Source organism: Eptesicus fuscus, chromosome 16 (assembly GCF_027574615.1).
Source record: "Eptesicus fuscus isolate TK198812 chromosome 16, DD_ASM_mEF_20220401, whole genome shotgun sequence".
Classification (NCBI taxonomy): domain Eukaryota; kingdom Metazoa; phylum Chordata; class Mammalia; order Chiroptera; family Vespertilionidae; genus Eptesicus; species Eptesicus fuscus.
In genome coordinates this window covers 29,318,728-29,462,906 of record NC_072488.1, presented here as the reverse complement: position 1 = coordinate 29,462,906, position 144,179 = coordinate 29,318,728, and the positions used below count along the sequence as shown (strand labels likewise).

The 144,179-nt window shown below is 38.5% G+C and overlaps 1 long non-coding RNA gene across 1 annotated transcript; it reads left to right on the top strand.

Annotated features, from left to right (window-relative positions):
- The first annotated feature begins 63,764 nt into the window (after positions 1–63,764).
- LOC129151863 (uncharacterized) lies at positions 63,765–115,747 on the top strand. The gene is made up of 3 exons (XR_008558568.1): positions 63,765–63,795; positions 113,526–113,554; positions 115,716–115,747. It is a non-coding gene; the product is annotated as an uncharacterized LOC129151863 (long non-coding RNA).
- Positions 115,748–144,179: the final 28,432 nt, after the last annotated feature.

The window sequence follows — 144,179 nt, the reverse complement described above, 5'->3', positions numbered from 1 at the left end:
ATTTTGTTGCCTTTGGATTCCTCTAATATTTTTATGGTTCCCTGTCTTATATTTAAGTCCTTGATCCATTTTGAGTTTATTTTTGTGTATGGTGTAAGTTGGTGGTCTAGTTTCATTTTTTTGCATATATCTGTCCAATTTTCCCATCATTTTTTGAAGAGACTGTCTTGACTCCATTGTATGTTCATGCCTCCTTTGTCAAATATTAATTGAGGATAGTGGTTCGGGTTGATTTCTGGGTTCTCTATTCCATTGATCTTTATGTCTGTTCTTGTGCCAGTACCAGGCAGTTTTGAGAACAGTGGCTTTGTAATACAGCTTGATATCTGGTATTGAGATCCCTGCTACTTTGTTCTTCTTTCTTAGTATTGCTGCAGCTATTTGGGGTCTTTTTCATTCCATAAAACTAGAAATCAACTACAATAAAAACAATGAAAACACACACACACTTGGAGGCTAAATAGCATGCTATTAAACAATGATTGGGTTACCAAAGAGATCAAAGAAGAAATAAAAAGCATCCTGGAAACAAATGACAATGAAAACACAACCATCCAAAATCTATGGGACACAATGAAAGCAGTTCTGAGAGGGAAGTTCATAGCTCTATAGGCCTAACTCAAAAAACGAGAAAAAATGGAAATAAATTATCAAAACTTGCAACTTAAAGAATTAGAAAGAGAGCAATAAGAAAAGCCCACAGTATCCAGAATGAAGGAGATAATAAAGATCAGAGCACAAATATATGACATAGAGACCAAAAAGCAAACAAACAAAAACACAAAAACCAACCAACAAACAAAAAAACAATACAAACGATCAATGAAAATAAGAGTTGGTTCTTTGAAAGGATAAACAAGATTGTTGAATCTCTAGCCAGGCTCACCAAGAAGCAAAGAGAGAGGACCCAAATAAACAAAATCAGAAATGAAAGAGGTGAAGTAACAACTGACTCCACTGATATACAAAGGATTGTAAAAAAAAATACTACGAACAACTCTACTCCAACAAACTGGACAACCTCGACAAAATGAACACATGCCTAGAAAAATACAAGCTTCCAAAACTCAATCAGTAAGAATAAAAAAACCTGAATAGGCTGATAACTACTGCTGAAATTGAAACAGTAATCAAAAAGCTTCCAGCAAACAAAAGCCCTGGACCAGATGGCTTCACAGGGGAGTTTTACCGAATATTCAAAGAAGAACTAAAACCAATCCTTCTCAGACTATTCCAAAAAATTCAAGAGGAAGGCACACTTCCCAGCTCTTCCTATGAAACCAGCATTACCATAATCCCAAAACCAGATAAAGACAAAACAAAGAAAGAGAATTACAGGCCAATATCCCTGATGAATATAGATGCTAAAATCCTCACAAAATTCTAGCAATCCGGATCCAGCATTACATTAGAAAGATCATACACCATTACCAAGTAGGATTTATTTCAGGAATGCAAGTCTGGTACAATATCTGCAAATCAATAAACACGATACATCACATAAACAAATTGAGGGACAAAAATCACATAATCATATCAATTGATGCAGAAAACTCATTTGACAAAGTCCAACACCCTTTTCTGATAAAAATGCTCAGCAAAGTGGGAATAGAAGGATCATACCTCAACATAATAAAAGCCTCATGATAAACCTACAGCCAACATCCTACTCAATGGGCAAATACTAAAACCATTTCCCTTACGAACAGGAACAAGACAGGGATGACTGCTTTCACCACTCCTATTCAACATAGTACTGGAAGTGCTAGCCATAGCCATCAGACAAGAAGAAGAAATAAAAGGCATCTAAATTGGAAAAGAAGAAGTAAAATTGTCATTATTCACAGATGACATGATACTGTACATAGAAAACCCTAAAGACTCCATCAAAAAATTATTAGACTTAATAAATGAATTTGGCAATGTAGCAGGATACAAAATTAACTCCAAGAAATCTATGGCATTTTTATACACCAATAGTGAACTTATAGAAAGAGAGATTAAAAAACACACACCCATTTGCCATTGCACAAAAAAATTAAGATACCTAGAAATAAACTTAACTAAGTAGGTAAAATACCTCTACTCAGAAAACTACAGGATGTTGGAAAAAGAGATACAGGAAGTCATAAACAGATGGAAGAGCATAACGTGTTCAGGGATTGGTAGAATCAACATCATTAAAATGCCCTTACTACCCAAAGCAATCTATAGATTCAATGCACTCCCATTAAAATACCAACGGCATTTTTCACAGACCTAGAACAAACTCTCCAAAAATTCATCTGGAATAAAAAAAGACCCGAATAGCTGTTAATGACTTTTTAAAGAGTCAGGCTCTTCTTGGGATCACCCCTGCATTAGGCAGGGGGCAACAATCTAGTCAAAGCTGGACAGAAGTAAAGAAACTACTAAATCACAAAGTAGAATATTGTAGACTTATAGCCAAAACACCCTAATTTTCTCAATTACAAGTGACAAAATGAGGGTACATAAAAAATAATAGATGGAAATACTTGCATGTTCTGTTGTTTGTGAAGAATTTTACATACATGAAATCATTTGCTTTTTATTGTAGATATTATTATGTTTAGAAAACATAATAAAACTTTCTGGATGAGGAATGAAGGCTCAGGCACAATTCCCCAATGCCTCTCAGCTATGAGTAGAGCATGAATTCAAAGCCAGGTCTCATCATGGCCACTTAAGTAATGTTTAATGTTTTAGCTCCTTAGGGGCAGAACATTTCAGTCCAAACCAGCTCTGCTAATTACTACCTGAATAAATCACATATTCTAAGAACCTTATTTTTTATTCCTATACAATAGGTCCACTTCATAACATTGAGAGAAGTAAGAAATCATGTAGTAAGTGCCTAGCACATGTAAATGATCAGTATAATAATAATACTTACCCAACCCTTCAATTCCATTTCTGAATACTATATTATCACAGTTACCTTATTCCTAGAAAAAAAAATCCACAGACATCTAGGGATCTAAGGGACTTGTAGAATCATCTTACCCTGGTGAAATGTAGACATGATTTTTTTCTAGAACTGAATTTTGAATTTCTTTCTTACAAATTTCTGTGGTAGTTAATAGAAGATACATGTCACCAGCTTTGGCAAGGTCCACCCCTCCAACTAGAATCAATAGCCCACTGAATCATTCAACATACTTTATTTTCAATATAACCACTGAAGAGAAAATGGAAGCTTGACAGTTTTCTTTTAAAACCATGCACATTGCTGAGTTTTCCATGGGCTTGCTGTGCATATATGACTTTTAACATAAAAATACCCTTTGTGTGAAGAGAATGATCAAGGTGACCGCAGCAGATTGCCACTGCAGTGGTTTGGGATGTCAGTCATTCTTAAGCTAAAAAGACTGCTTTCATGATTCAACAGGATACCTTTAATTTTACATTCATTGATGCCTTTCATTTACTTTCCTATTTTGGAAACATTTACCAACTGTGCTGATCAGACTGTGTTGATTCCTATGGAGAAATGGTCTAAAATTTGTGATCCAAGAAGAAGGTAGCAGGAATTAGTATTTTGATTTCAAAGTATTTGAAAATTTGATTGGTTATCTTCTGGGAGCTTTGTATTTCATTATTGAAGGCAGCATACTAAGAAGACTACTTTGTGTGCTTTTTTTTTTTCTGAGTCTTGATCAATGAAGGAAACAAAGTGCTTTTCTAAAGAAATAGTCACATATGATTAATGTGAAGAAATCTATTGGGTTTATTTATTTGTCTCTCCTTATTACAAGAATATATTTGACCTTGGAAGTAAAAACAAAGATGTTTGTTTGATGTTACTTCACATGACAGAATCTCAACTGTATTTGGGCTATAATTGGACATGTCTTTGGTAACTATTGTAACTATCACAGCCCTACACACAAGTTACAATAGGACTTTTCAACCAGAGAACAATGGTATGAAATATATGATTCTCAGGTGCGTGGTCCTAGAATATTATCCTTTGTTTGATATCTGAATTTTATAAAGTTGAAAACACTCTAAGTAGACTATTGAATGTATTTAGGCATAATAAAATCCAGATGAAATGTTTTATCAGCTTGCCTGACATAATGAAAAGCCATCATTAATAGGTCCAATTGTTTGTATCATAAATCCTCAAGGTAAAAAAAATCACCTTGGAAAGAAACCATTAAACCTGTCCATTTGCCAGAATCCCATGAGAACATAGCCCAAAGAAGGGAATATACTTTCAAACTCTTGAGCAATAAGAAGTGTCAAAATCAAATACAAATAGGATATTCCAGAAAGGAGAATAAGTATAGTGATTTGATGCAAATAATAATTTTCAATGGGTTAAATAAAGGACTGAATTTTTAAACTGGCATTTGTGGGTTGGTCTTGACAGCACTGTTATCTGATCTTGGAGGTAGGTCACACTGGGAAAACTGAATCAAAAGCTCTCAAAACATAGAGCTCTTCATCACCCAATTTTGCTGGGCTGGACTGTAATTCTGATTCCTATGAAAATTTCTTAGCTTGGGAGAAGACATCTGTGTCACAAAGGCCCTGGATACCATCAAATGAATCCAGGGCTCTCTTTAATCAATGTGTAGCACACTGAGGGTAAATTACAATCGCCAACACGTGGACATTAAATGAAGCCAATCTTCAAACAGATCTGATATGAAAACTCTTAAAATGTATTATTTAGGACACCTTAAATTCCCTAAGAACTCATGGGCTAGGAAATCCCCAGGTATAGCACTCAGGGATTACACAAATAAATTCTTTCATGAAGCATGCTTATGTACAAATAAGTTCTGTACATAAGCATGCTTTGCTCAAGTGCTGTGCAGTTAAAGAATAGCAGGGCATAGAGTTGCTGTGTCAGATGCTAGTGTCATTCTCACTAGCTACTCTGTAGAGCCACTTTCCTTTCCTGTTGTTTTCCATGATAGTTTCTTGTTGGTGGCTGGTGATTTTCTGTGTGTTTAGCTTTGAGTAATTTATTCTTACAGCACTCTCCTCCCCTTCCTTGTTTACTTACCACAAAGATTGTAAGGCTCAGTGACATTTTGACTTCTCTTTTGCTGGCTGGATCACATAATACAGAAGCATGCATGTATCATTAAGTGAATCTCTGAGTGATGGTCATGACATCATATCAAATCATGTGGTCAGCCTCTCATTATGTCACATCACATCATGCTTGACATAGACAAAATGCTCAATCTGCGTATCTGGGAGTAATCAGGAAGTAAGTCTTCACAACAGTCTGAGCGGTGAGCAGTGCTTTCAGAAATAGAAAATAGAGAAGATTGACCTTTCTTTTCTTTTCTTTTCTTTTCTTTCTTTCTTTTCTTTCTTTCTTTTCTTTTCTTTTCTTTTCTTTCCTTTCCTTTTCTTTTTTTTTACCACTGCAGATACAATGACCCTGTTGAAAGTTGTGCATATAAATTTATTCACCTCTCAATGAAAAAAAAAATGCATCAGTACTTAAAAGGAGTTTACTTTCTGCATTTTCCTCATGGTCATGAGGCAACGTCCCTCCTGTGTTTATTACTGTTGTTGGCAAGATCTAATCCCTGGAACTAAGTATTAATCTAAAGGATTCTATTGATGGAGTGAGCTACATGATAATTATTAGGGATTTACAATGTGACAATCAAACTAAGGCTATTTAAGGGGAGCTGAACTAGGCCATTGAGAGATTATTTCTCAAGGGGAGCTGCACTAGGCCATTATTGATTATTTCTGCAAAGTGTTTCCACTGTAAGATCAATCCAACCTAATACATTAGGCAGGTCCCCCTCCTTATAAACCTGGAGCATTATTCCTTAGCCTATAGTACTGAATACATACTTCTGATTTTCAATCTTGATTATGAACTCTTAGTTCCTGAATGTAAGTCCTGGGACCTCTGCTATCTTTACTCCTCTTTTTAAAGGCCTTTTACATCAGTATCTAGTAAAAACAAATCTGAATGAAAGAAAAGTCTTGAAAATAAATGAAGATACTTCATATTATCCAAATAGTTTCTTAGGTTGTGCCCCAATGATACCCAGAAACCTACAAGAGTGAGAGGTAGGCATATTTCTTCTCTCATCATTAGATTCTGAAGCTTTCACCAATGGAGAGGTATGTTGGCTTTCAAGAATGTGGCAATTATCACCTGCCTCCTGGGAAACTCGGGGAGTATTGGGTAGAGGTCTTCTAATGGTCATCAACAGAGTTAGTCCTGTGGATTCGGTGACATTTTCCTAGTGTTCTCAGCCTCCTGTTCAGTAGCCTTCTGTTCATTTTAGGTATTTAGTGTTCTTTAGGCTTCTCTTTCATTCTCTACCAAAGGTGCCTCTCCTAACCATGCCTGACAACTTCGTGTGCACTTATTCTCACATGACTTAATAGGAATCAAAACCTTAAGTTCAGAAGTGTAGTAATGGCCACTGGCTAAGTGAGGGTGTGTGTAAGGAAATAGTAGACTGAATTAGACTGGTTAACCCTGAAATTATACTATGGTCAAATCGACTTTTAATTTTTATGTAAATTTAGACCTGGTCTATAACATTCCCCTAAAGTATTTCCATTGCCATCATTTAATAGCATTTATCACACATTCACTGGCAGAATGCTGTGTGAAAAGGCTTCATTGATTATAGTTTCAGCATAGGCAAACTTAGGCTACACTCATAAAATATTGCATCTTGGTCAAGGGCAATAGTATTCTCTCTGTTCTCTGTGATGATCCTATATCTGGAATATTTAGTTCACTTCTAGTTACCATTTTTTATTATTGTGCATTGGACCATTTCAGTTGGGGTACAAATAAAAGATGAAATTTATACATGATACACACATGTATAAAAAGACATTGTTTGCTTAAACTTTAAGGATGTTGTAGGGTTTACTAAAAGGAATAAAGATACTGGAAAAACCTTTCTAATGCCAGGTAAGAGTGAAGTTGGAATAAGGCTGGATTGGGGTAAGGATAAAGTGACTATGAGTTTGAAGTGAGCATAGGTGTGTCCAGGGTCATGTTGGAATGAGCACAGGGTGAGCTTTTAAGCTTTTTGGTGTTAGGTGGATGGGAAAAATTTAATTAGTCTAGAGAGGCCCAAGAAACACTCTCAAGCTTGCACAGTAGCTTTATGTGTCATAGTGGGTGTAGGGTACAGGTCATGCTAGTCCAAATATTAACACCTCAAGACATAGTCAATCTAAGAACAGACACAATCAATATTAGCTGAATGCACCTGAACTTTTTCACTATATTAATTATATTCAGTCATTTGAGCACTCCTATGCTTGAACCCTCACTAAATATCAAATATAGAAAGGGTGTTGAACAGGATGGTTACCCAAGGAATAATTGTATAAACTGAAGGTTTGTCTAGAACAGTGGTTGGAAAACTCATTAGTCTACAGAGCCAAATATCAACAATACAACGATTGAAATTTCTTTTGAGAGCCAAATGTTTTAAACTTAAACTTCTTCTAATGCCACTTCTTCAAAATAGACTCGCCCAGGCTGTGGTATTTTGTGGAAGAGCCACACTCAAGGGGCCAAAGAGCCGCATGTGGCTCGCGAGCCGCAGTTTGCTGACCACTGGTCTAGAAAAAAAGAAAAATTGGGAAGCCATAGTTCTTGTCACCTAACAGTTGAAACGAGGGGGCATAATGTAGAAGAAACTTCAGCCTTGGTCTTTGTTTCATCAGATAGTAGAGTTGGAATGGGTACATGGAAGTTACAGGGTGAGACCTGAGGGAAGATTTCTAACATTGAGGGCTATGCAGTGAGGATAATGCATACCTTTGAGTTTATAATCAGGGTGCTCCTATTTTTACAAGTGTGCAAGAAGAGGCTGGAGGAGTGCCATCAGAGGCCTGTCTACGGTCCTTTAAGAGACTGTGATGTTAGTGACTTTGATTATTTTCAACTATTTTAGTTCCAAGGTTTCTCCTTTTGAAGAGATCACTAAGTTTTCTTCTTGAGGTAGAAACAGAAAGTAAAGAAGTTAATGTCTCAAAAGCATCTAGTACATACCCCTTTTTCCTTAATCACGGTCTTTTCTCTTGACTGTTAAACATACTGGAGAAAAATTGAGTAATTGAATAGGATTGCTGACTAATACAGGGGGAACCATTCCTGTTGGGTCAGAAATATTCAACCAGGCAAAGGAAGACGTATAATACGAGTAACAAACACATTTTATTGAATAGTCTCATGTTATGCTCTCCAAATTGCTGACCACCGTTTCTTTGTACATCTATTTTTGCTCATTTTTAAAAAGCACTGTGAGGTTCCAGTTGCTAAGCCAGGAATGCTCTTTTTCACTGGCAGCATTTTCCCTTGTTGGCAGAATCCACAGGCAATTGCTGCGATTTAATTTTTTAGTTACATTTGGTGTCTGTCATAGTTCATGCAAAGATAAGCTGATTGGATTGTCTAGTTGGTCCCAGATGCTTTGGGCTTTAATGTTCCATCAATTCTCTTTGAAAATGCAGCCCTGGGCCAATCTGATTTCTCAAGGGACACTTGCAGATGACTTGTTCATGATCAAAAGGTAACATAATTTTCTGATGTCCATATGCTTTCTCTGGAAATTCTCTTGGTGTCCTCAAAACTGGTGTTTTTTTCTGAGTGGACAACAGATTGTCATTTATAAATACTTCAGGAGTGTTTCCTTAACAGTTTCTGCAAGTGAGGGTCAAAGAAGTCTGAACTGGTTTTTAAGAACTCCAGGCAGTGAGTTCTAGATCATAGTGCTATAAAATCAGCCCCCACAAAGACCAAAAACTGGATTTATGGTTTACTATTCTATCATGATTAACTAGGTGGGGATTTGTAGAGTAGAAATTATCCTCATTTTTCAGTTTTTTAAAAGTAACATCTGTTTTTTGCATATTTCCTCCCCACAAACTTACTTTCATTTTGTTGCAAAGAAATTCAAGGGACTAGGTAAATTAGTGATGTGATAATAAATTTGTTGGCATTGAGTCATTAAAACTTGCCAAGCATGAAAGGCAAACAAAGATCCTTTGTTTTCTGCATTCGTTTTCCAAGAAGGATGTGTCTAACTGGAGGAGAAAATATCAAGGCTGAGCAGCAGAAGAGCTCTGAGAGCCAAAGACTTTCCTGAAGAGGTCTCAGTGGAAACTGTGCCCCTTAAATAATGGGTTTATTTCAGTGGAGCTTCCGAGTCTCGTTTTCTTCTTCACTTTCAAACACTTTTTAAGCTTTTGGGGGAAGAGGTGTTTGGACTAGCTCTGTGTATAGTCCTGATTGAAATGGTTCCCACCCTGTATGTGAGGGAGGAGGGACGATAAAATCCCTAACTAGAAAGGCATTTAAGAGAAGCACATAAGCCTTTGCAATGATGATTTCATTGCCATAAGGGAGAAAGATGTTGGTGATTGTGCAAATTCATGCTTCTGGATGATATTGAGGAGCAAATTATCCTTCCATCTCTTTCTAGTTGAAACAAAGTAATTGAATTATATGCAAAACTAAAAAGAAGAAACAGAACTAGGAGCCACCTGTCAGCTACCTTTTCACTCATCTAGTCACAGCTCAACCTTTGCCTTCCAGGGTTGTGAGCATTGTGGACACTGTTGGAAGAGATGTGTGTGTCCTGAATGCAGCCTTTATCAGGAAGCAAGTTACCGGACTGAAATAGTGAACTAATCACAACGATTACGTTTAGATAGTATTTTTAGAAAAGGGAAGGTTCTATCCTAGTACTTTATGTAAATGCTTTAACATATTTATTTCAACAAACCTAAATTTGACATTACCTTTATATTTTGGATAAAGTGATTGAGGCTGGATAAATGCCTAAGCTTAGCTGGTAAATATCAGAGCTGGGACATGACTCCATTTGACCCTGAGCGGACGCTAAAATGTAGCTTTTTCTGGTGCCTCTGCTTTCCTTCTGGTGGACAAGATAAATTGCCTTCTAGACATAATCATTGTTCTCTCTCTTTCAGCAGGTTCCATTTATATTTGACTATTTGTTGTTTTAAGTGTGAACTTGAGAGAGCTGCTTAAGAGCCACCTATTTTGCTTCTCAGAGATATATACCATCACAGAAATAATTTAATGAGTCCAAATGCAGGAAACATAGGTGTTACCTCCATATCTCTAATTGTCTATGGGCATCTCTGGATATTCTACAGGAACCCAAATTCAAGAAGCCAGAAACTGAAGAAATTTCCTTCCGTACTTTGATATTTCTGTTTAATTTTTTGCTATTTCTGTGAATGTCATAAGACTTTGCCCAAACTGCTAAGCTCTAAACTCAGGTTTTATTCTAGGTGTCGATTCCTTAACTTATATCTGTTTCTTCTTCATATTACTGCATCTAGGGCTTTGTTTCAAGGCTTTTACTTCTCTCCTGGATTATTCAGTGTTGTATTGCTGATCTCCCTATATGCAGCCTTGTACCTCCTCAGTCCAAATTCTCCAGTGCCAGTGGAGAGAGCTTTTTAAAAAGAAGTGATGATGTGTTATTCCCCCATCCAAAACACATCTACTTTAAATCCCTCAAATGTGTCATTCTTCTTTATTTTAAAAATAATACAGCTAATTCTGGTATGCCCTCCCTATCTCCCCCATATGTTTACATAGTAGGAGATACCTATTTGTCTTTCAAGATTCAGCTCAAGAATAAACTTCCTAAAGCCATTCTGAAGTGTGTGTGTGTACGTGTCTCTATTCAAGCATTCCTCTTTCTCCCTCCTCTCTGTATTCAGATGTCTATCATTTCAAGCATAACTTATTTCCTTGTTTACATTTCTATGTTCCTGTTCCTAAACTCCTGGTGACAAGGTTTGTCTTATTCCTCTTGGCAGCACCAGGATCTAGGACAGTGCATGGCTCATAGTCGGTTCTCAGAGGCTTTGTTGAAACTAAGAGAGTGAAAGCGAAATCTCTAGTCTAGATCATAAAGGACATCAGATTGGCAATGATCTCGAGGGATAGATCAGTAACGAACTGAGTAGTCTGGACTTTGCATATTATTATAATAAAAAGTTGTTTGTAGGAGAATCTATAAATGTATTTATTCCAAAGAATATACTCTGAAGTTGCCTTTCCAAGTAGATCTATAGGAATTGTCATGTTTCTATAAATGAGCTTAAATATGTGTCAAAGAGAAAATTGGTTAGCCTAAACAGTGGCAAAAAGAAACAGGATCATTCCTAATAAATTGGATGAGATATTGTCTTAAGAATTTGACTGTAACTAATGTAGTTGATAAAACATAATATTTTCTCATGTTCATGATGAAATTATATAACATGAACCAATGTAATGGCAAGCTACTTGGAAAATTAGAAATAATTCATTAAATAAATGAGATATAATTAAAGAAAACATTTTAGAAAAATCAAGCATCATCTAAAACCTGGTGAGCTGAATTTTCTGTATTTACACGTGTTCATAATTTATTTCCCCCAACTCTGTGTTTAGCTCATTTGAAAACCATCTATGAGTTGCAGCTGTTGCCTAAGTCATCAGTATTTCTCTATATTCTGCGATAATAAGAATCAATTTGGATTCCAGTCCCCCAAAACATAATCAACTTGTACATAAACTTCCTTGCTTAAGGGTAGTGTGATAATTGAGAATGTATGGTCATAAAACCTGGGTTTCTGAGAAATTATGCTGCTATTCTTTTTTTCTTTTTTTTCTTTCTTCTTATACAGCTCTGTTTTGAGTGTAACTTTTACAGTCTACTCATGGATATTCTATTTTTCCCCCCTTAGTTTGATATTTATGTGATTGGAATTAAGAGCATACAGACTCACTAGTGACAGTTTTTAACTGTGAGAAAGTAGGTTACATAACACCAGAGCATAAAAAGATCATTTCCCCTTTGGATTTCCTATAACTGGGATTTAGGAATAGGATCTCAAAGACTGAAGTACTAGTACATGTGCATCCATGGTAATGGATGATGAGTCCTGGCACTCAGAGATGTGGCTGTCTTAACTCACATATGGCTTTATATATGTGGATAAGTTACTTTAATTTGATAAATGGTTCTCAGGCATTTCTCTAGTTCAGTCTTTCAAATTGTATTTGACCCAACTTACTTTTGCTATCATTTACTGATGGTGGTGACACACTTCACAGTTTGTACTTCCTTAAATTGTCCACACGTGCATGAGTATACACAGCACACTTTCTTTTCTCTCCGCCCCCCCTATTTCTTTCTTTTCCTTTTCTTTGTCTTTTAGTTCTTTTTTCTTCCATTCACTCAGTCAATGAAGCCACATCTGAATACTGGCTAGGTATTAAGCTCCTCAGTTCTCTGACTGTGACCAGACCATCTATATCATTTCTTTAAGGACAAAAACTATGCCTTTGTTGAAACCCCGCCCCCCCCTTTTATTCATACTACCTCTCCATCCTCTCCCTGAGGTCATAGATATTATCAATTATTAAGCAGATATTATATTCCAGGCCTGGGACTAGTCATTGCATATGTATTATTACAACAATGCACACAACCACCCTGTGAAGTAGAATGAATTCCATGAGAAAAATAGAGTGCAGAATAACTTGCTTGAAAGTTTAGAGCTAGTAAGTAAATGAGCTGTGAACACAATCCAGTTCTGTCTGACTCAAAGTTCATTCCCTTTTATTGCTTCCTTTTTATTTCTTTTCTTTTATTTCTTTACTTAATTTATAAATTCTAAAATTTTGGTAAATCAAGACAATGAAGTTGTTATGAGATTTTTATTTTTTAATATAGATTTAACATCTCTACTGTTGGTTTGGTTTTTAGAGAGATAACTTTTCAAAATAAACTTGTAGATAAGTGTGGAGTGCACATGTAAGAGTGATTATTTTCAGAATTCAATTGAGTGCTTATACTTCCATAATTAAAACAATAATAGGAACATAAAATATTTTTGACAGTGCTTAGTTTTTTTAGAGCAATAGATTCTTTAAAACAACCTATTTAATAGAGACCTTTATAAATTGAACAAATGCAGAGCTTTCTCTCCCAGCCTGACTAGAATGTCAGCCATCTAAACTCAAGAGTTTGAATGATGGGGCTGTCACTTAGGTTGGTGTTTGAGATCAAACTGTTGCTGCCAATTTCCAAATTACAAGGTGAGGAGTGAATGGTTGGTTTATCAGGAAGCTATGGAAATTATTTTTAAATTCTTCCTCCCAAATGTCCTAGTTCAGAGGTCATGAAGCATTTTCCCTGATTTTGAGCATATCAGACCACTTCTTAATCGATTAAAAAATAAAAATAATTTCCCCTTTTTAGTTAGTGAATATTTACTCCTATTCCAGTGTGTATTTAACACTATGCTTGATATTAAGGGGAATATACTTTGAGATATGGTACTTGACCTTAAGAACTGTACAGTCTAGTTGGACTTACAGTTTATTGTTGAAATGAATGTATATCAGTTTCAACAGATTTTAAAGATTAAGAAGAGGAAAATCTCAAGTGTAAACTCACAAGTGAAGTTCCTTTTTAATCTGTGGAAAATTTTTATTGGGATCTTTTTAAAAATATATTTTTAATTGATTTCAGAGAGGAAGGAAGAGGGAGAGAGAGATAGAAACATCAATGATGAGAGAGAATTATTGATTGGCTGTCTCCTGCATGCCCCCTACTGGAGATCTAGCCTGCAACCCTGGCATGTGCCCTGACTGAGAATTGAACCATGACCCCTCCTAGTTCATAGCTGGGCTTATTGGGATACTTTTGTTTAATTAGAACATCATACTCATATCCTCAAAATAAATTAAAAGACTAATATAAAGAGGATGGTTCTCATTCCCAGTGTGTAACGGAAACTTATGAAGTAGTCTAGGTTGCAGTGATACAAGATACGTTGAGTCTAGGAGAAAACTGAAAGGTTCCTAGTGTAATAAACATGTACCTGAATAGGGGGATATACTTCAAGTATATTTTAAAATTCTTAGTATTATTGAAGGGATATATATAGGTGTGTTGGGGGGTGGTATTTGTAGAGCAGGAAAACATAGATGAAACAGAGATTAGCCTAGGGGGAAATGTATGCAAAATGTATTTCAACATTTTATCATTAAAGATAATAAACAGCACCACCTGTAACCTTTCACCTTAAAACTATGTAAGGATTTATAATAAGAGCTAGATCTTAGATTTTTCACTTTCCCTATAGTTACTAGGGAATTGTTTGCTTGGTGGTCTTTCCTGTTGATGCTAGATGTCAGATAAAGTGTTAAGATAGTGTTGTTTTGTTGATGAGACAGAGAAGAAGGGAGTTTGCATCATTTTATTATTTTATTTTTCATACAGCATTTAATAATGTAGAGGGTGTTTGGTTCACAAAGCCTTCTGTGAAAGCCTCCTAATATTGGACTGATAACCACACTGCCCACTCCCATCATGCTGGCATGTATCATGAGGTTAATAAATGTCTCAAATATCATGTAAACCAGGATAGACTCTGTCCTTATTACACTGCCCTCATCACCTTAGGAGAGAGGAACTAAGATTTTTTTTTTCTTATATTGATGAAATGTATATTGGCAATTGTAGTTTTTTTACCCAGTCAAGCTCTGTTGGGCATTTGAATGCAGCCTGGAGATGATTTTGTAAAAAAATTGAAATTCTTGGAGTTGATTCTCAATGAAACTGTATTTTATTTCATATGTGTTAGCTCCGTGATAGGAAATCAAAAGGATCTAATCTTTTTCATCCCTTTGCAAAAGAGGGAGCGTTATAAATGATATCTTGGTTTTTGCTGACTTGTTAAAACTTTCTAAAATCTGGTTAATGCTTTTCTGATTTGCCATGTTATGCACATTAAAGATAGTTTGCTAGGCATTTGTGAAATATACCAGTCTTATTTTTAACAACTAATAAATGATATAAATTTATGGGTGAACTAAGGAGTCTAAAACAAAAAGTAGGGTTTTTTTTTCCTTTGGTTAACCTGGTTGCTATTTTTTTCCTAGGAAAATATTGTGTGATGATTTCCAAGTTAAATGTAATGGAAAAAAAAATATTTTCCCCATTTCAGAAAGCCTAAGCTTTTAGCATTTTATATAAACAAAGGATAAAGACAATAAGTATCATATAAACAATTTTAGGAGAAATTTTCAAGTCAATTCATTTTCAAGACAGAAAAGGATAATAGTTAAGATGATCATAAATATAGGTAAATTAGATTTCTTAAGGTAACAATCTTTAAACTAATCTCATTTTACCTTATATTTTTCACTTTTTAAAATGGCATTAATTATTTTGGCCTACTTTTATCCATTTCTTTCTCTTATTACTCCCATTAACCAAGTCAGTCAGAAAGTCTGGTAATCTCTTTTGCAACATTTCTTGAATCTTTAGCGTATCTTTCGCTTTCCTTTGCTACCATTCAAATGTAGGCCTTTATTTTCCTCATGCTTAGATTATTGTTTTGTTCTTTAAAATAGTTTCTTTCCCACAAATTTTGTCCTCCTATGGGTCAGATTCTATATAGTCTCCAGATTAATTTTCCAAATGTACAGTTTTCATGAAGTCCTCCTTTGCAAAAGCAAACATTTCTTTACACTTAATTATAATAACAATTTGCACCTTTATGATAAAGACGACTTTCTTTTCCTAGTGTACATGGTGTTCTACTCTTTCCTCTTATTCTGTATTCTCAACCTTATGCTCACTTTAATCCTTTCCTGGATTCTATGCTATAGTCAGAATGGTTTAACAGTCATAACATTACATCTTCTGATATGTTGTTTATCCACAGCCCTCCAGTTTGTATTGGATTCATGTAACTCTATAAAAATCTAAGGTCCAATATAAGTTTTACCATCCTGATAAATTTTGATGAGACTATCTTGTAATGCTTTTGTCTACCTCTGAACTTTCACGGCACTTATGTCTATACAACTTTATGGTAGTTTGGAAAGTGCATGTTTGTGTATGTGTGTATGTATGTTTGTGTACATTTATATATATATACATATATACGTATTCATACATATACATCTCTCTCACATAAATATACAGGGTGTCCCCAAAAATGTAAACACACTTTAAATAATTATTAATTCCAATAGGTTAAATCCTAAAAGAAATAAGCATTAATTGAGTTATCAGCTGTTAATGTGTGTATACATTTTCTTGCAACACCCTATATTTCTGGGTTTGGGGCCAGGCTTCCTGGATTTTCATTCTAGTTTTGCTGTTTATGAGCCATATGATCTTGGATGAATTACCTAACTGAATTTCAGTTTATATATAACAAGGCAGTGACTGTGATGACCGAAATGACCATTTGACTGGTCACCATGTGGTGCTAGCAAAGATGCATAGACACAGGTAAAGTCTATGAGTGAACTAAGAATGAACAAGACAAATGCTTGCCTTCACGGAGCTCACACTGTAAAAAGGTTAGGTTAGGGATGAGAACTCAAAATTGCCATCAGCACAGACCTGAGGTGCCACTTCTCAGAGTGGCCAGAGATACACCCAGTAGTGGACTTGGGGGTGTGACTGAAGGGCTGGCGCCAACGTGAAGGTGGGGCCATTCTGGATTTCCCAGAGGAGCCAATGGCTGCCTAGGAGGCAGAGCTTTTGACTCTTGGCTGGCATAGAAACCGATCAATCAGAACCAAATCTGGGTGAAATGTGAGGAGCCAATGGCTGCCTAGGAGGTGGAGCTTTTGATGCTGACAGGCATAGAAACCAACCAATCAGAACCTAATCTGGGTGAACTGCAAAGGCAGAACTAAGGTGGAGGCTGAGGAGGGGTTTTAAGGGCAACAGCTGTTTGTTGTAAGGTGTAAGAAAGTGGTTCAATTTTTTAATAACCAGTTTGGCAGTATAGTGCATATGGCTGGCTATCAGTCCAGATATAGAGATTATGTATTTTTGTCTGCCAAGAGCATTTCCTCCTGCTGAAAAACAATCCCTCCCCCCGCCCCCATTAAAGCAATCCTACCCTATATAATCTATCTATACTAATAAAAGGGTTATATACTAATTAGACCGGGTTGACTGGCCATCTTCTGGACGTCTGATGTCCTTCTGGACAAAGCCATGGTGGTGGGAGCCGAGGCAGAGGCAGTTAGGGGCGAGATCAGGCTGGCAAAGGGGTTAGGGGTGACCGGCCAGCAGGGGATGGCAGTTGAAGGCAAGATCAGGTCGGCAGGGGAGGGCAGTTGGGGGTGACCAGGCCACAGGGGAGGGCAGTTGAGGGTGACCAGGTTGGCAGGGGAGGGCCATTGGGGGTGATCAGGCTGGCAGGGGAGAGCAGTTGAGGGCATTAGGCAGGCAGGTGAGTGGTTAGGAGCCAGTGGTCCCAGATTGGAGAGGGTGCAGGCTGGGCTGAGAGACCCCCCCCCCCCCTCCGTGCACAAATATCATGCACCGGGCCTCTAGTTTATCTATAAAATGGACTAAGAGTACTTACCTTTATTAGTTTCCTAGGCCTGTCATGACAGATGCCACAAACTTGGTGACTTAAAACAACAGAAATTTATTCTTTCACAGTCCTGGAAGCTAGGAGTCTGAAATCAAGATGTTGACAGGGTCATGCTCTCTCTGAAGCCTCCAGTGGAGGATTTCTTCTTGCTTCTGGTGGTTTCTGACAATCCAAGGAGTCTCTTGGTGTCATGTTCATGTGGCATTCTCTCTGTGTATCTACGTGTTACTGTTTCCTCTTCTTTTAAGGATACAAGTCAGAGGATTAGGGTCCATTCTAATTCAGTATGACCTTATTTTTACTAATTACATGTACACAGTTCCTATTTCCAATAAGGTCACATTCTGAGATTCAAGGTAGACATGAATTTTGGGGGAACCCTGTTCAACCCAGCAATTAACTCAGAGTTGTTTTAAGGATTTAATGAGATAAATCGTGTAATGTGCTTGATGAAGTGCATTGGTCCATGGTAAGTGCTCACAAATTTAGATGTTGGTATTATTATTACCATTACTATTTGACAAATTTCCTTGTATATGAAATTGATCATGCTTGTTCAAGATTTTTTTTAAACTCCAAAGATCAAATATTTAATAAAGAGTAAACCATCCTATATAATAAAGAACTAATTATGCTAATTAGACTGAACAGCAGAACAACTGTCTGGATGACTTTCCAGATGAAGCCAGGGCTGCGAGGGCTGAGGCAGCCAGGGCTGCGAGGGCTGAGCCCCTTGCACAAATTTCATGCATTGGGCCTCTAGTTTTCTATAAAAGGCAATAGTTACCAACATTTTGGAAGTTTCCTTTTATAATGGTATTAGAGGCCTGGTACGTGGATTCATGCACATTGAAAGGATATTAATTAGAAGGTGGCTGGCAGGGCGGGACTGGGCCAGATGGGCTGGACACACCTGGGAGCCAACCTCCCATGGCCCCTCCCTGGCTGCTGCACCTGAGGCGGTGCCAAGGCTCAAAGGGCATCTGCGGAGTGAGCAGGATCCCTCCGGCAGGTTGGGTCTCTCAGCCTGGCCTGTGGGGATCTGGCCGAAACCAGCAGTTCAACATCCCCTGAGGGGTCCCAAAGTGCAAGAGGGTACTCTGCAAAGTTGCTGTCGCTTGGCAGCTCCTGTGTTGAGCGTCTGTTCAATGGTGGTCAGTGCACGTCATAGCTACGGTCAGACGGTTGCTTAGGCAGATAGATAGGTAGGTAGGTAGGTAGGTAGGTAGATAGATAGATAGATAGATAGATAGATAGATAGATAGATAAATAGATAGATAGATCTGTCAACAATTACTTGCAGAGAGTCTTTCAGAATTCTCATGCCTGTTTTTGATGAAAACTAATTTAACTATTTAGAAGCTCTTGACTGAGTGCATACAGTATGTATAATAAATATAGGTATAAAATACAGAAAAGGGGCACATTTACAGAAGACTGCTTGGCATGTTTCTTTGTCTGGTTGAATTATTATCAGAAGTTTTTTTTCAGACCTATGGTGATTGAGAGTTTACATTTTTGCTAAACTACTTCAGGAGAAAAATGTTGTTAGCATAAAAGTTAATAATGTATAAAATATATACTGACTATAAAATAATGCTTTAAAAAGATAAATGTTGGACAAGCATTGGACAATAATTAAAGGAGGCAGGAGAATAGTTTTCAATGGGTAGTTAAACTGTGTTTGGATCTGTGACATATTTGGAATGAGATGGAAATTTAGATTAACTTTTGTTATAATAATTTATAGTTAAGTAAGAGTGTGAGAAATTTAAGAACAATCACCATTAGGATGGCTGCTTTAAAAAAATAAATGTTAGCAAGATTGTGGAGAAATTGGAACTCTTGTGTACTGTTGGTAGAAATGTGAAATGGTGCAGTCACTATGGTAAAGAGCATGGACGATCCTCTAAAAATTAAAAATAGAATTACTGTATGACCCAACAATTTCACTATATATATATATATATATATATATATATACACATATATACATATATACTAGTGACCTGGTGCATGAAATTCATGCACATTAAAAGGGGATTAATTAAAGGAAATAATTTATATTGCTATTTGCCCTTTCTCTATAATAGAAGTGTCAGAGGTGAAAGAAAATTAGTAAAATGTATATGAAAACCTTCCTCCTGTCAGAGTCTGGGGCTCACCATGGGACCCAGAGTCAAGTCCCCGCCCACCCACCCTCCCACATGCACCTCAAAATCGTGTGAGACCCAGACCCAGCCAGCCACCCCCACCCCCGCCATTGGGCTGGATCCAGACCTGGCCAGTCCCACCCTTTTCAAGCCCTGCCGGGCAGGGGGCATAGCCTGAGGTCGCCCAGGCCAGACCAGGGTGGGGGCTGTGCCTTGAGGTCCTCCAGCAAGCCCCGCCAGGTGGGGAACACGGCCTGAGATACCCTGTCAAGCCCTGCTGAGTGGGGGGCATGGCCTGAGGTCCCCTGTCAAGCCCCGCCAGGTGGGGGGGGCACAGCCTCAGGTTCCCCGGCCCAGCACCAGGAAGGGGGTGCAGCCTCAGGTCCCCCGTCAAGCTCCGCTGGGTGGGGGCATGGCCTGAGTTCCCCCAACCCAGCACTGGGGGTGCACCTTGAGGTCCCCCATCAAGCCCCTCTGGGTGGGGGGCATGGCCTGAGGTCCCCTGTCAAGCCCAGCCAGGCAGGGGGGGCGCAGCCTCAGGTTCCCTGGCCTGGTGCTGGGGCGGGAGGTGTGGCCTGAGGTCCCCTGTCAAGCCTTGCTGGGCAGGGGGTGTGGTCTGAGGTCCCCCAGCCTGGTGCCAGGGTGGGGGTACAGCCTGAAGTCCCCTGTCAAGCCCCACCTGTTGGGGGGCGTGGCCTGAGGTCCCCCTGCCTAGTGCTGGGCGGCAGGGGGAGCAGCCTGAGGTTCCCTAGCCCAGCACCAGGAAGGGAAGGGCATCTTGAGGTCCCCCGTCAAACCCTGCCGGGAAGGGGGGCATGGCCTCAGGTCCCCTGGCCTGGCACTGGGGCGGGGGGGTGTGTGGCCTCAGATCCCCCAGCCTGACCGCGGGGTGTGGCCTGAGGTCCCCTGTTAAGCCCTGCTGGGCAGGGGGCGCAGCCTGAGTCCCTGCTGATTGCTCGTTAAGGCTTCTTAAGGGAACTTGGCCTCAGCTGTGGGTGTAGTCATCTTTGTGACAGAGTGATGGTTAATTAGCACATTCCCTCGTTATTAGATAGGATAAAAGAATTGAAAGCAGGGTCTCAAAGATATACTTGGACACCTGCATTAATAGCAGTATTATTCATATTAGCTAAAAGGTGGAAACAATCTAAGTGTCTATTGACAGATGAATGGATAAGAAAAATGTGGGATATGCATACAATAGAATATTAAGTCTTAAAAAGAAGGAAATTCTGACAAGGATAATTCTTGAAGACATGCTAAGTTAAATAAGCAAGTCACAAAAAGATAAATACTGTATGATTCTACTTATATGAATTACTTAGATAAGTCAAATACATAAGAGATAAAGTAGAATGGTGGTTGCCAGGGGCAGGGATGTTGTTAAATGGGTATAAAGTTTCAGTTTTACAGATGAAAAGAATTCTGGTTATGGATTGTGGTGATGATTGCAAAACAATATGAAATATGTTTAATACTACTGAACTGTATACCTAAAAAGGTTAAACTAGTAAATTTTATTATGTATTTTACCACAATAAAGAATTGGAAATAAAATTAAAGGTAAATACTGGAAGAATCCTATATAATAAAAGGGTAATATGCAAATTGACCCTAATGGTGGAATGACCAGAATGCCTTCTCAACCAGTCACTATGAGGCACACTAACCACCTCTCAGTCCCTTTCCCCAGCCGGCAGGCTCTAACCGCCCAATGGTGAATGGGGAACCGAGGGTGGGTGGCAGGGGACCCGGGTGGCACCAGGCCTAGGCCCCCGAACCACCAGACGCCCCACACATATAGGGCAACCAGCGGCAGGGGCGGGGCTGGTGAGCGGGCGGGAACGGCTGACCTCTTGGTCCCTTCTCTGGCTGTCAGGCTCAGATTGCCTGATGGCAAATGGGGAACCGGGGTGGGTAGCGGTGGGCAACAGGGAAAGATGGCCCTGATCGCAGGCCAGGCCTAGGGACCATACCCAAGCATGAATTTCGTGCGTTGGGCCTCTAGTAGATATATAATCTATGACATCCTATTAAGAAAGGGACAGTATAATACCATATTAATTCCAAAAGAGGAAATTAAAAAAAAAAACACCAAGTCAAAGGTCAATAGAAGAAAATAGGATGATAGAAGTCAGTGAGCTAAATATCAAAACATTATCAGATGTGATGTTAAAATATTCTGTCATATGATATTGATATGTCAATATTATTGAACAAAATAAAATTAAAGGCAAAAATCATGTATAGGAATAGATTTTATATGTTAATAAAAAGTAATCCACCATGAGTATAAAATAATTGTTTATTCAATGATTATTCATTAAGTGTCTGCTAGATGCTCAGTGTCATTCTGGGTACTAGGGAGGAAAAGTGAACAAAACATCACAAATCCTTGTTCTTATGGACAGAACACAGGCAAATTTGAAAAATCAACAATTAATAATGGGAAGTTTTATCACATATCTATGAAATGGAGAGGTCAAGCATTTGAAAAATTGGAAGGATTTAGAATGTTTGAACAAGAAAACTAGCAAGCTTGATCTAAAATATATTTAAAAATTTATGTTCTATTTTTATAGATATATATTCTTTTCAAGTGCCCATAGAACAAAAAGCTAAGTAAGTAGGCATAAATTCAACAAAAGTACTTGCAATTTTTATGGAGAAAAATAATGAGATATTATTGAAGAAGGTTTTCAAAATCTGATTAAGTGCAAAGATATAAAATTGTCACATATGGGGTCAATGAATGTGAAACACTGCACATTATTAACCTATAAATTTAAGGCTATTTCTTTTTATTTATTTATTTCTTAAGGCAATTTCTATTTAAACCCCAACAGGAATTTAGCTAGAGAAACTGTTACTAAACTGTACATTGAAGAGCATGATGCCAAGTACAATTACGGCAATTTGAAGGAGAGTGTGCTAGCATAGGTTCTACAGAGAAGTAGAACCAATAGGGTATATACTAGTACATAAGAAGAGAATTATTATGAGAAATTGGCTCACACAATTATGGAGGACAAAAAGCCCCATGATCTGCCATCAGCAAGCTGGAGACCCAGGAAAGCAGGTGGTATAATTCCAGACAGAGGCCAAAGGCCTGAGACCTAGGGAGTCAAGGTATAAATCCTAATCCAAGGGCATGAGAAGACCAGTGGGCCTGGATCAAGCAGGCAGGGAGGAAGCAAAAAGGGCAAAGTCCAACCCTCAACATATTAGATGATGACCATTCACATTGGGGAGGTGATTTATTTTCCTAAGTCCATTGATTCAGATGCTTACCTCTTTCAGAAATACTATCACAGACACACTCAGAAATAACGTTTAATCTGGGTACCCCTTGGCCCAGTTGAGTTGACACATAAAATTAACCCTTGCAGAGAAGAACATAGTGAGGGTTCTTCCCTACCAGACACTATGGATAATTATAAAACAAAGCAATAAAAATAGTGTAGAAAAATGTGGCAGTATTACAGGGATTAAGTAGAATAGTGTAATAGAACAGAGTCCTAAAATGAACCATTCAAATATGAAAATATGACAAATGACAGAGGTGACATTATAGGTCAGTGTGGAAAGATTGGGGCACTTAATAAATGATACTGAGCAAAGCTTGTCTTTGTACATAAAAGTAACATCAGATTCTACCCAATATACACGGGGATATGTCCTAGAAAGATTAAAAAGATAAATATGAAAACCAGAATTTAAAAACTGTAAGAAGAAAATATAGGTTCTTCTGTAACTATATGAGAGGAAAATATTGTTTAGACACAGTAAGCACAAACCATTCTATATAATAAAAGCCTAATATGCTAAGTGTTTGGTCATCCGTTCAACCAATCAAAGTGTAATATGCTAATGATATGTTAAGGCCACTCACCCGCTCACTATGATGTGCACTGACCACCAAGGGGCAGATGCTCTGCCTGGTAGGTTAGCTTTCTGCTGGGATGACCAACCGGGACCAAGCCAGACAGGCCGGACACGCCCTGGAGCCCTCCCATGGTCCCTCCCTGGCCCCGATCGTGCACAGGTCAGGGGTTCCTCAGCCTGACCTGTGCCCTCTCACAATCTGGAACCCCTTGGGGCATGTTGAAGAGGCAGTTTCGGCTTGATCCTGCAGGCTAGGCCGAGGGACCCCACCGGTGCACGAATTAGTGCACCGGGCCTCTAGTAAAGAATAATATTCATACATTTCACTACATTAGGGCTAAAAATATGTGTACAACTATAGATTAAGTTATAAGGCAAACATTAGAGAGTTTGAATGATTTATATCAGAATTTACAAGACAAAAAGTAAAACAGTTCAGAATCTCAAGATGAAAAAAGATAAAGTATATAAACAGACAATTCATGGACAAAGAAAGCGGAATGGGCAAGCACTATAAGCAAAGATACTCAGCCTTGCTGGTAATGAGGAAAATGCAAATAGAACCAAAATGACATATAACCACCATCAGACTGGCAAGAAGTAAAGTCTTACAATATCAAGTATTACCAAGGTAATGGAGCAGTGTGGCTACTGATGTGTGTATAAATTGGTTCATTCCCTTTATAGTGCTAATTGGTGATGATGCCTCCTTTCTACAGTCTAGGGTCTAGGTTTATACCCTAGAAAATCTTCAATGTGTACTCAAGGGTAAGATTTTTCTCTTCGCAGCAAAAAAAATTGTTGTTATTCAGGGGTTAAAATGAATTGACTGGAGTTATATATATATATCAACTAAGATAAATCTTAGAAGTTAAGTTGATTAAAGCAAGTTTAAGAATGTGACATTTATGTGTGCAGGGTGTGGTAAAAGTAGATTTACAGTTGTGAGTATGCCAAACAGTTTATTCTTGTATTATTTATTAATTATTGTATTATGAGAGGCCCAGTGCATGGGACCCCAAGGGATGTAGTAGTGTGCAAAGCAGCAGGCGTCCAGGGAGGAGCCCAAGCCCAGGCTGGGTGCTGTGCCGCTCCCGCTCATCCCGGCCCCTCTGCACCTGCCACTGCCACTGCTCAGTAAGCTCGCTGAGTGGCACTCCTGCTGTGGAAGCACACTGACCACCAGCGGGGCAGCTCCTGCATTGAGCGTCTGCCCCCTGGTGGTCAGTGTGCATCATAGCAACTGGTTGACTGGTCGTTTGGTCCTTTGGTTGTTCGGTCACTTAGGCTTTTATATATATAGATTTTCCATATGAACAACTATAAACCTACTTTTGTTCTCCCCCCACACACATATATACATAGAAAAGAATATCATATAGAATTTCAAAGCTATTAAATAGTACTGTATTATTTATAGATATATACATATTAGTAAAACTAAAATGCAGAGAAGTGATTCAAGGCAAATTCAATACGATGGTTAATTATGGGGAGAGAGCGGAGGAGATAGAATTTGGGAGGATACACAAGGTGATTCAACAGTTTTTGGTTATTGTTTGATTTACTTTACTCTGATTTTCCTTGCATTAATATTTAAAGCAACATGCCAAAACACGAAGATTGCTAAAGTTAGTTGGTACATGAGCATTTATTTTATTATTTTAGGCTTTTCTGCATGTTTAAAATATTTGATGATAAAATGTTATTTTAACACTGACCTAAAATAAAATGAGGAAGAAGGCAAACTTTTAAGCTAGGTTCCAAAAGGAGATCCAAGAGTCTGGCTGACTTAAGAATTCAAGTGAAAAATTCTCACGGCATTTAATTAACTACAAATCTCTAGAGATCAAAACTAAAATAAATGCAGCCAACTCAGTAGAAGATAGATTAGGGGGGGGGAAATATAGTTGTCCAAATTGGATAGGCTAATGGCAAGAAGTGACCTCCTTCTGTCAGAAGTATGCAGACAGCTGATGACCACAGTGAGTTTGATGGGGGTCTTGGTGGTATTTTGGGTGCAAGAGAGAATGAGATGAGTACTAAGGTTTCTTCCAAACTACTGATAAAAGTGACCTTTCTTTTTTTTTCTTTGTTGATTAAACAGAAACTCCTCACAGGGCTTTAAGGTCCTCTCTTTCCACATGAATAGTCATTACCCTATGACTATGCAAACTTTCTATAGTCTTATTTTAGATGGTCTCAAATTTGGATTGGGCTTTGTAGCACTCAAAATTTTGTCTTTCCATTCTCAACAGAATTTTGGTTTAGAAAAGCCTGGTAAAATCATTACTATTTATTCAATAAAATGTAATAAGCATTCACTGAGTGCCATACTCTGCATTACTATGCTGCTGCTCTCTAAGCTTGAAGTTATCTCCTTAGATTAGAAATAGCTTTTAAAAGTCAGGCATATTCACCCTGGCTGGTGTGACTCTGTTGGTTGTGTGGCCCCATGCACCGAGAGGTCCGGTTCAATTCCTGGTCAAGTTGCAGGCTTGATTCCCCAGGAGAGAGTGTGCAGGAGGCAGCCAATCAATACTTCTCTCCTTCATGTTTCTCTCTCTCTCACTCTCCCTTCCCTTCTCTGTAAAATCAATAAAAACATATTTAAAAAGTCATGCACACTCAAGTTTTATTCATTCATACTATTCTTCATTGTTGAAATCAAGATATTTAATGGTATTAAAAATCAGCAGTATCAATATTATTGTATTGTTTGAGAGATAGAAGTACAACACCTAACACTGCTTATAGCTTAACCTGCAATTTATTTTTCTATTTGTGTAGAAATAGTGAAACTGACCTTGGCCTGTCTCTAGAGGTTTCTTGAAAGGAACAAAAGCATGGTCTGATAAGGTCACCCTAAAATCCCATTAAAAATGTATTAAAGACTTAGGTCAGTAGTAGGCAGATGGAAAATATAAGTATCCAAATAGAAAATAGAATATTGTGGTACAGCAGGAAACATAGGTGTATAGCCATGGAAAATCAATGGGAGTAACTTAAAAAGGTAATAAATCTCTCTTAAGGAATATTGTCATGTTGTCTGAGCCTGCAACTATAAACTTTTTATCTGATGAGCTAAAAGTTCCTTGCACTTTCATATCTGGTAATAAATTAAAGGTGTTTTTTTTTTTCTTTTAGTGATTGAGTGGTGAGATGGAGAATTTTTTTCTAAAAAAATAACTTATTGAAGCCCTATGTAATTGTTCTGATACTCCCTTTGTTGCAACCCAAACAAGGAACTATGTAATCGGTTTCTAGCTTTTATGAACAAGGTTATAGTGATGTGGCCCACTGGTCTTTCCCCTTTAAGTCCCACAGCCCATATATCCAGATCATAGATGCATAATTAGAGAGGTATTAGCTGCCTGTTTGAATCAGAAAGCACATAAAAAATGGCGGTAAGGTAAAGTCCTGGGTGGCGGGTGGCCGGGGTGGGGTGGGGGGTGAGGGGTAGATGTTATGTGTACTAAAAATGAACTCTAAATAAGAAAGAGAAATAATTTTTGAAATGCCTGCATATTTAGTCCTTTTACTCACAAGCACTGGTGGGTGTTTTTTATTCCAACTAAGAACTGAGAATTCAGTTTCTACTGGAAACCATTTTAGAATTTGTATTTAAATGAGTAGCGAGGGTCTTCAGACGCGTGCTACCTAGACTGCATAGCATTTGTGTCTGTCAGTTTTTGGTCTATGTATTTGCCATGATGACTTGCCTATTCACAGAGCTATTACAGTCAAGACTTTTTTCTTTTTTCGTTTGCTTGTGATTTTAAAATTTATTTTATAAAATGTGATATCGTAAGAGAACTCACTACTTCAGAACCATTCTTTGTGACGAAAAGTTCCAGGTGTCTCCAAGCTGTTCCTAATTGCTTTGGAACACATATACATGGTGGCTCTGAAGGTAATGGAATATAGTTTGACAAAATTGGCAGTGCCTCGGAGAGGAGAGAGCCGAACAAAAATGTCCCTGTGGACAATGTGCTGCTCAGGCAGTTGCAATGTTGTGGGTTATGACAGGACAATGCATATCGTGTTTTCCTTGTGTATCGAGGCCGGAGAGAGCACATGTTTTGTGATCTTTTGTTATGAACCAAACTTGTACTACTACTATAGTATATGTTGACTGCTCTAATTTAGTTACATGGACATAATAGATTCATTACCCTTTGGGTTTCCTAGCCTGAAAAAAATAACTTAGACATGTTTACTTCAATATGATCAGAATTAGGTTGCTTGTGAGTTGGAGATATATTGGCTTTATGTGAAAATATTGCTTTGGCGAATATAGCTATGATTCTTGAGATTTTGACACTGAAATGTAACAACCATATTTCTATTGTATCCAGAAGTTACTTTAGACAAGCTAATGTGTTAATGAAATAGGTGCTTTCTAGTCTATCCATTGACACCAGAAAAATGTATCAAAGTTTTTTTATTATTCTATATTGCATTTTGGCGTGTCATTTTCAAGAAGCCTCTTTCTAGTTGGTCTGAATATTAGTAAAGGTGAGAGATTTTCCAGTTATCTTATGATATTTAATACATCCATCATGGCTTGCTTTTTGCAGAGCAAAAATGCCAGTTCTTTCTTACTTTCATGTTTAAGTGGAAAACAAAAATACATACTTTGTTTCAATTCTTCAATAGCTTAGGGAAGTAAAACAAATGATGGAGTGAACTGGAATTGAATTTCTAGCACTAAAATAAAATTTTGTAGAAATTTAATGTCTTCTACTTCAGAGGACAGATATATTTTATTCTAGTATATAAAGTGCTTCATTTGTGTTGTTTAAAGAAAAAAAATGTTCTTTTGGCAGGAGAAGGAGGGAGGTGCAGGGGTCACAGCGAGGATAGATTTGATTTGACTTTGTCCCCAACAGGGCCAGAGTGTGCTTCTCTGCCTCAGTTAGGAAATTATTTTAAGGAAGCCTGGGGGGGGGGAGGGGGAGGGCTGATGGCCTCTGTCTCTAAAAGGAAGTAAGCATAAGAAGGGTTAGTGAGTTTTGTCCTCCTTGGTCTTACATACTACTTTTGTTTGAATTCTATTTTTTAGTATATACAAATAGACTTTACTCTTGTCTTCGGTGGATGTGGAAAGAAGATAAACTCCATGAAAGTTTATTTTCCATGTTTCTTTCTTTTAAAGAGAAAGTTACACACACACACACACACACACACACTTACCTACCTATATACACTAAATGCTATAGCAGTGCTTACAATCTCCTACCTCCTGTCTCCCCACTTCTACCACAGAGCTCCAGAGCAATGGCTACTAATTATAATTTCTTTGGGTTATTTTACCTCTTTACTAAATGTTTATGTACTTCTATATTTAGACATTAAACTTCCTACTATACTAAAGCTTTAGCTTAACTATATGCTTTATCACCTCTTCCTGGTAGAGCTATGAAAGTTTTAAGTTTGTTACTTTTATATCTTGAAATGGCATAATTAAACCCCCATGTTTTGTTTCACCAACTACAGAAAACATTTCTCCTCTTAGGTGTGTTTATTTTTATAGTCATAGTTGACTTATTATCTAAGGTTCAAAACCAACTTATTTAGCAAGCGTCCCTGGGACCATCTATGTCAATGTGAGCTTCCTCCTTGCGTTGAGTTTCACATGGTGCTCCGTGGCTCACTGAGAGCGTGTTCAGGGGTTTCACAAAATTAGCTTTTTCTTCTGCCATCCAGCAGATCACCCATCTTGTGGTTGTTTTTTTTTTTTTTTTGCCAGGCATTTGAATTTTTATTTAAAAACTAGAGGCCCGGTGCACGAAATTCGTGCATGGAGGGGGGGGTGTCCCTAAGCCCAGCCTGTACAATCTGGGACCCCTTGAGGGATGTCTGACTTCCCGTTTAGGCCTGATCCCGGTGGGCAGTCGGACATCCCTCTCACAGTCCAGGACTGCTGGCTCCCAACTGCTCACCTGCCTGCCTTCCTGATTTCCCCTAAATTGCTTCTGCCTGCCAGCTGATCACCCCCTAACCACTCCCATGCCAGCCTGACTGATGTCTAACTGCTCCCCTGCCAGCCTGTTTGCCCCCAACTTCCCTCCTCTGCCAGCCTGGTCACCCCTAACTGCCATCCCCTGCAGGGTTGATTGCCTCCAACTGCCCTCCCTTGCAGGCCTGGTGCCTCCCAACTGCCCTCCCCTGCTGGCCATCTTGTGGTGGCCATCTTGTGTCCACATGGGGGCAGGATCTTTGATCACATGGGGGCAGCCATATTGTGTGTTGGATTGATTCAGGTCAATCTGCATATTACTCTTTTATTAGATAGGAGGATAGAGGCCTGGTGCACGGGTGGGGGCCAGCTGGTTTGCCCTGAAGGGTGTCCTGGATCAGGGTGGGGTTCCCTTGGGGCATTGGCCTGGGCGAGGGGCCTGTGGTGGTTTGCAGGCCAGCCACACCCCTGGCGACCCAAGCAGAGGCCCAGGTATCTGGAATTTATTTACCTTCTACAATTGAAACTTTGTAGCCTGGAGCGGAGCCAAGCCTCCTGCTGGATCCGTGGCTGCCACTTGGATTTGTTTACCTTCTATAATTGAAACTTTGTATCCTTGAGTGGAGGCCTGAGCCCGCCAGAGTGTGTGGAAAGCTTGGCTTCTTCTGTTGCCAGGGAAACCCAATGGTAGCCATCTTGGCTGGGGTTAATTTGCATACTCGCCCTGATTGGCTGGTGGGCATGGCTTGTGTAGTGGAGTGATGGTTAATTTGCATATTACCCTTTTATTAGAGAGGATAAGATCAATTTCCAGGAGACCTGCATTTTAGCTCTTCTGATTCATGAAGTCGTCTGTGATCTCTGGGCATCAATTTCAACAGCAGCACCAAGTGACAAAAAGATGGAGTTTGTAGTAGTTTGCTTGGGCTGCCATTGCAAAGAACCCCAGTTTCGTAGCTTAAACAGCAGAAATTGATGTTATCGTAATTCTGGGCACTAGAAGTCCAACATCAAGGTGTCAGTGAGGTTGGTTTCTCTTCTCGGCTAGGAAATGACCTGCTTTTCACTGTGTCCTCACCTGGTCTTCCCTCTGTACATGTCAGTATCTTAATCTCTTCTGATAAGGACACCAATCTATTGGGTTAGGTCCTGTTCTAAAGACCTCATTTCAATTTAATTATTTCTTTAAAGGCCCTGAATCCAAATATAGTCACGCTCTTATGTACAGTGCCAAGTGGGTACTTAAAATATCACGGGGACCACTTTGTAAAGTTTGTGATTGTCTAACCACTATGCTGTACACTGAAACAAAAACAAAATAATATTGAATGTAAACACTAACTGGAAAACAGATAATCGATTAAACCACACACACATATACACAAAACCAAATACAGTCACGTTCTGAGGTTTCAACATATGAATTTTTAACATATAATTTTGGGGGTGGTTCACAATTCAGGCCACGGCATGATTGATAATTTCAAATTCTATTTGGCTCTAAAATGAAATGAATACTGCTCACCAAGAAGTAGGAAGTTGTTCACATTTGTTTAGTTTTATTATTTAACTAGAGGCCCCATGCACAAAAATTCGTGCACTGGGTGGGGGGTGCCTCAGCCAGGCCTGCACCCTCTCATAGTCCGAGAGCCCTCAGGGGATGTCCTTCTGTTGGTTTAGGCCAGTGGGCCTAAGCCCAGTCTGGCCTCCCTCTGTGGGAGGCGACCAGGCAGCCAATCAGGGGACAGTGCCCGCCCACCCCTCCGCTGCTGCTAGTCGCTGCCGCCTCTCCCACCCCCATCGCCATCCCCTCCCTCTGCCTGCTGGCATGCGCCTTGGCTGGCCTGGCGCTGCCTGCTCACCAGCCCCGCCCCCTGCCGACTGGTCATTTTGGCATTTGGTCGATTTGCATATTATGCTTTTATAAAGGATTTGTAGATGAAGACACTATGATGCAGAGAACAATCACTGTATCTTATTTATATAATAGGTATTCTGTCTCTAAATTCCCCCCCCCTGGCTTGGGTACTCACTGTCAATCAAAAATTTTAATTGATGGAGCAGTACAAAATGCTGTATTTAATATTGGGTGGTAAAAATGCAAACATCCAAACATGAACCAAGGACAATTGATAATCCAGGCCAGGTTTTGCCCAATATAAAATAAATCATTGGAATGAACAGCTGAAGGGGCAATGGAGCACAATGTCTTACTGTAAACATAGACAAATGATTAAAGACTAATTTATCCTATTTAATTTATCAGACCTGGAGAATGGTCCCAAGTTTTATTCTGTCTTAGCCTAAAAGGCCTAAAAGGCAACATCTTCTTCTCAAAGTTATAGAGATAGTTATCTTTTAGATACACCCAGATGATATAAGACCAGCTGCCTATTTAATAAAATTTGTGGGCATGGATCTTTTAGAACTGCATACCTAGTGTGAAGAAGAGGTAAGACATGCAAAAGATATCTTCTCCATTGTTTTATATTCAATCTTTTGCATATTTATGAAAGAAATCTTGTTTTTTATTCAGTCTGATGATTTGAAGTGGGATATTTAAGTCCATTAACTATATATATATATATGTGTGTGTGTGTATATGTGTATACATATATATGTATATATATATATATGTGTGTGTGTGTGTGTATATATACATATATATGTATATATGTGTGTGTATGTATGTGTGTGTGTGTGTATATATATGCTTTCTATTTGTCCCAATGATTCTTGATCTTTTGTTCCTCCTTTCTTTAGGGTTAACCAAATAACCTTGTGTATTTAATTTTATCTTTTGTCCTTTTAGTTACAACTTTTTGTACTTTTTAAGAAGTCACTATATGGATAACAATATTACATGTAACTTGTCACAGTTTATTCTGAATAAATATACTGCTTTACATATCATATAGCAAATTTAAACAGTATAGTTTTAGTCATCTCCTCTCATCCTTTGTGCTATTGTTATATAATTCACTTGTAGATTTGTTTTCTACAAAGGGTATTATGTACAGGTTTTGGAGGTTAGGACTCAGACACATCTTTTGGTAGGCTTCCATTCAGCCCACCATACCACCATACAACCTCCAATTGCTTTTTATATAACAGAGTAAAACACAAATCTTTAATATAGACTGCAAGTTCTTATACAGTATGCCTCCTCCCCGTCTTTCTTCTTTGACCTCATATCTAATTTTCGATTTTCTTTCTGTACTCCAGGCACACTAGCATCCTTTGATTTTGGAACACAGAAGTCATGCTTCCCTCAGGGCAGTAAACTTAATGGAAGACTTTTGCTCCAAATTCCAAACTCACTCCTTCATTTTAAGGTTTTGATCAAAGGTTTCCTTCTTATTGAGGTTTTCCCTGACGTTCTATTTAAAATTGCAACTTCTTCAAACTCCCCTACTTGACACGGTCACTGTCTTTTCTATTTCTTTAAAAAGTTTTCCACAATATAGCACTTGTCACTAATATATGTTTTTTTTAACGTTTTTATTATTGTCAATCCCCAACCATTAAAATATAACTTTCTGTGAGGGCACACATTTTTGTATATTTTACTGTTTAATCCAAAGCACATAGCAAATATTTATTTGCTGTATTCATGAATGAATGAATAAGAGTCTTTTTAAAAAAAATTAAATTTATTGGATGATGTTGGTTAATAACATTATATAAATTTCAGATGTACAATTCTACAGTACAACATCTGTACATTGCATTGAAAGCTCATTACCAAAGTTACTCTCCTTCTGTCACTATGTATTTGAACTCTTTTATCCTCTTCATCCTCCCCTCACCCCCACTTCCCCTCTGTTAACCACTATACAGTTGTCTGTGTCTATGAGTTTGGTTAGTTTGTTCACTTGTTGCTTTCTGTTTTACATCCCACATATAAGTGAAATCATATGGTTTTTGTTCTTTTCTGTCTGATTTATTTCAGTTAGTATGGTACTCTCAAGATCCAGCCATGTCCCAAATGGCAATAGTTCATCCTTTTTATAGTTGAGTAGTATTCCATTGTTCATACAGAGTGGGCAAAACTAGGTCTATAATTGTATTACAAATAAATAATACAATAATTAATAAATAATACATAAATAAACTCAGTATTTTGTGTACAACTTAAGTGTTCATTGTTGAATGATTGGATAAAAGATGTGAATACATGTCTTATGGCTTCCATTTTCACGGTTGAGAAATATGTCAATTTGGTTGGTTTTATTTTGTGGCTAAAAATACTTTCTGACTACTTTAAAGATATTCTTGTAGTTTCTGATTTCACTGCAATGTACATGCACATTTATTTTTGTGTTCTGATTAGTATAGGTTATACTTCTGGATTCATTTATTTCTTTAGCTCCAGAAAATGTATAGCCATTGTTGTTGTAAATGTAGCTTCTTTTCTGTTCTGTTTCCAGAGTTTCCATTCATCATTATCTTTCTCCATGACACCCATCATCATCTGATCTACTTTTTGTCTACTTCCTACTTATTTTGTATCTTTTTCCTCCTCTTTTTCCTGAGACTAGAAAATGTCCAATACACAATTGATGTTTAATTAATACTTAAGGAATGGCTAAGTTAATAAATGCCAGCTTTTCTCTTTCTATCCTCTGTATGTCTTCACCTTGCTTTCAGATTTTCTGCTTTTCAGCAATGTCTTTGTATTCATGACTTTTGTTTTGCCTTTTCTGATGCTTATCTATCAATAGTTTTATTTCAAGTATGTTTTTATTTCCTTTTTAAAAAAGCTGTATTCAATAAAAATGGACATACATAAACTGCACACATTTAATGTATATAATTTCATGAGTTTGGACATATGCATACACCCATGAAACCATCACCACAATCAAGGAAATAAACAAATACATCAGCTTCAAAAGTTTTCTTTTGTCTTCTTTGTATGTGTAGTAAGAGCTCTTAACATGTCTACTATCTTAAAACTTTTTAAGTGTGTAGTTGACTATATGTACAATGGTGTACAGAAAATATCTGGAACATTCATTTTACTTAACTGAAACTTTTTACGAGTTAACTTATTTCCTCCTCCCCTTAATTCCTAATAACCACCATTCTATTCTCTATGATTTTGACAATTTTAGGTACTTTACAAGTGGAATCATGCAGAATTTGTCCTTCTGTAACTGATCTTTTTCACTTAACATAATGTTCTCTATGTTCATTCATGTTGTTGCAAATGGCAGGATTTCCTTCTTTTTTTTTTTTTTTAAGGCTGAACAGTATTCCATTTCAGCTTTATACTATATTTTCTTTGTACATTCATCTCTTGGTGGACATTTGAATTATTTCCATAATTATTCCCCATTTTTAAAATTTCTATTTGTTTTTTTGTTCATGTTTGCCTGATTGTTTTCAGTAGTATCTGATAACTTGTTCATTTTAAAAATTCAATTATTTCTTTAAATACTAGTATCTCATTCATAGGTATATTATAATCTGTAGCTGACAATTGTAATACTTCAAGTTCTTGGATATCTAAAACTGATGCCTGTACTTCTGTAGATTTGCATTTATAATGGCTTGCGTTCTTGCACGTTTGGTGATTTTAATTTGTGTGTCTAATGATTTATGATATATAAATGCATCACTTTAATATATTTTCATGTGTATTATGAGATATATAAACATACATACACACATACATAAAACCTGTAAGCCTACAATGTAGGAGTTTTTCTTAGAGAGGATTTGTGTTTGACCTGGCAGCAGGAAATGTACAAATCTTTAGCCCTATTTCAGGGACCCTGGCTTAATCCAGGAATCTGCTATTCAGCTCTCTCTCTCTTTTTAACAAAGGTTTGGTGTCTTTATTGCAATGCTAATATTGACATTTCAGAGCAGTTCTGGCATTCATATTTGCTTACACTTTCTGCTCTTGTTTTAGTTCTTTTTTGTTTTTGTCTCCTTGATGTATCCCTTATCTCCTCAAGCCTGACAATGCAATAAGCATTATGGATAAATATATTTATCTATTTATATATGTGTGTATCTTTTTGTTCTCTCATGGGCTTTCATTTATTTAGAAAAATGACTTGATGTACTTTCTCGATTTTTCATTGAATTTCTTATGGAATCGATAAGGATTTCAGATAAAGGGATAGCAATACTCAGATAAATAAAATATTACTATAATAATAAATTCGGAAGCAGTACTCTGCGAGTCCGTCATTTATTTGCATCATTAAAAGTTAATTCCCATGTGCTTCATTATTTCAGGTCTACCACTATAAGAATATTATAGTTCCACTTGTATACCCACAGAATATTCTTCACATTTAAAGTAAATGAAAGTTTCTTTTTCTGTTAAACTCATTCTTAGTGAGATGTTTTTAATTATTTTCCTTTGGTAGGAAAAATTAAATTATCAGTATGCCCCCTTGAATAGCCCTCTGGATCTAATATCTGTTGTTGCTACTTGTTGGTATGGAAACATGATCCTGTCACTTTGTGATATTAGCTGAGCATGAGTATTTCTTCCCCATACTTCATTTTTTTTTCTATCTATTGTCTGAAAATGTATCCTAATATAGCAGCTTGTGTAGATTTTAGAGTTGAGAAAAACTTTGGGATAAATCCCTACTATGCAATAGTAAGAGGTATTAAATCTGTAGAGGAAATCAGTGAATTTTATGGCGCAGAGTGCATGTTGCAAATAGAGGCCCTAGTAGTTGCCGCTGGTATAGCAGTCATGAGTATTAGAGCAATTTCACATGAGGCATTTTGTATAGTTTTGGTAAGATCATGCTGATAGGTTTTCTGACCTAAAATTAATCTCTCTTCCATCATCTGAGAAGTTCACTGACATTTAATTTCATTTTTTATTAAATAAGAGCAGGCAATTATTTCGGATTACACAGGGCACATGTAATCTTTGAAAATCTTTTAAGTTTTACCCATAAAAATCTTGGACTTGAGAGTGCTTACTGCTCAAATTCAAATCTTTCCATTTTCTTTATGTTGTACTTTCAGACCAAGATGATTATAAGTGTGCAGTTTACGGGTGGGAGAGGGACTGCAAAATATCGACTGAGGAAAGAAGAGGCTGTCTTCAGACACACCTGGCTAAAAAGTGAAAAACAAACAAATATCTGGGGTCTTCAAGCCTCTACATATTAAAAACATCCAGTTAAAATGGTGAAATAAGTGACAGAATATTTCTCTATTTTTTAGACAGATGAACTACATGTTTACTAGTAAGAGAAGATCATTTTTATTTAAAAACTGTTACCTTTCAAGTAATACATTTAAAAGTGTATATTGACTTGATGGCCTTTTTGCTTTCTTGCTTAAGACTGTGATTCCCCAATGTGATACCTAGTTTCATCTCACAGTACAGAGCTCACAATACTAGATCTTGCCTTTGTTTATGGCTTCTATTGATGTGATCCAGGAGAAGTTTTGAATCTTATTTATTTATTTATTTATTTTTCACATGTTGAGAGGAACTCAAGGAAGTTGATCAAAAGAATGGGAAAAGAAATGCAAGCTTATGATCCTTGAAAGAGTCAGTGATTAAAAATATTCAATTTCTACAATCAAAAAATTAATAGGACTTTGTGGTTATAAAAAATGGACAATCATTAGGGAGAGGATTGGGGCCTTTAGCCTACTATATGGAAACCCTGTTTTCTTTGGAATTCTGACAGCAGATTTTATTTGGAAGATATGGGCATATCAGTTCTTATTTATTTATTCACTTTTTGCGTACAAGTACCTAAAAGTCTCAATTTGTGGTTCCAATCTCTAATTGCAATCCATTTTTGAACTCTTGCAAACTTTGCCAAACATTGATCTCCTTTTTTTCTTCCCTCTTCCTTTTCCTCCACCTACCTTCTTTCTTTCTTTCTCTCTTTTTCTCATTACAACCAGTGACTTGGAGGTTGTTGTCAAAGGCAGAGAAAAAACAAGCAATGCAATAGAGTCTTTCAGATTTTTTTCTCTTCCTAAGCTTAAATTTAAATTTAATTTTTGGGAGTCTCTTGTAAAAACAGGGTCAGTAATGCCTCAGAGACCATTATGGGATCTTTCCTTTATTAGAATACATCGAAGGTGAGAATGGAAGGGAAAGTGGGCTCTCCAGAACTTGGAAGATGTGCCTGATAGCATCGCTCTTCCTCATTACCAGAGAACAGCACTGCCCAAGAACTATGTCATGGGCCTCAACCTCTAAGGCACCCTCCCTGTAGGAGCTGGCATTTCTATATTCTTTTAAGCATTAAGGCCATGTAAGAACTTGGCTATTCAAAGGTCATTGTCTTGGAGTCAGAACTGGGTAAAGTTAGTTTTCATCTTTACACCTTTGTTGGTCATCTGTAAAATCAGGATGTAAGTCCCCAACTTAATACTAGTAAGATTTTTGTGGCTGTTAAGTGGGAATACGTACTTACAACACATAATGTAATGTAATAAACTAGTTTCATTCTTAATAAGAGCCTGATAAGGGATGAGGTATGCTAACACATAAGTAGAATGAATAAAATCACAGAATACAAATCCTTATAAAAAACCACATATAGGGAGGGACATTTTTGTTTTGTTTTAGCTATAGGAATGCATCACATTAGTGATATTGAATGGACGTATGAATGCATTAGTCCTCTTTGGTGTCTCCTTAAGCTTAAATACACACTGTGTCTGTCTGAATACGGTGCCCAATCTCTGGCCAAAAGGTGAAAAAGTTCAGTGAAAGAAACTTAGACATTAAGATAATGAAGTAGCAGAACTTTTGCCTTTTTTGTTTTCATCTGGAAGTGTCTGTCGCCACAGCTGCCTGAGGTCCTGTCTGCACAAACGAGGGGCAAAGCATTGGTGATCTGATTCAATTGTCTTAGTAAGTTTCTAAACCTTTGGGTTTCCTCAATTTCTTAAGTGGGGCACATTTCAATGTGTGTTTAATTGAAAAGAAAGAAGATCTGTAGGTTTTTCTATTTCCTTTTTGTTTTTGTGATACACTTGATAAGACATTTAACCTCTGAGTGTTCTTTTTAATGTCAAAATCTATGTGAATTGCCTTTTCATGTGATTTCAAAAGCTTGACTCATTGGTTGACAATATTAGTCTTTTTCTAAAAATTTCCTAGACTTGCTGAAAGTTCAAAATGACTGAAATTAACTTTACCCATTGAAAATTCCCTCTAGAGATACAATTTCACCCAGACACACTGTCAAATCTCATGCCAACAATAAATTGGAGGTGGAATGAACCACCACATTATGACATCTGTCCAAGTAGCAAGGGAGGTATGTACCTGACAGTACATTATTTTGGTATATCATTTATCTCATAACAACTCTTATAAGAACGTTGCTTCTGAAAAATTGTCATGTGTCAGGAGGACTTTATTTAAAAAAATTAAAGCATTTATCTAAAGTGAAGAGTATGAATATATACATTAGTCAATCTTAGTTGATACACACAGTGAAAGGGAAGGAGCACTGGGGCAGAGACAATGGGCTGAGAGAGGGAAGCTGGGTTAGATCCTGCAGCCCCTATTCCAGTTCTCCCCACTGCCACTTAGTATAGATGAAATATATAGGTGAAAGCACTCAATTAATGCAACTCCTGATCTTTACTTACTTGGTATTTCAATGAATTTGATCAAAATCTACTTTTTAAATTTTATATATTTATAGACACATATACATTTGGTTTAAGATATAGCAGGGAAATCTACTGGAAATGTTTAAAACATGTGCTTCTAAATAATTCATAGCAGTATTAAGATATTATTTCTATAAACTTTAATAATACCTCCACAATATGGTTATTTGCTGACTCCTGATTCTCTAGTGGTTTCTTGCTGACAGGTTTTTATTCTTTTTAATATCTTCCACAATACATCTGGTGTAATACTGAAAAGATACCTTAAAATTTTTTTTACACAATATTTCTGTCACAGTACTGAAAACACACAGTACTTAGAGAGTTCTTGAATAAAAGCATTCTTAAGGAAGAAAAGACCCTAATGTAGAACTTTAGAACTGTCTGGAGGGCACCATGACCCATTAGTTCACTGAGCAGTCTCTTTCATTAACCTATTTTTCATCGTTGAGCTATGAGCCTCCTCCCCAGTCTCCTCTTGTGCCAGAAAGAATTTCTGGTGGCTTTCCCATCACCACTTTTCCTCGCAGCTGAGTCAGCCTAGAACTGAAAGCACCTACTTACTTATTCCTGGCCAGGACATTTGTAAGATTCCTGCCACTTCAGTTTCAGAGAATTTGGAATGCATGCCATTTTTAGGCTCAGGTATATCTGAGGGAGAATCACTAATATGAATCTCTTCCCCTACCCTCTCACTCCTGTTAAGGGCAGTTTCCTTGTGCCTTCATGTGCCTTGCTCATTAGTCACCTGTCATTTTCTAGATTTTTTTTTTTGGTTTCCAGGCACTATATTAGGTTCTTGATGAGGCAATAGATAAACAAAATATGCCGACTGCCTTTAACAATCAAGCTTCCTGATTATTCCTTCCTCTAAGCTTCTGGATATGTTGTGTATCCACTTTTAAGTGACATAACTTTCTCCTATTAGATTTCTCACTTCTACTCTACCTCTCACACTCAGAGATGTTATTGGCTGTGTATACCACATATAAACTGACTACTCCCAAATGTATATTTCTGGCCTATTTCCACTGAGCTCTAATTTCTGTATGCAACTTACTACTCCCTAATTGTTATCTCCATGCATTTCAAAACTAAATTATCCAAAAGTAGACACTTAACCTTTTGCACTCGGATGTCGAGTGTGACTCGACACGGTTAGCATTAGAATAAAGGAATCGAGAAAAAGCAAGCGAGTGCAAAGGGTAATAACATCTCCCAAACCTACTCTTTCCATAGTTCTCCCATCTCAGGAAATGGCTTTTTCTTTTCTGTTGTTTAGGTAAAAAAATTGGAGTCCATCTTAACTTTCTCTTTGTATCAGTTATTAAACCTTATTGCCTAACCACAGTTACCACCATAATCTGGACCACTGTTGTATTAATTTTCTGTTGCTGCATAATAATTCAACACAAATTTGCAAATTAACACACATTTGTTATCTCACAGCTTCGTAGGTCAGAAGTGTAGGCATATTTTTACTGTGTTCTCCCCTTTAGAGTTTCATTTCTTCAGTCCAGGCAGTGGCCTGGGTAGCAGTATCATCAGAAGCTCAACTGGGGAAAATTTGCTTCCAAGTTTCCTCAGGTGGTTGGCAGAATTTCTTTCTTTTTGGCTGCAGAACTGGGGCTTCAGTGTCTTGCTTTCTGCCACGAGACGTGGCCACATGCCTTATGGCAACTCACTTCTTCAAGGCTAGTGAGGGGAACCTCTCCAGTGGTTCTGCTAGCAAGACAAAGTCTTATGTAGATGTAAGGTGTTCATGGTAGTGGCGTCCCTTTGCCATATCACATGATCTAATCATGGGGTGATATTGCATCACCTTTGCCATGTTCTATTGGTTAGAAGAAAATAGGTTCCATACCCAAAGTAGGAGATTATACAATGGTGTAAATACCAGAGGCAAAGATCATTGAGAGTCACCATAGGGACTGCCTGCCACAACTGTCATCTCTTGCCTAGAATTTTGAAATAGCCTCCTGACTCCTTCCCACTTCTATCTTCTCCAAACCCTCATTCATTCATTAGCATGATCTTTTTCAAAATTAAGCCACATAACAACATTCCTGGGCTCAAAACATTAAATGGCCTTTATTTCAGTAATACTAAAAGACAAGTCATTATAATATCATACATGATCTGAACACTTACCTCTCTGGTATCTTCAGAGGGAACTGGCTATTCTCTGTATGAAGTGTTGTTTCCCTCCACCCCCTGTTTATCTATATGTAGTACTCTCTTACCTCTTTCAAGTGTTTACTTAAATATTACCCTCTCAGAGAGGAGTTAGTAGAACCCCTACTCTGCCTCCTATCCCCCACTCAGCCATTTCTTTTCTTTGCTCTGTTTTCCTCTTTAGCCCTTTTCACCATCTGATATTATATGTAAGTTTGCTTTTTAAATTGATATGGCCCACTGCTCCACTTGAATATAAAGTTCATAAAGCATGGCTCCATGAGCTCTGTTCTAGTCCCTGCTGCATCTCTACCATTTAATTAGTACCTTCCACAGAGTCACACACACAAACATATGTTGAATAAACAAATGAATCCCTATCAGGCCTCAATTTCTTGATATAGACTTTTTATGCAAACCTCTGGAAATATTCAGCTCACTCCAAATATGGTGTTGGAGTCATTTTCTGTTCTAAGTTTTTGTTCATCTTATAAGTTTGAATATATGGTATCGTGTATATATAGTTTTATTTCTAACCATTTTTTGATTTCTGGAGGGTCAGAGCAATGGCTCACAATTTAGGATGGGCTCTGCTGGTTTTCAGTAACTATTGATTCATTTTGAAGCTCTCACATTAAGGGCTGGTAGAGTGATATTTGAATATGCAAATGATTAGAAATAAGTATAAGTCCTATTTGATTATCACATAAAAAACTTCAATCTGTGCTTTTAGAATGGACTCTTGTTGGCCTTCCTGGATGATCAAGAGTTTTTGCTACTACATGGCAGCTAAAGAGATGTCAAATTAAGTTCTAGGTTTGATCTTGAATATCTCAGTACAATACATGAAAAAGGTTTTATGTGGATTTGCAGAAAAATATTTCTTTGTATTTGTAACCGCATTATTGAGATACGGGAGGCCCAGGGCATGAAATTCATGCACTGGTTGCAGGGGGGGTGTCTCTCAGCCCGGCCTGCGCCCTCTTGCAGTTCGGGACCGGCTCCTTACTGCCCGCCTGCTTGCTGCTCCTTAGCACTGCCGCAGAGATGGGAGAGGCTCCCACCACCGCTGCTGTGCTTGTCAACAGTGAGCCCAGCTTCTGGCTGAGTGGTGCTCCCCCTATAGGAGTGCACTGACCACCAGGGGGAAGCTCCTGCATTGAGCATCTTCCCCTGGTGGTCAGTGCACATCATAGTGACCAGTCGTTCTGCCTTAACAGTTGCTTAGGCTTTTATCATATAGATAATTGATATACAAGAAAACATATTGAAAGTGAAAAATTTTCCCCATTTTTGTCCTAAGTATGCATCCATAAAATCTTTACCACAATTGAGATAGTAAACATATCCATAAACCCCAAAAGTTTCCTTATGCCCCTGGTAATCCCGCTCTCCAGCCCCTTCAGTGTCTCGTGCTCTCTGGTTCCCCAGCAACTATTGATCTTCTATTACTGTCTTTTGCACATTTAAAAAAATTTTATCACTGAATTTTGAGGATTCTTCATGTTTTCTGGGTACAATCCTTTATTAGATATATACTTTACAAATATTCTATTTCAGTTTTTGGGTTGTCTTTTCATTCTCTTAACAGTGCCTTTTAAAGAGTAGAATTTGGTGATTTTGCTGAGGTCCAATATATCAAAAATTTTTAGATCATATTTTTGGTGTTGTATAAGAATCATATTTTGAATCTTAAAGTGATATGATGAATTAAGAAACACTGATCTCTTTAAGATACATTTTTTAAACATAGAAATATTATACAAATCAAGAACTAAACTACAGCCAGTTGGTGTTATGTGTCTTTGACCTCTAAACAAATCTCATTAAATTTAACATATTGTGCACTTAACTTGAAGCTGCTTATCATTTATACACATGCATATCCCTGTAGGCCAGGGTTTCCTAACCTTGGTACTATTGATATATTAGGCCAGATAATTCTTTGTCCTGGGGGCTGTCCTGTGCTTTGTAGGATGCTTAGCAGCATCCCTGGAAGCTATCTACTGGATTCCACTGGAAGCTTTAGTTGTAACAATCAAAAAAGTCTCCAGACATTACCAAATGTTTCCTGGGGGCAAATCACCACTCCCTTCCTTTTGCAAACTGTTCTGGTGTATTGCACGGATCTGCCTGATTCTGGTTCTGGCTGCTCCAGGCAGTCTGATCTGTACTTAAAGCCAGATGATAAACCCACAAAAATGTCCTTCTGGCCACTGATGGTACCAAGAGAGACAGGTGCTCCTCTCTGAGCCGATGCCTATGTAAATGGACCCCAAAACTACACAGGAAGTTATTATCCAATGAGATCTTTTTTTTCCATTCTCTCCTTGAATGAGATTGGATACAGGAAATACATGTGGGCTATTTTCTTGTGGTGGACACAAAGTATGCTAGGTGTACTATTAGTCCTAATCCTGGAGATGGTGACTTTCTAACTCATAAGTTACCTAATTCTCTTGGTTTCCATTAGCAGATACATTTCATCCTAATTTTGGATATGACTTTTCCTGACCCTTTACTTCAGGTAGAGTATAGGTTGTCATTTAAACTGACTCCTAATTGATACCATTTGTGCAGTTTTAGCTCAAAGTATAAATACAGTTTTCTAAATTGTAAGGAAATAATACAGAAAATTTGGAGGGCAAGAGCAGAGGCAGAAAAATACCTTTAAAAAATCACCATCATTTAATGTTATTCTTTTCAGTTTATGATATCCATGGCAATAATTTTTTTAAAAGATATCCACTTCCTATTTCAGACCATTTATACTTAGTATTTTAAGAGGATTTTCAATCCTCCATTGCTGGGTTTCCCCTGGAGAAGATTGGGAATATCTTCTTACATGACAAGGAGATGATATTTCTACCATTATACAGATTTCAGTAAAGAGCTGAACATCCTATGTTACATCATAAAAATATAGGATATAAATTTCATTCTCCCCCCACCCCCCTTTGGGAATGCAGTTTACAAATGACAGGATAGAGGTTGTAAGCAAGACAAAGCCAATGATGGGAGGAAATTTCCTGGAACAGGATTCTGCATGGAATTAATGGCTAAGATGGAACATCCCCTTCGGGCCAACATGCCACATTAAAAGTTTGTTAGTGCCGTTAAAGGAGCTCAAAAGGAAGATGGTAAGACATGTTGGATAAAAAAATGCACCTAGAATTTTGACGTCAATATTATGAGAAGTACTGTGTGCAGTAGCGATTCAAATAGTGGCGGTTAGGCCTTTCTGCAATAATAAATTGGGTGGCGCGACCATTTATTTTCAGAGCAGGGAAGCAAGCGAATGGTGCTTTTAAGCCTTTAGGTCACCAACAGGCATCCCATTACTTTACTGGGTGAGCCCATTGTAATTCACCCAAATTGCAAGGCAAGTTGCTGGAAGTCACTTTATTGTAACATTAAGCAGAATGTGGGATGGCATTTTTCAATTTGGGCTGAGGAAGGTAGAGAAGAATGGTGATTAAATGCTGGGGGTCACTGAGAATGTGCTCCGATTCCACAAAATGACCGAATTCAGAAGGAAGGCTCCTGTCCTCACCCCTTTCTCTATTTCCCCCCCTTCATTCCTTCCTACTTTTTTCCTTTTCCTAATCACTGTATCAAGGAATGGAAATTCGGTTTTAAAACTGTTCTCGTCGTCCTCTCTTTGTTTCCTCCTTTTTGTCTCTTTACTATCCCTTTTCTCTTTCTCGGTTTCTTTCTGTCTGCTCTCCCCTTCTTCCCCTGTGATCCTCCTCGCATGGTTTCTTGTTGTGCCGTATTTGCAGTTGGTGATGCAGCACTAGGAACTCGAGGTTCTGTTTCTGTCACAAGGAATCAGCCACCCATAGCCCAGAAGCAGTGTTGACGGTTTCTCTTCCTGGTTAGCGACTCTGCACTTTTCTCTCAGACTGTTTCCCTGATTATCAAAACTAGCCCTGCTTAGGCCCCAGGGGTCCAGTGTCACAAATGTGAAATCAGTAGTCACATGCTGCCATGGGAAGGCAGGGACAAACGCATGTTGCTTCTCAATTCTCATTTAGGGAACAGGGCATCACTTTACATTGTGGGGTAAATAGGTCATCTGGTTCAGCATAGCAGGTTTTGTTCACCAAGTTATTTAGTAGAGGCGGGGATGCTTATCTATTTCAGGGGACTTGTGTCTAGTAAGAAATGAAAAGGTGCCTGCTTGTCCTAGTAAGCGGAGGCCATGCAGTGTCTCTGGCAGAAGCACGGGCTTCTCCTACCTCTGGGACCCTGGACATAGGATCTAACGTCCACCGGGCTCTTTTCTCAGATAAAAATTATAACTCCTTCCTTGCAAGTCGACAAGATTAAATGAGGTCATCTCTGTAAGAGAGACTACTCTATTAGCTCTGGAATCAGAACTGGTTTTTGGTTTTTTTTTCTGTCGCTTGTGATGTGGTACATTATTTAACCTTTCTTTGCCTCTGATTATTCATCTATAAAATAGGGGCGGTTTTCAAGAGTGCATGAGACAATACATATTAAGTACTTTGAGAGCCTTCTGGTACATATGTGATTATAAATGCTATTGCATGATAATGTTATCCTTTTTAAAAAACCACTTTTAGTATAAAATATAACACACATAAAGATAATTTTGCAGTAGAAATGTTTTTTTTTTTTTTCCTAATTAGCGTTCCTTTTGTGTAGGGGTTCTTTGCTCAACATTAGTTTGGAAGATTCATCCATGTTTGTACGTATAACTATTATCAATCTCTCTCATTGCTGTTGAATAAATGTAATACAATTAAGTTATCCAGTCAACTGTGAATGGACATTTAGGTTGAGTTCAGTTATGAATATCTATCTCTTGGTGCATGTGAATGGATTTTGGTTAAGCCTCTACATAGGAAAGAAATTGCTGCATCATCGAGGGCAAGTCTTCCGCTTTGGTAGATAATACCAGACCTTATGAGAGGACCCCTTTCTCCTCATCCCTATTAGCACATACATTGTCAGTCTTTTAAATCTTATTCCGGTAGATGTTTAGTGATATGTCATATTTTAATTTGCATGTCTCTGATGATTAGTGAAGACCAGCTTTCCATGTGACTGTGGGCCATTTGAATATATCCCACTATGTGGTGCTCATATTCTGAATTTACACCTCCTTTATTGGTCTATGAATTGCAGACAGCATCTCCACTCTATGACTTTCAACTCTCTTGATACCTTTGCAGAAAAAGGTGTCAATCTTCCCTTTTATGGTCAATGGTTTTGGTTTTCTGTTTAAAACAAAAATATTTCCCCTTCTTGAGGATTGTATAACATTCTTCTTTACTCTTCTAAAAGCTTCATCGTTTTGGTTTAAAATTAATCTGGAATTGATGTTTTTGTATTGTAGAAAGGAGGAGTAAGTTTTATTTTATTCTCACGTGGATATACAGCCATCCCTGCATGATTTATTGAAGCTTAGACTCACTTGTGTCACCTCTCAGTGAAGGGTCCATGTCCTGGATCTGCGTATCTGTTTCTGGGGTCTTTGCTTTGTCCCATCGGTATGTTTTCTCTTTTCTGTCAACACCATACTGTTTTAGAAACTGCTGCTTTATAATAAATAGACCAGGTCATTACTCCCTGGTCATTTTATTTAAAAATTGATTGGCCAATGCTTCCCAAAATGTGACTGAGGCCCAAGAGGTCCCCAAGATATTTTCAGGAGGCACATGATCCCTGCTTTTCTAGCTACATATCTGTGTGAGGCTGGGTTTTCTTGTATACTTCAACCAAACAGCATATGCAACAGGTCTAATTCTGAAGAAGATATTAGAAAGCAGTAGAGTTAGTATAAATATTCAAAACAAGGCCACTGTTTTGCTCATTATTTTTGTTTAAAAAATGCAGTATTATATTAGAATGTTATTTACTTTAATATATGTATTATTATTTTAAAGTTAATCATAAATGTTATTAAAGTGTTCTCAGTTTTAATATCTAATATAATGAATATGAATATGTATTACCCATATAAAATACAACTTTGAGGTGTTCACAAATTTTTCAGATCACAAAACATTAAAAAAATAGGTAGTTTGCCTACTGTTAATCTTTTGCATTTTCAAGTATATTATAGAAACAGCTTTTCAAGTTCCACAAAAAAGCAGTTATTGCAATTCTCATTATGTTTGCATTGAGCCTATAGTTCAGTGGTAATAATAATCTGTGGCAAAATTCTGCTATCAAATTATGTCCTAGTGTTTAAATTATGAAAACAATAAGCTAACTCAGGTGGAGAGTTGAGTTTTTACTATTAAGTCTTTTGGTCAATTGAAATGTTACATTTCAATTTATATAAGCTTTCTTACATTTTTCTCAACAATGTTGTGAGAGAACATACATATTATTAGTGTGATTTTTTTGTGCTACAATAAATAGTATGTTTTGTGTTTTCTGCTTTTTGTTGCTGGTATACAGTTGCATTTTTAGGTGACACTATTGAGCCATATAGTGTTGGCTCAATAGTGTCACCTAAAGAAAATGTTTATATGCCTCTCAGCTGTTATACACAATTCATCTAAAAACTTAGCTCAGGGTTTCTAACTCTGTAACTGCACACTGGGATGGTTATATATTGTAGTGATAAGAATGTGGGCATTGGAATATCAAAGTGGCTTTAAGTCATGACTTACTAGCTGTGTGATATTGAACATATGAATTGATCTCTCTAAACTTCAGTTTTCTAGGTCGCTAAATGGGGGTGGATAGTTTTTATCTCATGAAACTGATGCAAAAATGAAATGAAATAAAGTGCTTAACACACAGCCTGGCACTCTCTTGGTAGACCTTACTGTTAGTTTTAATGTGAGGATGTTATATTATTGCAGTTCATTTAATAAGGAAGCTTGATTAAGAAGACCTTATTCTCTTTGGCTCTGATTCTTCTCTGTAAGCAGATATAGAGCAAGCTCTAGCTTGAGCTGCGTCTAACTGTAATTTTTTATAAAAATTACATTCACGGCATGCACCCCAGACTGCATATATGTACAGTTGCTCTTGAATCCAATACAAAATGTACATTGATGCATGTTCTATTTTATGTATTTGGATTATTTTGATATTATGTCTACCTTTCATTCTTTTATTAGTTAACATGATTGTCCACAAATAATAGTATTCATTCAGGTCATTGATGTAAATGTTATACTCAGTAGAACCAAGGTCATATTGCAATATATTGCAATAAATGGTGTAATAAAATCTTCCTGGAAAATGTTCATAGTTCAGAAAAAGAGGCAACTTTCATTTAGCAGGAGTACCACTCAGGTCTTTTTTAAGGGTGAGGACTTCCATGTTTAGTAACTTCTCCAGAATTTACCTGGATACCACCTCAGTGTGTTAGCTTGTAGTTTTCATAATTTAAAGACTAGGACATCATTTTCAAACAATTGATAGCAGAATTTTGCCACAGATTGTTGCTATGAGCTCATTCTTACAAGTCTCACAATATGATCATTTATGGTTGAGAAAAATGCACTGAATTGAAGGTGTCATTTGCTTTTTTCCTACATCATTATGAATAATCCAAAGCTTAGTCTTCATTTTTAAAAATAGCCAATACTTATGCTATATCTTTTAATTGTTAGGAACATTTCATAATTTTTGTGACCCATTTTTCATGATGCTATAACATACCTAATTATGTTTTTATTGCTTAAGGTGGCATTATCTCCCTCCCTCCCTTTATGTGACAAATAAATTATGTTAATGGAAAGAAAGAATAGGTTTGGGGGTGTGTGGTTCTTGCAATAGATTGTAATATTCTACTTTAATAGAATGATTAAGCCATAACTGTTTTTATAAAAGCAAAGTAAAATTAAGTGCATTGAAAAACCATCAGAAAAGTGTTAAGATTACTATATGCTGTGTTTAAATATGCACATATATAAAGTGCTAAGTCAAACGATTGAGTAAGATGACTATTATCAAAATTTATTATTTCATTAAAATGTCATATGGTTACTTACAGAATAATACAATTTTATAAGCACAAGGGATATTAGCAAGCACTGAATTAAGGATTCTTATTTTTGTGCGGACAAAACAGACACCCAAAGAGGGTAAAGACCTTGCCCTAAGTCACATGGTTTTGGTAGTGAGAGGGACTGGATCCATGTTTGTACCACGTGACAAGAACTACTTTCCTACAGATATCATAATAATTTTGTATGGTGACAGATAGTTACTAGATTTAACATGGTATCACTTCATAAGGTATATAAATGTCAAATCACTATGTACAACAGTAATATTGTATGTCAACTATACTTTAATAAAGAAGAAGATAATAAGAGAAAACATAATTTCCTGGCATGGCAGAAGACTTAGTGTGTGTTTTCAGTATTATTGTGGAAGGAAAAAGGCAAAATGGAACTTGTGAAATAATAGCTACAGTTAAGAAAAAGAACCCATCAGTCAGTTTCTCCTTTCCTTTGATGTCTGAATTTGCAGAAGTGCTCCCTTTGGGATCAAAGAAATAAAAGATATATTCTAGTATCGCCATGTGTGGAGGAGGCAGGATCAGCCTGGTGGCAATAATATGAAGTGCTAAGGCCTTAAAGGTTACTTCATTAATTATCTCTGAAAAGTTCAGTTGTTTGTTCTCAACAAAATGAAACCAAGGGCTGCAGGAACAGAATCAAGTAACTCCAGGGAACTACTCAAGATATTCCTCATAACCTTTACACTGCACACATAAAAATGTAACCGTTTACTGGGTAGCGTTCTCACTTCTTTATCCTGTTTAACCAGCTTTGTATTCTCTGTCTCTCTTACTGCTCAGTGCATCTTCAAAATCTATCTCTGACTTTTTATCTGCAAACACCTTGCTTATGCTTAGTCTGTTCCCTTCTCCACAGACACAGTCTCAACGTTGATTCTCAAAATTCTCCTGACACACTTTCTCTGATGTGTCAGTGGTCTAGAAAAACAGGGAGAGGGTATTAGAGTGTGCAAAAGCTGTGCCACTGCTCTCAAACTGCATTCTCTCCTGGAGTGTTTGCCCTTTCAGTTTTCTAAATGGCAAACGCAGTTTTACTAAGTCAACTAGAATGTTCTATGATGAATATGTTATTTTAAAAAAATGCTATTGCTTAAAGCATTGTATAAAATGAATAATCTTTATATCCTCATTAGCTAGTAGGTGGTAAAATTTCAAGGTGATTGTATCTATATGCAAATATATCCAATTATATTTGGAATGCAGAGTGTATATACCCTCCCCCCTTTTTTTCTATGTATATGTTATCCTTAAATAGCATTGGCGATTGCACTGAGGTTACAGGTAATAGTGAAGGCGCAAGTATGTATATATATATTTTTCTTTTTGACATACTTTAAAAAAGAAAAAAACATTGGATGTATTGGAAATAGCAATATTTTAGTTTAATCATACATGTTGTTTCTCATATCTGTGCGGTCAAATAACTGATAATGCTTCTGTGGCTTATGCATTTTGTAGAAGTATGTCTTCCAATGATCACATGAACCAAGGTCTTCCTGAATAGAAGGTCATAAAAGCAAAAGGTAGCACATAACCCAGTACATTTTAGGGTTCAGAGAGTCTCACCAATTGCTTCTCATCATATCTTTTCATTCAATTTATATAAAAATATGAATCCCACTTGAGTTCATAAACATGTTCCTTTGCCCAGGTGGGAAATAAATTTACAGTAAAATGATAATGATGAAAAATCACTCCTAGACCGTATTTTCTACTTTGACAAAAGCCTTCACTATCTTGATCCCATGGAACAACTCAAATCTTGGTCCATTTTGGGGTCAAAATGTTGTTTGTTGTTACCTGTTTGTTTTACAAGAGGACCTTTGTTGTACCTCAAATCACAGCAAATGCAGAGTCGTCTGTTTTGTCTGTAACAATGGTTACACTGATGGGCCTCCTCCAGGAGGGCCAAGTCCAGCCTGTCATGCAATCACAGGCTCTCCAGCCACTTTCTGAACTGCTGGGTGAGCAGACATTCACTGCTTCCTGACGAGGCTCTTCTTTTTCTCAGCTATGATGAGATATAATTGACATATAACACTGTGTAAGTTTAAGGTATACAGTGTGATAATTTGATACACACATATTTTGATACCACAATAAGATTAACTCACTTATCATCTCATATAATTACTTTTTTATGGTGAGAACATTTAAATTTTACTCTCTTAAATGTTCAAGCACATACTACTGTATCAACTATATTCACCGTGATGTGCATTAGATTCCCCAGAATGTACTCATCTTACAATTGGAAGTTTGTACCCTTTGACCCACATCTCTCCATCCCTGCCCTTCAGCTCCTGGCAACCACTACTGTACTCTGTTTCTATGAATTTGACTTTTTTTAGATTCCACATACAAGTGAAATCATACAGTATTAGTCTTTCTCTTATTTTACTTAGCATAATGCCCTCAAGGTCCATCCATGTGGTTATATATTGCAGAAGTTTCTTCTTTTTCCACTCATCTATTCAATGGCATTTAGGTTGTTTACATGTCTTAGCTACTGTGAATACTGCTTCAATGTACATGGGGGTGCAGATACCTCTTCAATATAGTGATTTCATTTACTTCAGATATATACTCAGAAGTGGGATTGTTAGATCATGTGGTCTTTCTATTTTTAATGGTTTGAGAAACCTCCATACTGATTTTCATAGTGGCTACACCAATTTACATTCCCACCAACATGAACAGAGTTCCCTTTTTAAAGAGCTTATTCTTACTTTCAAATTGTTTTACATGAAAAGTCATTATTATTAATTTTTAATCCAACTATGTTCTTCTCTTAACCTCTCCATTCATTCATTCTTGTTTTCTGCTGAGCTGCACAGACCTGGTTTAACCTGTGTGACTGGTGATCTCGAAAACATCTCTCTTTGCTCCTCAGCCTGTCTTCTCCTCCCCAAACCCAGCCTCCTCCATTCCCAGGGCTGCCACTCTAGGGCCCTCACTTCCAGCCTTCACCAGCTAGTCTTTGCTCTCCCCTAACTGCACGCAACAACGTTGAGTCTTCCTCTAAAGTGACAGGAAAGAAGTGGTATAGGAAGACGGAGTGAAAGATGCACACAGAGAAACAAAGAAAGAGAGAGCAGAGGTGCCAGAAAGGAAGTGTGTGGCCAGAGGCTAGGTGGACAGGTGCTTACATTCCCATTGACTTCTCAGTTTGGATATTTGACTTCTTTCAAGGAAGTCTCTGGTCACTGCCTTTTGGCATTGGCAATCTCATGACACTGTTGAGCTTTTAGCCAAAACACCCCTGCTCCTTTTTATAAAAAAATACAAATACAATAGTACTTTAATGTTCATTGAGATATGACTCTGTGGCCAAACATCCTTTAAACTCATGGATTCTACAACATTCATAATAAATCAGTACTCTTTTTACTATATCCATTTTACAGATGAAGAAATTGGAACACTAAGAGGTTAAGCAACTTGCTCCTGTGCATACAAAGAATCAATGGCACAGCAAAGTTTCCAGCCTGTGCTTGTGCAGTTTTTATAAAATTCAGACTACATTTTACTGTTTTCATTTTATTTTTGATAAACTTGGCCCATTTTTTTATCCTAACTCACTCCTTGTGTTGGCTATTTCTCTCAGTGTTTTTTAATAAGTATATCACTTTTTTCTCCAACAAAGCATTCATGGACTCGATGGATAGAATACAATGGAGTGTGCTCTGAGCCTTTTCTCCTAGTGGTACTAGTGGTATTTGACCCATGTGTATATACCCTTTAGATCAGGACATTTACCTATTTTATTTTATTATTATTATTTTTTAAATATATATTTTATTGATTTTTTACAGAGAGGAAGAGAGAGGGATAGAGTTAGAAACATCGATGAGAGAGAAACATCAATAATCAGCCGCCTCCTGCACACACCCCACTAGGGATGTGCCCGCAACCAAGGTACATGCCCTTGACCGGAATCGAACCCGGGACCCCTGAGTCCGCAGGCTGACGCTCTATCCACTGAGCCAAACCGGTTTCAGCACATTTACCTATTTTAATGTAATGTAGAATTAATCAGTATCCAGATATATTTTCCATCTTATGATCAAGGATAACAAGATAGACTATTTCTAATACTTGTCTGTAATTAATTTATAGCAAGTGTTTCTATTTAATGGTTTGCCAGTTGCCCTATCAAATTATTTGTGTAAAATTATCTATATTTGAATATCTCCCAAGAAGTTTCAATGGGATAATATTCAAAGGTAATTGACATTTCAATGATTTTGAATTATGTAAAATAGTTTTCTATAATTAGAGATTCTTCATCTGATCCTTATAATACAGACATAAAAATATAAAGACATCTGTGTGTATGCATAAAAACTTTAAATGTATACACTTAATCCAACTTCATAAAATTTTAATTTTGGAAATAAAAATTTGCTATTTATAGTATTAATTATAGTTCCAATCCTGGCAAATTTTCAGAACTCAAGTAGTGAAAGTGGACAAGTAGTGAACAGAATCATCCAAGTTCTAATCTTATATCATAGTGAATACAAGGCCCTTTTGTGTTTGAGAGAAGCTTGGGTGAATTTCCAAATCAAAGTATAGGCTGTTTTAATATTCTTCCTTCACCTCTCAATTTATTTCCAAATGGACTATTAGAAAGTAGAATTGAAAATTACTTACGTTGCAAGCAATACTGAAACCTTGACTTTCTGTGGGTGTGCATGGACAACCTGTTGTCAGTAAGATAGGTATTAAACTTTGCCTGGTGTTTTATTAAATGCTAGGCCACGACAAGTACTAAGTGAGAAATGCTTGAACAGTGGTGCCAGTTTGATGGCCAATGGCAACTGCATAAATTGTCCAACTGCCTTATCTTTGTTTCTGCAGCTTCTTTCTGGGATCAGAGAGGGAAAAAGCCTATCCATTTTATAAGCAGAAGATGGTCAGAGGGTGAAACAAAATTAGCATGTACGTCTGTAATTGCTCAATCATCTCTCCCCCAAATCACTGCAAATGACTCTCTTTTTCTTTGCAGGAATAATTGCACACCTGCTTTTCAAAATACAAAAGCTGGTTTGCCTTTGTGCATAAAATGGGATTTAGGGATCATGCAACCGCATATTTACATAATCAAATGGCAAACTGCAATATATTTTAAGCTCATGGATTGTTTTTCCTTACCCAACAATCATGTACATACACAATGCCAAAAGCACTGGTGCCTGACACGTGGTGGGTGAAGTTGAGTGTGTATAATGCAGAGTAATGGATACAAATGATTCCAGGACATGCTACCGAAAATACCTCCTATTTTTTGGTGCATGCCAAAGCCATTTTTAGATTTTGTTTCTGTCTACCCACCTTGTGCACATTACAATTTGTGTTCCCAGGAGAGAAAAAGAAGTATCAAGTTTCTTGTTGACGATCTAAGAAATGTGAATAAAGTTGTTGGCAGATGGTTCGCACATTTCATTCTGAAATATCTTATAGTGACAAATAACAAAGTGTATATAATTAGCTCTATGCAGATGGCATGCCAAGTGTTGCTATTCATCTCTGCAGACTTTGTACAAAGACACTATTTAAGAGTCAAGATGCAAAGACAGCCCCTGAATTAAGCAGGGTCTATCTACCATGGCTATCAAGAGAGCCTTTTCTAGACCAAGGGCCCCACCCTAGACCCAGTTTGGACTCCATGGGGAGGAAACCCCACAGTGAGTTGTGCCTACACATAACTTATTTGATCGTTTTGACTGAAATGTCAGAGGCATGCACTATGGATGTAGGGGCCTGTGTTCACTGCATTTAAACCACAGCACTCTTCTTTTTTCTTCCTCTATCCAGCCAAGCCTTTGCACCTGCAGTTCTCTTTACCAAGAATGTTTCTGGCTGTAGCCTCTTGTTAATCAGGTTTTAGTTGAAATATCACCTCCTCAAAAATGCTTTCCCTGACCACCCAGACACTTCTGTTTCTTCCTGTTACTAGTTCCTCTCATATTATCCTGCCTTATTTTTCTTTTAATTTTTATTACTCTATTTGAGATAAGTGAGGACCTAGACTGTCTGGTTCACTGCATATGCCCGACCTCAATTACAATGCATGGCATATGAGAGCTCCTTAAATGCTATTTACGTGAATGGTATTTGTAACTCACTCTACACTGGTGAAAGTAAATCAAAATATTTAAGCTATTCCCTTTTCTGTATTTACCCCGTATTAGTATATATGGCCAAAGTCAACACATTGAGCTAATATTATCTCTGCCATAAAGATTTTATTACTTTTATTTTCAATATTTGCTTTCATTTAGCTTGATAGCTACATATGGTATACAGAGAATGTGGAAGTAGACCAGGACTGAATATAAATAGAAAGCAGAGTTTGAAATACTTGTTTATTTCCTTTTAAGTGTCTCAATGAATATTATGTCTGTTTAACTAATTTATAAAGTCTACTATGAGGACATGTGACTAATAGATACTCTGTGGTATTAATGGATATATTGGAAAGGAAAAGTGTTGTCATACTGAAGAGATTGGGTGCCTAGCTTTTTATTTCAGTTCCTTCATAAATTTATTATAATTAAAAAATATTCTGTGTTTGAGCTCAGTAATCTATATATAAGAAAACATAATATGTAACTGGATTTGATGGCGCTAATGAAGAGAATGTAATCCAAAGAAACAGAAGTAGGCATTATTCTACTTTTATTTTGAATTATTTTAAAGAATAGCATATCCGAGTTTCCATGTTGGTGATGTGGTATTTTCTTGTAAATTGTCATATGTTCCATGGTGTGAATAACTACTTTAAATGATTTTTTTTTTTTTTGCATCTCAGTCCACTGAAATTTTGAAAATTCTGTTTCTTTAAAGTATTTGGAGAGTCTTGATTCAGAATCTTGTTCCAGCTCTCAGATATTTGCACCTCTAGCTTTAGGCAGAAAATTTTGACAACTCAGTGAAATATAAACAACAGGTTTATAGTATCAAAATGGAACATTACCTTCTTCCTTAGTGTCCTTTTAATGGTTAAATTTAAATGCTTTAGACAGTATCCATAAAATGCAATTATTGCCTCAGCTGGAATTCTGTTTTCCAGTTTATTCACATATTTTTAAAAATGTTTCAGGTTCTATATATTTTCCAAGCTTTTAGTACACAAGGGGATCCTTATAATAGCCTTGTTTTCAACTCTCATTGCAAAAAGGTGAGCACATTAAAGTCACCAAATCTCTAAACTCTTAAACTACATGGACTCCAGTGGGCCTCCAACTGCTGTGATTGGAATTCAGCTGATCCTAATTACTCCCTCATGGAAGGGCTTCTTGGAAAGCAGGTTTCTACATGCAGCACTTGGGAAGCCACTGGAAACCCAGCAAAGGGAAGTGCAAACAGTAGCATCCACATCTTAAATCTCATACACTAGAGAGACACACAAGCCAGTTTTCAGGTCATGGGCCACTTTGAGGTGCTGAATGGTGATAGAGGCTGTGTTTCCTAGTATGATAAATGTTGCACACATACACACTAGACTAGAATTTAAAAACAATACATGTTTTGCTTCAGCTAAAAAAAAAAACTATGGAAGAAAACATGAGTAAGTGACTAATTTCTTCTCCTATCTTTATGGATACCCAATTTAAATAATGTTCTCCTGATTTCTGTAATAATTTCAGGTTCAGCTCCATGGTCACTGTCTTCTCAGAATGCTATAAGCCAATCATGAACAGAATAAGATGAGTTTAATAGTCTGTCTGCTTCTTCCATTGATGAGCATAGGGATTAGTGGAAGCTTTAGAGGGCCCAGTTGAATGATAAAATGGAGATTGTCACTTGTTGTGTTTTTTTTTTTAATAATTAAGTATTGTTGGTATAAGAGATCGTATTAGTTTCAAATATAAAACATAGTGATTTGACTGCTATATGTCACCTTGTAAACTTATCACAGTATTATTGACTAAATTCCCCTTCACCTTTTTCACCCATCTCATCTGTCCTCTAGCAACCATCAGTGTGATTTGTTTTTATGAGTCTGTTTATTTTTTTTAGCTTCCGCATGTGTGAAATCATACGGTATTTTTCTTTCTCTGACTTCTCTTAGCATAATACACTCTAGTTCCATCCATGTTGTCCCAAATGGTAAAATTTCATTCTTTTTTATGGCAAAGATTGTTTATTTTTTGTTATTGAGTTGTATGAATTCCTTATATTTTGGATATCAACCCCTTAGTGGATATATCATTTGAGAATATATTCTCCCATTCAGTAAGTCATCTTTTGTTTGTTATGGTTTCATTCCCTGTGCAGAAGTGTTTTAGTTTGATGAAATCCCATTTGTTTACTTTTGCTTTTATTTCCCTTTTTGAAAGGACATTACTCAGACTGATGTCAAAAGTTTACTACCTATGTTTTCTTTAGGAGTTTTATGCCTTACATGCAAGTCTTCAGTTTATTTTTGTACAAGGTATAAGAGAGTGTTCATTTTTTTTTTTTTTTTGGCATGTATCTGTCCAGTTTTTCTAACACCACTTGTTGAGGCTGTCATTCCTTTATTGGTTCCTTATTACATTTTCTAAATCCTTTCTGAGTTTCTCCACTCTTCTCTCTAGTTTGTTGAGCATCCAATGATGGCTTCTCTGCCTTCTTTAGCATTATAGTTTTTCTCGGACTTTTATTCTTTCATTTGGAGCATAGTCTTCTATTTTCCCATTTCGTTTGACTTTCTGAGTGTGTCCTATGAGCTAGATGAAATAGCCATTTCTCCCAAGTTTGAAAACGTAGGCTTTGTGTAAGGTTGTGTGCTGGACGTTATGGGCAGCCTGGCTGTAGGTTGAGCAGGTGCAAGTTGTGCCTAATGGGCTGCCTAGCCTGTTGTGTGCATGAGGCACATTCTGTTATTTTGTTTGTTGCCTGAACTGGGTCAGGGTGGGGCTGTGCTGAGTGTGCATATCATAGTACCCTACTATGTCCGCACTGAATCCCAAAGGGGAACTCTGGCTTCTCCAGTATTGTGCCCGATCTCCCCTCCACAAACAGCCTCCGAGCTGTTCTTCTAAGCCCTTTTTAAACACTTAAAAAAATTTATTTCAGAAGGGGAACCAAGATGGCGCCATAGGTTAAACACCTAACCTGCAGCCGGGCACAACAATTTCAAAAATACAACTAGAGGTCTGAATGGACATCGTCCAGAACCACAGGAAAGTTGGTGGACTGAAATGCCCACAGCTGGGGGGAAGGAGAAGGCCACGGGGACAGTCGGGGAAGCCGTAAAAGCCTAAGGTATGGAGAAACGGGCGGAGACACGAGCACACGCGCCTGCGGGGAGGATGGAACCGGAGAGGAAGGGGCGGCTGATGACCTGGCCGGCGTTCACTGGCAGGAAGGAGATAAAGGCTCCGGAGTGCGCTGAGCGCCGGCTCCGATTGCACTGAACCCCATTCCGGGCGAAACCCTGGGAAACTCACTCACTTTCGCAACTCCGCCGCCCCCGCAGGCCGCCCGGCCCGGGACGCTGGGGACGCCGCCGCAGCGGCGGCGCCCGGAGCCCGGCGGCCTCCCAGCACCCGTCCCCGCCGCGCAGCCCCCACGCGCCTGGTGCCGCGGGCCGCGCGCCCCGCACACCGGACGGAGGCCCGGGCGCCCTCTCCGTGCACCTCCCGGCGGCGCTAGACTTCAGTAGAGTTGACTGAATTCAAGGGATTAAGAAGTACAAATTGGGGGGGACGCCGCGGCGGCGACGCCCGGAACGCGGCGATGGCGGCGCCTGGAGCTCAGCGGCCGCCCAGCGCCCGTCCCCGCCGCGCGGCCCTCGCGCGCCTGGTTCCGCGGGACGCGCGCACCGCGCACCGGACGGAGGCCCGGGCGCCCTTTCCGTGCACCTCCCGGCGGCGCTAGACTTCAGTAGAGTTGACTGAAATGAAGGGATTAAGAAGTACAAATTGGGAAGTTTGAAAAAGATGGCGGCGGAGGTTAAAGGCTGTTCTGTTGCCTCGCACCCAGCGAAATCGGAGGGGATGAGGTGTGGAGGCGCGTGGGTCTGGCTGGTGGCGGGGGGAAGGGGCTTTTGTTCTAAACCTAGGGGAGATTAGCTCTCCATCACCCTGAAATCCATCTTCTGGCGAACCGCGGGAGACCCAGATGCCTGCGGGGAGAGGCGGGACTCTTGCGGAGGTGCGCCCAGCAATCAGTGTTTGCTGCGCTGGAGTGCGGAACGAGGGGATTTAGATACGTGGAAGGCAGAAGGACCAGACTCACAGCCATCGCGGCTCGCCGCACCATGGCCTGTTGGCGCCCTGAGACCCCGCCCCGCCCTGGGACCCGCCCCGCACGTATTGAAGACCTGCCCCGCAAGTCTTGCAGGCACACCTGCGCCCCAAGCAACGGCTTATGCATGTGGGTGGCCTGCCCTCTGGCAGCGGACCAGATGAACTGCTGTTCTAGTCGGACTGCTCCAGGGCCACTCAGACAGGAGGAAGAAACTACAGTTTTTGCTGTAATCCTTGCTGAGTGCCTAAGGCAGTAGCTGATCTACGCCCCATTGGAGACCCAGAAACGAGGGCATCTAGTGGTCTGTGGGAGATGACACCAGATTTCAACCACGTGCATAAGGGACACATTCAACAGGAATATTCAATGAGCGCCAAAGCTTTGCTGCACCAAGACCCGGCCCATAAACGTGTCTCCTGCACAGCAACTCTTCCTTTATAGACAAAGAGAGCCCCCCCAGTGACACCAACAACAATCAAGACTTAACTATACAAAGGAGGACCAAGATGGAGGCATAGGGCGGAAGCCTGATTGTTGCCTACCACAACAAATTTGAGACTACGACAAGAGAGCAGAGCAGACACCATCCAAGACCACCATAGGGCTGGCTGAGTAGATGCTCTACAACTAGAATAAAAGAGGGGTATGTGGGATGATGCTGATGCCGGTGACCCAAAGACCACACTTTAAGAACTACGGCTCAGGCGACACAAAAGAACTATGTCTCAGGCGATACAACAGCGGCCTGGAACGTGCTCGGCGCAGTTCCCCCGGCGGTCTCCGGCTGAGGGGACGGCTCCACTGGCAGCCAAGCACGGACAGACGAGCCCCTATGAGACATGGGGTGGGAGACTCCGCGCTTGCTGACCTCCGAGTCCGTCAAGAATCTCAACGCCCCGGAAGCGGCCAGGTGCGCATGCTCAGCGACCGGCCACCGATGCAGACCCAAGGGCCGACGCAGTGACGCCAGACCGGCCCACCGCCGAGCCGCCGCTCGACGAGTTCTGCAGCAGCCATACTGGAGCTCTGGAAGGATGGCTAGGGGAATTGCTGAGGGGGGATTGACCGGCAGGAATTGGGATCGGGAAGACGGGGCCCCGCTGAGACCCGGGTGCGGGCGGGGTTGCGCGCCTCTGGGCTCGGGTGTGGTCACATGCCTCTGGGTATAAGTGAGGCCTCACGTCCCTGGGTCTAGGTGAGGCCACATGCCCCTGGGTCCAGGTGAGGCCGGACTCCGGGTCCGGGTGAGGCCATGTGCCCCTGGACCCGGATGACGCTGGATCCCGTGCCCGGGCGAGGCCAAGCGCCCCTGGGTCTGGGAGAGCCCACACACCCCTGGGTCCAGGCGAGACCATGTGTCCCTGGATCCGGGTGAGACCTCGTGCACCTAGGCCTGGGTGAGCGCACGTGCCCCGGGGTCTGAGAGGCCAAGAGTCCCTGGGTCCGGGTGAGACCATGTGTCCCTGGATCCGAGTGAGGCCGCGTGCACCTAGACCCGGGTGAGCCCAAGTGGCCCTGGGTCTGGGAGAGGCCAAGCGTCCCTGGGTCCGGGTGAGGCCTCGTGCACCTAGGCCCGGGTGAGCCCAAGTGGCCCTGGGTCTGGCAGAGGCCAAGCGTCCCTGGGTCCGGGTGAGACCATGTGTCCCTGGATCCGGGTGAGGCCTCGTGCACCTAGGCCCGGGTGAGGCCACGTGCCCCTGGGTCTGGGAGAGGCCAAGCGTCCCTGGGTCCGGGTGAGACCATGCGTCCCTGGATCCGGATGAGGCCTCGTGCACCTAGGCCCGGGTGAGCCCAAGTGGCCCTGGGTCTGGGAGAGGCCAAGCGTCCCTGGGTCCGGTGAGACCATGTGTCCCAGGATCCGGGTGAGGCCTCGTGCACCTAGGCCCGGGTGAGCCCAAGTGGCCCTGGGTCTGGGAGAGGCCAAGCGTCCCTGGGTCCGGGTGAGACCATGTGTCCCTGGATCCGGGTGAGGCCTCGTGCACCTAGGCCCGGGTGAGCCCAAGTGGCCCTGGGTCTGGGAGAGGCCAAGCGTCCCTGGGTCCGGGTGCGACCATGTGTCCCTGGATCCGGATGAGGCCTCGTGCACCTAGGCCCGGGTGAGGCCACGTGCCCCTGGGTCTGGGAGAGGCCAAGCGTCCCTGGGTCCGGGTGCGACCATGAGTCCCTGGATCCAGATGAGGCCTCGTGCACCTAGGCCCGGGTGAGCCCAAGTGGCCCTGGGTCTGGGAGAGGCCAAGTGTCCCTGGGTACGGGTGAAGCCAGATCCTGGGTCCGGGTGAGGCCGTGCGCCCCTGGATCCATCCGGGTAAGGCTGGGTCCCAGGCCCGGGTGAGACCACGCGCCCCTTGGGTATGGGTGAGGCCACGTGCCCCTTAGTCCGGGTGACGCCGTGCCCCTGGGTTCGGCCGAGACCAAACCAGAGGGAGTCGGACCTCCATTACCACCATTTGTCCACCATCCAGAGCTGAGGGGTCAGTGCTGACATGTACACATAAGGAACTACTGGACATTGAAATTGGGTCTCAAAAGAACTGTTGGTCCAGGGGGAAGCTCGCTACAGATTGATTCATTTGCCTGTCAGCATAACTATTATTGCTCGTCTCACATTCAGTTCTTATTAGTATATATCTAGTGACATATGATCTCGCTCATCTAGGGGAAATGATGAACAACATAGACTGAGGAACAAGAACAGAACCAGAAGCAAGGAGGCATCGATCGGACTATCGGGCCTCAGAGGGAGGATAGGGGGGGGTGGGGGGAGGGGGAGAGTTCAACCAAAGGACCTGTATGCATGCATATAAGCCTATCCAACGGTTAAGTTAAACAGGGGATTGGGGCATGCGTGGGGAGAGGGGTGGGATGGGAATGGGGGGATGAGGACAAATATGTGACACCTTAATCAATAAAGAAATTAAAAAAAAAACACACAAAAAAAACTTTCTTCCTGAAAAAAAAAAAAAAATTTATTTCAACCTGCAATTTCTTAAGTTAATATCTATGTATTTATTTACAACGCCTGGCATTTCAGAGGTGCTATGATTTTATATTATTTTTATACATTTATATTTTATACTTAAGACTTCTATTTCTTCAAATTTATGTATATATGCCCTTCCACTGTTTCCAAAACATTTAAGGTGACTTGCCTTTAAGGGAAGACAAAAGAAGCCGTAAGAGGTAAATGTGTGTTGTTTCTGCAATGTATCAAGCACTATACTAAACAAGTTATTTTTAAAAAAAAAAAAATTATATATATTTATATATATATATAAATATATATATTATTGATTTTTTACAGAGAGGAAGGGAGAGGGATAGAGAGTTTAAAACATCAATCAGCTGCCTCCTGTACACCCCCTACTGGGGATGTGCCCGCAACCAAGATACATGCCTTTGACTGGAATCGAATCTGGGACCCTTCAGTCCCCAGGCCCACACTCTACCCATGAGCCAAACCGGTCAGGTCCTGAACAAGTTCTTTATAAAATTTACTACTTATAACAATACTAAATATTACTATTGAGAAGAGAGACTCAGGGAGGTTATGAAATTTTCTCAAGGTCACACAGCTAGTGAATGGCAGTGTCAGAAATTGAACCCATTCTTGTCTGGTTCTAAGTCAATCTCTTTTTAGTACTACACTGCTTTCTACATACCTCTACATTAATTAAAGATCAATGTCCCCTTGATAAAGACAGAATGGAAAGAAAATGATATGTCCACATTGCAGAGCTGAGTGATTAATTGCAAAAAGGAAGGATAACAGCATATCAGAGGAGATAAACTACTGGCTGGCATTAAATTCTAAAAAATTTCAAGCTCTGATGTAACATTCTAGGATTTAGGGAGCATGCTGGTTTTCAAATGATTCCTGACTCAATAAATTACCAGTGAACATTATTTTCAATTCAGAATATGTGCTTATGGGACATGTGCCAAACTCTTTCATTACTAGAAAATAATGATCTAGAAATTGGTATGATTTTTAAGAGGAAACTATCAAATAATCTCTGGGGAGCCAAACCTAAATATTATTTTTGAGAGTTTCAAGAAAGAACTATAATGAAGGTCAGAAATAGAGATCCAGCCATTATTTTGGGGGGACCTCCCCAGTTCAGACATTCATCTGTCAATCATACATGTATTCACTCAACATTTATTAAACACTTACTATCTTCTAAGTGTTACTGTAGGTACTGAGGTTACATAAATGAGCAATATAAATATTTTTCTTTATTCTAATGGGTGAGACAAGAAGGGAGCAAAAGAAACTATCAAGAAAGGTAATGTCCTATTTTGGTTAAGTGTGCTATGAAGAATATATGCCCCACATATCAAGCTGGGAAGTCACTCTGAATAGGTGACAGTTGTAAGAATTGATAAACTAGATCAACCTTCCAGCTAAGAGTGGAGGAATCAATTTCAGCAGGTGGGATAATGGGTGCAAAAGCTGTGAGAAAAGTAAGAGCTTGGTATTTTCTATGAATAGAAAGAAAGCCAATCAGGCAGGAACACAGGGGAAAAAGTAGGAACTAATGTCAGAAAATTAGTCATGATAGGCCTTGGTATATAGTTTTGATTTTGTTCTAAATATGCTGGACAGTCATTGGAGGATATTAAAATAGGATATTGTATGGTATAGTGTATTTTTAATGTGATTTTTTGACTGCTGTTTTGGAAGTAGATTATGCAAAGGACAGCGTGGAATAGATGAGAGGATGTGGTAGGCTATGGTAATAATCTGGACAAGGGTTAGGGAATGAGCTGAAGCAGTGGCAACGAGGGACAGATGAACATTTTGGCAGTGAAGCAGTAAGGTAGAACAGACTAACTGAAGGATTTGAAGTCAATCAGAAAATCAAAGATGACCCCCTACATTTTTTGGCTTAAATCATTGGTGGATAATTGTGCCACTATAAAAGAAAATAATTTTAATATTACTGACAAATTTGTAAATATAGATACTAAAGATGGCCTTATTAACCCACGCCTCTGCTCCAATGGGCTATTTTAATGGCAAACATTTCCAAAAGCATTTAATAACTTTATTTTTTAGTATCTATATTTCCTCAAATCAGAATGCCAGAATATTATATTACTAGATGAATAAAATTAGAAAAGCTTACATGTTTGAGGCTTAATTGACAAAAATTAAAGGTAGAAAGTTTTCAAATTCATGTTTACTAAGTACAATCATGCATCACTTACCTACCAATGGGGATACATTCTGAGAAATGCATTTTGAGGCAATTTTGTCATTGTATGAACATCATAGAGTGCCCTTACACAAACCTAGGTTTAGCCTACTATACATCGAGGCTATATAGTATAGCTTATTGTCTGAGGCTACAAGCCTGTACAGCATGTCATTGTACAAAGCAACATGAGATTAAATCAAGCATGAGAAAATGATGCAATGAAGAGACAGGATAAATATGTGATATACGAAGTTAATCCCAATGTAACACGAGACATACTACTTTATAGCAAACTTTTTATACGAAGAAAGACTATGCTATAAACTAATGATAAAAAGCATACCATAGTTGTTTATTCTCATTATCAAATATGTTTTGTACAGAACTGTACGTGTGATACCATTATATGATTGGCATAGTAGTAAGTTGTTTACACCAGCATCACCACAAACACACAAGTGCTACAATGTTATGACGGCTAGGCAATAGGAATATTTTAGCTCCATTATAATCATATGCATGAATTAAGCAATAAAATCCTTCCCAAGAAATGTCCTATGAAATCTGGGCAACCCCATGATATAGTTTTTGAATGACTATAGCAAAGTGACCAGAAAAGGGAAACTCCATTTCCTAGAAATGCTAAAGTGAAATGAAATATTTCATTCACCTAGTATAGCAGCAGATACAGGAATCATTTCTTTTTTGAGCTTTGACAGCCACAGTTTTGTCAAAACTGCACCAGAATCTACAAGGTTCTACTGAGATTGCTTTGAGGATGTTGGCTTAGCAGGATTACAAAGGATGCTCAGAGCAAAAGGTGTTCTTATTGGGTCACGAGAGTCAGTCTCAACATCCATTTGAGTTCTGACTAGTTTCTTATTGCTGAATTTACCTTGTTATCCTAGGGATTTGTAACCAAACAGAGCTTTGCATAAGGTCATTAGACTAAGGTCCTTGTATAATTAAGTCCAGTGTTTGTATAAGATTATTTATACAAATATATTACATATAGGTAAATACTTAGACTTAGGTTTTTGTGTAAGGTCATTCGACCTTTAGGTTTGAAAGTATGCCATTTGGTAAATATTCTTTTCCATTAACCTGTTTATCCCCAGGTGCTTGCTTTGTTTTTGCTCTTATCTGGATATGTTATACAGTCTGGTTTTATATATTTTTGCCGTTTCCTGGATTTTTTTTCTTTCTGTCGAATGTATATGAGGGACTTTCATAGGGAATAAATGGAGGCATATGCCTAATAAATCTCAATTCCAATGCAAGGCAGCTCTGAGGGCTGATGGCTTGTTAGACTGGTGACTAATTCATGAAAAGTTAATTGGCCAAACGTGGCCCGGGGTGCCCTATAAATCTTTCATGAGAATCCTCCTTGTTTTGTCAATTTGTTGTAGAAGTTTCCTTTGCTTGCAAGCACATATGTTGTTGACCAGTATTTATTTCGGGTTTGTCTGTGTCAGAGCCACAACCTCCCATTGAAAGAACTCCTTGCTTCCCCCTAACCACTATATAAAATCATCAGTCAGTTGTTCCTGATCAGCACATCTCCTTTATTATAAAAACCAAGAAAATTTTTCCTTTTTATTTCAGATGTTTGGGGATAGGTAGATTTTCAGAGGTCTAAATGGTTTGACATCATCTATATAAGTGTAGTAACTTGATTATTTGGCAGTTTGTCCAACTATGCTCACCACTATACCACCAACGCAACTTAAACAAAAATAGATCCAGAGTCATAGAAGCATCGAACAGACTGGCCAACCTCAGAGAGAAGGCAGGGGGTAAAGGGGAGAGATCAACCAAAGGACTTATATGCATGCATATAAGCATAACCTATGGACACAGACAGTAGGGGGGTGAGGGCATATGCTAGGGGGTGGGAGCGGTCAATGGGGGAAAAGGAGACCTATGTAATACTTTCAACAATAAATAATTTAAATTAAAAAAACAAAACAGTTCTGGTGGCTATTGGTTAACATAGCTGCAGAACAGTGAATCATTTCGTATAAGTGTGGGAACTTCTCTTTATTTTCAGTCCCCTTTTTCCTTTCTCTTTCAGGCAAAGCTGCTTTTATTCAGAGAAGGGTTTTGTAACTTCAGCATTATTGGTATTTTGGATCCGAGAATTCTTTGTTGTGTGTGCTGTGGTGGGGAGGTTATTCTGTGCATTGTAGGATTTTTAACAGTATTTCTGGCCTCTACCTAATAGATGAAAATGTCACCATCTTCCCCCAGTCATGACAATAAAAAATGTCTCCAGACGTGTTTAGGAAGGCAACGTGAAATCACCCTGGTAAAAAACCGGTGATGTAGGGAGATGAGTGTCTCTTAAACCATAGCCTTAGGCAGGTGACCACTCAGTATAGGCTGAACCTGAAGGACCAATTCTTAAAATAAACAAGAAAAGTATGAAGATAAGAATAAAATAAAAAAGTATGCAACGGATTGTGACATACAGGAGAACTTGCCATCCTCAGCTTGTTGCCAGAATCTTGAGTAAGCAGTAAATTTCCACAGAATGGCTGCTTCTGAAACCTCTATTTATCTAAAGAGAGTAACTTTCTAGTTCTGCTACAGGATATTTCCATCCCCCCCTAGGGAAATGGATCTGATAAAGACTAATGTTTCTGAGGAAGGCAAGATCTAGCATAATTTAAAATTATAAGTAAGTGTTTCAGATAAGTATATTACATTATTTTTTTTAATTCTTTACTGTTTAAAGTATTACCTAAGTCTCCTTTTTCCCTCATTGGGTAAATATATTCTTTTATCACTGGATAAAAATGTTGGAATGTTGTAAGTAGGGAACATAAATCTAATAGTTTTATTTGTTTTTACCTCTATGAAAATCGTGGATTTTTATAGGGACATGATTCAACCAATCCAGAAAATAAACAATAGATATATAATTATAGAGGTAATTAAATAAAATTCGCTTGAATATAACCATTCTTTATGGCATGATTCTAATCCATGCTACACCCTTATCCTATCTAATAAAAGAGTAATATGCAAATTGACCATCACTCCAAACACATGTGGTCAAAGATGGCTGCCCCCCGTGGACACAAGATGGCCAGCAGGGGAGGGCAGTTGGGGGGGACCAGGCTGGCAGAGGAGGAAAGTTGGGGGCGACGGGGCCTGCAGGGAAGGGCAGTTGGAGGAGACCCAGGCCTGTAGGAGAGGGCAGTTAGGGGCAAACAGGCTGGCAGGCAGGTGAGCAGTTGGGAGCTAGCATCCTGGATTGTGAGAGGGATGTCCGTCTGCCTGTTTAGGTTTGATCCTACCGGGATTGGGCCTAAACAGGCAGTCGAACATCCCTTGAAGGGTCCCAGATTGGAGAGGGTGCAGGCTGGGCTGAGGAACCCCCCGCCCCCCGTGCACGAATTTTGTGCACCGGGCCTCTAGTAAATATATAAAAGCTATAAAATATTAGTTACCCGAGATTCTGCCATTCAGATAAAACCTCCTAACATCTGCTATGATTCTTTGTCTTTTCTCTATGTTCACACACATAAAATTATATATAAATGGAATCATGTCTTAGGCAACTTCTCATGTCAATAAATGTATGTGTGTATAATTACATATTTGTTCCATAATTTAAGTGATTACTTATCTATTGATGGGCATGCAAGCTATTTACAATGTGTGTTGTTGTTTTTTAAACTCAAATCACACTTCAATAAATATCCATTATCTGTGAATTTTACAGCTATTACTGTAGGGCCAAAATGTCTATGTATTTAGATTTTGATTTAGAAAGTCAAAATGACCTTCAGATATCTGAAGAGTACTCCTAAAAAAGGTGCAAGTTGATAAATTTATGCCATTGGTGGTTAAGGGAAGCTTGACTTACTCAGAGACATTTCCATTTCCAAGGAAGATACCTGGAGAATGGATTGAATTAGTTCCAAAGGATAGAAACATTAAGGATATGATTTGCAAGACTCCTTCTAAAGTCCCATAATAGAAACCACCATTCATGCCAGCTAGCAAAATGATAGAGTTATATGGGCCAAGAAACATAAGTTTAGTGTAAAACTGAGAATTAGCTCTTGATCTCTGTTTTAAAAGGTATAATTTCCTCAAGGAATTGGTTAGGACCTTTGACTGATAGCTCCTATTTTAATTACAGGGAAAATAAGTGGGTATAAAATGATTCAGACACTTTGAATACATAAACCCCTTTTAAAACAATAATTTACATATTTAATCTTTTAATTTTACCTTGGTATAATGCTTATATAGTCAGATACCCCCTGATTAGCTCCTGGGAGAAGTCCAAAAATAAGTAAAATAAAACCATTATTATGAGGTGAATAAAAACAAGAGAGGATGAAAAAAGAGTGGTTTTCTATGGGGTTGGGGTTAAAAAGCCAGAAAGGAATTGGTTAAGGAAAAAAGAAAACTTGATGAATTTTACTGGAAGGAATAACACATTGATTACAGAAAAGAGAATGGAAAATTAAAATTTGACTCTCTGATCACTATAATTATCAGTAATGGTCAATTGTAATTATTATAATTTAGAAAAATGAAGGAATCTGGCTGGCACTCAGGCACTTAATTACCATGTTATGACCACACCATTTGGAAAGCTTTCATTTGCATTCATGGAGATGAATAATTTCTTTCTGATTTAATGAGAAGAAAACAAATTTCCTCTGCTTTACTTATATCTTACAATCTGGAGAAACTTATCATTTGGATTCCTCTTATGCAAATAATATGCATTATTATCACAGAGTTTTAGCAACTTTTTCTCTCCATTGTTGTAAATTCTCTTTTGACAGAAGAATTTACAGTCTTCACTTAGTGGTGAATGGACCAAAATTCTGCCACCTTGAAGCTGCCTTTATTGGGTTATTGATTTTAACCTGTTTATTGAGAAACAAAGACTCAGAAGGAATCTTTGACCTTACCTCCCTTTCCTGCCCTAGAGATTCAGACAGAGAAACTTGCTTCTGGAAGGAGAGTTTAGAATGTTGCTTTAGCCTAATTTGAATTAAACATCTATCTATATATATAAAAGCCTAAGCAACTGTCCCACTGGTCAACTGTAGAACAGCAGCTATGATGCTCACTGACCACCAGGGGGCAGATGCTCAACACAGGAGCTGCTGAGTCTCCGGTGATGTACCTGGAACCAGAGAGGAGGGAGCCCGATTCCAGGGTATGTCACCCGAGAACTGCCCTCTTGCAATTTGGGACCCCTGGGGGATGTCAGAGAGCTGATTTCGGCCCAATCCCCACAGGCCAGGCCGAGGGACCCCACCAGTGCATGAATCCACGCACAGGGCCTCTAGTAGTAAATAAGAGGGCTTCAGGCAGATGACTGTTAGCTAGATACCTCCTGTGCCCCATTGTTTCTTAGTTGCCTAGCAAGGATTTTCTTGTCTGTATGTTCCTTTTCCCTTAACTACCTATAAATCACCCATTCTCACTTCTGAAATCTAATACTCTGTTTCCCCCTCCCTCTTCTCTTTTGTCCACAAATGTCTTCTATACCCAATGTTGCCTTGCTGTCTTTGGAATTTTTATGCCTATGTTAATTCCCCATATGCATGTGTTGAAACTTTGATTTTCTCTTGTTAATCTATGTCTGTTAATTTGATTATTAGCCCAGCCAAAGAACTTAGAAGGTGGGAGAAAAACTTTCAATATTTTCTTAGTCCCCACAGTGGCCTAAAGCTCACCACTGAGTATCAAGTTCTAGCAGCAAAGTACTCACTAAAGTGGAACAACTCATTGGTTATGACACAGTAATATTTCTGTTTGTACTTACAAGTGACTTTATACTGTTCCGATAAGAGGTTTCATATGTCACAGCTTCACTGTGAGAGTTTATATATTTTTGTTTTTCAGATAAAAAGCCTGAGTTAGAGAATTGAAGATTTTTTTTTGTTTCCATTTTTTTTATTCTTGATCCAATATTCATTTCTATGATGTGATGCAAGGCTCTAAATTTATTTTCTTAGAAATTATTCTTTATACTAGTGACACATTAAATAAACTATCTTTCCTTTTGAAGTTGAAATATCACTTTAACTCAAATTGATCCAGATACATAGGAGAAATTAATATATGTATGTATTTGTACATTTATGTATGCATATATTCTTTATGGACTCTCTACTTATACTCTTTATTCAACACTATACTATTTTGATTGCAACAAATATACTGTCAGTTTAAAAATCACATAAAACAAACATTCTTCTAACATTGATATGAATAATGCAGAAGAACTTATAAAGAATGCTATAAAATTTTTAAATATTTAATGAATTGTAGATATAAACTAATAACTCAGAATGAATTATCGTAACTCCAGTAACAGTAAAATAACTGAATTAAAATTCGATGTAAGACTGATTTTTACACAATAATGAAAAAATAGAAGAAAGCAAACATTACAAATAAAAAAGTAGGAATTTCTAGTGCTCATTCTCTTCCTAGAAACATTAATTTGAACAACTATCCAAGTACAAAAATACCTTCACAAGAACTAAGGAATCCAGATGAAGGATTATAACATCTGAGTGAAAGACAAAAATAAGAAAAGATGCATTGAGGTTCATAGGGAACATAGATTCATATAAACCCATCATCCAAAGCCCAGTGCAAAGAAAGACCCCTTCCCTGTGGAAGAAGAAGAGTGAAGTCAACATCCAACTTCACCACAGACCCTGGAGCCAGCCCATCCTCATACCAGATCTGCTCCTGCAGCCCTAGGTGTCTCCCTGCAGACTCCAGGGAATCTAGGCCCCTGCTCACCAAAGTACCTGCTGATTTAATAATCAAAATTCTCTCATAAAGAAAAGCCCAGGTCTAGATGGTTTCACACTGGATTCTACCATATATTTAAAAAGAATTAACACCATTGTTTTTTCAAAGTCTTCTACAAACCTGAAGAGAAGAGAACATTCCCAAGCTAATTTTATGAGACCAGTCTTACTCTTATTCCAAAGCTACAAGAAAAGAAACCTATAGGCCAATACTCTTGATGAATATATTACGCAAACATTCTCAACAAGTTATTAACAAATGAATTTGACAGCATGTTTAAAAGGATCATACACCACGATCAAATGGGATTTATCCCTGGGATGAAATCGGTAAATGTGATATGCTACATTAATAAATCACATTAATAAATAAAAAAATAATTATTATGTAATCAACTCAATAGAAAAGTATTTCATAAAATTCAATATCCTTTCATATTAAAAACTCAACAAATTGTATATAGAAAGTATACACCTCAACATAACAAAAAGGCTGTGTCTCAATGCATTTGCTCTTTGCAAATGATAAGATTGGTACCTACGGGAGAATTTAGGATATGCTGTCTCTCATTTGCATTTTCTTCTTGCCTGAAATGTCAGTATGATTAAATGACATATGATAACTGGCAACTTAGATTTGTCACCTTTCAATCTATCCATCATTCATTACTTCTTTAATTTGCTAAGCAGTCACATATTTACGCATACAGTGTGGCAACATAATTCATGCCAACTTCTCTCCATAGGGCTGGTGTGACCTTAGTGCCTAATACAGCCTCCATCCGTTCCATTTCACCCACTGTTCTCTAGTTCAAAACCTCCTTCCTCAGCTACCACTGGCTGACCTCAGGTCCCCTTGCGCATCCCATTTGCCATATGTTTCTAATATCCTCCCTCCCCTACACTCTACCACAGCACCACCACCTGTCTGTCAGTCAGAGACCCTCTTCTGATCTCTGAAATGTGAATATCCTGGGGAGAGGGCAAACCATACCTCTTCATTCTAGGAAGCCCTCTGGGGCCCAGTTCCCAGTCATTAAAAACCTCAGCTTCATCTAGTGAATCTATTAGGCATAAGGCACTGTGCGAATCTTTAGAGAACATCTCACATTGACTCATTTGCTCCCCAGGCAGCCAAAGAACCAGAGCAAAGTTATATATTGTAATGGCATTTATTGAGCCTGATTCTGTCCTCAGTTTGCAGGAGAGTATCATTTATGGTTAAGAATACCCCAAAATTGCCATTTATCTTACCCTTTCTCTAAGAACTCTCATTGCTTCTGCTTGAGTTTTGCGGAATTGTTACACTCTTTAAAAATTATTTTCTAACCCCCACTTTTTTGCCCTGTGTCTACTGTCTATTATTCACCTATTGAAACTGTACCCGGCACAATCAGGGTGTCTAAGGCACACATTAGATATCAAATGCTTCATCATTCATCTATATGTGCAAGCCTGAAAGTCTGATTTATTGTCCTCTTATTTCTCTAGTCTCCAAACATATTGGCTCCATATTTTAGTAACACTGACTATACCTGTTCAGGTGAAAGCTTATATGGGTACAGTTTTTATTTTTTATTTTTAAATAACAGATATATATATAAAAAAAGCTGCATCCCTAGGACAATAAGAAGAGGATATATACGCTCATTAATTTAAAGGATTCAATGTATCTCTAAAGGAGAACACAACACAGCCATTGTCATTTTCATCTGGCAAATCAAACTGCAATGTCTTTCTAGGGGCAGCATCGAATAACTTTGGGGATAGTACAGGTTTGGCTCTCTTACAAGGGATAACTTCTTCACATCACCAATGACTATTAAAATTCTATCAAGTTTACCAACTGGATTTGCTTCGGTTTTCTCTTGATTTATTGTCTTCTTATGAAGGATGTGGCACTAATTAGTATAGGCCAGTGGTCGGCAAACTCATTAGTCAACAGAGCCAAATATCAACAGTACAATGATTGAAATTTCTTTTGAGAGCCAAATTTTTTTAAACTTAAACTATATAGGTAGGTACATTGTTATTAACTTAATTAGGGTACTCCTTCAATCGCACTGTACGTGCCTGCCCGCACGTGGTTATTTTGTGGAAGAGCCACACTCAAGGGGCCAAAGAGTCGCATGTGGCTCGCGAGCCGCAGTTTGCCGACCACTGGTATAGGCCAATGCAGCCTCCTAGGCTTCCCTTTCTGGAATGGGATCTCCTGTTCCCTGCTGACAGCCATGGGCAAGTGGAATAGCTCCTCTAAGACTTAGTTTGCTCACACAATAAAAGGAAATAAGAAAATGATGGTACTTTTTTCACATTGTTGTTATGAAGATTAAATGAGCTCAATTAAATAAAGTGCCAAGTAGAAGCCCCAATACAAGAAAGTGCCCCAAATAGATGACGGCTCTTGTTAATAATGGAGAGAAGTGGAAAGTTTCTCAATTCCCTTAAGAGCTCTATCTGGGATAGATTATGCCCACTGAGGAAATACAGAGAACATTCCAGCCTGCACTGTTCTGTTACAACTCTTATTAGACAAGACCAAGCAGGACCTGTGTCTGCACTTTGAAGCAAGTCACTGATCAGATTGGGTCTTGGCTGCTGTGGGATCTGCCAGTGGGTATACCCACTCCTACTTGCATCAGGGAAAAGGAATAACTTCTCCAGTAGGTGCCAATCTTATCAAACTATTCTAACAGATGCTTTCTATCATTGTCTTTCTTCCAAGAGCAGAATAGCAGGAAAAGGCACCATTTTTATCAACCCTAGGAGTCAGCATGCCAAACCTCCTGACCAACATCAAACACATATGGTTCTATGTCTTGAAAAGCTCAGTAGGTGGGCTTCATGCACTGTTTTCACTGGAGGGCTGTAGGTACCCTTGACAGCCAGAGGCAATTAATAGCCCCTAAGAAGCCCTTCTGAACACAGTTCAAGAAGCAGCAGATATGGGTCACCAGAGGCTTCTTGAACTAAAATGAGAGACAGCAGGATAGAATGAAAAGCTCTGGGCCAGGGCTTAGCTTACCCACTAACAATCTGCCTGACCTTGACCTGTCACAAGGGCTCTGAGCTTCCTTACCTGTAACATGAGAAGACCTGGCGGCATGAGATCAGCATTTTTCAAAGTGTGTTTCATGGAACATCAGCCCAAAGAGATGAGCCATAAAAACACGGTTTTGTCGTTAGGTGAGTTTGGAAAATGCTGCATATGTCAAGTTACTTTGGAAAAAGCTGTTTTTCTTTTTCTTTTTCTAAAATCTACTGTCCTTTAAGCTGTTCAAGCTTGTTTCAGTGTTTTTCTAACCCATTTGGCCACTGTTCCTTTCTGGTTTTCCTCCTATGTGCCGCTGTCAACATTCCTCATTCTGGTACCCACAGAACAGTTCTTTGAGAAACATGGTCATCTTGTGAGTATCATCCAATCCTGACTCCAAGTCAGTCCCTGCTTTATAAGATGTCTAATTCCAATTTAAACTAATATACGAGCCAAGGATGTGCCACGGAGGCAGGCACAGTCAATGCTCTGTCACTCATGCCGAAGCCTGTGTTCTGTAACAATTCAGACTCTGTCTGAGGCTTTCCCCCTCTATGCGAGCAGACCCACAAACACAGGGCGAGCCAGAAGTGGCAGGATTGATGCCCCTGGAATCAGCTTATGACCAATGACAGAGGGCATCTGGTGAGACAACTCTGAGGCATGTTCTGCACTGGCCCCCAGAATTCCCCAGTGGGATTAAAACTCCAGTTGTCCTCAGTCACTGTGGATAAGGAGTGAGGTTATCTTATGTTTTATCTCACTTACCCCCTCTCCTCTAATGGTGTTTCCTGGGATCACCTCCCAAATGAACTATTGTACTAGAACCCTTGTCACAATGTCTGCTCCTGGGAAAACCTAACTAAGATGTCTTTCCATGCTGAATAATGTTCCCAAATTATAGCGCTCCACAGACAAAGGAATGCAAACTAAGTCTTCAATAGCCTAAAATTGTAAACTAAGGTAAAAAGTCAGGTTCCACAAGCAACCAATGCTAGCAAATAGAAGATAGTAACGAGAAAAAGTCCTTGGCAGATTTTTAAACATCCCTTTACCTGGCTGGGCCCCTAAGAGAGCATGCACAGGGCTCATGGGACTGTATTGTCACATACCTGATACTTTTGCTTCTCATAGTGTATACAGATATTGGAGGGAGGGTTACCAGAATGAATTACAAGGGAAGCTCTAGTTATATAGAACATCCTGATCAGAACAGAAGTTAAAAAAGAATAGAAAGTGAACAAAACAGATCCATAGACCTGTAACAGACTGATGAATTTCAAAGGGAAGGGGTGAGGGGGATCAGGAAGTGATTATCCAAATAATTTACATGCATAACCCAGGGAAGACGATAATGTGGTGAAGGACTGGGGAGGAGGTGGAAGGGGTCAATGAGCGAAAAAAAGGGGGCATCTTTTTTTCAACAGTTATGATAAATAAAAAAATTACAGCTAAAAAAATAATAAATGCTTCAAAAACCCAACGATATCCTGACCCCCCCCCAAAAAAAAGACTAGAAAGCAATGAAATAAAGACCAGAATGATACTCCATTTAAAAAACAACAACAACATAATCTGATATCAAAAAGGATTATTCTTACAAGTAATTATACATCAGTCATTTTATATATGAGAGGAATATAGAAGGAACACAACAGTTTCCCAGGTCATTTGGATTATTTGTCCTAAAGGCAACGATATTGGAAAGATAATACCATAGAGTTAGAAGGTTCTGACCAAACCTTCCTAAAGATCTTTCCGAGAACATCTGTGGCAGAAAGAAGGTCATCATTTCACTAAGAGAGCACATCCCACTGCTGTGAGAGGCTTTCTGGTACCCACAGGACAGTTGGAGCTAAAATCTGCCTGTCTTTCTGAAACCCATTGGTTCTTATTTTATGGTCGAGTTGGAGATGCAATTAGTCTTCTCCCCTTTCACAGCTCTTACTTTACATAGAAAAATATTTTTTTTTCATATTTTATCTGCAAATTATAATTAAAAATCTAGGAAGTTTAGATCTATTTTTAGAATGAAAACACTATTCCCTCCTTTCTCCTGAATGAGAGGTAATATTTAATTATGTTGTCTACTGTAATCCATGCCTACATTCTAAACTTATTAGCGACTTGCACCTAAATTTTAAAGAATTCTAAGCAAAGACAGAGATATCCTAAAACTTCATTTAGTCACAGAATCTATGGTACTGTGGTCTAACTTGTCTCTAATTACCTAATTTGATGCTTTGAAACTTGGGATTCCAAATAGGAATTGGGAATTACTTCTAAGAGCTTCATAGAAATGGATCTGCAGAGTATTAACCAGGCATTTTAAACAGATGAGCTGACCTTCCACAAGTTCTACAGCTAATTATGAGCTTGATCCTCTAAACATTATTATATTTGAAATTTTAGAACCAAATGCTGGCTTGATAATATAGTTCCTCCATGATAAATTATAGCCTGGGTCATTGCTAGCAGGGTAATGGAAAGACCACCAGAACTGGGAAATGTATAGGATTAACCAATGATTCTGATTGATAAATTTAGTCACTATTTTATAATGGAAATAGCATAGAATTTAAAGATAGTATGTTTGACTTTGAGTTATATATGACTCTTCTAAATATATGTGATCTTGGGAAAAAACTTGTGAGCATTCATTTCCAGATCTGTAAAATAAAAATGATTTTAAAAATGTGTCCTTCTTATCTCAAATAATTTTTAATGCTAAATCGAATGCTTCTATAAAAAACCTATTGTTATAAAGTACTATGCAAAAAAACATTATTTTCAACCTAAAAAACTTTAATATTATGTATGTCCATATAATTGTCTTTCTTTAACGAAAGAAAGCTCATATAATCCTAGACAATAACTCTTTATATGAAAATCATTAATTTCCATTTCATACTCTCAATATTTGGATACCTTTTATCATCCTTTCTGACAGATGGCATTTACCCATCTCTGTATTCACACCGGCACTCTAGCATGTTGTGGCTGATCAAGGAGGTCAGAATACATATGGCTTTGGAGATTGAGTTTTCTTTCCCCTGACCCCTAAAGGGGAAAAAAACCCAAGGTGAATGAAAGACAGCCGAGTTCCTCTTTGGTTCTTAGCCTTCGAGAGCCATTAAAAAAGAAAAAAATCGGAGAAGCATGTGCTTAGGGAGCCAGCAGATTACAGTCAACAAAAGTTGTTTTGAAAATATATTGTATTTACTAGTAATATTTTAAAATAGGCATAAAAAAAGGCTGGGACCTTGACCATTTTTTTCTTAGTATGTCTGGAATGTGGTCTGGGCATTTTTTATTTTTTTTTGGATGATCCAAATGAACATAAAAGTTAAAGAATCACTGTTTTTGGTTAGCTACTATAATTTGTTTTGTTTCATTATAAAGCCAAGTCTGCTCCCTGTGATTCAGATGTTTTGCAACAAACTCTTCATTGCTCTTCATTATAAGCTAGAGCTTTTACAGAGTTGAGATAGGCCACATTTCTTCTCCCCTTTTAAACTCGACTAAATAAGAGTAGATGATAGCAAAGGGACACACATGTTATAACAATGGTGTTGAGAATAAGAAGGGAGCTATTAATAAAAGGGATTTCAACATAATTTTAGAAAATCAAAATCAAAATGGAAAAAGGTAACTACTTGAAGTAGAGGAAAATTTAGCCCAGCCAATATCCAGAGGAAGATACACTCAGTGAGAGACACAGACTGCTAAGACCATGGAGATCATTGTATAAGGTAGTATGGAAGGCTGAGTGAGAATTGATACTGAAGATAGAGCTGGTATTAATTCAACTATAGTTAGTTAAATTGTTCAACTCTCCAGGCATAATTTTTCCCAGCTGTCTTCTCCTAATGCAAAACAAGAGAACAAAACCCTCTAAGAAAATGAAATTGGTCTTAAAGAGAAGAGAAAGACCCTCATGTTCTAGCCTTGCAGGGTTCCACTACATCATGAATAGTTTGCTGCCTCTACACTCGGAGGCAAATCCATCAATGTACAAGCCCTGCAAAGGCATACAGATCCCCTAGTCAGCTTCTTTTTTATTGTCTCCTTCTAAATATGAACAGATAAGCAAACATTTCCTGATACTTTATGAAAGCCTACACACTAAAAAAATATTTAAGATGAATAAATACAAAAAAATGACCCATAACAGAGATACATTAGGAATATAGGGAACTTAAGCATTAAAATATTCAGTGCAGAGCAGAGTGATCCAAGAAGACATTCTATCCATATATTAAAATCACACTGCCATGTGAAATAAATGACAAGAAAAAAGGAAGCATTTTGGAGAGAAGTAAAAATAATAACCAGAATAACAAATTCATGACAACAGAAACTTAAGAACATTACCTAAAAAGTATCGGGAAGGGATTTAAAGAAAGACATAGAGAAATATTCTAAGAGTTACAACTGTAGTAGGGATTCCAGAAAAGGATAACAGAGGAATGAAGAAGACAATCATATCATGAAACAATGAGAGAGCATTCTTTTCCAGATTCAAAGGTTATACGTAGTGTCAGAATAATTAATAAATATACTTACATGCATGACTATAAAATTTCAAGACATCCAAGAAGAGATTCTCTTAACCTTGGAGGTAGAGAAGATTAAAGGGTGAGAGGTCATTTCATAAAAGAGAAAATAAAAATGAAGGCAGCAATACTGCATGCCAGAAAATAATGGGACTATTTCTGCAAAGTATTTAAAAATATTCATAACCTATAACTTAAAACCCAGTCAAATCATTACTCAGCTGTAATGTCATGAGATTCAAGAGTCAATGGATGTAATGTGGATGACCGGGGAGGGAGGCCCCAGGAAGAGAATTGTGCAGCAGAATTAGAGAGAAACAGACCCAGACTGAAACAGGAAGCTTCATGGTCTTGGGCAGAGGTCTCTAGAATAAAGAAAGAGGGGGAAGATGCAACAAAATACCTGATATAATAGCGGGTTTGAGGGAAACAACAAAATAAGATATAAGAAAAAAGAAAGCATATGGCAAAATCTAGGAAAAACAAAAACTTGTATCACAAAAGTAAGTTATGGCATACAACTTATTGCTAAAGTGAGGCAAAAACACATAGATGATATTCTAATACGTGTTCATTGATTTAATTAAATGGGGATGTAAGTTAACTGGAACACGGAGGAGGGGATCTAAGAGGTTACATAAAAAGCTAAAACTAACCTATCCATCGTGGGAAGAAGTCAAAAGATTTTGTCTAAAACCTTTAAAGTAAGAAATGTCGTAGAAGAAATCGTATTTAGGGATAAGAAGGGACTACTGTTGAAAATGCTACAGATGTTAAGATAATTGCATTTGGAGAAGAAATCTGAGAGACAGAAGAAGCTTGGAGAAGAGGACTGTTACTTCTCATGAAAAATATTAGGATTGTTATAACCATGTGCATTTTAATCACAGCTTGAAGAGTACATTTTGTTTTTAAAACATAAGTATACGTGACAAATCTGAAAGAGTGGAGGTGGAAAAATTACTGAGGGTGCTGGGGGAAGGAATAGCTTTATGGCATTAATGACAGATTTCAAACATCATTCAGATGATATCCACACCCACCAAAAAAATTTAAGATATATTTACTTCAGTTATGAGATATATGAACTTGTTTGTTTTTCCATGAAATGCGTCATATTCTTTCTCTTTTAATTTATTATTTGGAAATAATTTTAGAATTATAGAAAAGATACAAAAATAGTACAGAGTTTCCACATACACTTCACTTCTATTCTCTAATGTTAACATCTTATGTAACCATAGTACAGTCATCCAAACCGGGACATTAACACAGTTCACTAAATCTAATCCACAAATCTTATTTGAATACCAATTCTCCGACTAATTTCTCTTTTTCTTTTTTTTATATTATGCAATCTTGATTCTTCTGAAGAGCCAGCCCCTCTGTAGAATGTTCCTCAAATTGGGTTTGTCTATTGTATTTCCATGATTAAAGTTATGCATTTTTGACAAGTGTACCACAAAAGCTGTGTGCCCTTCTTACTGCATCAGAATGGAAGGAATATGATGTTTGTGTGTCTCATTTTATGGCACTTAGTTAGAGTGGTGTCTGCCATATTTTTCCACAGTTATGATAATTCCCTGTGTAATTAACATTTTATGGGGACAGGTCTTTAGCCTTCTCAAATTTAACATTTTATTTATTAAGTGTGCATTGCATAAAAAGCTAGTTATTAACTATCATTATTTGAAGTCTTTTAAAATTATTTCTTAACATTCATTCATTTATTCATTCAATGAGTATCTTTTTAATTATTTAGGGCACTGCATAAATTCCTATCTTTAGGCTGGTGATCATTTATGCTGTGACTATGGCCTTCCCTAGGCCAATATGACTCTATCATGCCTATTATTTATAGATAATAATAGTTATCCTGAACAGGTGTTTTGGGGATCTAGTTGATTTTTCTCCCTTCTCAATAGTTATTGTTATGGGATAAGGTGGGGGTTTGCTGCCATCGGAATGAGCTCTACAATATGAAATCCATGAACAATGGAGCAGATCAGAGATATGAAAACTCTCCTCAGACAGAATATTCAGATCATCCTTCCTTGACTATAAGTTAATTCAGTGATGGGCAACCTTTTGAGCTTGGTGTGTCAAACTTCGCCAAAAAACTGAGCATAACTCGGGTAGTGTGTCACTTGGAGGAAAAAACATTATTTTGCAAATGTTTCATCTTCAGGAGCAGCAAATGTTTCATCTCGGCATGCGGCCGCCTCAGCGGCCGCGTGTCATCAGAAATGGCTACGCGTGTCAGTGCTGACACGCGTGTCATAGGTTCGCCATCACTGAGTTAATTGAATGAATTAAAATACTTAAAGAAAAAATGTGTCCATCAAAAAGGGATGATTCTGTCTATGGGAGCACATTGAGGAGTCACTTTGCACATATTAGCAGCATCTATCTAAGTAGGCTCTAGAGGAGAGTTTTGGTATTCTTTATAAGGCTATATCCAGGCTTGTTGCAATCAAAAGTGCAAGTACTAGGACTAGCTCCTCTTGTTTTGAGCCCAGAAGACAAATCATGTATTCATGACACCAACAAAACAAGGTCACCAAAATCACTTTTTGAAAAAATATTATATTGGGTATTTCACTGAAAGTATAAAAATAGTAGCCATGGAAAACATTAAAACTTTGTTGGACTTTTCACATTTTATAGTTTTTCTTTGTTTATATTGGGTAACATAAGGAAAGAGGGAGGCAAACTAAAATGCTTATGGCCTCAAAAGGTCTTAGTCATGCCCTGTTCTGATCCCATGCTCACCAAGCAATATTTGTGTTACAATTTAGCTTCCCATGCAGGAGTTGTTATATGGTTTCCTGGAACAGGAATTTGACATTAGTATTCCAGTCCATGTAGCAGTTATTTTTTCTCATTGTAAATCAATAAATAGGTATTCTGGTTTGATGCATTGGTCTGTGAGCTTGTTTAATTTGAGTCTGCCCCTGAGATATGAGGTACTTTTAGTGAATGACAATAGCAGGTCTCCAGGTCTGTCGATCTAAAACCCAGATTCTGGTCAATGCAGCAAACAAAGGAAGACCTAGTTCCTTCTGGAAATAACTTTTAATTAAATTTTTTTTTTCAAACATCCATCCATGTTTGAGAATTAACTCTTCTAAATAAACACTCTTTATCAAGAAAGTACCATATGTTTATGTTCAAGGAAATAGAAGAAATAATAATGCCCATCAAGACAAACCAGAGACAGAGAAGCATCGATCAGACCATCAAACCTCAGAGGGAAGGTAGGGGAGGGTGGAGGTAAAGGAGAGATCAACCAAAGGACTTGTATGCCTGCATATAAGCCTAACCAATGGACACAGACAACAGGGGGATGAGGCCATGAATGGGGGGGGGGTTTGGGAGGTTAATGGGGGGATAAGGACACATATGTAATACCTTAATCAATAAAGAAATTAAAAAACAACAACAATGTGGATTCCTGAGTCTGTATCTGCAGAGAAAGAAGAAGTATTAACTAACCTTTTAGGAGCAAGCTTAATTAGAGAAATAGACTTAAAAATAAACAACATATTGACCAAAGTTAAGACCCAAAGAGAATCATTCCCTGAATACCAGTATGTAATGATTTACTGAACTTAATCATCTCTTGTTCCAAAGAGTTTACTGACAAGAAAACCATACTTGCAAAACTCACAGGACAGGGGTATTTTCATATCTCTGATGAAATACAGGCTAAGGGGAGCTGTTTTTATGTAAAAGACATCTTCTGAGAAGAACATAGATGTAAAGTAGAGTCAATGTGTTTAAATGAGGAGAGTTCAGTTAAGAGGGGTGACATGGGAGACTCAGAAAATTATACTAGGCAACTTAGAGATGGGGAAATGATCAAATGAAATTCACAAATGAAGCAAGGGATCAAAAACCTGACAGTAATCTACAGATGGACAATGAATGGTCTTAAAGTCATGTTTGTGATCTTGATGTTCCATTGCAGATGTAAGTTGGGGAGAGGGAAAATAATTTTCTAGATATTGAGTGCTTGATATAACATATCCTTTCTTTTCCCCCTAAAATACATTGGTTTCTGGCTAAATGTAAGAACAGAGAGGAGGAGGTTCTGAAGGCAGACAGGCTGACTGAAATTTGATTGGTTTCATTAATAAACAAAAATGTAAGTATTCGTTTTTTTGAGTACCCAAAGCCCCTGACCCACTTTTAAGGAAAATATATTTCAGAAAGCAAGTGTCCTTGCTAATTAACCTGCAAACTCATATTGAGAGCCTGTTATCTGGGTAATCAGTTGACATTGTATGAAGAGAAAGTAGAAATAATAAAATGGAAGTCAGCTGTTTACATCTTTATAATCTGGGGTTGGGGAGACAAGATTTACATGTACAAAATGTTAACTAGAAGTGTAAGACAAACCGTCAAAACCCTCAGTAAATGATTTCATCTCTCTGGGCTTTATTTTTTTATCTGTAAACTTGTTTTCAAAAGTCCTAGGATTCTGAGGTATCAAAGGAGTATTTCAGACAATTAGGGGATGAGAGAAGAGAGGGAAGTGTGGGCCGGGATAGTCAGAGAAAGCTTTAGGGGTCCAGCGTCCTTAGGAATAGGTATACTGAGGTTTGGGAAAGTCAGGATTATAGATTGATGTTCAAGAGAATGCATAAAAATAATCTCTTCCCTTCTAACAGAAAAACACAATAGTATTTTTAAAATCCTATTATCTACATTTTCTGTTGAACACCCTTTTAAAATTAAACATATGATTAGCATCTATTTTTTAAAACTAGAGAGGTCTTTATAGACACCCTCTTCAAGCTCTCTAACCTCCTGTCCTCCGATTCCCCTGACTCCCTCAGTTCCTGCCATACTTCTTATACTGCTCACTCTGCTTTGAACTCCAGATGTTCTCGCCTGCCTCGATTAGCTCTTGCTTTATGCCTCAAATGTCTTCCCCATTTACCTTGTCGTCTGGCACCACCTTTGAAATCATCCTTCAAAGGGCACCAGTAGAGGATGCCTCTTCCTATATGAAGTTGTCTCTTCATGCTCCCTTCTAATTGGACCCCTTCCCCATTTTATGACCCTGTATTTTTTTAATTGGTCAGTCTTTTGCAGAATATCATCTTCAAAGTTTAAAGCCCATGTGGCTTGTAACATTTCTCTATCTCCTGTGAAAATCTGTTTTCCAATTTCTGCCATTTGTCGACATTTCTCTATCCTCTGTGAAAATTTGTTTTGTCTCCGTACTCTGTGAATATATGTCTTCCTCTCTCCATACCCTGTGGCACCTTATCTATTCTCGGGGAATGTATGCCTTCTGGCAGCTCCAAGCCCTCACTTTTGCATTCCTCCCCCATGGGTCCTCTTTATCCCTAAACTCCTTTCAATATGAGATCAAAGATGCATTGGGTAGTTGAGGTTTATATACCATGTTGGACAAAGGACAAGGTGGGGGGTGGGTAGGGAATCTGGGATTTGAAAGGAACAGTAGGCACTTTACAGGTTGATGAGAAAGAGCAGACATGTTATAAACAAATTTTTGCTGGGCCAGCTGGAAACAATGGGACACAGAGAAGGAAATCTAACCGATGGCTTTGCTAGATTTCTTCTTCTTTGCCACATTTACTTTATACTAGAGGCCCGGTGCACGAATTCGTGCACCAGTGGGGTCCCTCAGCCTGGCCTGTGGGATCGGGCCAAAACCAGCTCTTTGACATCCCCCGAGGGGTCCCAGATTGCGAGAAGGCACAGGCCAGGCCAAGGGATCCTACCGATGCATGATCGGGGCCAGGGAGGGACGTGGGAGGTTGACCAGCTGGGGAGGGACCACTGGAGGGCTCCAGGGTGTGTCCAGCCCATCTTGCTCAGTCCCAATCGGCTGGACCCCAACAGCAAGCTAACCCACCAGTAGGAGCATTTGCCCCCTGGTGGTCAGTGCATGTCATGGTGAGCAGTTGAGCGGTATTAGCATATCATTAGCATATTACACTTTGGTTGAACAGACGACCTGACGACCAGACACTTAGCATATTAGGCTTTTATTATATAGGATTATGACACTAAGGAGTTACTCCCTTCCTTTAAAGCAGTTTTTCTATTTAAATTCCTTTAGGCAGGTAAGGGGGCAGGGTTAAAGTTTTTTTTAAAAAAAATTTTTAATGAATCTTCTGTCCCTTAATAACCAACTTAAAATCAATATCTCAAAAGGCATATTTTTTGAGTGGTAAAATTTCAGACCTTCTCAAAGTCTACCCTATCCTCTCTGACCTCTCTTTTCCCTTTGGATAGTTGATTATTTCTCCCTTTGGTGACATACTGCACACTGGATCATGCTGCTTCCCTATTCATCTGTCAGTTCTCTTAAACTAGGTGTTATATGGCTCATTTGTCATTTTTGCCTCAGTCCTAGCAAAATACATAGCATATAATAGACCCCCAGGGAGGTAAATACATACTCACAAGTGAATAAAATGAGTGAATAAGTTAAGTGAATCCTTAGGGTGCCTTTTATTCATCCCTTTCTTTCTTGCCCATGACAAATGTAGAGAATAGATTAGAAAAGGTGTTCTTTTTTTGCCTTATGGAGTGTTTTGATACTCTGTTTGCCTTCCAAAAAATGTTTCAATAATAGTTTGCTAACTAGGCATAAATGAAAGCAAAATGAGAGCTCTACAAAACCATGGCCTTTTTACAAGAAACAAATTTTATGAATCATTGCCATTTTAAATTTATACCCTAATATTTTGTCCTAGGGGCTCTCACTCACTAATGGCATGGCAAAAAGAAAGTTATTAGATCTATCAATTGTGCTTACCACTAAAGCTATTGTCATGTTCCTCCCCACAAATGTTAAATAAAGGCCAAGTCAGATTATAATTTAGCTAACATTTTCCTTTCAGAATAAGCAAAATAGATGCCAAGTAGAGCAGAAAGTATTGCTTTTCTCATTCTCAAATGGCCTGGCGACTGCCTGGGAGGGACTAACCAGCTTTCTGGAAGTGGCAACTTTCTCACTGCCCAGGACGCAATCAGGCTTGATGCCATCCCTGCCATTTGGGGATAATGAACCATCATACACTGTCAGAAAAAAAACACTTAATGCATAGCACAGCCAGCAATCATAAGCAAGAAAAGTGCTCCAATAGCATTTCACACCATTGAAACACATCTTACACGATTTCTCTGTTGTCCTTTTGTTACATTCTCACCATTTCTCTAGGGTTCTTTCCTGATGCTTCTTATTCAGTAACAGTTTTGTTTGTTTTTGTTTTTTTGACCACATTCATCATGTTCTCCCTCATTCTCTGTTAATTTTTAAAAATTCAACTTTCCCTACCTGTATAAAGTCTATAATTGCATGTACATGCAGGGTAGAGCATTGTAAACATTGGACTAAGGAACATTTTAGTATCTCCTCTCTGAGTTGTCTATATAATGATTTTTAAAACTATTTTGAAAATAGTATTTTCAATTGCTTTACACAGAAATTTCACCAAACTTAAAAAAGCAGTAATGCTTCAGGTATTACTTGAAACCCTCCCCTATCTAATTCATAGCTATTTTCAGGTTTGGTTAAAAAAACAACAACACAAACTTACACATTATACCAGGGCCTACTCACTTAAATCTTGAATAAAAACTTAATCTAGGTATCAAAAAGATAAATAAAAATTTAAAAAGGGAAGAAATGGGTATATATGTATAGGAAACAAACAAAAAAGGAAGTAGTAGGTATATTACAACTTAAATACTTTTAATTGGTAATTTTTAGTAGTATTTTATGTTAATAATTTTTTGCATGACCTAAATTGACTCGTTGTGACCATTCATAAGCTTCTAGATGAGCAGTGTCCCAGCATACCGTAAGCACTGAAGTCAAGTCCCAATTGACTGCATCCTAGGAAGGCTCTAGGGCCTATTTATCCAAGAAAAAGTGCAAACACTTTCAAGCCAAGAGGTCAAGGAGTAACTGTCAGCTCTAAGGTGAACTGATTCCTTCCTGTGCTTTAATCTCTTGCTCTGTAAAATGGAGATTATAGTTGCACCTACCACACACACAATTGTTATGTGACATAAATTACAACTAGGATTTTCATGGTGATTTGCAGTTTTCAGAGCACTTTTCACATGTCCCCTGGAGACATATTTCATGTTTATATCCCTCATAAATAAAATATCATGTTAATGTACAAATTGAAAAAACTTAGATATCTCATCTTTATAAAAAACAATAAAAATCTATGTACTATGAAATATGAATCAATATGCTGTTTAAATTGTTATAAAATAATACTCATGATAATACTGAATATTTATTTAGTAGTAGTTACTACATACCAGACACTATGATAAGTACTCTATTTATGTTGCCATTCATTTGTGTAATCATCACATAAGCCTCTAAAGAAGGTATTGTTAGTAGTTAAAAGGCTATGTAAATGCAATTACTTAGTTGTAGACAAGGCTTTGAACCCAAGCATTCTGATTCTAGTTATTGTGTTAATATACTGACTTACTTTTCAGAGGCCATATGTTGCCTTTTAAAACAAACCAGATAAGTAAGTAAATCCATGTATGGTAGGATGATAATTACTTATCTGAGTCATTGTCACCTCTTGTTTCTGTTATTTTTGATTTTTCTGGCTAACTTTAAGATTATATTTTTTGCATTTAGTGTTCTGAAGCTCTTCACTGTGATATACTTAAGTATGAATTTCTGTTTACTTATCTTGATTAGAATTCTTAGGATTTCTTGAATTCCATATTCACCTTAAATAATCCCTTGTCCTATACTTTGAGCAGCAAGGTTCTAGGAAATTTCTTCTGTCCTATCTCTATACACTAATTATTTCAGCACTGGGTAATTTGGCATATTTTGTTTGTTGTGTCCAGAACTTCTATTTGGTTATTTTGGAAACCTACTATTTTACTTTTTATAATTTCCTGCAGATATTTAAAAGTGTGTCTTTGATTTCTTTTAAGAGAATAAGTATAATCATTTGTTTCGCATATTTGTCTGATCATTACAGTGTATTTCTCTTTTTTGTCTGTTGCTTTTCTTGATTTTTGTTGTTGTTTGCTTTTCTGTGTGCTCAGTAATCTTTATACAGATTGAAAGATTATTTATAGGAATAACTTGAGACTTCTCATAAAGCTCTATTCTTCCTGAGAAGATGGCTATTGTTTACTTCTGCATCTGTCTGGGGCCCCTTACCAGTCCAAGAAACATCTCCCACTTCATCCAGAGTATGAGTATCTTGGCTGCTAGTTTACCAAGAGGAAGTTTATTTCCAGTTCAAGTCTCCCCTGACAGCATAGGCATGCAGAAGCTTAATATATCAGATGGACTCTGCACCCAAGGTGACCCTGTGTTTGAAGCATCATCCTCTTAGTCTCATAAGATCTCTAAACAAAAGATCTTTTCTTTCTTTTTTTTTTTTTCAAATGGGAAAATGCCATCAGGAAAAAGGTCACTTAACCCTACACCTCTCTGGTTTCTCATCTATTCCAAGATTTTGGCTTATTCATTCCTCACTTTTAAAAAACACTCTCTGGTGTTTTTTAGTTTGTCCTGAATAGAATAGTTGTTCTAAATCCCCTAGCCTATTGCCTAGCCTGCTATAACTAGAAGCAGAAGTTTGAGCTACATCCAATTTACTTCTGCTTATCAATTTTCATTTTCATCCTGAACTTTAAAGGAGTCTTTCTCTTTGACTGATATCAAATATCCTTTTAGTAAAGAGTTGTTAGTGATGCTAATATTCACCCCCAACAACTTATTAGATACGATGGTTAGAACCCAGCTTTTGGCTTTGTACTACAACGCAGCAAACACCTGTTCAACATTTCAGTGTCTTGGCCGTTTTCCAGCTACACTGCTCCCAGGGAACACGTTAGATCATGTAAGAGGGGTAGCACTTTAAGGAGAAAGGGCCCAGAGCCCACATGATATTTAAAAGGCCTCAAGTATGTGTGACACTTTACACGAACAGATGGAACTGATAGAAGTCATCAGTATGACAGCAGGCACCTAAACGGTAGGCCTATTTCTGGTTTCTAGCAGCACTGTCTCTGGATTAAGACCATCTGATTTCTGACTCAATTTTATTCTGTAATATTTTCCTTACTCCTCACCAACATGTTTTATTTTTGTATTTGAATGAAGGAAAGTTGCTATTAATGAGGAAAATCCTGATACCAAAGGGTCACTTTTATGTTCATCCTAGGAAGCACGCAGGTTTTGACTCTGCTCAGCTCTGGAACATAAGAGCACTAGTAGAATTATTTTTACTTGCTTATTTCACCAAAAAGTTCAGTCATTTTTACCAAGAGCCTATCTTATATTAGAAAACTTAATTCCCAATGGCATAGTTTTAAAAATTTATTATTCCATCTAACAACTGATCACTCTTTGATTAATCTGTTCCTTTCTAGGCACACTGCCAAATTAAAAAAAAAAAGGTAAGCAGTAAACATAAGATTTCTACCCTCACCTTTGTTAGAATGATGACATACCTTATTAGATACCATTTAGCAAATCCTCATGCTTATAGAAAATGACACATCACATCATACAATTAACACTGCTTTCATCATTTGTTCTGAACCCAAGATTTGTTGGATACCAAGAAGGGTACAGATTTGCTGAGTGTCAATACAAAAGGAAGAATTAAATCAGTGCTTGAGGAATTTTCAGAATAATAGAAAAGGACTCATTATTTAATTTGACCTATCAGCATACTTAATAATATTGAAGGAGGATTTATTAGACCATAATGTTGTTCTCAGAATGTTGGGAATAAAGAAAAGTATGAAATAAGGTTTTTGCCTTTAAAAAAGTGACTCATGTCTTATTGAAAGAATAAGATATACACACAGCTGAAGGGAGAGGTAAAGAGCTATAGTAGGGGTAAATACATGAGGTAAGTATGAGTGCATATACTAAAAGCCTCCACTGGAAAGTTGTGAGACAAGAGACTGGATAAATAGATCTGACATTACTAAGGAACAACGATATTTAGCTATGGAATTTGTAATTGATCATCTACTGTGGAACCATTCTAAATTTTCTGGGCATGAAAAAGAATGATACATAAAAGTTTATGATTAGAGATTTTCCCAGTATTTCTGATAGAAAGTAAAAAAGAAAAAAGTTGATTTTGGGCAAATCTTGGAGAAGAAAAAAATGATTGGAGAATACTTTAATAATCACTTGTATTTGCTTACATGGGTATGCCAAAATTGCATGAAGCTGTTTCGGATAAAGATCACCAGACTTTACCCTTGGATATCTGGTTTTGTAAGTCTGGGAATCAGATAAACAAGTTTGGAAATCACGAGTTGTGAGAGAAAATAGATGCCAGTCTATGGTAATGATAATAGAAATGAAAAAAAATTATCAAAAAGAGTGGACTGACAATTCTCGGGGGGAAAGAGGTGTGGGGGGTGTGGGAAGAGACTGGACAAAAATCGTACACCTATAGATGAGGATAGTGTGGGGGGAGGTACGGGCTAAAGGTGGGGTGGGAACCAGTGGAGGGGAGCTATGGGGGGGAATAAGAGGAACAACTGTAATAATCTAAACAATAAAAATTTATAGAAAAAAAAAGATTTTCCCAAAAGAAGTCTTAGTAGTATTTGGAGTTTGGAACTGAAAAGTAAGAGAGAGAGATGTATCAAAGATGATTATGAAACTGGTAGCTAGGAGGTACACAACAAATCCTGATTGACTGAATAAATGTCCTTAACATTTTAATTAGATTTCAGTAAATAGGAGAAAGAAGTGAAGGAACTTAAGCCATTAGTCCTTGAACAGATATACTATGAGAATGGGAAGGAGCAAAATTATAGCAGAATAGCACTCTCCTAACCTTCCGTAGGATGACTGGTGGTTTAATTATCACTGGCAAACAACTCCATAGGAAAGTATTCTATAACAGGGAGGAACAGATCACTTTTAATTTCCCTAGATACACAGTTTAAAAAAACAGAAATGCCCAGATATTATCAAATAGGAATTATACATGTTCTGATTTTTGAGAGAATTATTTTCTTTCTAGAGACATCTTCGGTTGAGTTAATCTTTAAAATGGGTCAATCTGGAAGCAGTGACTATAAAAAAGAAAAGCAGTTTGTAGTGCATGACCATGAGTCAGAACATTCTGGCCTTTTAATGAACTCCTAATGAGTGAATTACTTGGAGTGAGGGAGTAATGTACTAGTACAGTCGTCTCAGTGGGTTACCTCAAGCAAGTTCCTTTTCTTCCCCCACCCATTTTTTTATTAAGGTATTACATGTGTACATATCTTCCCTTTGCCCCCCTCCACCCCCTGCACCCTGCTCCCATACATGCCCTCACCCCCCAGTGTCTTACGTCCATTGGTGTGCTAATATGCATGCATACAAGTCCTTTGGTTGATCTATTTCCCCCCCTTCCCAACACTCCCCAGCCTTCTCACTGTAATTTGACAGTCTGTTCGGTGCTTTACTGCCTCTGTATCTATTTTTTATTCATCAGGTTATAATGTTCTTTATTTTCCATAAATGAGTGAGATCATGCCATTGATTTTTAGAGAGAGTGGAAGAGAGAGGGAAAGACAGAGAGAATATCTGTGTGAGAGAGACACATTGATTGGTTGCCTCCTGCACAAGCCCCAAACAGGGCCCAGGCCGGGGAGGAGCCTGCAACCAAGGTATGTGCCCTTGACCGTAATCAAACCCGAGACCCTTTGGTTCGCAGGCCAACGCTCTATCCACTGAGCCAAATTGGCTAGGGCTCAAGCAAGTTTCTTATTCTCCCTCAGTTTATTTCTTTACCTGAAACCAGAGGAGGACTAAATATGTCTCTAAATCTATTCTGGTTCTAACCCATTTTTGTATGATTGACATGCTTAAATTATCAAATGTATTGTTTATATTAGGATGAAAGAAATGTGAGCTCATAAAAAGCCGGAGAGAGAAAGGATAATAGATAATATATAATAAATTATTATCCAATTTTTTTTCTTTTCATGAATTAATGTTTATAATTTGTTCTTAGAAGAACAGAGAAAAAGGATGTTATTGTCATTATTATCACCATCACCATTGTCAGTTATATCAATTTCATTAGCACAAACAAATCTTGACTTTCCTCTGGGACTTCCCAGCATAAATTAGAGTTTTCCTATAAGATATCTAGCTCATAATTGGCTACAGTCACTAAAATGAGTAAAAGATGATAAAATATAATTGTCATGGTATGCTAACTTAAAGCTATTAACTATAGTGAACTCCATAAGCTTATACAAATGTGATACATAACTATGTATATTTCTTGCATTCACATATTTAGTGTTACCATATGACTATGCCTATAACAGTAACACTAAGCATGTCTATTGATAGAAAGGGACATAAACAGATATTCCATATGAAAAGCTAATTTTTTGAAGACTTTATAATGTGCCTAGTGCTTCTCCAAGTGTTTCATATGGCTTTTCTGATATCATACTCAAGGTTAGATGTTCACACTTCTATGTAGTTGGGGTTATTCACATTTTACAAATAAGGAATCTGAGATACAGAGAAGTTAAGAAATTTGCCCAAGATCATACAGCTGCTAAGGTTAGAGATGGGACATAAATGTGGACAGCCTAAATCATTGGGGTCATGCTTTTGTTCATAATACCATACTGCTTTGACAATCAACTGGTTATTGTTTAAAATGAGAGAGTAAATGGGAATTCTTCTTCAAAGACTACCTCTTTTGTACCCACAGGTTGTTTAAACCAAAGTATATGTGGTTATTTTTTTCCAAGTTATTTTTCTCACTTCCTCAGATTATTATGTCTGCTTCTCCAATATACAATGAATACCACAGGCCCACTGCATAATGTACATGTCTCAGGCAGCCAGTTCATTGGTGGAGAAAGTATATATACCATTATCTCATAGGAGAGAATTAAAGGTGTCTACATTTATAAAGATTCCCCCATTTGCCATTGTTATCCCAATACATCGAGCAGGTATCTTTAACTCTCAGATCACTGTCTTAAAGCTTTCTACCGGAGTTCTCAGAGCCATGCAAAGTCATTGTTTCTGTTTGAAATAGTATTCTTTTCAACTAGCAGTTAATCTAGGAAGCAGTATGTTAGACACCTTTATTACATAACTCTCCTTAGTACACAGATCCCTTGGCACACTTGTTCTTGTCACTGTTGTTATCATTGCAAAGTACAGAGTAGAGCACAGGGCTCTACATGGCTTGAGAAATTACAGAACCCCCAAAGATCTCTTGACACCATTTACCCAAAGCCTGAAGCCCTGGCAGAGAGGACACCTATCATCACCTCATGTCCCATCTGTCATACCTGTCTCTGCTGAGGCCAATTGCAGCCATACTTACTATTGGGTTGACAGTTTCCTCTGGACTCATGAAGATTAAAAAAGATAAACTTGTTGCACCATGTTTAAGTCATTGGCAAAAGGCATTAAGGAATCCCTAAGTAGACTAGGTAAGGAAATAAAAATCAAACCACTCTTCATCTGTTCTACTTTCACCTCCTCCATTTCTCCTGAGCTAGCACTAATGCCTGTATCATGCACGGATTTTTAATTAAGGTAAATTAGTGAATTAGATAGAGCTCTACTGCCACTTTTCCTTAAGAATCACCTCTTACTCGATGAGCATATCACCTATGTCTCTAACGAGAGAATATTGAGCTCCCTTTTTACGTATAAAGGGACAAATCACATTTTCAGTTTGCAATTCAGAGTTGGTTTTGCTGTTGTCTGCTACCATATTCTTGACTGGCATTGATGCATTATAAGGGGAAGTTGCAGGCACTTCTGCATATTTAGAATGTGAGCTGAATATATGAGTCAGGAAAAATCTCTCCAAAGTAAGGTCATGCAAAATTACAATTTAGTGTTGTTTCACTTACAATCAGGCTAGGCAACAATACTCCTATATTACATTAGCATTAATTCTTCCAAGTGTGTGTGTTTTAGGTAAAAGACTGTCTTTGTATTTTTCTATTGAAAGGAACAGCTCCCTGAAAGGGATCAAATAGGCAGAGCTTTGCATATACCCAAAGGGGAATCTTGAAGTACAAAGGTTTACTATAATCAGTGGAATGCACAGGGATCAGAAAGCACAATTCTAACTTCAGAGGTTGCCCAGTAATGGGATAAGGCTATCATTTCCTAAGGTTTTCAGATACTATTATTGCAAATTTGGAATATTCTATGATAGCACCAGATCCCGAAAGATATAAACTTATGAATTAATAACAAAGATATTGGAATGTTGCTTTTATTTTTAATAAATGTTTCTATCTTAGAAGGGGATATATAGTTCAGTACTACTCACAACAACACATCTCATTCATCTTACTAAATTCATTATATTTTATAGCATTTTGCTGGTGTTGTTTCCTCTCTGGTCTTTATTGTCCCTTTAAAAAAATCTCATGGGGCAATAAGAAATCTTTTTAATGAATGTGGTCTAGGAATTGTATTCATTGCCTGTGGTGCAAGACCATCTATATTGGACATGACATATGCTGTTCTAAGAACTTCACAAACATTACATTTTCCCAAACCCACTAGACAGGTGCTATTGCCATCCCCATTTTATAGGTTAGGAATTTGAGGCATAGAAAAGTTACATTAGGTTTTCAGATAGACATAAAGCAGAGGAACATGGATTTGAATTCACACAGGCCAGTTTCAGTGACAGTGCTTTTAACTAAGGTAACTACATGTAATTTATCGTCCAAATTGAGGTAATTCTGAGAATTAAAGAAGGCCCTACTAATAATTACATTGGCACAGTGGGTGCAAATCGAGATGAGCCCAGGCAAACTAGTATACGTCTATGGTCACACTACTCTTAATCTCCATTTTGTGCTGTTCACATTTATTACCACACTTACTATGTTGCCAAAAGGAGCAAACACGTAGAGTAATTATAATCTTGCAGTAAACATAGGCATTTTATTGCTGAAACAATGTACAGCAAGTTCTCATTTGATGTCATAGATAGGCTCTTGTAACTTTAAGTGAAACGATATATAATGAAACCAATTTTGCCATAGGCTGATTGAATACAGAAGATACATCATCAAACCTCTAAATAAAGACCCCAAACACTTCTAATATTGAACACTGAAATAAATGTGAGCTATACATACATTTAAGGAAGTTTAATAAAAACATTTAAGATCATTATTTTCTAACCTGCTTATTGCAGTTCAGAGTCACGGGTGGCCAGAACCTACCCTGTGGAGCAGGGTGCAAGGTGGAAACCCACCTTGGACAAGATGTCCTTCTGTCGCAGGGCACACCCACCTTCACGCAGACTGGGACCACTGTGTTTCAATTGGTGTGTTTCACACCAATTCACCTACTGTGCACCTCTTTGGGGTGTGGTCCTGCTGGGAATCTCTTTTTTTTTTTCCTTCTTATCAATGTCATAACAAAGTGACATTATTTAAGGACCTGCTGTGTAGATAACCAGCAAACACTTTCACCAGCAATGAAGCTATTTCTTAGTTTCCACCATAATGTAGACCATGGGCTATTGCTATTAAGGGTGCCGCCTTAACTACATATTTTCTAGTGTTCTCCAACTTCATTGTTAGAAGAAATTAGCTACCTGCCACCTACTTAAAAGAGATTTACTGCTGTGGGAATGAAGTTCAACTTCATAAATCCTATGGCACACTCCCATCACAAAATAAAGCTAATGGTGACAAGTCAGAACAAATTAAACAGTGTCAGCTCTGTTAGCCTTCTGCCATAACAGCACTGTTTCCAAAAAGAAGATCAGGCAAAATCAGCCATTTTCAAACTTTTTCATCTCATGGCACACATCAACTAATTACTAAAATTCTGAAACACAGGATGAATATGTTTTTTGCCAATCTGACAAAAAATGGTTATAATTTTGTTTCACTCACACCAGATGGCCATTGTGTTGGCTGTTGTCATTTTTTTAAAATTTGACAATCGAAGGGAAAAGAGGTCAGTGACCCTGATCAAATAGTCAGGTATCACGTATTTTAAATACTCTGGTGTCCCACCGGGGTGCCGTGACCCACCGGTTGACTATTGCTGGGCTAAATGATTGTTACGGTGACACCACACTACCTTCTTTTGATAAAAAATACATTTAAAGTTTATTACTAACTCACTGAATTTTATGCTGAATTTTATAGAGTTATATGCTGAGGGACTGATGGAGTCTTTCCTGAGGACAATTAGGATTTAACTGGAAAAAATCTCATTTACAGAAATAACTAATCCTCAGCTGATGCTTGCAGAACTCATTCAGAGTGAGAGCATATTTCACACATGGGAAATTTTATTTAAAGGAAACATATGAGGCAGCCATAAGTCAAACGCAGGGTCATTATGTGCACAAATTAGCTCTTGTAGTAAACAGGATTAAAGACTTTGAGCTTTAGACGAGCTTGTTGCAAGAAATGGGCACACGAAGGAACTTTAATCAGAACTAACGTAGGTTCGCCGTTCCGTTTACAGACATGTCTCTGTAAAAGCCTGTGTATACCCACCCATCATTTACTTTGATCTCGGCTGTCAAGATGTAGCATGTATCTTAGGTGAACTGTTAAGAAACAGTCATTCATCGGGGAAAGGGGAGAGAAATATCCTACTTGTCCAAGCAATTATACGGCACATCGTCATTTGGATCAGGTTAAAATACTGAATGTCAGAATATCAGCAGAAATGGTGGAGTGAAAACATGCTCTCCATAAAATCAATGAGAACACTAAAGACTGTCAAAATTATCTGGAGATTGAAATGTCTATAAGGTGCTTTACGTCTCTGATACTTGGGAATCTAGAAGCGCTTGCACGTGAGCATGGCTGTGCATGTGCCTTGGAAAGACCTAAGAAGGCCTTAACTCTCAACTCCAGCAACTCTGGTTAACCCTGAGGCTCTGTGCAAGCGAAAGCTAAAGCTAAGGCAGCACTGGAAACTGCCTACTGCAGGGTCGAAGGCATGCCCCCGAACCAGAGAGCTCCTAAGGGGCTGTGATGTCGCCTCCCTTTTTTGCTGTTATTGTCATGAAATGCATGTACATAAACCGTGTGCCTGCCAACCGAGGTTTATAATTATTGATGCAGTTTTACATCAGACAGGAATAAAGAGGTTACAAAAATACAAGCATACTGTCTTTTTTTCAGTCTAAACCACATTGGTACACACTAAGTATAACCATAATCCTCTGGGAAATTGCAAAATAAGTAATTTTAAAAATACAGCAAATGAAAAACAAGGAAATTAAAATGGTGAACTAAAAACCTCTTTGCCACAAATAACAGCACTTATAGAGAAATTCAGAAACAAAAATTCACAACAAATAGCAAAATGAAAGATGTAAGTCATACCTTTTCAATAATATTTTTAAGTGGAAATGTATTAAACACTCTAATCAAAAGGCAGAGATTAGAAGACTGGACAAACAGAGTTTGAGACAAAAATATTCTACTAGAGGAAAAAGGAAAACATGTCCTAGTCATAAAAGTGTTAACCCATCAAGAAGACATAATAATTATAAACATATATAAACCTAGCAACAGAGCTTCAAAGTGCAGGTGGCAGTATCTGACAAAATTGTATAAAGAAAGACAATTCAACAGTAGTAGCTGGTGATGTCAATATCTCATTTCAATAATGAATAGAACCAGACAGAGAATCAACAACTTGAACAACACTGTACACCAACTACACTTAATAGACAACTACATAACACTCCACACAACAGCAGAATTCACATTTTCAAGTGCACATGAAACACTCTCCAAGAGAGACCATATATATCCCATGAAGCAAGTCTTAATATATTTAAAAGGATTGAAATTACACAAAGGATGTGATCTGAACAAAATTTAAAAGAATTAGAAATTAATAGCAAGGGGAAATTTGGACAAGTCACAAATATGTGGGAATTCAACAACATGCTCCTGAAACACAAATGAATCAAAGAGGGATTCACTAAGAAAGTTAGAAAATACGTTGAGATGAAGTGAAATGATTTCTATCCTCATGAAGCTTTGATTGCAGCAGGTAGAGACAAACATATAGAATAAGTAAACTGTCATATCAAGTTCTTCCCTCAGAGGCTACTACTATTGTGCAAAATAGATCCTATCTGTGTCACCATGTGTCTTTCATGGCAGTTCAGGACATTTTCCACTCTGACACATGGTCTGGTTTGAGGAATAGACTTTTTTTTTTTTTGTTTCTTAGAAAAGGAAAGACTAATAAGATTTTGTTAGCAAAATAAGAGAAGTACTGGTTCTGCATCCTCTCTCTTTCCCAGAGAGGCAGGCTGGGCCCAAGGTATACTGCTGGCCCTGAACAATGCACCTTTATACCAGGAGAAGAATTCCCCCCTTTGCAATTCTTCCTTTTCATAGGCAAGCATGGAAACAGCACCATTTTAATAGCGGACTACTCAAAACATTTGGGTCCAAGCAAGTCTGGATTTTTGTGCCACCACCTGTTTAGAATTATTGTCTGGTTCCCAGACAATGGGGATTTACAGTCTCCCACCTTCCATTCCTCCTCGCCCTATCTGAGGGAGGGAGTCACCAAGCCATGGGAAGCTGACTGGGTACAAGGGTCAGGACCCTGCGAGCTCATTGTTCAGGTGAAATGGCAGTAATTAGGTATCTCTATCCCAGTTTTTGGGTTTTGGCTATTACCTGAGTTAATGTCCTCAACTTCAGATTACTTTTCGACATATTTCAAAGATCCTGATTATCACCTTTTACAATATAGTTGAGCGAACTGTGGGGCTAGGGAAACCTCTCTTCCACCTTGAAATGACGGGATTGCTCATGATGAAGACCACACACCAACAGCCTAAAGAGATCCAAGCTTCAGATTCTCACTCTCTCTGGAAACACCATTTTCATGGTACATTTAGCAAATGCTTTACTATAATTGAACTTCTATGAAACTACATAGTATGCAAATAAATTAATTATCATTTGTAGCATTACAATGGCTGGTAAATCAATTTATAATTATATGACACTTAAAATAAATAGAATAACACTCCTTAAATTTCCCTGCTGAAGTGCTAATACATAATATGCTCAGTAGCAGAGCAATAAAACAGTAAAAGGCAATGCAACATTGTACCCTGAATCGTGGGTACTGAGCGTGAAATGAAGCCACAGTGATTGCAAGCGCTGCTCTCTGTCCCTCTATACACAGAAGCCTTTTGAACACTCCAAATACCCCGAAGAACTGCCTGTGAGTGTATCCAATGCACGTTTATTTTCATAATTAGTCGCTGACATCTGAGGCCAGAACGGAGTATATTAGTTAAAATAACCTTTGTAACTTTTACTGCTTTCTAATCTGGAATATTGTTTCTCAGAAGCCTCCTGTATTGAGGAGATGGCTTTGCCAAACAAAAATATTTGTCAAGGTAAAACAATAAAATGAAATAAAGGAAAACCGCAATTGCAAAACACACAGTTTGGACACAATACTGCCGATGGTACTCTCTTAAGCATGTCAGTGGAGGAAGCTTCTCTAGAAATAAGGCCATAACCCAACTCTGCAGACAGACATCGGATGAATCTGAGGCCCTGGAGCAAGCATGTCACACTCGTGGCCGGCAGGCTGCATGCCTCATTTAAATAAATGAGGGGAGAGACAGTGAGACTAAAGCATTCCTTGTTTTGTATTTCTTTATTTACTTGAGGATCCTATTCTGCAAAGAATGTCTCTAATCCAAATGTCCAGGGTAGCATTTGATGGATCCCAGAGGTCACGTAGATTTAAAGACCTTCAAGAGATAGAAGTAGGCTTATTTTATTGCTACCATGGAAACCGCACATGTACATATACACTAGGAGGCATGCTCTGAGGAGCAAATGGGCTGCATAATAAGATGTGGCTTCGACATGCTTGGTTGGCACTATTTTCTTCATTCCATAGTAAATCATAAGAATGGCAACAACATGCGGTCAAAATGTAAGATGAATAATAATTTCCCTAAGTCCCAGGCACTCAGAACCTCTAAATGAGGAGGAAACCAATTTAGAAGCAGTTTTATTTTGTGGAGCATGGTCACAAGAGGACGCCCTAACAGCACGGGGCCTGGGCTCTCCAAAAACTGCTCTGTGACCTTGGAAAATTCATTTAGGTCATCCTGTTCTAAACTGTGAAATGTGAAGATTTGAAACTTTACCAATGTGCCTCTGATAACATGTCATAAGCTTGAGATTAAGTCATATTAAAATAGCGATCATTACCAATTGCCAGATGTGATAAAATTATGAGTAGAGATTTTGCCAATCAAATCCCATGTCCATGGATTCATTTCATAACTTGAGGAGCACCCGATGGACAATGGTTTTAATAGTTAATATTTGCCAAATACTGATTAGTAAAACTAATCCGAATCTACCTAAAATATAGTAGAAAAGATCTATCTTCAGACTGGTAAAGGGAATAAAACTCCGCAGGGTGCCTGGAAGCAAGGGAAGGGCAATTAGTGAAGTCTGGGAAACGTGGGAGTAGGGAGCCTGCAGGGGTGAATCAAAATTCGGCTTGACTTTTAAAATTTGGGGGATAAAATATAGCTGATTGTGTGTGCACACCAGTGTGTGTGTGTGTGTGTGTGTGTGTGTGTGTGTGTGTGTGTTTGTGTGCGCGCGCGCGCGCACATTCTCATCTTCTGGGTGACCCTAGTTATTTGGGGCCACTATCACAGTCAGATGAAATTGGAGTCCCTTAACTCAGGCACTAGGGAAGCTCCATGCAAAATTGAAGCTCAAGGTGTGAGGCACTGTACCTCTAAATTCCACGAGGACTAAGGCTGACATTTTGCACTGAAGGACACTAATGAAATTCAGTAGTTCTCAACCCAATTCAGAAACCAAGACAGAGCTGAAGATGCTCCTTGATCTTGCTAAATTTACTGAGCCAGCTGGTGCTCTCCCTTCAGAAAAAAAAAAAAAATTCAGGCAGAGCAAGTCTCTTGAACGCACACACAAAGTGCCATAATATTTGTTTCACTGACTCTTCCTACTGTGTCAGGTTTTTGTGGAACTTTCTCAATCCTCTCTCTTTTTATCTAAAGTAAAAAGCTTGGAGTAATAAGTGTAAGAACTATTTTACTAAAATCTCCATGATTGGGTCCAAATCAGTGTAACAATAAACTTGAGGAAGGTATTCTCAGAAAAGCCAGTGTGGTTTGACTTTGGGTAGTAGACACACCATGCAACATACAGGTGAGGTATTATGGAATTGTACGCTTGAAACCTATGTAATTTTATTAACCAATGTCACCCCAATACATTCATTTAAAAATTATGAACAATGTTGAAACCGAGGATAATATTGCCATGCTTAAAATCCCTTGGAGGCGTACCATTGCTCTTAGAAAAACAGCCTAAGTCCTTGCCACAGCCCAGATGCATGGCCTTGCTGGTAATATTTCTTCCTACCTCATTTCCATTTCATACTCCAATCGCCCTGGCTCATTGCACATGAGGGGTGCCACTCCCTCCTCTTTCCCAGACATGCCAGGCGCACTTAAACATTTGAGACTCTGTGCTTACTCCCTCTGCTTGGAATCCTCTTTTTGAGCTTATTCACATCTTCTGATCTCAGGTTAAACGGCTCTTCCTCAGAGAGGCCTTATTGACCTTATCTCAAGAGATTTACCCTCATTACTCTACTTGTAACTCTATTAACTTCATAGCACTTGACAAAATAAATAATTCATTTGTATAACATGTGTTTACACGTTTATTATAGAATGTTCCCTCCATGAAATCAGGGATCTCATTCTTTTATTTACCATGATGTCTGCAGTGCCTGGAATAAAGCGTTGCACGTGGTACAGATTCAATATTTGTTAGATAAATAGAGATTCCCTAAACTCTGCAATGTTTTTAGTACTGAAATTAACTCATCCAGAGAGCTATGCACGTTCTATAATATTAGAGACAGATCACAATAGGGAACTAGACCACATAGAAGACTACCTTCCTTATTTTCCTAGAGACGAAATGAGACTTCTTGTAAGTAAGAGCTTTGACTAAGGTTGCCTACCTAACAGTTATGTAGTTTCCCTGAGCCTAAAGTCCTCAGCCAACCATATTATGAAAGGAAAGCAGCCCCCATAGAATTCTACCGACTTAAGCATATATAAGCCTGGTCAATGTAAGTGTTTGGTCGCTTAATACTATGTATTTATGAAGGTCAAGCCTGTTATCAACATTTACCACTGGGATGGGAAAATCAGCCTAGAGTCTGTATTCTTCCCTGAAATAGAATGAATTTTCTCCACTGACATCAGCAATTAGCTAAGGAGGTCACACTTCTTTTTTTGTCATCCCTGAAAGAACATTCAAGTAACCACCACAGATCACCATGGCAACTCTAAAACAATAGAAGACCTAGCTCTCTTTATAGGTTATGTGGATCTACTGTTTTCTATAAAATCGTCTATGTTTCTTCATGCAGAACAAGGGAGTAAGGGGTTGTATGTGTACAAAGCTATAATCCTAGGTGAAAGAATAGAAAGAGGATGAAATTGTCATCAATCAGATGTAATGATAGTTGCCATAAACATTCAAAGTTGGACATATTTCTTTTCTGTGGACATAAGATTCAGTTGTATTCCTTGTTTTTCTTAGGATTCTTACTGGGACAGACAGGATGAATGGGGTATACTATGCTACTTATATGTATTTAATTGCACATTACTATAATATAGTCAAAATAATATATGGCAAAAAAAACCTACTCAAATATACCTATAACTTGCCAATAGTCTCCTCTTCTCTTTTGTTTTTAGAACTTATCCTTTTTTCTTTTTCCATTTTTATTATGCTTTCATAATGTATTTCTCAGCTCACAAAACCAGGAGGAATTTTATTTATATTAACATCCAACAGGGAAAATGCTATTATACAATCTAATATTTGATTGAAATTAAATTTAATCATTTTCTTCATCAAAATAACTATTTACTGCATAATGAAATTCCACTAATGCCACATCAGCTGCATTATAAAGACAAGCATAAATCAGCAAAATGACATCAAATCTGTGTAAATGAAAATCTGAACTATTTAGAGCTATTAGAATACTAGCAAGTTTTCTCTTTAGAACCTTATTGTTTCAGCAGAATGAGATGTCTACAGGTCAACAAAGTTATCTCTGTGCCTCTAGACAGAATTCTTCAATTTGCAGTGTGTACCATAAAAATTCAAGGAACATTCTGGAAATCTGATGAGGAGACAAGGGAAGGACATTTTACTACCTCATTCAGTTACCCTCTGGCTTACTGACACCGCTCCTTTCTCACTGTAGAGCCTCTCCCTTAGGTCATGACCAGTTTGGCTGCTGGTTATATTCAGAACCTTCCAATTACAAACATCACATCAAACTTGAGACCAGAGGTAGGAAAAGACCTGGAACTTCCAATGTTAAAGAATAGGGACTGAATTACATGCACGTTTGAGAAATAAAACTACTAAAATAATTTGGGAAGGATGATACATTTCATACAGTAAAGTGATGAATTCATTAATCTAAAAAGAACAAGCAAATAAAGTCCAGATGAGCTCTCTGCACTTGGCTGGCCCCCAGCAGCTGGTTGGTATTCTAGCCTACTGTTTCCTATTCTGTGAAACTGTCTCCACATGAATAAATATGCTCAGAGCCTATCTTTCATCTGGAGCAGGGCTTTTGAGAGGAATGGCCCATTAAGAGTATAAGTTAGCCATTGCTGCAAAGTAGCAAGTAGGTTTTCATATTAACGGCACAAAGTGACAAATAATGTTGCTTTTAATTGCTTTTATTTGACCCTGCGGAGCATCTTACGACACTACACAGACACAAGGAGCAAGAAACAGGACCAGACTTACGTTCTGTTTCCAGAACCTGGACTTACGTTCTGTTTCCAGAACCTTGGGAAGAAAACTCCAAGTCGTAGGAGACGGTTCTGTTACTGAATTACTCAGAACACCACATTTCAAACAAACCAGTCTTTTCATTATTGCTACACAAGTACAGATGTTCTGTGTTAAGAGACTCATGTCCATGACAGCACTGCATTCAGGCTCTGAAGAGATCCTGACACTGCCATCCTGCAAGGCCATCCTGCACCTCAAAGATGAAATGGCTAGGATCTAGTCCTCTTGTTCATCTTAAGAATAACACTCTGACCCTTACCTCCAATTAATCACAAAGTATTCTGTTTAGACTCACCTCTTCACTGTAACATCACACATTAGCCGGAGATCAATATCTGGTTCTCACAAGAAGCCTGGACTAAATTCATGCACGCTTAAACCTGTGCCATTTCCCACCCTCAAGAATAAGGATGGTGATAACTATCTACATTCTTCATGAAAAGATGCACAAAAAGCACCATGTGGGCTTTCCACTTTAATGTGAAGTCTGCAGTGCAGGAAGTAGCCACTTTTCAGAGATAATATTTGAGAGGATCAGCTAATGCCAGCACCTCCCCCCTCAATTTGGCTATCCAACAGAGATGAAAAGAACTGTCTGACTTATGAGAGATCCTGAGAGCATGAATGATGTGGTTGTATCAAGTATATTTTCTGCTAAGCACACCATCACTCAGCCTCAATATAAAAAAAAAAGTCAGTGGGGAAATGTGGCTCCAGCATTTGGCTGATGGACAGAATAGAAGAACAAAACCCATTTTATATTTTAGAGGAAAATAATACAGGGCTTAAAGTCAAGAGCATTTACTGGTGGAATGTCTCATGCCTAGAGCCTATCTCTTTGGAGTGATGGATCACAGGGCTCCAACACTGTGACAGGGCACAGGCCAGGCTGGGGGACCGCCCCCTCAAGTGCATGAATTTTGTACACTGGGCCACTAGTAAGGAATTTTGTGCACTGGGCCACTAGTAAAATCAGTTATTACTGATTAAGTGACCTATATATGTGTGGATTTTGTCTCCAGCTTTCTTTAATTCAATAAACATTAGTTGAATTTCTACTATGTTCTAACACACTGTCTACATGAAATAGTGGAATCTCAAAGGCAAAAATCTCAAATAAATAAAAATATAGTGAGAAAGACACATGCACAGAGCTACCTGTAATATAATGTGATCAGTTTATTAGATTAACTGTTTTATAGTTTGATCCCCAGGAGGGTGAAATACTAGCTGGGACTGATGCAATGACCATGGCAGGGCTGAGGGTGAGGGCAGAGTTTTCCCATCAACTGGCCACGGTGGAAGGAATCTGACAGATGATAAATTGATATACAAGTCTATGATAGAGAAGCACTGCTGGATAATCCAACAAATTCATAGTTTTGGCTATGATTATTCAAGCTCTTATTCTTAGTGAAACTGAACTGCTGAAAGCTGTAAAAAAAAAGAGAGAAAGAGAGAGAGAGAGAGAGAGAGAGAGAGAGAGAGAAACCCAAAAAGTTAAACTTCTCAAAATATTTTGGAGGTTCAGGTCACATTCTCAGAATTCAAAATTTTGAGTTTGTCTGGGTCTTGAGGGAGAGGACTTTAAGTAGTTGGCATAAGTTAAATAAATTCTCCTTTTTGTCCTGCGTATGGGAATTCTAAGGGAATGTATTTTAAAAACAAAGGGGCAAAAATTAGAAGCAGCAATATTAGGTCTCTTTCTGAGTTTAACACTCAGGTTTGAGAAAAGTTCACATTTGTATGAGACATGTCAGTCATTGGCATCTTAACGCAGACTAAGTAAGTAATAGTATTCTCAACTTAAAAAAAAGGATAAAATATAATAAGATTTTTCTTTGATAAAGAAAGATCTTTTTTCATTTTATTCTCAACTCAGAGGCAGGAAAATAAGACACAAATGGCAGACTACTATGTTAATAAAATCAAAACCATTGTTTGGTTGTTAATATAATAAGCAATAGTAGAAAAAATGGACAACTAAAATTATCTAAAGGAAATACATGTAATGAGAGCTTATAAAACAATGCTATTCTGATGAAGTATTGTTTAATTTTAGTGGTTAATTGGTAAAATTTTCAGAGTTGCTTGGGAGATCATATGAATCCCAGCTATTTAGAATCTAATGCCACTTGGATTTTATGACTCAGCTCCAAGTGACTGTGACAGAAGAGAATAATGGAAAGAAACTCTGGAGGGCCCTAAAAAAAAAAACGACAACCACAGGAATGGCCTGGAGGGTTTTAAAGCAAACCCAAGCCTTCTTTAAGTAACTATTTGCATTTAAGAAATCACTCCTGACTTAGGGCTGAGGCAGCAGAGAGAAGGGTAGAGTTAAGAGTTGCAATCCTGGCCCAGCCAGTGTGGCTCAGTGGTTGAGTGTCAACCCACAAACCAGGAGGTCACGGTTACATTCCCTGGCAGGGGTAGGCTCGATCACCAGTAGCGGGTGTGCAGGAGGCAGCCAATGGATGATTCTCCCTTATCATTGATGTTTCTATCTCTCTCCCTCTCCATTCCTCTCGGAAATAATAATAAAAAAAAACAAAACTTTTTTTTTTTTTTAAAGAGTGCAATCCTGGGAGACAGATAGTCTGAATTTGGATCTTCCCTCTCTCCTTTATTTGCAGTGTGACCATGGACACCATACTTAAACTGAGCCACCTTTCCACTCTGAAAAATAGGAACAATGATGGGTCTTATTTCATAGTGTCAATGTGATGGATGATTAAAGCATTTAATGTCCATAAAGTGCTTATGAAAGTGTCTGACAAATAGTAAATATCATACCCATGCTTCTTCCTATTATCACTACAGCTAAATCCTTGTAGAAAATCAATCTCTGCCCTTGGGATAACAAAGGATTGTGCTACTTGACATAAACTGGTTGCTATCTATTCACCGAAGGCTAAAGCCTGTACAACAGTACCCATCTTCAAACGGCTGTGTGGTGCATACACAATCATGTTCAATTAAGGCCCAAAGAAGCACCAGCAAGTGTTATGAACAGGTGGTTCATACTATTGGCCCACCTCTTCTTTGTTCATCACTTTTCCCTCCACTCTCTATGAGAAGTTCCCTAACACCAGTGAACTAGGAGGGCCTATTTGAACCTGGTTTAAAGATGGTTCCATATGGCATTCTGGCCCCATTTCAAAGGGAAGGCTGTGACACATCTGATTGTTTTCGTTGCCAAAGGTTGGTCAGATAGTTGTAGATAATGAGACTGAAGATTTGAGCTGCTGTGTCAGAAGATACAAAAGTAACTAATTGGACAGTCCTGTCTGATTTGTTTTTGTATTCCTAATATGAGACTAAAACTAGGGGAAACAGTGATAGGAATGGAATGTTACTTATAAATCAACAAGTGCTTCAAATCCATGAGCTGGTGGGGCATTTGATTTTTGACTTCAGAAGAAGAAAATCATTAAAACACTTACCAGTGCTATTTTGGGGCTCACAAAATCTGCCACTTTTAACAAGTTATGCTTGTATAGTCTATTCTGTGATGAAAGTATTGCATATTTCATGCTTCTATTCTCTCTCTTCTTTGCCTATAAAAGTCTTTCTTTCCAAGATGTCAGTGCTATTTTAAGAGTTAAATTGTATACTCCCCAAATGTAGTTTTTTCTAACTAGATATGCATATAACCTTTGAATTGGAAGTCATGTCATTTAAAATAGGCCATGCATTCCTAGGAATCATTATTTCACACACGAATGTTGTTGCCGGGCCTGGACAATTCCCTGTGATTTTTGTGTGCCAATACTTTACTTGTTTTTGACCAACTTTTACAAATGTTCCTTTGTTAATGGTTAACCAATCATTATGGATCATGCTTCGCCAAAATTGATCTATTTGTTTGCTCAATGCGTAGGGCATAGTAAAAAGAGAAAAAAGTACAGCTTCCTTTTGAAGTTTAGCTTTGACATTGTAGAGCACTATGCAATCCACTTTCTATTTAAGGCGTTGTAGTAGGTGAAGCCAAGAGTGAGCTGGGGGAAGGAGGAAGGTGACTCATGTAGACAGGCTATATTCAACACCTCATGCAACTAGGCCTTATGCTCTCTGGTTCATATGAACACATTTTTAGAAAATCTAATTTGTTAAATTAAGAACCTTAATTATACCAATAGTCCTAAAGTTTCACATGTTGAGTGTTCTATTTCCTGTAAAGACTATGGCATAAAGAATAATATTCTGTTGGTCAAGGTCAGTGGAAACCGAAAGTACATGTATGTACGCACACACTCAACGGTTTTCTTCATTCATGGTAAAATTTGTTAAACCCTGAACTATCTGAAAATGTCAAAGATCAGTAGAATTTCTTGATGAAAATATTCAGTAATCATATTCATAATATATACAATAATGCCTAGATAAGATGTCAGAGCATGTTAGTTTTTGATAAGGTTAATAATAACAGTAATTGCTGACATTTACTAAGTCCTTGCTTTCTGTCAGTCTCAATGCCAGGCATTTTTTTTTGTAAGTAATTATATTCATCCTCAACAAAAAATGTTGATATACATATAATGTTGTCTATATTACAACCAAAACTTGGAAAGACTATGTAGTGTATTCAAGGTAAAAGAAAACAAAATAAATTCACCAAACAGTGAAGCTAGAATGAAAACCTAACACAGGACAGTCCCTAACCACCAGTTCTTTAACCATTCTAGTCTTAGGCTGAAAGACTACGGTATTGGTGCCTTTCTTATGGCACTGGTCACAAATATAAATCATCAAACAATATTGCTTTGGGGAGGATATTTTCAATGTGCTTATCTAGATTTGAACAGAAATTAAATAATGCCTTAGTATAATGTTTTGAGCCAGAGGCCAGTGAAAATGCTGGTGTAAGAGAAGTAAAACACTTGATCTATCATTCAGAGTCTCCTGCAACTTATTAGAAACAGCAATTTTCGTTCTTATAAAAGTCTCTTTTACTGAATTGGAAAATGTGACACCATCAAGTAGTGAGGCACCTGTGTATTTAGAGTCCATTACAGTAGGATCATGGGACTTCTCATTCCAAGGGGGCTGGCTTAGAGGCACTTTTTATACATAACACATTAACGAGTAAAATGAGTTAACAAGAATATTGCTTGTTTTCCAAATTTTCTCCTCTCTTTTGTTTTCAATAATGACTTATATTTATGTGTTTTTATGTGGGAGAGGATGATCATTTTTGTTTTTCTTATTCAGGAACAAAAAAAAATTTGCTTAGATGTAAATAGGAAAATATATGAGACCAGAGCAAAATCAGTGATATTAGAAACATCTACACCACAGTGAATTTGTCATCAAACAAGATATTTTAAAGTTATACAGTCCACATGGATTCTCCCTACACTGCCACTTACCATTTTTTTAAGGGGGCTTTGAATCTAAATAATGTGTTATTATTAGTAGCTCCTGGAGGAAACCGAAGAAGCTGTGAGTAAAGACTGCGCTGCTCTCCTCTCTCAATGACATTATTTGTCCCTGGGGGTTGACTGAACCTTTACTCACTCAGTGGTTCACAATTAAAACTAGAAAACACCACTAAAATATTAGATAACCAGTGTAACACAATCTCTACTCTGGAGTGAAGAATGAGACTTTTTTAGATTGATTTTTAGCAAGAGAGGAAGGGAGAGAGAGAAACATCAATGTGAGAGAGGAACATCAATCAGTTGCCTCCCTGTATGCACGTGGACTGGGGATTGAACCTGCCACCTTTTGGTGTATGGGACAACACTCCGACCAACTAAGCCACCTGGCCAGAAGAATTAGATTTTAAACAATTATGGAAAACCACTCTCACATTATTTCTTTCCCTAACACTACTAAACAGTCCTTCTGTAAAAGGCAAGAATAAAAACAATTGAAAATTAGTTACATACATGTATAAATATGTACTGGTCATTTGATCTATGCAGATCACTCGCCAGGTACTTTGGGGGGAGAAAAGTAATGTAATGACCTTCACTGTCAAGAACTGGAAACTAAATCAAGGCATGAATGCACAAATATGCCTCTTGGAGTCGATTCTAAAACTGCATTTTCTCTGAAGCTCCATGTACATCAAATATTACTAACAACCAGCTAAGCTCTCACATTTTCTTCTTTTCTGAAATAGCTGGCTCATACTAACATCAAAATGTTCTAAGTCAGTGATACCATTCAATCATAATGGGATAAAGAGCATGGGGAAAACAAACAAAAATGCACTTACCTTAATGAAAAAGAAAATAAAGCCTTGTTATTTTCTTGGTGGTAATAGCAATAGAAATGACAATGATGATAAAACAAATGTTATCATTTCTTAAGCACTTATTATCAACTAGGCAGGAGGTTTAATACTTTACAAGCTTTAATTCATTTAAGCATGCCAACAATTATTTAAGACAGAAAAATCCTCCCTTTATTAACAAGGAAAGCAAAGATAATAAATATAAATATTAAGCAACTACTCCAATGTCATAGAATTGAGAAATAGGGAAGCTGGGGCCCAAACCCACATTCTTAAATGATACACTACATATACAGGCCTATGAATGCCACTCTGTATTTTTTTAATCCAAATAATGACATACTTAAAAAGACTCCTGAACTGATTTTTAAGACTCCTGTCAACTGAAGCCTATAGTGAGAATCAGTCACTTTCATCACTAAAGTTGGATCATATTATGTGTTGCAACTGCATTTCCTAAAGGTGGCCAAACCAATATAGACCACTGCACAAGTTCTTTTTAATATGCAATTTGGACTCTTTCATCATGGAGAATGGTCTACATTTCCCTTCCAGGTCTGTAACTATGGCACAAGTGAGCAAATGTGACTTCCTAGGCTAACTGTTAAAAAAGGTTATTTAGCTTCCACCTGCTTCTTATGAGATGTTCACCCTTGGAATCCTGCTGCCATGCTGTGAAATTAAGAGCCACATGGAAAAGTAGTCTGGCCACTGCTTTAGCTGAAGTGACATTTACCTTTTAGCATTAATCACCAGAAAAAAATGAATGAGAAAACCTTTAGGTGACTTCATTTCCAAGCACTCGAGCTGCTCCCAATGATGTCTTGTGGACCTGAGACGATCTGTTCGAATGTCAAGTCTATGAACAAAATAAATGTTGTCATTATTTTATGCTACTAAGTTTTGGGTATTTTACACAGCAATATATATACACATATATATTTCCATAACATCTGTCTAACTTCACAGTATAGTATGTTCTAAAAAGACAATACATGCAAAAAGATATTTTAAAGAGCTAAAACAATTATATGACTATCATTGCCTTTGTTTTTATTATTATAACTAGAGGCACAGTGCACAAAATTTCGTGCACTTGGGGGCATCCCTCAGCCTGGCCTGCATCCTCTCACAGTCCAGGACCCCTCAGGGGATGTCCACCTGCCGACTAAGGCCCACTCCCCGGGGGATAGGGCCTAAGCTGGCAGTCTGACATCCCTCTGGCAGCCCGGGAGCCCTCAGGGGATGTCCGATCCATAGCTTAGGCCCGTTCCCAGGAGGGAGCGGGCCTAAGCCACAGTTGGACATCCTTAGCACTGCAGAGGTGATGGGAGAGGCTCCCACCACCGCCTCTGCGCTTGCAGCCATCAGCCCGGCTTGTGGCTGAGTAGAGCTCCCGCTGTGGGAGTGCACTGACCACCAGGGGGTAGCTCCTGCATTGAGCGCCTGCCCCCTGGTGGTCAGTGCGCATCATAACGACCAGTCATTCTTGGTTGTTCCGCCATTAGGATCAATTTGCATATTACCCTTTTATTATATAGAACTAGCGACCCGTTGCAGGAATATTCCTGCAAGACTTCCAGCGGGCTTCCTTCCCGCCACGGCCACCTGTCCCACCCCACTACCTCTCCTGCTGCGGCAGGCGAGGGGGCGTTCCGCCCACCCAACCCAGCCCATGGCCACCGCGGCCTCCGAGGCCGTATGCGCTGCTACCACCGCAGGGTGACCCGCCGTGCCCGCCTCTCCCGCTGCCTCCGCGGACGCGCGTGCCGCCGCTGTGCACCTCACCCCGCCCACCCGACCCGCTGCCTCCCGCCGCCGCCGCCTCCGCGGCCGCCGCTGCGCACCTCGCCCCACCCAGCACGCACTGCCAGTGCTTTCCCTCCAGCAGCCACAGCCACCCTTCTTTACACTTTCCCTCTCTCTTCCTCCACGTATGCAAATTAACTGCCATCTTTGTTGGGATAATTTGCATACTTGCTCTGATTGGCTGGTGGGCGTGGCTTGTGTAGCAGAGTGATGGTTAATTTGCATATTACTCTTTTATTAGATAGAATTGCCCTGTACAGTCACTCCTAATGGTTAAACTTATTCCAATATCCCCTATTGTTACTACTGAAAATATGGTCCATGGACCAGCAGCATTACTGTCACCTGGGAGATGGTTAGACATGCAAAATCTGAGGTCCCATCCTAGACCCACTAAATCAGAATCTGCATGTAACAAGATCTTAGGTGATTCCTATGCATATTAAAGTTTGGAAAGCACGAGTAGAGACTACCTGAGCAGGTCCTATAGGGTATGTCCTCATCAATCGTATGTGCTGGTTAGTCTAAGGGAGTCACTACTCCTATGGACAGACACTAGCTCCTTGTCCTCTATAGATAGGTATGTTTAACCAGTAAAATAAACCCATGCATTTTCATGGGGAAATTTATGAGAAATAAAAAACTTTCAAAAGTTCTGTCTCTCTTTCAAGATGAGTGGAACGCTGACAGCAGCGACCCAGCATGATCTGACAGATGGTGTGTGTCAGATGGATGAGTGGAAAAGAAGAAAAAAAGTCTTTCAAAGTACCTGATTGTAGTTTTAGCTAAAAGCTACCTTTATGCCAATTTTCCAGAGTCTAGTAGCTTTCAAATGTTTAGAATCAAGGATTCAGTATCCCTGTATTTTACTGGTAATTGGCTAGCTAGATTGCCAATTACCTGCATAGGTAAAAGTGAGCATCCTTGTCTGTGCTTTTCTTTAATTAAAATTTCTAGCTTGAGAAACAAATATAAGCCATTAATATGGTGCTGTGAGATCAGAGACTCTTCAATTTTAATTTAACCTTGTGTTTAAACTCCAAAATTTCTCATCAGATCTTAATTTCTAACTGCATATGGCCTTACCCGTAATCGAAATATTAGTTCATATAGTTTTTCTTGGATAAATATGAATGTACAAGGTTTGTTATCATTGCTCAGATACCTTAAAATTATTAGAAATGGCAGCAAAATAATTAGGGCTCCAAAAAACAGAAAATATTTTTTGAAAATAGGAGTAAAGAAAAGCCAAGACCATATGTTTTCTTAAAATTGATTTGAAAACATGACATCCTCTTCCATCATTATATCATGAGCAAACCTTTATGTTTGCAAATAATTATAAGGTATATCTCAGCTTTCTTGTTGCCCTTTCAACAGCCCTATGCGATAAGGAAGCACCTATTTCCTTTGTTTTACAGATGAAGATGAAGGAAGATGAAGCAATAAGGTAACATAACCAGTTAGTTGTTTTATGGTTGAGGAAAAACTAATGTTCACATTTGCTAACTCCTTGTGGAATTTCCTCTATGGAAAACAAAAGAGGTACCTTAATTTTAGGTAAAAGTTATAGCTGAAAGCCACACATAGAATATAACCACAGTCTCTAGCACAGTGCTGTCCTGTTTCAATAGGACTTCTGTGACAACAAGAATGCTCTTCATCTGCACTCCTCAATATGGGAACCACTGTCCACAGGTGGCTACTGAACACTTGACCTGTGTCTACTGTCACTAAGAAGCTGAATTTGGGGTTGATTAAATTTTAATTAATTTTTTTAAGTGAAATTTAACTTTACTCCAAAGAGTAGAAGCATGAAATGCCGAGAACCAGACTTTGGAAAACCCATCCTCCAATAATGATTTCTAGACAGTTCTCACAGAATACACTCTGTTACTCCCACCTACAGAAACCCCCAAAGGAATAAAAAAGAAAAAAAAGTAGTAGAGCAGCTATAGGCCAATGAGATGGGAGTCTGAGATGCCAGTTTAGAGTCCTAAACTCTGCTCTCTTGTTTTTTAAAAAAGAAAGAAAATTAGAATTGGTAAGTTTTAAGACATTTTCCAGTTATAAAATTATCTCTTCTGTCCCTTATTTTATCTATTTTTTAAACATCATCTTGAGATTTCTTCTAATCTCAACAAATTCAAAAATATTTCCAATCTGCAATTTCATGTTCCCCTCTCATAAGCCAATGAAGAATGATTTTCTTGTGGTTATCATTTTTCACTTTAAAAGAGCCAGTGAGTGTATTCAGCCAGCTTCTGAGATATGGCAAAAATGATTAATTCAAAGTATGACTTTGTTCTTCCTATTCTCTTGTCATGAATCAGGGTTATTTGAACTTGGTACTTATACTTTTTTTTTTTTTTGCCTTAGGATGTTCCAATCTTTTCTTTACAATGGTCTCTTCCACAGCTACATTAATAAATATACTCTATGCCCTAGGCAGCTCTTTCTGACTTCACATTAAATGCAAAAGGGAAATAGTGGTATAAAATACCACATTTCCTGAGAACTTATTTTTAATTCTCTACTCTTTAATTTTACTAGGGCTACTTTTCTTCCATGTAGGTTTCAAATACATTTTCAATATTTTTCCTTAGTAAGAATGTGGTCCGAATAACATATTTCTTTTCCTGTCCCTAATTATTCATTTAACTTGTTTCTCTTTGCTCTCAATCCATCTCTTTTCCTATCAACCTTCTTAGATTAAAAATAAAACAGTTATACATCAGTTTCAATCAGATCATTTTAATTTCCAATACTCTTCTGCTAATATTCAGATTGAACCCAATTTAAGAAAATTTGCTTCTCTACCAGTTGAAGAAAATATGCTTGGGATTTAAAGTAATTTTGAAGATGTTTTACTTTTGGAAAACAGATTTCCTACAAGGTATCAAACCCTATGAATCATATTTAGGGCATTAATTTTCTGAAAGTCAATATCAATATATTTCCTACAATTCTTATTTTGTAGAATGTTGGCCCTTAAAAGCAGAAAATAGATTTTTAAAAATCCAAGCTTCCACTCTTATGCTCCTGAGGATTAGGGGACAGGATAAGGAGCACCTAAATTTAATTCATGGCGTTTCAAAAGATTCAAATTGGCCTTAATACACCTCCAGTCTGGAGGACTAGAAGTAAAGTAAATTTCCTAGATTTCCAGATCAAACTAAGTCTAGAAAGCATCTTCAGGAAAAATTCAAACTGACTCAGATATCCAAGAATCTTGAACCCAGCTTACAGTTTACTGAGGAAAACACCATCTCAATGAACCCAACTGGTTCTGGAGAGAGTTGGACAGTGGAGATGGAGTGCCTGAGCCTTCCGCTCTCTCCTGTACCTTATTTTAGCTTCCCTTTCTCTTTATGAGTTCATTCCAAATTGCTGAGAAGCTCAGAATTCCTATGGCTACTGCTGTAGGTTAAGTATGTTTCTATGGTCACCTATTTCACTGCATAAGAATTCTAGCTCTATCAGGAATTTCCTCCATACTGACTTATCAAGTTCTCTCTTATACTTCCTGAATAATTAAGAAATAAATGTGACCTCATTTGCTCTCTTAGAGTTCCACAAGAAATCTTATTTTCTTTAACTGTCTCTTACAGCACCGGAATATGAAAAACCTGCCACTACTGAGGTCAGCTACTTTCATTGTTTTCCCTCAGAACAGCTCTGCTTTGAAAGCCAGACTATTTGTATCCTTTTCACTTCCATTCTTCACTTTCAATATTCTATTTCTCGGATTGTGTCACCTGTATCTTCTCCATCCTCCAGGCACAGCCTGAGAGAACAGCTGGTCTTTCTCAATGCAGTTGGCTTAAGGAAAATGTCCACCCCCACCTCACTGAACAAAATGGAACAAAGGATTCTGGAACCACACTCTACATGTGACTATCCACTCCTCTTCCAATTCCCTTGAACTGTTCCTCCCATGCCTCAAACTGTGTTTATCAATCATCACCCAGAGGCCACGCTTTCTCAGTCATCCGTTATCCCTGAAGCTCTCCTGGTATCTTGCTTCTGAGGTTTCCCGATTGGAGCCAATTCCCTATGCGACCCACTTGACTCCCCAACACTTTGATCTCAGGAACTCCTATTCTCTGGTTATTGGATTTTAGTATATTTTCAAGATTTCTCCTGAATTTATTTTTTGTCATCAACTCTCAACAGAAAACTTGTCTAACCTTAGAAAACATTTCCCATTTGACTAGGTGAATGCTGGTTTCCCTTCCAAGAGCTTGGCAAGGTTTTCTCCTTTCTCCCTATTTGATATTTATTATTCTTCCTATCTCTTGCCACATCTTCTGTGAGACATGATGCTTATAGACATGTGTCCAACTACTACGGCTTGAGTCCCAACTGTACCCGTTACTAGTATTGTGCCCTGGAAACATTGTTTTATTTCCCCAGCTTCCTCATTTTAAAAACAGGAGTCCATGCAGCCACACCTATCCATCATCAATCAGGTCTGTCAAAACCACCTACTCATCAGGCTAAGTCAGGGCCAGGAAAAATCCATCATAAGATGAAAAAGGTACACTTAGGAATGAACATGAAGAAGACAAAGGCAATAAACAAGCTACATAAACAAGTAGCTCAGATTCCCATGTATCCACTCCTGTTGCAATAGCAAATTTTCCTCAGATTACAAAGAATGTGACTAGGAGCTACTCTGGGCTCTATAGATTTAGAGGTTCTTGTTTCCAGAGGAGGAACACTCCCCCCACCCATAGCACATTGATAAGAGTTCCACAGAGTGGGATGAAATGATTGAAATTTTGTTATCTAACAAAAACTTGCATTCAGAACTTACAACTCAGTAATTTAAAAAAAAAAAAACACACACAAAAGATAAAAGTCCAGGAGAGGATTCATCTAGTGTTTGCAAAAACTAGACTGGTAAGTTAAATGGAGAGATGATGAGCATCGCCACCCCTGCATCCTTTAGAGCTTTAGGAGTGGCACTAATTTTTGCTGTCCCCCTATGATAACAATGTTTTTCTCTCTTCTTTGCTTAGCTTGGGAGAAAAAGGCAGGAGGGAAGAGGCTTCTACTTGAACTTGGCAACTACAATAACTGTGCTCCACAGACCAAGAACCTTGAGGACTTGTGCCAAATACTAAGTAGGTCTATTTCCACTATGTATTCAGAGAATGAAGAAATAACATCTGCCAGTGTTATAAATTGGTTAAATTAACAATTATTAAGTAGCACACAGGGTGTGGTGAAAGTAAACCACAGTTCAACAATAGACCAGAAGAGGAATTGAAATAGAAGAGTATGTTATTCATAAGTCCTGGGTGAGGTATATGGCATTCCTCTCTGAATATAGACAGAGAACAGACAGGACCTGGGTCACATGCCTTCATTGAGTCCTTGGGTGAATGCTTTATGGTTCTTGGGCTAAGGCTGGATTAGTCAATTCAAACCAAAAAGAGTGGGGTTTTGGTAATTCCTGTTATCTACAGGGCTCATAAGGGAAAAACATTGAGAGGCCAGGGAGACTGTTGATGACAAGGAATGTTGGAGAAATCATATCAGTGACTTTGCAAGCTGCTATCTAGGGCATGCATGTGCCTGAGGGGCTAGTGCCAATTTAAGGTCACTGCAGGCCACTTGGCCAAACAAAATGGATGCCAAGGCAACAAAACTAAGGAGTAGCTTAGCTAACCTCTTAGCAACCAGGATTCCATTTATTATTTGTCCCTGTATTCTCTTATTCTATCAAGGGGGTCATGATAACACTTTCTGTGTCCAGGTAACAATATCAATATGAACCGTGTGTTCAGGTCTTTAAAATGCTCGGGTATTACACTTTCCTCAGTACACATTTACTCTAGTGACTATCCAGCTCTTTAGGGAGGAACTGAAAGAAACCATTACTGTGTATACTTACTGTAATATGGCTGAGTATGTCTTCCTGGGGACCTGGACCCTTTTTAGTCTTTGTTCGATGTTCTAATACTGGCTCATGTCCATTGGAGAAGAGATTATGATTTTTTAGTGAGCAACTCTTCTCAACTTCTGAATCATCCATTCCTGATTTATTTTGATGGTACTAATTAAATGGTAACCTTGTTGGCTATTTTTCTATTTAGTTCCTACAGTTCTGTGTCCTACTAACCATCGCCATAACTCTCTGAGTCAGGCTTCTTGAATGGAATGCCATTGATCAGTATAATTATGTCCACCTAGCTTCTGAAGGTTAAGCACTTGTTTATGATCCTATTGTTTTCAGGTTATGTCACTATCATCCCCATTGCTACATGTGAACTGAATTTTATAGCTAAGGCTATAAAGGAAGGAAATGGCAGCTAAAGGCTGTCTGTGGTCAGTACTTCCAGCAGCTGGGCCAACAAGCCCTTCATTGAAAGGGTTTCTGGGTCGCTGCAGTGTCCACTCTGCTGAAAAAGTTCTAAAATCACCTACATCCTTCCTCCGGACCATGCCCTTCTATATAAACAGTTTACGATTTATTGTATAGAAATAGGTACTTCCATACAAGTTTTGTAAAAAAGAAGTGTTGTAATAGAATTTTTATAAACTAGGGAAATTACCAGGTGGAAGAACGGTGTGTTGGTTTGTCATCCTGGGTCTCTTGGAGCACTGAGTGGCCATGTAAGAAGCCTATCTCTCCTTCCTCTCGACAGGTCTTATGGAGAGACCATGAATATATAAATGAGGAGAATGGCCCAGCTGAGCTCAGCCTTTCAGCCATCTCTGCTGAAGTACCACACAAATTAGTAAAGTTATCTTGGTTCTTCCATACCAAGCAAACCATAAAATGAATACCATCAAGTGATCTTGGTAAATGACCTGTGGAGTAGATGAGTCAGCCACCTGAGCATTGCTCAAATTCCAGACCCACAAATTCATGAGATATAAGAAAATAATTATTGCTATAAGTCACTGTATTTTGAGGGTAGCTTGATATAAAACAATAGGTACCCAGGATGTGTTCCATTTGTGTGTCAGCCATATAACTTACTGAGGCGCTTTGCATTATAGATAACTAGTGCTCTGGTGCATGGATTCATGCACATTGAAATGAAATTAATTAGAAGGTGGCCGGTGGGGCAGGGCAGGATAGGACTGGGCGAGACAGGCTGGACACACTCTGGAGCCAATCTCCTGTGGTCCCTCTCCAGCTGGCTGCACCAGTGGCAGTGCCATGGCTCAAAGGTCATCTGCGGAGTGAGTGGGGTCCCTCCAGCAGGTGGGGTCTCTTGGCCTGGCTTGTGGGGATCAGGCCAAAACCAGCTCTCCAACATCCCCCTCGGGGTCCTGGATTGCAAGAGGGTGGTTCTCGGGTGACGCACCCTGGAATCGGGCTCCCTCCTCTCTGGTTCCAGGTGTGTCACCTGAGAGCCGCAGTTGCCAAGTCACCGCAGCTCTGCAGCTTCTGTGCTGAGCATCTGCCCTCCAGTGGTCAGTGCACATTATAGCTACCAGTCAGAGAGTCTATCCCTGGTGGTCATTGTGCGTCATAGCTACCAGTCAGATGATCAAATGGTCAGAAGGTTGCTTAGGCTTTTCTGTATATAGATTGCTAAATATTTGCTTATTATTTATTTCTGATAAAATTTATTGTGTCGATTATGTACCAAAGGTAGTACTTTTTCACATATTGTCTCATCCAGTCCTGACAACATGAGTTACAAAACAGTGGCAATCAATGATGAATTGTATCTCAACAATAAATACGTCTTCTTTGTTCTACTCTGTTCTGTGATCCTGGGACTCAGTCATATTTTCAGAATCATTTTCAAGTTAATTTATAGTTAGATTCTGCCATAAGGAGGCACTAGAGGAAGACTGCAAGTAGGGAGGAAGAAAGGATGTCCTTTCAGGTTTGCTACCCATGTCAGTATCATTTCAGCAACAGCAGGTGTTTGCAGTCTCAAGTGTGTGAATTTTCGCACTCTCAGAATCAGCCTCAGTGTACTCTCTCAGAAGTACTACAGGGAGCAGTCATCCTGTGCCATCTCCTTAATGTTCTGATCACCAGCCCTGCAGGGACACCCCTTTGAGCTCCTGAGGTATGTTTTTCAGATTTGCTTCAGGCCACTCAATAAAAAAATAACTGATGCCCCACAGATAAAGTAGAAATATCCTTCCCTTCTCTTCCCAATATGATCTCCTTCTCTCCAAAGAAACTTCTTCCATAATCCTAGTAGATATCCTTTATTTGACAGCTGCTATTCTTCAAGTTTATTCTAAAAAAAATATTATAAAGCCCTGGCTGGTGTTGCTTAGTTGGTTGGAGCATGTCCTGTACACCAAAAGGTGGCAGGTTCGATTCCCAGGCAGGGCAAATAATTAGGTTGTGGGTTTGATCCCCAGTTAGGGCACGTGGGGAAGACAACTGATTGATGTTTTTCCTTCTCTCTCCCTCTCTCTTCCTCTCTCCATTCCTCTCTCTAAAATCAATAAAAAAATTTTATCAAAAAATTATCTACTTATATATAATTCCATTAAAAATACTTAGTATAGTATTTTGTGTTTTTAACATAATTAAATAACTCCCATATCCATAATTTTCCTCAACATCATTTTTTTTCTGACAAATTTATTTATTTGTTTATTTACTTATTTATTAGTAGAGGCCTGGTGCACAAATTTGTGCACCAGTGGGGTCCCTTGGCCTGGCCTGTGGGATCGGGCTGAAACCAGCTCTCTGACATCCCCTGAGGGGAACTAGATTGCAAGAGGGCACAGGTCAGGCCGAGGGACCCCACCTGAGCATGATCGTGGCCAAGGGATGCGGGAGGTTGGCTAGCTGGGGTAAGACTGCAGGAGGGCTCCAGGGCGTGTCCAGCCTGTCACGCTCAGTCGATTGGCTGGACCCCAGCAGCAAGCTAACCTACCGGTTGGAGTGTCTGCCCCCTGGTGGTCAGTGCACGTCATAGTGACTGGTCGACCAGTTGACTGTCTGCCCCCTGGTGGTCAGTGCATGTCAGAGTGAGTGGTTGAGTGGTCTTAGCATATCATTAGCATAGTATGCTTTGATTGGTTGAACGGATGACCAGATGACTGGACACTTAGCATATTAGGCTTTTATTAAATAGGATTATTTAGAGTATTACATCTGTCTCCTTTTCCCCCGATTGACCACCCTCCCAGCCACTCCCACCCCCAGGGACAAGCCCCCACTACCCCAGTGTCTGTGTCCATTGGTTATGCTAATATGCATGCATACAAGTCCTTTGGTTGATCTCTAACTCCCCCTGCCCCAGCCCCTTGTCCCAAGAAAACAGAAACACCAATCAGAAAGGATATATGCACCCCTATGTTCATAGTAGCACAATTTACAATAGCTAAAATTTGGAAACAGCTTAAGTGCCCATCAGCAGATGAGTGAATTAGAAAACTGTGGTACATCAACATCATTTTTAAACAATCATTTCAAATATATACATATCTAAATCACTTCTTTGATATACAGAATTCCATTACATGAAGATACTGCTATTGATTTATCCTGTTATTGCTATTTTTAGGTGGCTTTCATTTTTAAAATCCATTTAATATCTTCATTGAAGAAAAACAGTTCACTTGTTTGAGACCAATGTGGATTTTAATTGAAAAAAATATATTGTTCATTTCTTTTGCCATTCAATCACATTTTAGAAATGTTAAGAAACTGTCATCCCCTAAAGCTTCTAAAATGCTAAATTTTCATTAAAGCAAAACACATGTTCCCCCAAAGACGATCCATCTATATAATGATATGAAATCTTTGTGGCATCTCTAAACTCATGGGCTCAGTTATAGCAAAGAAAGTGTTCAACAAAAATGAAAAACTTCATCCCGGAAACAGACATGATCAACTGATTGTTTATACTATCTTTTCTAGGTTTTACTAACATTTTACCTAACCCCTAAAATACATTTATAGAATTAAACCTTACTTCTATCAACTGCAAGATCTCTTCTGATACCCAAGACTGCTTGCTTCTCTTTCTAGAGGGGCTAATTTCAAAATGGTTGCATTTGATTAAAAGCTAACAAACAGCTTTTAGCTTCAATTAATTCCTAGAAATTGGAGGTAGTAAATGAAAAAATCTAGGCATAGCAAACATATTTCCTTATCCCAGTTTTCCCAGGACAATCCTGGTTTCCATGGACTTAGACTTTGTAAGTGTGACAAGAGAAAAATGAGCTAAATTGGGTTAAAAGATAATAATCATCGATTTACTCCAAATTGTTTAGTTCCAGTATGGCTGCATATGTGCCTTCTGTTCTCTATGCCATGGTGAATAGCTGTCTAATAGCCATGGCATGCTCCCCATAGTGCTCAAACAAGGCTTTTTAGTTCTTTAATATAGCAAAGTGATCATAAAATTAAATCATTCAAACCAGGACATTTTGAGAGTGAATGAGAGTGCTACTAATAATCGTACAATAAAAGCACAAATGAAAACATACATATCAAATAAGAGTAGGTAGCTTTAAAAGATTGAACATACCTCTCTATGACAGAAAGATTTTATGTTATGTGTTAATTATTTAACTCTGTTATCCTCACAAAACCAGTACCATGTACTATTAACATAATTTCCATTTGCCAGATGGAAACACAGAGGATTGGAGATGTCAAATTACTTTCCTAAAACAGTGGGTCTGTGGTTTAAATTCAATATATCTCACATTCTGCAGCCTGTGTTTTAGCTACTACATTCTATTGTCACTCAAGATCAGCACCATATTTCATCACCCGTTACATTGCCAGTAACCTACAGGATAATTTCAGTGATTTTACATGGAAATTACTCAAAAGCCTTTTTCCTTCCAGCTTCAAATTGTACCACTTACTATGCCGTTCAGCAAGCATTACTGAAACTTCTTGAGTGAAGCAAAAACAACAGTGACAAATGGAAAAAAGAGACAAATGTGTCATCTTCTCCAAAATGGCTCAATTTAAAAGTATATATTCGTTCACTTATAATCCTTATTATTCATGGATTCCATATTTTCAAATTCACCTATTTGCTAAAATGTACTTGACCCTCTAAAATCAATACTCGGGCACTTTCCATGCACAGAGTCATGAAGGTGTGCTGCCCAGTGCAGACGCTCTCAGCTGAGGTCTGATAGGGCGGTGCTCTGCTTTCTTGTCTCAGCTCTTGCAACGTAAACAAGTGTCCTTTTCATGGTCCATTCAGTGCCACATTTTTCACATTTTATATTTTTTGTTGGTGATTTTGCCATTTAAAATGGCCTCCAGACTAGTGTTGAATTCCTATCCAGTGTTCCTAAGCATAGGGCAGCTACGCTATGCCTTATGGAGAAAATACATGTGCTAGATAAGCTTTATTCAGGCATGAGTTCTATAGTGCTGTTGGCCATGAGTTCAATATTAATGAATAAATATCATATTAAATAAGGCATCTTTAAATGGAAACACAAAACAAGGTTGAATATTCTCAATCGATGTAAATGTTGTGGCAAGAAGCTCTGAGGAACTTAACTCTAGGTTTACCTTAGGAGCAATGGTTCAATATTCACTAATAACTATCATAAAAAATGAGGATCAGCTCTATTTATCCTAGTCATTCCTCAGCTAGTATTATAATGGAAGAAAACCAGTTTTTTCTATGTTTATATTATGTATTTGATGTTTGACTGCTGATAGCTTTTAAGCCACACCCCAATATCTTCCTCCACATATCTGGCAAACTAATTAGAGACTCAGGTTCTCTTTTTGGCATTGGTAGGAGATTCAAATCATGCAAGCCCCTGCCCATGCATGGGACTCTCTCACTGAGCCCTGTCCCATCTATCTATATAAAACTCTAATATGCAAATCGACCAAACTGTGGAACGACCAGTCACTATGATGTGCACTGACCACCAGGGGGCAGATGCTCAACGCAGGAGCTGCCTCCAGCCTGCAGGCCCCAACCAGCAGTGGCGGTGGGGGGTGGGGCCAGTGAGCGGGCGGCAGCAGGCCAGCCAAGGTGGGTGCAAGCGGGAGCCCCGATTACCCCGCCAGTTGCCCCACAGATGGGCCCTGATTGCTGGTCAGGCCTAGGGACCCTAACTGTGTATGAATGTCATGCACCAGGCCTCTAGTAACCATGATACAAACCCAGGTCAGTCTCTTTTCTTTGCTCTGGCAAGCCATTTCAGACTTTTGCAAAACCTGCCTTGCTCTCCCATCATTCCTCTCAAATATGTTAGTAATAAACCTTTTTATAACCTTATGGTAGGTATGTAGTGTCATTAGTCTGAACATTGATACCAATTTGGAGTGCAGGGTCCATCTGCCTCTGCAGGTAACCCTATGTATTAATACACATTCATTTTGTCTTTTTATTGATCTTATGTATATCACTTTACATAGCAGCATGATCCTAACTGTGAGGGACAAAGTAAATAAGAGATACATTTCAGAGAAATAATCAGAGTGGTGTGTGGCAAGGCAAAGCTCTGAGTCAAAGGTAATACCATGGTAATTAGCAAATAGAGGTATATTTAACCAATGTGATAGCCAAACTCTTTCTCTATACACTGAATTAGGCATTTAAAATAATGACTAGCATTTTACTTCAGTTTTTATTTACTGCTCTACATCTTTCAGTTACCTGTCACGAAGGTGGAATTCATAGCCATTTTACAAGTTCTCTAGAATAACAAGAATTTATCAAAATGGAAACTTGGCAAATAGCCAAAGAGCTTCCTTTAAACCATGCAACATCCAAGTCTGCAGGGGTTAGAAACTAAACTCTTGATCTAAACACATGTATGTCTTTGAAGTATTCTTCAACTAATACACTGCTCCCTAGCCCTAGGCATGGATTTTGCCACGCCTGAAAACACAGGCATAAACAGAGCTATCAGCCATCCTGAAACACTGTCCATTCTAAAGGTCAATCCCTGTGGTCTCTCCAGACCATTAAGGCAAGTCTAACACTTAGAACTCACTCCAAGTTACAAAACCTACGCACCAGAGCAACAGAGCAGGTGCCAGGGTTCAAAATGTGTGTAAATTCTTCAATACCACCCAGAAGAATTTTTAAACAGTTTCTATTTTCATCAAAAAAGCTGGCATAAACCTCGGCTGCCATTGGAGAGGACAATTAAGAGTTTGCTAAATGAGGGGGAAAAACGCTTCTACAGATGCCTGATTTAAAGCACTGGAATTAAGAGCGTCGTTTTGCAGTGCTTTAGAAAGAAGGATTGCTCATGCTGGATGATATTGCTCACAGAGGTGGCAGGAGGGGCTTCTGCGCTCTTCTTCCCCAGCAGCATGACTTGCTTCCTGGTTAATAACGTTATATTACTTTGAGCATTTACTTTGCATATATTACTAAGCTGCGTTCTGAACCATGACTCAGATATAAATAAAAAACACTTATACACTGCATTTGAACTTAGGAAGCCTGGTGTATGTTTCTCCTTTCCCTATCTCTCACATTTAGATGAATAATTTAAAGGCATATTCCTCCCTGGGGGTGAAGGCAAATGTAGAGACTGGTTTTCTTATAAAGGCAATTTGAATAAGTTACAGGTCTCAGATTGGGGAAGAGCTATGGGATTACAGTGACATTTTTTCCTTTTACTATCTCTCTATATATAAAGCCAGCAAATGGAATGCCATAATGACCAGAACAACTGGTCACTATGACTCCCACTGCAGCCAGCAAACTGGCTCAATCTGGGGGTGGGGCCGTCTGTCCAACCTCCTGTGGCCCTTCCCCTTGGCCACACCCCAATCAGCCCACAGCCCCTCCCTCTGGATGGCCCCTCCCCTGATGGGCCCTCAACACCCCAATCAGCCCACAGCCCCTACCCCAGCCAGCCCCACCCCTGATCGCCACCCCACCCCAATAGGGGGCGTGGCAAGCCAGCCAACCACCTGTGGCCCCTCCCCCTAGCCGGCCCCACCCCCAATGGGCCCCACCACCCCAATTTTCATGCGGCCCCTCCCCCCAGCCAGCTTTGCCCCTGATCGCCCCCACACACACCCATCGGGGGCGGGGCCCACCAGCCAATCGTCCACAGCTCCTTCCCCCAGCTGGCCTGGTTTTGATCAGGTCCCGATTGGGGCAGGCTGGCCGGCCAACCTCCTGCCATCTCCTCCTCCCTACAGGCCCAGTCTCAATCTACCCCGACTGGGGCCAGACCAGCCAGACCCCATTTGTGCGTGAATTCATGCACTGGGCCTCTAGTAGATTATAAGAAGTAAAAATTATGGAAAGTTCCATATATTTTCACAACTGTAATCTCACCTATAGTAGCTACAATGCTTACATTTTTTTGTTGGTGAAATTATTATAGGTCAGAGGGATTGTGGCAATCTTCAAATGTCCCCTCCCAAAAGCCACCCCTTCCCTTATCTATGTTAATGGCACCCAGTGTTATTTAGCTATGGAGGGACTCTGTGCTCCAGGGGAGACTTAGCCCTCTTCAATAATCATCCTATATAATAAAGAGGTAATATGCAAATTGACCATCACACCCTCACAAGATGGCTGCCTATGAGCAAGCCAGCAGGGGGGTTAGTGAGGGATGACCAAACAACTGAACAAGCAGGCTGCGTGGGGCGACCAGGCTGGCAGGGGGTCATGAGGGGTGACCAGGCTGGTGAGGGGGGGTGCAGTTGGGGTGACCAGGCCAGCAGGGGGGGCAGTTGGGAGTGATTAGGTTGGCAGGGGGGCAGTGAGGGGCAACTAGGCCGGAACGGGGGCAGTTGGGGGTGACCAGGCCAGCAGGGGGGGCAGTTGGGGGTGTCCAGGCTGGTATGGGGGGCAGTAAGAGGTGACCAAGTTGGTAGGGGGGCAGTTAGGAGGGACCAGGCCAGCAGGGAGGGGGCAGTTAGGGGCAACCAGTCCGGCAGGGGGGGCAGTTTGGGGCAATTAGGTCAGCACTCAGAGGCAGTGAGGGATGATCAGGCTGGCAGGGGGGGCAGTTAGGGGCAACCAGGCAGGCAGGCAGGTGAGCAATTAGGAGCTAGTGGTCCAGGATTGTGAGGGGGATGTCTGACTGCTGGTTTAGGCCCCATCCCAGGGATCGGGCCTAAACTGATAGTTAGACATCCCTCAAGGGGTTCCGGATTGGAGAGGGTGCAGGCTGGGCTAAGGGGACACTCCCCAACTGTGCACGAATTTTGTGCACTGGGCCTCTAGTAATAATATTTCTTTTGCGAGTGATTGGTGCACAAGGAATGTAATTTAGCCATGAGACACTGGGTGAAGTCTCCTGGGGGGTTCTGGGAAGTTTTCTTCACTCCTAAAAAGGATCTGAGGACCCAGCAGTGTGGCTCACTGGTTGAGCTTTGAACCATAAACCAGGAGGTCATGGTTCAATTCCTGGGCAGGATACATGGTCCGGTTGTGGGCTCAATCCTCAGTAGGGGACATGTCGGAACTGGCTGATCAATGATTCTCACTCATCATTAATGTTTCTATCCCTCTAGATGTGTCTGTTTATGTGATTACTATATGGAATATATTTATCTTAATATTCATTATATATGATGTTACTAAAATTATAATCATTAATCATAAATGGTTTTAAGGATTTTTATTTAGCTTTCAATTTCAAATTTTAGATCCTCAATGCTTTTTTTAACTGTCCCTAGTTCTCAATTACAAGTCATCTTAAATTTCTCTGCCTTAAGTACAAACTTATCAACATCAGCATCACCATCATCCTTATTTTCCTAAATCCTCACTTCTCCTCCCTGCATAGGTAAGTCCAGTGAAGAATAAAAATTCTCTTGGGAAAATACATTTGGCATTTCACTTCCTCCACATGTCATCCAATTCATATCCAATAATACCTTCTCCTTCAAACTGTATCTCCAGTCTCTTCCTTTTTAAGACATTGTTAGCATATTATCTTGCCTCTAAGTGACTGTCCACGCCTGGTTGGTGAATAGTACTCTATCACAAATCACTTTCTCCACACACACTTTCCTGAGCAATCTAGGGGCAGGCACCATTCCTTGACATTCTTTGTATCACTCCAAAGGATTTTCTGTATCTACACTGTCTCTGTGAGCACTTTTAGACAAATGCTATTCAATATACTTCTTGTTATCTCTCATACTTCTCTGATGTTTATGAAACCTGAGAATATGTGTATGCAAACAGGGATTCCATAAATCAAACAGAATTCAATGTAAATGGTATACATATTTTTACTGGACACAATGTGCTAGTAACTATTGTACTAAGAGCTTTAATTAAATATATTAATATTTAATCTTCACAATAAGCTATATAGGATAGATAATATTACTATTCCAATTTTTATAAGGGAAGAAACCAGGGTTAAGTTGCTTACTCCACATCATACAATCAAGTATTGGTGGATCTGAATTTGAATGCAGGCAATCGGACATCAGCACCCATGAAACTACTACACTTACTGCTGCCTTCATGTGAACATTCATCAGCCTTCTGTATGACTCAAGCTGTATTCATCTGTGATGGTTCATAATGCTTGCCTCACATAGAATCTTGTTCACTTAGAAAGGAATATACTTCTAAAAGAACAGCTGATAATTACTGAGCATTGTAGAAGAGATGACTAGTTGCTGTCGAAATGTTTGTTCCCTCTTCTTAAATATATACTTGTTCCTGAGAGGTGCCTAGTTAGCAGGGATTACATTTCCCAGCTCCTCCTGTAATTCCGTGCAGCCATGTAACTACTTCTTGTCCATGAATTAATTGTGAGTGAGCAAAATTGATCTGTATCACTTTTGGAGCAAAAATTTTTTAACAAATTAGTGCTCTTCTTTGGCCTCTGTTTTCCCTTCCACCAGTTTGATGCAGAAGATTGAGGGCCCTATTAGATGGTAATGCTAAATGATAAAAGAAGCATGGGCCTTCGAGGAGGAAAGTCATAAGCCACTGGAAATATTCACATCTGACTTTTAAGTAAGCACCAGATGTGTTTGAGCCTTTATTGAATTTTGAAGTCTGTTACTACTGCTAAGTTTTTGGTAACTAATCCAAACATGTAATAGATATCAGGAATGGAATGTACACTTGCTCACATGATTCATATTATATTCTGTGAGACAAGTACGTACTTTTGTTCCTATAGAAACTAGGGTTTGTTGAGTTTGATTCGTTTGTCCAAGGTTATACAACTCAGGAGTGTCCGACTCTCAGAGCTATGCAATGTTACTACACTCTTGTGTCTGTAACATGCATCTTGTTTTTGCCCTTAAGCATTACACATCACAATACTTCTCTGCTGATTTATAGTCACACCACTCTGAATAAGAGAATTTCTTAAAAGACTTCCATCCACTCACTTCTTGGCTAACAAAAACATGTCCAGGTGAAGGATCACACTTGGCTTAAGGAAGTTAGGACATGCAGTTCTTCAGTGCTTACACTGCCTTGCTATCCCAGTAACAGAGTTCATCTGCAGAGGTTGTGAGAAAGCATTTCTTCCCTTGTGAATGGAACAGGAGCAAAGGGTCTCTCCCCTCTTTTCCGGCTTAAACGTGAATGGGATCAGGGGAGTGTCCCCACTCATTTTGTGTAACCATAATGGAAAAGCCAGCACCATTGCCGAAAGGTATGAATCAACTCCGCTAATATTTTACCTCTCAACACCTTTTTATATGAAAAAAAAAGGCTATATGAGTATGCCATAATGTTAGGATTTCTGTTAGTTAGAGCTGAAAACAGTCCTAACCAAGAAAACTATCATTCAGGAATTACTTATTCCCCAGTATAATCTTTATTAAAATACAGGCATGCCTCTGAGACACTGCATGTTCAGTTTCAGACCATCACACTGAAGAGAGTATAGCAATAAAGCAGGCCACATGAAGTTTTGGTTTCCTAGTACATATGAAAATGTGTGCTTACACTATATTGTAGTTTCTTAAGTGTGCAATAGCATTATGTAAAACAAACAATGTGCATACCTTAATTTAAAAACATTTTCTTGCTAAAAAATGCAAATGCTAAAATGTTAACACTAAAAAATGTAGGATTGCCACAAACCTTTAATCTATAAACAATGCAATCAGTATCTAGAGGCATAGTTAAGTGATGTGCAATAAAATGAGAAATGCCTATATACCAACATCCCATCCGGGTACTGTATAGTCTTCATGTCACTCTAAATGACTCCTTATCAGTACTTGAACATTTTTTAAAAATATATTTTATCGATTTTTTTACAGAGAGGAAGGGAGAGGGATAGAGAGTTAGAAACATCAATGAGAGAGAAACATCGTTCAGCTGCCTCCTGCACACCCCCTACTGGGGATGTGCCCAAACCAAGGTACATGCCCTTGACTGGAATCAAACCTGGGACCCTTCAGTCTGTAGGCTGATGCTCTATCCACTGAGCCAAACTGGTTAGGGCAATACTTGAACATTTTTATATTTACTGTATTTACCATAAAACCATTATTTTTTCTATATTATATCTTCATAGAAGGAATTTGGTTTGTTAAATATAGTTTAACTTGTTAAATATGTATCCATCTTATATGTGTGTTTGGTGTGTGTAATGAGAGATTAGGGAAAAACAGAAGAGTAGATCCTATATAATAAAAGCCTAATATGCAAATTGACCCAACGGCAGAATGACAGGTTGCTATGATGCACACTGACCACCAGGGGCCAGACACTCAATGCAGGAGCTGCCCCCAGCCCGCAGGCCCCAGACCAGCCAAGGCGGGTGCCAGTGGGGGCCCCCCAATTGCCCCGCTGGCTGCCTCACAGATCGGCCCTGATCGCCAGTCAGGCCTAGGGACTCTACCCGTGCACGAATTTCATGCATCAGGCCTCTAGTAAGTCTATAAGGTAGGAAACACCAAATACTTTAATATTTGATATTTGAAATATTGAACCAGACAAGATACAGAATTAAAAAAAAAAAAAAAACAGTAGAAAACCCTTTCCTATTTGTTGGCCTTGTAGAAGTTCGGCTTCCTTACCTATAGAGAATACTAATGATGGTATGTAATTCACTGACTGAGTTTTCAATCTATGCAGTGTCATGTGTATTGAAAGTCCTCATTAAATGAATTGTTGTTTTCATCATTGTCTTCATCATCTAATATGTTAATGTTTCTGAAATGTCAAAATACCTTTCATAAAGACACTGATGTGAAGCACTAAAGTGATTTAGGAAAATAGTTATGCTCTCTAATCTACTATGTGTGAAAGCTATATGGTAACTTTAGAATTAGGCATTGGATGCGTTAATTTCCTTGGCTGGCTTTTAACTTCAAAAAGCTAAGTCTTCAAAAAAAAAAGAAAAAACAATGTGCAACTTATGGCACAAAGCTAGTAATGTGAATGTTAAGCAACTCTTTTTCTACTCTCTCCCCAAATCTATTTTAAAGTCCATAGCAACAATGCTTCAGGAGAGAAATTCCAGTGTAAGTAAGTTGAGAACTTTCGAAAGGAATTAGGGTCTATAGAGAATCTTTGTCCTCTCTGTAACTACTTTTAATTCCATGCTTCATCCTGCTAGGTTAAGGGTTATTCTAACCTCTATGGAGTACAAGAACACTTAGATGGCCCTATTCTCTTTTAAATTACTTTTCCCTGCTTTTAAAATAATAGAATAAAATTGATCCTTTAAATGGATAAAATGTCAGGTTGGAACTTGATAAAATACTTTGAACTATTGAAAATAGACTCTGGAAAGTCATTCAATCTTTGCCTCTTTTTGTTTTAATTTCAAGAAGTGCTTTAAAAGTCCTGCCTTCTAAATCGCATAATTTTGCAACTTCAAAATTTGTGCAGGCACTTTCTATTGCTCAGATATTAGGCTCCTAAATGTAATCTAGGAATAAGTTTATATCTAACTCTGATTTAAAATTGTCTGCATAACTTACTGTGCCAGGAATTTAGAAATCCAATACCAGCTACTTCACTAACCTCACTCTGTGGCAACCCATATTCTTTCTCTTCATCATAATCTTCTAAAAAAAAAAAAAGAATAAAAACAAAGGATTGAACTAGAATTCTTTGATTTCAGCTTCTTCCAGCTATGAAACTATTTTTGCAATGCTTATTATGATTAGGGCTCTCTTCAGTAATAATACTGAATATAAGAAAAATTCTTACTGTTCTTGGAAAAAAATAAATGTTTACCATAGAAAAATCACCAAAGGTTATGAATGCGAAGTTTATAGAAGAAACACATAAGAAAATACTGTGTCTCATATTAGCCAGAGAAAACAAATAAGTAACAAGTTTGGTTTTAACCCACTACATTGTCAACAATTAAAAAAAAACTTGATAACATTAAGTATTAGTGATGTTTTTGGGGGTAGACATATCTCATACATTGCTGAGAAGACATATTGGCTTAGCTACTTTGATAGAAAATTTGGAAATAGTTTTCTAAATTAAACTGCACAAACTACACTACCTAGAAAAACTAATTTACTTTATGGTTATCAGAGAATCACCTTCTTGATTCACAAGGAGACATGTTGCTAGAGCATTTATGAAAGCATTATATGAAATGAAAACACATTTGTGGGGGAATCCTGACTCTTCATCAATAGAAGAATTATGTAATAAACTGCAGCATACCTACACTATGAAATACTATGGAGAAAAGAATGAGGTAGATTCACTGTGCTAATTTGTATACATGTGCAAGATCTGTGTTTATCTAACATACAGAACAATGTAAACAGCATGATAGTGTTTGTGTGTGTTAGTAAATAAATTTCAAAGGATGGAGAATATTAAGGACAGTGTTTCTCTCTGGGGGGACTAGTATTCATAGTTAAAGAGTCTTTTCTGTGATGCCTATAACTTTTGTAAGTATAATGTCACCATATATTATTTGCAAAATTAAACATTATGGAAAATATAGGATTTATTTGTTGTATGGCACCATGAATTTTGTCAAAAATTTGTCAAAATTAATTTTGTCATAAATCAATTAATGTTTATGGGTATATTTCTGGACTTTTGATTCTATTCCATTGACTTATACATCTCTTTGATTTATACCAGTAAAACACTGTCTTGATTACTGTATCTTTGTAATTCTGGTATACCTTAAACATAGCATTTCAAATTTCAGTTTTATTTTTATATTATACTTACTTTTTTTTTTCTAAACAGTTTCAGCTTTTCCCTTAATTTAAAAAAATAATGAAGGTAAATTTCTACTTTATAAAACTACCTTCTAAGAAGACAGAAGGAAGATGCTGATCGCTAAGACTCTTAATAGGTGCCATGTTGATTTCTCTCTGATTTCATGAAATGGTTAAGTGGAAATTCCAAAAATTGTTCATTAATGTCAATTAACCTTGGTATCTCTTGTTCATTATTTGAATTTCCTCACTTTCTCTCCCTCCTTCTTATTCCTTCTCTTCTCAGTAGCTGGTCTCTTATGAATTTCTTTCTAAATTACTTATATAAAAATACTTCTACTTGCCACTTAGTAAGACATTCATTCATGACAAGGATGATAAGTCACAAACATAAAACACTAGAATTTACAAATTACTTTTAAATTTTACCCTATTCTTGTATTTTATTTAGACAGCTGTTATTACAACTATTTGACACATGACAAAATTGAGAATGACTGCATACATAATTTGAATAACTTCAAACAATAAATGTGTGACAGAGAAGAAACTCAAAAATAAGCCTTTGATTCAAATTATAATTACTTTTTCATTGTGGACTTACTGATGTATATGAAATATACTTGAATGTAGTTGGAAAACTGTAACCACCACAGAAATTTTAGGTCATTTTTACTGCTAACCTCATTATTGTTGTGCAGAAGAAAAGAAAATTAATCTATACTTCTGAACACATTGCTCTGTAGAAAACTGCATAGGCAGGAAATCCTTCCCGCAGCAGGGTCCAGGGCATATCCACAATGAGACTTTCATGAAGCAGGAGAAAGTGAGACAAAGGGAAGCGAGAGCTAAAAATCTTCACTTCTATGGGTTATATATGAATTACAATATAATAACTATATTAGAAGCAATGGTCAGGAGGGCAACTAGTAGCTTCAAACTATTTGGATGAGCCCATGTTTTAAACTATCTCACTTTTGAATACAAAACATATATAACCCACAAATTCTTGAGAGAACAAGGCACTTTATACAATGGCACAATAAACTACCAGCAAAACTGACATGTTTCCCAAAAGGCTTCCAAGTACCTCAATTTTCACTGTATGAAGTTTATGTAAAGTCAGTCACAATACTTTGTCTGCCCAAACCCCTCTTTAAAGAGGCTCTTGCCCTTGGGTCTGCATGACCCAAAGGTAGTTATCTTACCAGCTGTTCAGTTATCTGCTGTGCTAGTTACCAGTTTGTTGCCTCTGTTTCTGAACCATTCTTCACAGCATGAAGAATGTGATAATATAGATTGGCCTTGTAAATAGTTCACTTTATACTTTTGATGCTAACTTTATTTTTCTCACTAGTAAAAAGGAAATAATAAGCAAATATTATGTTTTTATGATTAAATGATGTTATCTATAGAAAGTGATGATCAGTATACTGAACACATTTTAAGTTCCCCACAATCGTTAGTTCACCTTCTTTTTCAATCTCCATCTGATCTAGATCAAATTCATCTTCCATATGAAAGTTTAAATGGAAAATATAATGCTCATGAAAGCCAAATACAGTCTATTGTTCAAGATTAAATTAAAGCACATAGACTGTCACAACCAGGATGTTCAAGTCATGTATTGGATTGATAAATGACATCTTCAATACTACTCCAGACTTCTGTGATTTACCCTTGTCTGTTATCCTATATAATAAAAGCCTAATATGCTAAGTGTCCGGTCGTCCAGTTGGCTGTTCAACCAATCAAAGTGTAATATGCTAATGATATGCTAAGGCCACTCAACTGCTTGCTATGATGTGCACTGACCACCAGGGGCAGACAGTCAACTGGTTGACCAGTCACTGTGATGTGCACTGACCATGAGGGGGCAGATGGTCCAACCTGTAGGTTAGCTTGCTGCTGGGGCCCAGCTGATTGGGACTGAGCAAGATGGGCCAGATACACCCTGGAGCCTTCCTCGGCCCCTCCCAGCTGTCCGACCTCCTACATTACCCCCTGGCCCTGATTGTGCACCTGTGTGGTCCCTCAGCCTGGCCTGTACCCTCTTGCAATCTGGGACCCTTTGGGGGATGTCTGAGAGCAGGTTTTGGCCTGATGGCAGAATGACCGGTCACTATGACACACATTGACCACCAGGGGTCAGACACTCAATGCAGGAGCTGCCAGAAGCCGGGCTTATGGCTGGCAAGCGCAGCGGCGGTGGTGGGAGCCTCTCCCGCCTTCGTGACAGCACTAAGGATGTCTGACTGACAGCTTTGGGAAGTGGGCCTAAGCTGTCAGTCAGATATCCCCTGAGGGCTCCCAGACTGAAAGAGGGCACAGGCTGGGCTGAGGGAACCTCCCCCCCCGCCCCCGCCTGCTGAGTGCATGAATTCCGTGCACCGGGCCTCTAGAGATTTAATATTGTTTAGTGTATTAGTTATTCTTCTTTCTCTTGAAGTCAAGCAATATGACTTAATTTGCATCCTAATAATACCAGGAACAGTATGGAGAAAGGACAAGTCCTCAAAAAAATACATAATGATTGAGTAAATATTTCACAAATCCTAAGTGTTGGATTTATTACAAAATTTAACTAAACCCATCTCTTTTCCAGACACATCTAGTACATGTGATGCCACTTATTGCTCTGTAAAGGTTAATTGCAGTGCAATTTTCTTCCCTAAGTTATCTCGCTGTACCTCCTCCTCCTGAACTTCTGGCATTGGCTATCACTCTCTCTCAGAAGAGCTGTCTCTAAGCACGAACCAATCCTGAAGCTAAGGATAGTGTGAGATGAGTTGTGCAGAGTAAAGTGTCTTCCTGCTTCTGAAAGGATTACCTTTCCATGGGCTCACCCTTCAGGGGAAGCGCCCTTTCCCTATAAGAACAATGTCTGAAATGTCCAGCATTTCAATTTTCAGTCTGCTGACCATGTGGATGTTTAGAGCCACAGAGGAGAAAACTAGTTCTCTTGGAGTTTTGATTGGAGCAGTAAATAGCAAAGCATAATTCCAGATCTGAACTTCTCATAAGAAAGAGGAAAAATATCCAAGGATGCCACTCAGAGAAATAAAAATTAGCATAGAACTTGGGAAAATGGCAAGTAGAATATATAGAGTTACATTAGAGATGGTCTCAATGAAAGGCATTTTAAAGAATTGCCTATAAAAGCCTGAAATTGATAAACGGTGTGTTAAATAGGTTTTTTTAAAAAAGTATTATTTAGCCAAGCAAGTGAAACACAAGGATAAAATGAATTGTTAGTTTTGAAATGTGAATTGATGATAGGAAAGGAAGTAAGAAATGGCCAGATGTCCTGGCTGAAATACACATGCCATAGCCTCTCTGCATTCTCTTCCCTTTAGGCATTACACTATTTTTTTAAAATTTATTTTCTTTATTGATTAAGGTATTACATATGTGTCCTTATCCCCCCATTGCCCCGCCACCCACTCTTGCCCTCACCCCCCTGGTGTCTGTGTCCATTGGTTATGCTTATATGCATGCATACAAATCCTTTGGTTGATCTCTCCCCCTAACCCCCACCCTCCCCTGCCTTACACTATTGATTCACATCCCTTATTAGGATGCTGATGCTAATCAGACACCATTGCCATTCCTTTTCAATTCAGTCTGCAAAACCAGCCACAGAGACCTACTGTATTAAATAAACAAATCATTAAGCCACTTAACTTTTGGACTAAGAATTTCATAATTCCCATTTTAGTGTTGGAAATTCCACAAAAATGGAGTACATCTAGCCCATGTGGGATCAATTAAATCATGTTGTCCAGCTTCTCAGGATAAGAGAGGCCAGGGATTCCTTGAATATTCCATTTGAGTAAAATGAAGGTATGGTGAACAGTTAGCCAGAAGCAGGGAGATTGATTACAGCCTTTAGTTGGTGAGAAGGAAATTAGATTAGTCTCCATCTGAGAACTTGGACCTCCAGCTGGGTAAGAGGTTGAGGGAAAATCATATAAGGCAGGATGATTAATTTGTTTGTACATCTTGGTAAGCTGTTTTACACTTTACCTCACACCCCTGTTTATTAAGGAGTTGCCCCTTGCTGTGGATTTTCTGTGTAAAGTATATATATTTTTGCTTAATTTGCAATGGACGAAGACAGAGCATTCAATTCCCTATTAAGAGATGAACTAGTGCAGAAAATTAAGACACTATCACACTTCCTCTGCACATGAACGATAATCAGTTTAATTCTACTCTAATACTTGTAAGGGCAATCTGAAGCATGAAACACCCTCACAGGACAGTGTAGAGGAATGAAATGGAGCCCTCCTGCAGAGAAAATAGGGATACCCTAGCTTCAGAAAAATCCAGAATCTGGATTAATACATAGTTTAAACATCAAGATAATTTAATATTGAGCTCTTTAAAAAGTTTGCTTTCAATTCCCAATAGTCTACCTGCTTTCTCAATGCCTAGTCATCTCCTCCAAGGTCTGGCACCGACATTCAGTTCTGCTGAGGACTTCATTTCCCTTGGCCCATCACTGCTGCTACCACCTGCCATTGCCATGCTATATCCCATTAGGTTAGTGTCCTGTCATTTATAGGTAACAAGTACAGACAACGACAGAGCTAAGAAAGAAAATGGGATGGGCGTAAAGTGGAGTAGAGGAAGGGAGGGAAGGATACAGAAGTGCGACAAAGAAATAAGTGAATAAAGAAGAGAAGAAATAGAAGAAAGTTAGTGTAAGAGAGAAAAAAATGCTAAAAATTTGGATAAGAATTTAGATTACATTAAACCACAAGCTTTCTGCTCTTACTTTTTAGGAAAAAGTTTAGAGAAAGTATTTAAACTCGTTTCCTCATATATTAGATGGAGACAATAATATCTGCATGACCTACTTCCTATGGTTGCCATAAGAATCAAATGTGACAAAGTAGTACAAGTGATCTATGTCTTATAAAGCAGCATAGACATACTTATTCTAAGTTTTAATCTTTATCATGTTCAAGTATATCTCTATCCTGAGGCTGGGACTGGGTTCCAGTTCCATAATCAACATGGGTTCAAGAAATGCTAATAAATAATACATAGATAAATATACAAATGCATAAGTGAACGTGTAAATAAGGTGGAAGCAAGGTTTCCTGGGAGTCTACAGGGCCACAGGGGTAGCTGAGAGGAAGAAACAGCCCTAGAAGCTTAGGCATCATGAACTCCTCCCTGGAAGGGACTTACTCCAAGAAGCGAGTTACAGAAATTCTGCTTCCCTTGAGTTAGAGATACAAATTGAAAGCCAGTAGCAGATTTAAATATAGCAATGAATATTTCAAAAATATTTAGAATATGAATACCTTTAGGCAGGTGTGTGTCCATCCAGTTGGTACTATCTTACTATTTTCCAGCTTCACTAATTTATTGCATATGCCTGAACTCTTAAAAACAATTGTTTTTTTGGCCTCTGGTTAGATGAATATTTCAAATCACTGTATCATAGAATTGAGCCTGGTTCGTAGTAGTGTCATAGCTGTGTATCAGTTTGATTGAAAAATGGTGAGAAGGCCTCACAGCACATTCTGCCCAAACATCTGCAGTCCCCTTGCACTTCATGGCCAGTACCCCATCTCTCTTCAGGTTTAGGATGGCCATTGATAAAACATAATTCCCTTCATTTGGTGCAGGAGGCTCCCAGAGAATATAAGAAGCTTAGAGAAGTCGCCCTAACAGGTTTGGCTCAGTGGATAGAGCGTCGGCCTGTAGACTAAAGGGTCCCAGGTTCGATTCCGGTCAAGGACATGTACCTTGGTTGCGGGCATATTCCCAGTGGGGGATGTGCAGGAGGCGGCTGATCAATGTTTCTCTCTCATGGATGTTTCTAGCTCTCTATCCCTCTCCCTTCCTCTCTTTAAAAATTCAATAAAATATATTTTAAAAAAAAAGAAGCTTAGAGAAGAATGGTATCATAGAAGAAAGAACAGTTCACCAAGAACAAAATTTATTACATCATAATGTCTCTCCTCCCTATTTTATATCTTCTTCTTCAGAGGTGATGAACCTGAATAGGCACATGCTGGGTTATTCTTGAATTATGGGGGAGGCAGAAGAATGTCTATACATCCCCTCTTCTCAAGTTCTGCCTTGGGCTTAGTAATCTTGGCATTTAAAGACTTTTCAGAGCAAATTTGTGTTTGTGCTCTCTAAATTGAAGAATAACTTAAAATATAGTGAAATATTTAGCACTCCACTAATTTTGATTTAGGATAGCCATAACATAGATAGGGTTAGATGTGTCTCAAGTATATATAGTTCTAAATTTTTCAAAGTCTAATTTTTTTTGGAAAACAGAATCATTTTACAATAAATAGCATTTTTAAAATCATTAAAATGGTTTTCAAAATAAAGACATTAAAACTCCTTTTACATGCCTTTCTTTTCTTTATTCAACAATTAGTTCTCTAGTGGTTAATATGCTTTTTAATATGAATCCATTATTATGTAAAGGGGGTTTATTTCAAATTGCTGTTTTCCCATTAACTTATCTTACTTATTAGTATACTAGAGAACAAGATTTGTGCACTGGGCAGGGGGTCCTTCAGCCCAGCCTGCACCCTCTCACAGTCAGGGACCCCTTGGGGAGGTCCACCTGCCGGCTGGCAGTCAAACATCACTCTCGCATCAGGGGCTCTCGCAGTCTGGGACCCCTTGCTCCTTACTGCCCCCCTGCAGTGGAGGTGGGAGAGGCTCCCGCTACTGCTGCTCCACTTGCCAACCAGAAGCCGGGCTCACTGCTCCTTACACTGCTTCTGGCTGAGCGGTGCTCCCCCTGTGGGAGTGCACTGACCACCGGGGACAGCTCCTGTGTTGAGCGTCTGCCCCCCGTTGGTCAGTGTGGGTCAGAGCAACCAGTCGTTCTGCTGTTTGGTCGATTTGCATATTGGCCTTTTATTATATAAGATGATTATAAATGTTTTAAGTGCTTCAAAATTAGAAAATTGCATTTGTATACAAATATTTTAATTTCTACCTTTCTTTTATTAATTTTTTAAAATTATAGTTTATATTCAATATTATTTTGTATTAGTTTCAGGTGTACAGCATAGCGATTAGACAATCATACACTTTAAAAAATATTCCCCTGATATTCATAGTATCCAACTGGCACCATACATAGTCATTACAATTTTATTGGCTACTAGAGTCTCGATGCATGAAATTTGTGCATGGGTAGGGTCCCTAGGTGTGGCCAGCAATCAGGGCCAATCAGGTTCCCTGCCTTCCTACCTCCTCCTTCCCTTGCTCCCTCAGTGCCCTACCACCGCCGCTGGTTGCCCACCATGTCCGCACCGCTCCCTGATGGTCAGCGTACATCATAGTGAGCGATCGAACTCCCATTCTCCTAGTCAAACTCCCGAGGGGACATGTTGCATATTAGCCTTTTATATATATAGATATTCCCTATGCTGTACTTTACATCCCCATGACTATTCTGTAACTACCAATCTGTACTTCTCAATCCCTAGAGGGTATTATGCTAATTGAAATGTCAGTCAGAGAAAGATGAAAACCATGTGATTTCACTCATATGTGGAATCTAAAGAACAATATAAATGAGCAAACAAAACAGAAGCAGACTCATAGATACAGAGACTAGACTGATGGCTGCCAGAGGGGAAGGGGGTTGTGGGACTGGGTGAATTTCTACCTTTTTGCTAGGTCATTTTGAACTTCCCAGGTAATAACACCTAAGTCTTCTAGCACATAATTTACTAGATATTAATTAATTAGCACTGCCTTTACCTATTTAAATCACTGGAAAATCCTTTTGGCCACTCCCTACCCCTTGCTCCCCCACTGTAGTATTGGGCACAATAGCTGAGCAATAAACTTCTCACTGTCCTGAACAAATTAAGAGTTTAACAGCTCCATGGCTTTACACAGCCAGATTCATGGGCCTGGTATGCTGTTTCCCAACTCCTGTCTCTTCCATAAAGTTTCTACTCATTTTCTTCCCTCTGATGCCAGCTCAATATCACCTTTTCCATGCAGACTTTCCCAACTCTCTGAGAATAGGTTAGCTGTCCCCATGTTGGTCACACACTTCATCTCTCTATTATAGTACTCTGTGTGGTATCTTGCAATTATTTTTCTTATGTCTGCTTACCATATATACTGTTAGCTCATTAAGAATACACGGAATCCCATTCATGTTTTAACCCATGAAAACCACCAGAACTAACCTCTTGATGGCAGACTTTTGGGGATTATGATTCCGAGATTTTCATAAAATTCCAAATTCTCTGTATAATTCATGACACTAAAGCAGTGATTGTCAACCTTGTTCATCTCATGGAGCACATAAACATTACTAAAATTCTGGGGCACATCAAAAATATATTTTTTTGCCAATCTGACAAAATATAGGTATGATTTTACAACAGATGGCTATTGTTGTGTTGACTGTTGTCATTTTTTAAATGTAACAATCTTCAGGGGAAATAGGTCAGTACTGCCGACTAGTCAGGTGTTGCATGTTTTAAAAATTATTGCAGCGCATCGTTTGAAAATTGCAGTTCTAGTCAAAAGAACAGGGAGAATTTCTCCTGATGCAGCCAAATGGCCTGAGAATAAGTGTTCTCATAATAAAACTCCAACACATGTTCATTAAATAGTTAAATTTTGTAATTTAGGAATTATTTCATTATACATTTATGGAGTTCAATACAATTATTGTAGCCATTTTTCCTAATGGATTTTATTTTTAAGCAGTTTTAGATTTACAGAAAAGTTGTGAAGACAGTACAGAGTTCCATATATCCCCTAACCAGTTTCCCACTATTTAAAAAATATTATTGTTGAAAGTATTATAGATGTCCTCTTTTTCCCTCCATTACACCTGGCCCCATTCTCCTCCTCATACTATTAATGCCTTACATTACTAAAGTATATTTGTTTCAATTAATGAACCAATATTGATACATTATTATTAACTAAAATATATATTCATATTGCCTGACTTTTTGCCCAATGTTCTTTTTCTGTTTCAAGACCCTATCCATTATATTTAGTTATTATGTACTCTTACACTTTTCTTGGTTGTGACAGTTTCTCAAATTTTCTCTTTATTAAAGACTGCAGTTTTGAGGAGTACTTGTCAGGTTTTGTAGAATACTATTCTATTGAAATTTGTGTGTTTCTCTCATGGTTAGATTGAAGTTATGGATTTTGGGGAGGAAGGCCAGGGAGGTAAAGTGCCATTTTTATCACATCATATGAAGGGTATGTAATATCAAAAGGACTTATCACTATTGATGTTGACCTTGATAACCTGGCTGAGGTAGTGTTTGCCAGGTTTCTCTGTTGTACAATTACTGTTCCCACCCCATACTTTCTCTACTGTAGTCTTTGAAAGGAAATCACTGTGTGCAGCCCACACTTAAGGGATGGGGGGTTACATAACCCTCTTTGAGGGGGCAATATCTACATAAATTATTTGGAATTCTACTTGGAAATCTATCTTTTAAAAAAATATATATTTTACTTATTTTTTACAGAGCGGAAGGGATAGGGATAGAGAATTAGAAACATCAATGAGAGAGAAACATGGATCAGCTGCCTCCTGCACACCTCCTACTGGGATGTGCCCACAACCAAGGTACATGCCCTTGACCAGAGTCAAACCTGGGACCCTTCAGTCCGTAGGCCAATGCTCTATCTACTGAGTCAAACCGGTTAGGGCATATCTTTCTTTCTTTCTATCCTTATTTTCTTTCTTTTATTCAATCATGTATTTCTATGAATATGGAATCTGGATATTTATTTTATACTTTGGGTTATAATCCAATATTTTTTATTTTGTTGCTCAAATTGTTCCAGCTTTGGGCATTAAGAGCTCTCTCAGTTTGCTCCTGTGTCCCACTGACATCTGGCCATCAGGTTTTTTTTTTTAGCACTTCCTTACTTTCTGTCACTGCAACATGCTAAGGCTCTTTATGCATATTTCCTGTCCCAGATTGCAGCTATTTATAAATGTATTTGAATTGTCCTTTTATATTCCTTAATTTTAGATTAATGTGTATTTTCTTAAAATAATTAGAAAATTTAAAGAATATTAGGGAAGTAGGGATTTTGTGATGCTGGTCTGTGATCAATATGAGAATAGCAAACAAACCCCAGGGTTCTAATAATTAGATGGAAATCATCAGAGATTATAGCCCTTGAATCACCAAAACTTCATAGAAAAATCTAATACTTTCATTTGAAGCCATACTTTTAGTCAAGAATGACTCAGTTTGTTTGGTCAGGTTGAAAACCCCAAAACTCGCAGACTTTTTCATTACACTCACTTGCATCAAATTTAATGTGGTACTGAAGTTCCAAAATTCAGTTCCCCAAACCATAATAGAGATAAAAATTACAAACACAGCTGGGCTGTCAGATTCCTAGAGAGGACTCTTTTATGCTCTTCAATAAAATAATGCTTGCTTGCCTCTCTCTTTTTTCCTCTTACAACTCACTGCTGAAAAGTTTTGGCTAACTCTAGGGAGTTGTATAATTGGGAATCACTATTCATGCATTCAGTGGACAACATAATCAGTCCTTAGGACATGTTATTTAACCACAATAAGCATCACATTACATAGACTATTGGCTTGTAAGTTAGGACACCCATTTCTCCTGGGATTTGTATATTTTAACATTGAAACCTATTTGGGAAGTATAAATCACTGACATGAGAAAACTGGAAGAAAAAAAAAAAAAAGACAAAAAATTTGCTCCCCACCCCCAAAGGAAACACAAGTGCAAATTAAAACCAATTAAAAAATGGGAAGGCAGGGGTGGGAGTGGTTAGGAGAGAGATTAACAGGAATTTATATGCATATATGCATAGCCCCTGGACACAGAAAACAGTGTGGTGAAGGCTTGTGAGGGGCAGGTATGGAGTGGAGGCGGTCAATGGGGGGAAAAGCAACAACAAACAACAAAGGGGGCATCTGTAATACTTTCAACAATAAAGATAAATTTTAAAATATTTAGATTTAAAATAAAAATTTTAAAACTA